Source organism: Chiroxiphia lanceolata, chromosome 3 (genome assembly GCF_009829145.1).
Source record: "Chiroxiphia lanceolata isolate bChiLan1 chromosome 3, bChiLan1.pri, whole genome shotgun sequence".
NCBI classification, from domain to species: domain Eukaryota; kingdom Metazoa; phylum Chordata; class Aves; order Passeriformes; family Pipridae; genus Chiroxiphia; species Chiroxiphia lanceolata.
This window is the reverse complement of record NC_045639.1, coordinates 880058-988770: the sequence shown is the minus strand read 5'-3', so window position 1 is coordinate 988770 and position 108713 is coordinate 880058. Positions and strand designations below refer to the sequence as shown.

The 108713-nt window shown below is 53.2% G+C and overlaps 8 protein-coding genes and 1 long non-coding RNA gene across 16 annotated transcripts; 4 read left to right on the top strand and 5 right to left on the bottom strand.

Annotated features, from left to right (window-relative positions):
* The first annotated feature begins 483 nt into the window (after nucleotides 1-483).
* Nucleotides 484-14987, top strand: ZC3H6 (zinc finger CCCH-type containing 6). Of its 3 annotated transcripts, none has more exons than XM_032682663.1 (12): nucleotides 484-872; nucleotides 5167-5347; nucleotides 5837-5962; nucleotides 6528-6783; nucleotides 6998-7119; nucleotides 7212-7328; nucleotides 8383-8494; nucleotides 9030-9139; nucleotides 9564-9817; nucleotides 10556-11058; nucleotides 11447-11686; nucleotides 12539-14987. In XM_032682663.1, the coding sequence occupies exons 3-12, from the start codon at nucleotides 5888-5890 to the stop codon at nucleotides 14035-14037; spliced, it is 3288 nt and encodes a 1095-aa protein (XP_032538554.1). In that variant the 5' UTR covers nucleotides 484-872; nucleotides 5167-5347; nucleotides 5837-5887; the 3' UTR covers nucleotides 14038-14987. The 3 variants fall into 3 exon arrangements, with proteins under 3 accessions (XP_032538554.1, XP_032538552.1, XP_032538553.1); XM_032682661.1 differs by lacking the exon at nucleotides 484-872 and adding an exon at nucleotides 937-1169 and having other exon boundaries at nucleotides 5107-5347; XM_032682662.1 differs by lacking the exon at nucleotides 484-872 and adding an exon at nucleotides 938-1169.
* Nucleotides 7474-23767, bottom strand: LOC116784253. 2 transcript variants are annotated; one of them, XM_032682660.1, is made up of 9 exons: nucleotides 23641-23767; nucleotides 23292-23507; nucleotides 22692-22875; nucleotides 19362-22550; nucleotides 18607-18849; nucleotides 18168-18340; nucleotides 17807-17924; nucleotides 16584-16974; nucleotides 7474-9387 (listed from the first exon to the last, which is right to left on the bottom strand). In XM_032682660.1, the coding sequence occupies exons 1-8, from the start codon at nucleotides 23748-23750 to the stop codon at nucleotides 16714-16716; spliced, it is 4494 nt and encodes a 1497-aa protein (XP_032538551.1). In that variant the 5' UTR covers nucleotides 23751-23767; the 3' UTR covers nucleotides 7474-9387; nucleotides 16584-16713. The 2 variants fall into 2 exon arrangements, with proteins under 2 accessions (XP_032538551.1, XP_032538550.1); XM_032682659.1 differs by lacking the exon at nucleotides 7474-9387 and adding an exon at nucleotides 14762-16326.
* A 696-nt stretch (nucleotides 23768-24463) lies between these two features.
* Nucleotides 24464-34488, top strand: LOC116784294 (beta-soluble NSF attachment protein). The gene is made up of 11 exons (XM_032682757.1): nucleotides 24464-24628; nucleotides 26942-27021; nucleotides 27323-27439; nucleotides 28726-28772; nucleotides 28877-28954; nucleotides 29667-29722; nucleotides 29931-30015; nucleotides 30613-30717; nucleotides 30986-31054; nucleotides 31252-31302; nucleotides 32719-34488. The coding sequence occupies exons 1-11, from the start codon at nucleotides 24531-24533 to the stop codon at nucleotides 32821-32823; spliced, it is 891 nt and encodes a 296-aa protein (XP_032538648.1). The 5' UTR covers nucleotides 24464-24530; the 3' UTR covers nucleotides 32824-34488.
* A 503-nt stretch (nucleotides 34489-34991) lies between these two features.
* On the bottom strand, nucleotides 34992-44263 carry GZF1 (GDNF inducible zinc finger protein 1). 2 transcript variants are annotated; one of them, XM_032682754.1, is made up of 6 exons: nucleotides 44186-44263; nucleotides 41455-42794; nucleotides 39338-39432; nucleotides 38614-38781; nucleotides 37508-37665; nucleotides 34992-36695 (listed from the first exon to the last, which is right to left on the bottom strand). In XM_032682754.1, the coding sequence occupies exons 2-6, from the start codon at nucleotides 42771-42773 to the stop codon at nucleotides 36360-36362; spliced, it is 2076 nt and encodes a 691-aa protein (XP_032538645.1). In that variant the 5' UTR covers nucleotides 42774-42794; nucleotides 44186-44263; the 3' UTR covers nucleotides 34992-36359. The 2 variants fall into 2 exon arrangements, with proteins under 2 accessions (XP_032538645.1, XP_032538647.1); XM_032682756.1 differs by lacking the exon at nucleotides 44186-44263 and adding an exon at nucleotides 42983-43917.
* Nucleotides 44264-44444: 181 nt separating this feature from the next.
* LOC116784292 (GDNF-inducible zinc finger protein 1-like) lies at nucleotides 44445-54181 on the bottom strand. Of its 3 annotated transcripts, XM_032682751.1 has the most exons (8): nucleotides 54138-54181; nucleotides 53692-53865; nucleotides 49397-50677; nucleotides 47868-48752; nucleotides 47036-47130; nucleotides 46297-46464; nucleotides 45475-45632; nucleotides 44445-44973 (listed from the first exon to the last, which is right to left on the bottom strand). In XM_032682751.1, exons 3-8 carry the CDS (start codon nucleotides 50674-50676, stop codon nucleotides 44734-44736), a joined length of 2826 nt encoding a protein of 941 aa, XP_032538642.1. In that variant the 5' UTR covers nucleotide 50677; nucleotides 53692-53865; nucleotides 54138-54181; the 3' UTR covers nucleotides 44445-44733. The 3 variants fall into 3 exon arrangements, with proteins under 3 accessions (XP_032538642.1, XP_032538643.1, XP_032538644.1); XM_032682752.1 differs by lacking the exon at nucleotides 54138-54181 and having other exon boundaries at nucleotides 53692-53956; XM_032682753.1 differs by lacking the exon at nucleotides 44445-44973 and having other exon boundaries at nucleotides 45583-45677.
* Nucleotides 54182-77721: 23540 nt separating this feature from the next.
* CD93 (CD93 molecule) lies at nucleotides 77722-82185 on the top strand. The gene has a single exon (XM_032684456.1). It carries the CDS (start codon nucleotides 78354-78356, stop codon nucleotides 80136-80138), a length of 1785 nt encoding a protein of 594 aa, XP_032540347.1. The 5' UTR covers nucleotides 77722-78353; the 3' UTR covers nucleotides 80139-82185.
* A 1230-nt stretch (nucleotides 82186-83415) lies between these two features.
* Nucleotides 83416-87123, bottom strand: LOC116784895. Of its 2 annotated transcripts, none has more exons than XR_004356287.1 (4): nucleotides 87008-87123; nucleotides 84123-84305; nucleotides 83626-83850; nucleotides 83416-83518 (listed from the first exon to the last, which is right to left on the bottom strand). It is a non-coding gene; the product is annotated as an uncharacterized LOC116784895 (long non-coding RNA). The 2 variants fall into 2 exon arrangements; XR_004356288.1 differs by lacking the exon at nucleotides 87008-87123 and adding an exon at nucleotides 86324-86784.
* THBD (thrombomodulin) lies at nucleotides 85433-89264 on the top strand. Its single transcript, XM_032683924.1, has 2 exons — nucleotides 85433-87172; nucleotides 87282-89264. Exon 1 carries the CDS (start codon nucleotides 85433-85435, stop codon nucleotides 87128-87130), a length of 1698 nt encoding a protein of 565 aa, XP_032539815.1. The 3' UTR covers nucleotides 87131-87172; nucleotides 87282-89264.
* A 584-nt stretch (nucleotides 89265-89848) lies between these two features.
* On the bottom strand, nucleotides 89849-92097 carry SSTR4 (somatostatin receptor 4). Its single transcript, XM_032683925.1, has 2 exons — nucleotides 91854-92097; nucleotides 89849-91271 (listed from the first exon to the last, which is right to left on the bottom strand). Exon 2 carries the CDS (start codon nucleotides 91241-91243, stop codon nucleotides 90002-90004), a length of 1242 nt encoding a protein of 413 aa, XP_032539816.1. The 5' UTR covers nucleotides 91244-91271; nucleotides 91854-92097; the 3' UTR covers nucleotides 89849-90001.
* Nucleotides 92098-108713: the final 16616 nt, after the last annotated feature.

The following is a 108713-nucleotide window of genomic DNA, read 5'->3' as shown; positions in this document are numbered from 1 at the left end:
CCCTTTTCCTCTCCTTTTCCCCTCCTTTTTCCCTCCCTTTTCTTTCTTCTTCCCCCCTCCCGCAATTCCAGTGGGGAAAACGCGTCCCGGATGGCGCCGCCGTCACGTGACGGGCGGAGGGAGGGAGGGGGGGACACACAAACGGAGCGGGGCACGTGACGCCGCGCGCCGCGAGGCCCCGCCCCCTTCGCGCGCGCACGGCGGCGGCTGCCGAGGGGACGGGGGCGTGGCCCGCGCGTGACGCCCCTCCGGGGGTTGACGGGCGCGCGGGCGCGCCAATGGGCGGGCGAGGCGGCGCGGCGGCGGCCAATGGCGGCGCACGGGGGGCCGGCCGGGGCGGGGCGGAGGAGGAGGGGGCGGGGGCGGAGCGCGGCGGGGCGGCGGCGGCGGCGGCGGCGGCGTGAAGGGAGCGCGGCGCCATCGCGGCCCCGGCGGGCGCAGAAGACGCTGTGGCGGCGGCGGCGGCGGCGCGTGCGGGCCGCGGGCGCTTAAGCGAGCGTGTGCGGGCAAAGCGCCGGGGGGGCCGCTGCTGCTGCTGCTGCCGCCGCCGCTGCTGCTGCTGCCGCCGCCGCCGTTCGTCGTCCTCCTCCTCCTCCACCACCACCACCACCTCCTCCTCTTCCTCCTCCCTTCTCAGCCGCCGCCGCCATTTTGTGCGAGTGCCTCGCGCGGGCGCCATGTTTGTAAGGAAGAATTAGGGCCGCCATCTCCGGCCAGCAGCACCTCCCTCCCCCCGTGTGTGTGTCCTCCCGCTCTCCTGTGCCCCGGGGCTGCCGCTCGAGCCGCCGCCGCCGCCGCCGCCTGCCCGCAGCGCCCGCGCGGGGCGGCCGGGCCCGGGCGCTGAGTGCCCGTTAGTGTCTCACTAAGTAACCGTGAGTGCAAACCTTCATCATCTCTCCTCACTGAGGGGCCCGGCCCTCCTCCTCCTCCTCACCGAGCCGCCCCCAGCGCGGCCGTGCGCGCCGCCGCCGCCGCCGCCGCCTCCTCCCGCCGCTCCGCACCGCGGGCAGCGGCGGGGCCCTGCCTTCCTCCACCTCCCTCCTCCTCCTCCTCCTCACCACACCACAGCCAGGCACAATGGCCTTTGAAAGCCTGTTCTCCAAACCCCCAAACCCAGTTCTTGACCCAAACATGCCCGACTCTGACAGGCAACATGCAGGGGACGAAAGGTCGAGTAACATTCTTCTCTCTCTCCGCTTCTCATAATGGTGGTACTTAGTGGGGTGATGCTGGTAATGATGATGATGCTGATGCTGATGATGATGCTCTGTTAATGTGCCTGAGGGGGTTAACGATGTTTTTGGGGGGGGCAGGTCACCTTCAGGCTGGACCGGGGTGGTGGGGGGGGGAATGCAAGGAGGGGAGGGGGGGTGTCACTGCATTAAAAAGTGCATTTTTTTAGCAAGGTTTTAATTTTTCCTTACGGAATGCATGCGTTTTTACATCTTCATTGATTTACTCTGGCTGGGAAGGGGGGCTGTTTTCCATTCTTTCCATAAATTGCACTTTCCAGGGGGTGTCTGTTGAATGTCACCATTGTTCTCTGTCTCAGGCAGGAAAGGGTGCTCCGACTTGGGCGGGTTTTTTATTTTTGGCTGTTTTTGTTGATACCACAATCTCTCACTAGAGCCATATTTAACGTCATTTTCTTGCCAGATTCCACCTTACACATTTAACTGGATCTTTTTTTATGCAGATTAAGGGCTGACTGACGTTATCTTTGCCACCTCTCAATCCCCATGCGCAGAAACCAGAGTCCTGTTCCTGGTGAAAGGACCTCTGTTCCTCCCTCCTTCCCTCCCTCCCTCCCTTTCTCTCCTGCAGCTGCTGGAAATTCAAATCCTTTCTCCAGGCAGCCCTGGCCTTCCTAACTAGTTCCAAAAATACTGTGCCAGGGTGGGAACTACCCGTCCTTCAGCCTACACCTACTCAGAGCATTCCTGACACAGCTGCAGGAGTTAAAAACGCTGGGTTTTTGGGATTCCCTCAGCTTGGCCTGCCCCAACACAGCTCCACAACCCTTTGTGGTACTTCAGAGGGCTGGAAAACACTGGGAAAAACAGACCAAAACAAAAAAAAAAAAAGAAGGGACTCGTGGGCAAATGCAACAGTTTCCTCGCTGGAGAAAGAGTCCCTAATTCCGTGTGTGCGAAAGTGGGAAGTGCTCCCAAAATAGTCTTGGGATTTAGCGAAAGGGTCAGGGCAGAGCCCAGAGCTGCTGATTCTTGTTTTCCCCTTCCTGCTTGTCATTGGGAAGAGGTCCCAAACTAGTCCTGGGATGTAGGGAAAGGGTCAGAGCTGCTGATTCTTGTTTTCCCCTTCCTGCTTGTCGTTAGGAATTGGGAAGTGGGACCAAAACAATCCTGGGGTTTAGTGCCAGGTTCAGGGAAGAGCCCAGAGCTGCTGGGTCTTGTTTTCCCCTTCCTGCTTGTCCTTGGGAAAGGGTGGAAGTTGTGTCACGCTTCATGTTCCACGTGCTGTGCCCTAAGCACCCCAGGGATCCACTGGGATTGCCTCAGCTGGGACACAGAGCTGTGCCGGGGGAGTTCCGGGAGTCAGGCTGTGCCTTGTTACTGTTTCAGGGATTGAAAATATCCCATGTTTTCAGGACAAGCCTGAGTGGCTCCAGGTTCTGCTGGGAGCAGAGTTTTTCCAGCTTGGAAAGCAGCCATTCCCACCAGTCCAGCCAGTTGTGACACTGGTAAATTGTGCAACAGAACCATTAAGTGCCACCTAATACTCTTAATTAATTGTGATTTATAAGCGTTGCTTTATAATGCTTTAATTCCCAAATAGCAACAATAAACACGACCCGGGAGATCACATTTTTGGTGAAATACGTTCTTAATTCGCTGCAGAAAAGCCCCAGCTCCAGGTTTTTGTGTCACATCAGGTGTGCAAATGCAGGACCAGTAGAACCAGTTCACTGCAGGGAACACCCGTACTGGGAACCCCGAAGATTCCATCAGTTTGTGCAGCAGGAATTCAGGGCATTGCTGTTAATACATGGTTTGATTTGAGCTGATCTGCAGAATTCTCAAGAAGTTGCTCAGTAAAAAAAAAAACCCTGTCTGGCCACACTCTGAATATCCCAAGTTGGAAGGTTGTTTTAATCCTGTTTTAATCCAGAGTCTTTGATTTTGTTACTGTTTTTTGAGCAGTAGGAAACAGTAAAAAGCCCTGTCTGTTCACAGTTTGAATGTTCCAAGTTGGAAGGTTGTTTTAATCCAGAGTCTTTGTTTTCTCAAAGGCCAAATTGTTTGTAATTCTTTAAATGTTTGTAGTTAACTCCTGTTGGTGATGTTATTTTGGTGATGAAGGGTCTGAGCCTTCAAATACAGGGACCTTGGAAAGGTTTTTCCTGCAAGGTGAGCATTTAGTGAGGATTTCTTGGTTCTGTGGGTGAGGAGGAAGTTGAAGGCAAACTCAGTTCCAGCAAATAAACACATAAATCGGTGCCAGCTTTCCCAGGAACTTTAGAAAATCACTTGGAGTTCACTGACTTTCACTTTTTTACTCCTCCCAGCCGCCCCTCTGGTTTTATTTGATTTTCCCAGTTAAATTTCTGTGTTATTTAGAATTACTTTCCATATTAATTCCTAATTTCTTTAGCCTAGCAGCACCCTAGTCTCGAAATTTGGGGAATTTTAGTCCTCTAATATCTTATTTTAGGCATGGAGTTTTCATACAATAATATTTCATTACTGAAATAATTATTGTCTTCATCATTGAGCTCTTTATGATTTTATAAACCTGTCAAGAGCATTGGGAGGGAGGTTTTTTTTTTCTTTAAGTTGTTCTGGACCAGTGTCACAAACACTTGGGTGGTTTAAGGTCTCCTGCACTATTTTAAACCAAAATATAATTGTTTTTAACTCAGACCTTTCCGAAGCCCTAAATCAAACCTAAAATTTAGAGGCTTAAAGAATGTTTGAGGCTCGAGATCCCCATAATGTTTGAGGAAATGCATCCTGGGTTTGGATCTTGGACTTAAGGAGCTTGAGGTGTAAATCCTCTTTTGGGCATAAGGAATTCTATTTTTACAAATGACCTGGAATGAGGTGAAGGAAGAGGAGTTAAAACCCCAGATTTGAAGGTTAGAAATGAAGTTAAACCACCAGAACTTGGGGGAGTCGTTTGAGATGTGGGGTTTAATTTTTTCCCTGCCCAGAGATGTGGATTTTGGTTTTCCCTTCCCAGAGATTTGTGTGACTGCTCAATGCTTTCACCAGCCTGATTCTCCCTGGGTTCTGTTCCTTTCTGATCCAGCTGGGAGATGTCCTAGGAATCCCCTCGGGACAGTGGGAATCTTTCTGGGGTTGTTCTCACATGTCCATGGAGCTCTGAGTAGCTGGAGATTGTGGAAGAGGGGGAGGCTCTGCCCTGCTTTCCTAGTGCACAGCTCCAGTTTGGGATTTAAATGGGAATAAAAGCCTCTAAAACAGTTGAGAATTCCTGCCCTGCCAATTCCTTGAAGCTTTCCTTGAAGAATAACCGTTTTCCCAAGAAATGATACATTTTTGACCATTACCTTTCCAAGTCATGTTTATCCAGTTAGTTTGTGGCTTTTACTTATTTCTCTTGGTTTTTTTTTTTTCCTTTTTACATTCTGGAAGTTCAGTGCTTGGAAAATGCTTGGATGCTGTGCAAAGAATTTAGGGATTAGAGGACTTGTGTAATCTTCCCTCTGACATGCAATCCAAAGGATTGTGTTACAGAGAGTGTTTTACCTGGAAAGTTATTCCAGTCCTGGATGTGTCCCAGAAGTGGAAGTCTATGAGTGCAGTTCCCAAGGGAACTGGGAAATGGGAACGACCTTGTTCCCAAAGAGCATTTTCAGTGGGTATTTTAGGAGGATAATTTAATTGATCCTCGAGGGAACGAGTTTAGCTGATGCTGTCAAAATAGAATTGGGTTTTTTTGGGATAGCTGCAGGTGTTTCAGGAATATTTATGCTCCAGTTTCACTTTCTTGGTAATTCCAAGAAATTCCAGGCCGTAGGAGGTCATACAGCAGTCATGTCTTCTCCCTGGCACATCCATTTATCCCAAAAATCACAGCTTGGGGTTGCTTCAAACTTCTTAACCTTTTTTTTTTTTTTTCCAGTGCTAATGAGCTGGATGGTGACGTGGAATTTTATTGTCCTGCTGTTTTTTCCTCCTACAGAGAAGATGGAGAGCTGGAAGATGGGGAAATAGATGATGCTGCCTACGAGGATGTGAAGGAGCACAGCACAAAAGGGGATGACAAACAGAAAACCGAGAAAGGCCACCGGAAATCCCGGAAAAAACGCAAAAAAGAGAAGGAAAAGAAGAAATCCAAGAGGAGAAGACGGGACAAGCATAAGGTTAGGAACAAAAAACCCAAAGTATTGGAGGTGCTGATTGGAATTGCAGGTTTCCAGGTTTAGACAAGGATCCAGGGAACTGGAGAGGGAAACTAAAATGGTGTCATTTGTATTAAGACTTAAACTGGTTTTAAATCTTAACCAGTGGTTTAAGTTAAGCCCTGGCCACTGAGAGCAGTCTTGGAAGCTGAACCACAGGGATCTGAGAGTTTTTAGGATAAAGAGGCAAAAATGTCAGTTTACCGGTTTCACTTTTGTGCTGATTATTTATGGAAGGAAAAGATTTCAGGCAAGATGAGTGAATTCTTCAGGAAAATTCGTTGGGAAAACGCAGCTAACAGAGATTTTAATCAACTCCATTGCAAGAGGTTAATAAAACTTGATCCTGGAAAATGAAACCTGCTGGTCCTTTTTTAAAAACAGAGTGTTCTCATATGGATCCCTTGAAATTCCTGGCAGTTCCACAGCTCTTTTTGCTTTTTTTTCCAGCATAATTCCCCTTCCAGCGATGACAGTTCCGACTACAGCCACGACTCCGACATGGAGCGCCCAGAAAGGCCACACAAGAAGAGCAGCAGCTCTTCCTACAGGGATTATGATTCGTCCTTCAGTCAGGTAGGAAGTTTTTCAAGGGATTTCTCAGGTCTTTATCGAGGTGGCATTTAAAAAAATGCCAGTGGAAACGCTGTGGTTCGGGAATTCTTGGCTCGATCCCGGTGCCCGTTCTCCCAGATTTCAGGGAGCACATCTAGTTCTCATCTCCCTGGGTGTATTCCCAGATGGAGAGCAGGATCTGTGGCAGAAGTGAGGTAGTGTAAACGAGCTTGATACCAATTTTTCCTCCACGAGGCAACAGGAATTAAGGAATCTTTATTATTAGGGAATATTTTATTGCCTGTTTTGGATTTAGATGGGACTAAGAGGAAACAGCTCTTAAAAAGCCATTTTGCAATATCTAAAGTTGATTCTGCTGCCTGGGAGCTCAGTTTGTCCTGGTTTTTCCCAGTCTGGGAATCAAAAATAGTGTTTTTTACTGAATAACTGATTTTATTTGTATTACTGATGCTTTCTTGGGGCAAATCTGGGAGTAAAACAGCCCCAAAAATGGGGTTTTAGAGCTGTTTGGAGTGTGGGATTTGGAAATGTGGAGTTGCTTCCTAATGCAGTCCCTTTCCTACAGCATGGACACGTGTCAGGGAATTACATGAGTTCCCAGAAAATGCAGCATAAAAAAAATGTCAAAAGTAAGGAATATGATGACTACAGTCACTACAGCGATGAAAACTTTGGGAATTACAACGAGGAAGAAAAGGATGAGGATTTTGCTGACCAGCTGAAACAGTACAGACAGGCTAAGGAGACCTCCAGTGGGGATTTGGGACCTCCATTCCCGAAGGAGCCGGTGAAGAAACAGGGGATGAAAGGGATCCAGAAAGGTAAGGGAATTCTGGGGGGCAGCAGCTGTGTCCTGGATCATTCTGGGATGGAGACCTGGATGAGGGAAACTGCCAGGGGTGGCTTCCCTGCCACCAGGGCTGGTTAGAAATTACATTTCCAACAGCAAAAAGAGAGTTCCTTCGTTCCATGATGCCACTAGAGAACCATTTTCCCTTAATTTCGTGGTCTAAAGAGGTCATTCCCGTTTTCCAGGCATTTCCCAGCGAGGGAACAATTACAACGTGGGCCGAGGGCGTGGGATGCAGAAGAAGCTGAAGCGCAAAGATCGTGGCAGGGGAAGAGGAGGCAATAAAGGATCTGATGGCTTCCATGAGGTACCTGGGATCACAGCCCTTATTCCCAGTGCACCACGTGGCAACTAATATTTGTGCAGCACCAGTAAAAGGTGGATTTTTTGGTTTTCCAGGATGGCAAACCAGTGAAGAAGTGGGTGAATATGAGCCAGGAGTTCATCAACCAGCACACGGTGGAGCACAAGGGCAAACAGATCTGTAAATATTTCCTCGAAGGCAGGTGCATTAAGGTACATTTTAAATTCTTTTTTTACTTCGTTCTTAGCTGATTTAAAGAAAACTTGGGTGTTGCAACTCAGTGTTTTGATTTCTGAGGTTTTGAGGATTTATTGATAAATCCAGCAGAATGGCATATGGGAAAACATCCCATTCTGTTACACATTTTGAATTTAACTGCTATTAGATCCTATATAATTTATTAATTCCATTGTAAGTATTATATTTTTAGTAATATATGCAATAAAAGCATCTGTGACAGCATCATAAACTTACACTGGCAATGCATCATATGTAAATACCAAATAAAAATATTTTATCATATGATAAATCTCACAAGTCTGGAAGCTAAATAGGCAGCAATTCCTGGATATATTAAGTTGTTTGTTCCTTGCTAATTTGGAAACATTGATTTCCAAGTGATTTCTCTCTCTAAAAAAGTGGGGTTGTTATAAAACACACCCTTAAACCACTGGATGCTTCTTCAGTGAGTGACTCACTTTTCTTTGGTTCCTCAGGACTTAGAAGTGGAATATTTTATGTTTGTTTCTCAAATGGTCAAAATAAAGGCGAACATTATTGGAAATATCGTATTTCTTGCTGCCTTTGAATGTTTGGCTCAGTGAGACGAGTATTTGCTGCCACCTTCAGTTTTAAAAGGGGCTGAAAGAGCACTTGGTGTCTTGTTCATGAAAATAAATGCTAAAAAGATCCACAAACCCCCTGCCCAGCAAAATAATCCGAATGGATAACAGGATGTATGGAAAATAATTCAGGAAAATATTGGCTTAAATGCCTTTTTTAATGCAAATTCCAAGGTGGAGGCAGAGAAAAGACCTGAGACTGTAAGAGCAGCTTGTTTTCTGTCACCACTCTGTATATTCCTTTGAAATCCAATCCAGGAATTTTCTCCTATTCACACTTTTTAGGGATGTGATTATAAGTCAGTGTTATTCAAGATAAAAAGTTTCAGCTGAGGAGCTGAGGAGGATGTTCTTCTTCCAGTGTGAAACGAAATTATTCAGCATTTCACTAATGGCTTTTCCTTGTTTTTTGATTTATTTATAGGGGGAACAGTGTAAATTTGATCACGACGCAGAGATTGAAAAGAAAAAGGAAATCTGCAAGTTTTACATCCAGGGTTACTGCACCAAAGGAGAGAACTGCATTTATTTGCACAATATCCTTTGAAAACACTTGGAAATTCATCTGGAAGTTTATACTGCTGTTTATTTCTGTTTATTTTGATGTGATTTTTAAGGGTGGCTCTTTCTTTCCTTAAGAGACTCTACCAAAAATGGTAGATTTGTTACAAATGATTTTTTTTCTTAACTAGTTAAGAGGAAAAAATAAGTATAAAATCTGGGGTTGTGCCAATTTTAAAGTTTTTTAACATTTTTAAAGATAAAACTCCGTGAAGTTCAGATATATTTATCCACATATTTTTTAACCTCTGATCTGTTCCTGATTGTTGTTGTTCTTGTGCTTTCCTTCCCCTTTTTAATCACAACTTTAAAATGAAACCCGAAGGCCACAGAAATGTAATTATTAGGAGAATTTAAAGTGGGAGTATGAGGTAAGTTGGTTTTTAGCTTCCAAATTTCATAATGTGTGGCATTGGAAAGATGAATTCCTGGTGAAGAACTGAAGGATAGCTGCCAGCTGGATTTTCTAACCTTCCCAAACTGTTAGGAATCCTTAACTCCCTGAATTACATGAATTCCCCTGCAAGTTCTACCACACAGGAGCCAAGTGCTATCAAGGAGATAAGTGCAAATTCTCTCACGCTCCCCTGACTGCGGAAACAAAGGAGCTACTGGATAAGGTGAGGGATCCAGGCACTAATCCTGACCTCTGGTTCACGCAGGATTTTCCTGTCTCTCTCCAGTCACTGCCCAACAGGCCTTAACAGAAAAGGGGGGTGAATCCAACAACTAAAAACACTGGGAATCTTATAACAACTTCTTCCGTTCCTCTCACATAGAATTCCTGTCTGAAGGAAGTGGACTTGTGGGAAAATGTCCCTTAGTGGCTACTGGGACAATTTTTCTTCCTACCTGGGAATTGGGTGTCCTGCAAAACAACCCCCAGAAATGGGTTTATAAATCCTCTGAGTGGGATGTCAATATCCAGGGAAGGTTGTTTCTTTAAATATGTAAATAATAATATTTAAATGGGAGGTACGAGACTAAATTGAATTGCAAATAGTGGGAAACTGATGGAATGTTTGCTCCGTGGCTTTGTTCCAGGTTTTGAATAATGAGGAGGAGCCCCAGAATGAAGATGAGAAGGAGCTGGAGGAGCTCCGGAAGCGGGGCATAGTTCCTCTTCCCAAACCCCCTCCGGGCGTCGGGCTCCTGCCAACCCCCCCAGAGCAATATCCCTTCTCCGAGTCCGACATGGAAAACTATCAAGATCCTTCAGGAGATTATAAGAAAATCCCGTCTCTTTTTGAAATAGTCGTGAAGCCCACTGTGGATTTGGCCCACAAAATTGGGAAGAAGTAGGTGTTGGAGTTCTGGGTAGAACTCTCTGAATATTTCTCATTTAATATTTAGTCATTGGCTTTGTTCCTGTCAGGATTCTGGGATAAGTTAAGGATCTGCCAGATGCTTGATAGCAGAGTTATTTAATGCATTCCATGGAAAGGCTTGACCTTCCAGAAGGTCACTCCGTTGGCTCTTGCTGTGGCATCTCCATCTGCAGGTGGAGCAGTTCATTCCCCGCTCCAGTCTTTTTGCAGTTGGCTTTTTCTTGAGGAAAACTGATGGAGATGAGCCAATGCTGAAAAAAATGTGCTTCCAGCCAAAATCCGTTGTTATTCAGGATAAGAGGACACGGCCTCAAGCTCCACCAGGGGAGGGGCAGGAGGAATTTCTTCATGGAAAGGGTTGTCAGGCATTGGAAGAGGCTGCCCAGGGAGGTGGTGGAGTCCCCATCCCTGCAGGTGTTCAGGGAAGGACTGGAAGTGGCACTCAGTGCTCTGGTCTAGTGACTAGGCAAAGGTTGGACTTGATGATCTCAGGGGTCTTTTCCAACCTAAATGATTCCGTGTGATTCTGTGATAACATGGAATGGGTGTAGTTAACTCTCTTGGAAAACAATTCTGCTCCTTTGGGATTTTTAACCAATTTAAGGTCAAATAAGTACAAGTAAGAGCGGGGAGGGGGAGGAGGGAGCCAGTGGGCTGTCGGGCTTTGTAGATCCAAAATTTGATTCCTTCCATTTTCTCCTCCCCCAGGCCACCGACCTTCTACAACAGCGCGTCGCCCCCGAGGCCGCCGTTCCAGGGCAACGACCCGCATTCCCAGCACATGTACAATCCGGGCTCGAGTCCGGGGCCGGGCCCCGGCATGTCCCAAGGACACAACGGGCCCCCGATGCACCCCGGTTCTCCCGGCCACCATCCCTGCGGAGGGCCCCCGGGGCCGGGAATGCCGCAGAGCCCCCCCATGCAGGGGGTTCCCCCGGGGTACATGGGCCCCCAGAACCAGACTGGAATGCCCATGCAAGGGCAGCAGGGGGGGCCTCCCCTCACCCCGCCGGGGCTCGGGGGCTCCTACAATTCCCCCGGAGTGCAGGGACACATGGTGAACATGCCCAGGGACAACCACTGTCCCCCGGGGCCGCAGTACCAGCAGATGCCCGGGGAATACGAGTCCATGCAGAACCCCGCCGACTTCTACGACAACTACTATTCCCACCAAGCTGTGCATAACTTCCAGCCAGCCAATAATTCCGGAGGTAAGCACGTCTGCTGGAAGAAGCTTGGAGAGAAACCTCCCGGAATGTCGTCAGTGTTCCGGCTTTTTCAGCTGGGGGTGTCCGGTTGTGTTGAATAAGTCATGTTTTGCTTTAGGTTTAGATGGGACATTGGGAAGAAATTGTGAGGGTGGTGAGGTATTGGCACAGGTTGCCAGGGAAGCTGTGGCTTGCCCCTGGAAGTGTCCAAGGCCAGGTTGGATGGGGCTTGGAGCAGCCTGGGCTAGTGGAAGGTGTCCCTGCCCATTGCAGGGGGTTGGTACTAGACCTTTTAGGTCCCTTCCAACCGAAACCATTCCATGATTCCATGTCTTATAGCTATGAAAACATCTCTGGGATAGGTGCTAACCGGAGCTTTGTTCTCCTGCAGATGGAACATGGCACGGAGAGTTCCCAGACCACCAGGCTCACCTCATGGCTCAGGAGTCGCACGCGGGCGGGAGCGAGTCGGAATGCATGGGCGGCCACATGGGCCACAACCAGGCCCTCAACGTGCCCGATTTCCTGCCCGCCATGCAGAAGGCCCTGTATGCCAGGCTCAGCCAGAAGCACCAACGGGATGGAGACTCTGCCAGCAGCCAGGGCCAGAGGGCCATGAGCAAAGACGAAGGTGAGGAGGATTTTGTCGGAATTCTCGACCCGGTTCTTGGCTGGGAATTAGCCGGGAATAAATCTGCTGACACTGATTTGCGTCACCGCTCACGTTACTGGGGATGCACAAGCAGCCACTCAGTATTTTCAGCTCTTCTTCCCAGCTTCTTCTGGGATTTTAGTGCAGGCTTAGTTGCTTCATCCTGGCTCCCAGGAAGAAGATCCGTGGATAATTTATGGATCTAGTTGGCACTTTTAAAAGGTTCTGTGGTTGATAATTACTTCTGAAAATCCCTGATTGAACCAGAAAGGTTTCTCACTGCCAGGAATGCAGGTGCATCCTGGTTTTTCAGTTGCACCTCTTGATCTTTTTTTCTAGAGCAGTATTTTTTTCCTCTGTGATATCCTTTAAAATTAAATATTCTTATTTCTTCCCATCCTGAATCTTGATTTCTCCCCCAAACCTTGGGATTTGGATTATAGTAAGGCAGCAGATTTTAAGGGGCCATTTCACTTTTCATTCTCCCATCAAGACTCAGAGTTTAGATGTGAGGTTTTTTTCACCAGTACTGTTAGACTTGTTTGGAAGCAGGTTATTTTCCCAAATATTGATGGATATGGAGAGAGAACATGGCAGAGCTTGGCAGTATCTCCAGTACCTCCAGGATTTTTTGATATGTCAGTTCTTTGATTAGATGGAGTTTTGTTATTTTAGATACTGTTTTTATAACACAGGGAGTTATGATTTAATGTCAGATCTTTTCAGCTTGATTTCACTGAGAAGTTTCCCATTGTGGAGTAAATGTGTCGGATTCTCTGGGGATTAATTGCTTGAATAATCGAAATTCTTTGGAATTTCTTTGGTTTCTAGATGACAATGTCAACTGGTATTCCAGTAGCGAGGAGGAAGAGGGGAGCAGTGTTAAATCGATCCTCAAAACCTTAAAGAAACAAAGCGAAAACTTTAGGAATCGGCAGCAACATTCCACGGAGCAGCACATGCTGGGAATTCCTACGGATCCCAGGCTGGCCAAGGACAAAGGTATGGGGCCTCAGACTGCTGACCCGAGACTTCGGGCCTCTCCAAGGCCCAATCCCAGGAAACCCTCCGATTCGGCATCCTTGGACCCCCGGCTGGCCCGCGATCCGCGGATGCACAAGGTGAGCGAGGGCCACGCCGGCTCCTCCCTCGGGGCGGCCAAGCTGGATTTGCACCACGCGCACACCGGAGTCAAAGTCAAGCAGAAAGGGATGGACGACGACGAGGAGGACTCTGAAAGAGAGCTGAGGGAACGGGCCTTCCTCATTCCCTTGGAACCTTTGCCCGGCGTCACGTTAAGGGATCCCCGCTCCCAGCTCCGGCAGTTCAGCCACATCAAGATGGATGTGACCCTGATGAAACCCAACTTTGCCAAGCACATCGTCTGGGCCCCCGAGGACTTGCTCCCGATCCCTTTGCCTAAGCCCGACCCCGTCTCCTCCATCAATTTACCTCTCCCTCCGCTCATTGCCGACCAGAGACTGAACAAACTGCGGAATCTGAAGAACGATCCGCATCCGAACGCGATGCCGGCCGACCCCCGGCTCGCTGCCAAGGCCAAGAACAGCCTCGCGGGCCGGAGCGGCTACTTGGATCCGGCTGCGGATTCCCACGCCAGTAGCTCCAGCAAACTGGGGGATCCCCGCTTGCAAAAGAACGTGGATCCCAGACTCCACAGACTGTCGAGCGCAGACGCGCACCACGGAGTCGGGAAGGATTCCCACCCTCCCAAGTTTGACCCCCGGCTCGCCAGAGCTGCCGCCAGCTCATCCCAGCCCTCGGAAGCCGCGGCTCCGAAACCCGACCCCGACGCTCTGCCTCCGTACGCGCCCAAACTGTCGTCCAGCGGCGTCAGGCTGGGAACGCCCGGCTCCATCCTGAGCGGGATCAGTTTGTACGATCCCAGGGATCACGGCTCTGCCTCGGACACGGCGCCAGCCAGTTCGGGAGAGAACGGAGAGAACCAGAAAAAAAGCATTTTGAAAAATTCCAGTAAAAGCGAGCCCAGCCTCGCGGAAGACGCGTCCCTGCAGAAAGCCGCCTCCAACGCGGAAAAAACCACGGAAGGATCAGCGGAGGCTGCTTCAGACAAAGCGAACAGCACCAGTAAATCTCAGGCTAAACACTCCAGCGCTGCTCCTGCCGTGCATAATCTCCCGATCCAGGCTTTGTCGGGATTAATCAGGCCGCAGTACAGCGACCCCAGGCAGGTGAGGCAGCCCGGACAGGTAACGCAGACCCCGGAGAACGATCCCAACGGGGAGTCGGATGATAAATCCTTGAAAGATGTTTTCAAGACTTTCGATCCAACCGCTTCCCCGTTTTGTTAGCAGATGGCTTTGGAGCCTTTTTACCGTTGTGGATATTGCAGTTCTCTGCTGTTTTGTACCTGGGTTACCTCTTTTGGCTTTATTTATTTTTAAATTATAATTCCCACCACTTTTCAGCTGCTAATCCCGAACCACACGCAGTTCTCCAGTGCGCTCGAGTGTTTGCAAAGCTGTGGTATTTTCTAGAGAATCCTTTTTTTTTTTTTTTTTTTTTTTTTTTTTTCCAATTTCAGGGAGACTAATAATTGACCTGTAGAAAGGAAACCAATCCCCCCCGGATCGTGTTAGAGCTGAGAAAAGCACTTTCATTGTAAATAAGTCATGGAAAATCCCCAGAGCTGTATATGTGTGAGCTGCCTCTTCCCAACCACCACTTAGATCCGATTGCCACATTTGTATAGATCCAAGCAATATTATGTACATTAATTCCCGGGAGAGACGCCGTTCCAGGACTGCCAAACCCCCGAACCGATGGAAAACCTGCGTAAATGAATTCCAAGGAAACCGTCGCTCCTCCTTTTCCGATGCGTTGATGTAAGACACGGACAGTTTTTATTCCTGCAGTCAATATTAGTGTAAAAGAGACTCTATCGCATATTGAGGATGAAAAAAAAAATGTCATATCTTTTCAAAGTATTTTATTCTATGCTGTACATAGAAAAAAAAAAATTGTGAAGTACATAACTAGGAGAAGTAACTGTTCAAAGTGGAGAGAACTACGTTGTCTAATACGAGAAGAAAAAAAAGGTTTTTATTTAATTTCTTTTCCACACCTACACGATTGGGATTTAGTGCTCCGAGTTCCATTGTGGTGTTCATGTATTTCAACGTATTTTTGTATTCAGCTGCTTAATTTGTATTGCTTTTTTTGTATGGCTGTAACCGCAGTACTTGTATTCATGGTGTCTCGGCGACATTTTTAACAAAACAATTAAAAAGGGTACCGTTAATCCCTGGTGGTGACTCCGTGGGGACGCTGGGAATGAGTGGGATAACGCCGTGGGATAGCACAGTGGGATGGTTGGTGGGTTCTTAACTTAACCATGTACCTGGTTCCAAGGCCCCTCTTGGAGAGAGTTGCCACTTTCCACTGCATGTCTTTAATTTCCACGGGGGAACACAAATGTCCTCCAAGCCTCCTGTCCTGCCTTTTGGGTTGCTTTTTCTCCTGAGGAAGTGCAGTCATTCCTAGCCCAGCTGCCTTTCCAATAAAAACTTGCCGGCTGCTCCATCACCACCTGCTTCCCGCCCCTTTGGAATGTTTCTTTGCATTAAGTCTCTTCCTTGGTGCACCTTTTCCTCTTCTTTCTTTGCTGGCCCAGGCGATGCTTCCACTGGGACAATCGAGTTCATCCCAAACTCTGAGGTTTTGGTTTCTTGCAGGCATGAACCAAGGGAAGCTGGTAATTCCTTCATGGCAGAGGAGACATCTCCAAAGGCAATTGCGGTTTCGATTTGCCTCCCTGATTTCCCAGAGCGTAAATTCCATTAATTTTATGGTCTTCTGAATAGGAAAACTGGGTAAGGGACACGGAACCTGGTTGTTATTTTGGAGTGATCCATTAGTTCTGCGTAATTACATCTTCATGTAGTGACAAGCGTGGCTGGTCAAGGTTTTCCTCAAAAAAAACCAAGCCAGCAGGGAAAAATGGCGTGGAAATAGGACGTGGATACAAAGGCCAGCGAGTCCTCACAGCCTGGGTAACTCTGTAACTCACTCCTTCCTTCTTGCCTTCCTCCCTTCCTTCCTCTCCCCCAACCCCACAGGTCCCCATGGACCCTCCCAGCACCTCTGTGGCTGCTCTGCTCCTCCGTCCACCCTTGCTCCCTGCTTTATCCGTTGCAGATTGCTTCCCAGACTCTCCGGTGTGCCTGCTGCTCTCCCTTGGAACACGGAGGAGATTCCTTGCCACTGCACAGGTAACAGAATTCCTGCTGCGGGGAACACGATAGAGAGGCAGGTGGGGACACCGAGGTGGGTTGGAATGGGCTGTGCATCCGGCCAGTTGTGATCTGCTGTGGTGTTGGATTGTGAATTCCGCAGGGAAGGCTTGTTTCCAGCCCTCCTGCACGTGCGGTATTCCGGCATGGATCGGCGTTTCCGTGGGACACCTGCAGCTCCGTCCCCTGAGGCTGTGAAGGATGGATGTGGAGAGCCAGAGATGCAGGAGCAGCCAGTGTCACCAGTCTGGGATCCTCTGGAAGCTCTGAGGTGAGTGATGGTGGGGACTGAAGGTTTTACTTGGTAGGAGAAAAATCCTGGGGCTGAGGGGGATTTTGGGAGGAAATCTGCAGGATCAGGGACACAGTAAAAATGTATCCCTGGATATGTGATCTGTGACCTTGTCTGCTCTCTGCAGTGCAGAAAGACTGAGCAACTCTGGATCATAAAATCATGGAGTGGTTTGGGTGGGAAGGGACCTTAAACTCATCCCATCCCACCCCTGCTGTGGGCAGGGACACCTCCCACTGGAGCAGGTTGCTCCAAGCCCTGTCCAGCCTGTGTCACCACCTGGTGTTTGCTGCCCTGTGGGTAAAACACTCACCAGAACATTCCTGGCCTCCCCCACGGAGCCTCTTCCGAGATTTTCCTGCCACAATGGAAACGCTCCAGCACGAATCCTTCATCTTGCAAATACTCCAACCGCCATCAGGATGAGAAGCCCCTCCCTGGCTTCACAGGTGTCTGTCCATAGCTGTGTGTCCTTTCCTAGGACTGGGATGCTTTGGGATATTCCTGGTCTGAGGGGGTGGTTCCTGCACCACAGCCATCAGGGTGGGCTCTGCCTTTGCTTCCCGAGTCTTGCGGAGCCCTAACTCATCCCTGTTGGAATTTAAAGCCTCCTTGGCTCTGTGCCACGACAGGTTTTTCTTCCACTGCAGGCAAAAAGCAGCAACTTCTTCTGCTTCAGGGTCAGGTGAGGGTTGTCCCAAACCCTGTTTGGACAAAATAATTGCTTTAAGTATCCCTGTACATCCTGAATGACAGGAAAGCCTGGATGTGAGCTGATCCATGTGGGATTTCTACCTCTTTAATGCTCACAATGCTTAAAAATGCTCAAAAAGGTGCTTGCTTACAGGGAGAGAAAAGGAGTGCAGTTTCTTGAGAAGCAGGAAAATTTCCAAAGGGAGATTTCCAGGTCAAAAAGGACTTTGGAATCTAGACAGCCAAGATTAATTAATTGATTAATCCAGGCCGGAATCAGCAAAGTGAAAAATGGACAAATATAGGAAGTTTTAAGTTTGGGCAATTAATTAACACAGGAGGAGCTTTGTCACCCTTGGGGCTGATTACACAGTAAATGGGATTTTAAAAAACTGTCTCCTTCAAAAAGACAGGCTGATCCCAGAAAAAGTTGTAGGATTGTAGAGGAGGATGGGACTCAGCTAGAAATGCTGCCTCAGGAGAGTCTGGTGGTAGTTGCACTTGTTTTCCAAGTGTTTTCAGGTAAAATCTGCTCCCACAGACTGTTTCCAATTGGATCAGTTGGCTGTTGATGGCAGCTGCATGGAAAGCTCGTGGGAGCTTGGCTTTTGGGAATAAAGGGGATTGGCAGGGACTATTTCCAGCTAAAGGTGACTCCAGGAACAACACATGGGAAGGGTGTAAGGTGGGCTTTGGAAACGAGACAGAAAGGCACGGAATAAAAACATCCCAGCAGGAATGTTTGCTCCAGCTGGAGTCCCACAGCAGCTGGGGCTTGGAGCAACCCTTCCCCCTGCCCCCAAGCATTCCCTGATCCTGTGGCTGATCCCAAGGCTCACTCACGTTGACAGAGGCCGCCTCGGCCGCGCCCAGGAGGTGCCGCACCGCTCGCACCAGGTTCTGCGCGTTGCTCAGGAGCAGCTCCGAGGAGGCCTTGCTCTCCCCAGTCACTGCTTTCACCCTGGAAAGACATTCCAGAGGGTTTTACTGGAAGGGCATCAGGCACCCCACAGCATCATTACTCCAAACCCAGCTCGTCCCCTGTGCCATCCGAGCAGGGAAACCCGGGCAGGAGAGGGAACCCTCCGAATGGTGTCTGAACTCCCACCGCCCACAAGGGACCTCTGAGGGCCACCACGCTCATTCCTTCTCTAGGATCTTGGGATGGCCTTGGGAGAGGTGATCCCTGGGCCTGGCAGCTCACCTGGCCACGATGCCGAGCTGGCTGCTGAGGGTGTGGGTGTGCTCGGAGGCGCGGAGCAGCTCCGTGGAGCATCTCTGGTCCGGGCACTGCTTGGCAAGGATGTGCCCAAATCTGACAACCACCTGCCCGTCCGAAGCGATTTGCCTGGCACAGGCAACAAACTGCTCCTTGCTCTAAAACGGGATAAAAATCAATGGGAGTGGGGAGGGAAGGAGGAAAAAGCTTTTCCTGCAGGACAGGGAAGGATACGTGAGGCCTGGATGCATCCTGGAACGAGGAAAGGATGGGATGCCAAGCTCACAGCTAACCAAGAGGAAGGGATTTTGAGTATTTTGCATAAATAGAGCTGGTGCCTCTCTCCCGAGAATGGGGTGACACAGGGATTTGGGATGGGCTTTGTGATCCTGAGGGAGAAGTGGAGGGGTGGAATGCTACGTACCGCGATGGGGCCCTTCTTCCTCAGGAACTGAGCCATGTGGAGCATCCTCATTGCCATGTCCTGGATGGCCTGGGACACCTTGCTGGGGCTGCCCTGCTGTGTGTCACAGTTTCCTCTCTTGTGCTTTGCAGGGGAGGTGCTGGAAGGGCCATCCTGCTGCTGTCCAGACAATAATGCAACAGATTCCAGGTCCGGAGCGTGCGGACACAGCGGTGCCGAGCGGCCTCCTCCACCTGCCTGGTTCTGAAACAGATTTTGGTGAGTGAAGTTGATGGGAGAGGTGGGGGCCCTGCTGCGTCTGTTCCAACTCCCCACCAGCCCTTCTTCCCAGATCCAAAGCCCCTGGAGCCAGCTCCAAATGGGAGCAGCTGTCACGTGAGCTGACAGTGCACAGTTGAAACAGTTCTCCTGAGGGACCTGGGTCATGTGCCAAAGCCTTTCCCAGCTCCCAACACCCAGCAGTGTTTGCTGTGGGAGTGGAGTTGCTGGTATTCCCAGAGGGAGCCTGTGGGAAGATGAAGGAGAGTGGTACAGCCCCTGCCCCTCTGGAATGGCAGAGTTTGGGATGGGTTTGCTGATGCCGATCGGATATCGGGACTCCAGGGCTGTCAGCAACCTGAGCTGCCCAGGGTCAGAGCGCTGGCCTCCAGAGGCCCTGCCAGCATCCCTCACATTCCCACTCCATGCTGGGAGCACCAGGAGTGACAGACCATCACCCTGCAGGAAGAGCTGATAGGGAAAAAGAGCTACTGTACCATTTCACCTGCTTCCTGTGGAGCTCCACTCCCTGCTCTGCTCCCGAGCGGGCGACTTCCCGCTGCCTCAGTGGGCTGTGGGGCTGGGCAGAGCTGGGATTGTCCTGGGAATGCCCGGTCCCGCTGCAGGCATTCCGTGATGCGCCGCAGGACGTCCGTGCCGATGCCGTGGGTGGCCTGGAGCTGTGTGAGGAGGTAGTGGGCCTGGGCTGACCAGTACCACACCACACTGTCCAGGTGGGCATCCCCTGTGTCCTGGGGATCCCAGGTGTCCAGGTGGGCATCCCCCATGTCCCAGTGGCTCCGGAGGCTCCGTCGGGCACTGCCCACGGCGTGGGCCGTGAGGAGCAGGAGGTGCTCCGCCGTGGAGAGCGGGTTGTCCCGCGGTGGCAGTTGAGCCCCGGCCTCCAGAGCGTCCCGGAGGGTGTTCCTGACCCACTGGACGTCAGCCATGAGCCGACTCGCCTTCTCCTCAAAGGCCTCCTTGCTCCTGTCCTTCTCCTCGTGGGAGAGGCCGGGCAGGGCTGCTCCAACCACGTCCTGGATGATGTGCAGCTGCTCCGTGTTGACCCTCTCCAGGTGGAGCAGTAACGCCCTGGCCCTGAGGGCCACGTCTCTCCGCAGGAGCTCGAAGCGGACGGACAGGCTGGCTGAAGGCAGTGGGGAGACCAGGAGGGTCTTGGAGACATCCAGCAGTGCTTCCATGAGCACCTGGATCTCCTCCCGGAGCGCCAGGATTTCCCTGGCACCACGGTCTCTGGGACAGGACAGGTAAGAGAGCCGGGCGGCCTCCTGCAGCCTCAGGGAATTCTCGGCCACGGCAGCCAGGAGGCTCCGTGAGCCAACCTTGTTCCTCACGGCCCTGCTCAGCTCCCTCAGGAACAGCACATCCCTTCCCACAAAACGATCCATGGCGTGCAGCAGGACACACATGCCCACGGCCCACTGGACACCGTGCAGCTCCAGGATGGCCTTCTCCATCCCACAGGAGCCCCTGAAGGATTCTGCCTTCTCCAGGAACGCTTTGGTGTTCAGTTGAGCACGGGAAAACTTGGCTTGGACCTGCAGAAAGCTATCCCAAACTTGGGAGGGAATGGGATTTTCCTTACTACAGGCTGTGCTTGCAATGTCTCCTGCCAACTGCACTGCTCCTGCTAAAGCCAGCATGGCCTCATCCAAAGCCTGCTTCCCTCTTGGAAAGTCACCTGACGAGATAAACCCAAGCACTTGCTGGGACAGACTATTCCAAGAGCCTGCCACGGCTGCCAGGCACTGCTGGGTGTCCCGGATCCTTCCCGAGAGCCTGAGTGCCATGTGGATCAGCCTGCCTGGAGCACGGAGCTGGCTGCGGGCCGTTTCCATGGCCAGGCTGATAATCCTGGGGGTCAGTGCCGTGATGTCCCGGTGCTGTCCCAGCACCAGGAGCTGGGGGGGCTCGGCCATGGGCAGTGCTTCCCGTGCTGCATCCACACAGCCCTTGGAGAGCTCCAGCAAGGCAGAGCCAGCGGCACTGACAGCGGCCGTGTCCCGGGCTTGGGATGCTGCCAGGAGAGCTGTGATGGCAGGGTGTGCACCCCCTTCCCACGGAACATCCGGGTGGAAGGTGCCTGGTGGAGAAGATGGAGGACTTGGGATGTCTCCGTGGAATGTGGCCTCATCCATACTGCTTTGTATCCCGGCGTGGGACGGGCTGAGCTCCGGCCCCTTTGCCACCTCGGTGCTCCGCACTCGCTCCCGGAGCGGGCTGAGGATATCCGGGTGGTTGGACCCATCCAGCCCGGCTTGGACACGGAGAGCAGCGTCCATCAGGCGGCTGGCTGCCTGGGAGAAGGCATCCCGGGATTGGAGGCACTGGGCTGGCACTGCCCTCAGCTCCAGGATGGAATGGGCCAGTTGCTCCACCCACACCAGCAGGCCATTCCTGAAGATGGGATCTGTGGCCCTGTCCACGTGCCGGGTAGTGGCTCCAACCACCCAGTGTGCCCAGCCGGTGAGGCGAGCGGCGTGCCAGGAGAATCCCTCGGGATCCTGGTGTTCCAGCGCTGCCTCGCACCATTCCCTGTGCTTGGCCATCTCCAGGATGGACAGCTCCAGGAATTCCCGTGTGCCGACCGTCTCCTCAAAGCAGCGCAGGAGGCTGCCAGTGGCTCCGGCCCAGGCGTGGCACAGGGCCTGGAGCTGCTCTGCGGTGTTCCCACTCCTTTCCAGGAGCAGGGAAGGGAGGCTGCCCAGGAGGCTCCGCAGGTGCTCCACCCACTCCCGGATTTCCCTGGCAGTTTGGGATTTGGTGCACCGGGCCAGAACCAGCTCGGCCGCTTGGAGCATCTGCTGGGCCTGAGCGAAGAGGGCGGCGGTGAGGGGCTGGAGCTTCCTTAGAATTCCTCCTGGTCCTGCTGGAAAACCTGAACCAGCAAGAGCAAGGGCACCTTCAAACAACTGCCTCAGGGGCTCCTTCTCCTCAAAGAATCCCTCGAGGATTTGGCACAGAGTGGCCCTGAGCACGGTCCGGTCCAGGTTTTCCAGCTCCTCCCTCATGCTGTGACATTCCTGCTCCAATCCATGTTCTCCCTGGCCCTCTCCTGGACATCCTTCCAACCGGCTCAACCTGCCGCAGATGCTCTTCCTCAGCCTTAGCAGGGCCCAGCAGCGCTCCACCAGCTCCAGCTGCAGATCCAGCCTGGATGAGTCTGCCAGCAGCATTCCATGGAGAACCACCGCTTCCACGTGGGAGCTGAGCCTGCCCTCGGAGAGGCGCAGCCTGTCCGGGTGGGAGAGGAGATCCAGCAGCACGTCCACCTGCTGGGAGAAGATCCCGCTCCTGTCCTGGGGCTCCGTGAGCAGGGAGAGGAGCTCCCTGATGGTCCCCTCTGTCAGCTGGAAAGCGTCGTCTCCGGAGAGGTCGGCTCGGGGATCCCTGGAACGTCTGACGGCTCCGTGGAGCAGGGGGACACACCGGTGGAGGAGCTGCAGGGTGTGGGCCAAGCTCTTCCGTGCGGGACCATCCCCGAGTTCCTGGAGGCGCTTGGCTGTCAGGCGGCTCAGCAGGAGCGTGGCCTCGGAGAAGGCCTGGAATGCTGCCAGGAGCCCCGGCGTGTCCCGGGCATCCCGCAGCACACGCAGGCACTCCAGGAGCCGGCCGGCTGCCCGGGTGATCCGCCTCATCCCTGCGGCCTCTTCCAGCTGAAGGACCTAACCAGGGAACGAGGCACAAAATCCAGTCAGGAATTCCCATCCCTGTTTCATCCTGGGAGGGGGGGGAGAAGGTGCGGTTTGCTCCACAGATCTGCTGGAGCTTCCCCAGCTGGCATCCCTTCCCACCTTCCTGCTCACCTTCACTGTCTCCGTGAGGACTCTCCTGGCGGCCGCTGCCAGGTGCTCCCGGAGCCGAGGGCTCTCCGGATGCTCCTGGAGCTGGTGCGCTGCCAGAAGCACATCCCTCCCAGCCTGCTCCAGGGATTTGGCCATGGGACACATCTCCTCCGTGGTCCCCTCCTCGTGGGACTCCCGGGCCAGCCTGGAATGGGAGGGTTGGGCTCAGCGCTCCGGTGGGCCGGGAAGCGGCAGGGATGGGAAGCGTTATCTCAACCATTCCCCACACCAGGGCTGGCTGGGATCTGTGGGATCTGCCTCTGGAAGGTGGGTGTTGTCTGCCAGGATCTGTGGGTTTGGGCTCTGGATTTGCCAAAACATTCCTTAAATCCACAGAATGTTCCTTTGGGATGTGTTTATCTTAAGCATGGTTTGCTGAGGTGTTGCTTTACCTTGGCCCTTCCAAGCACATATCCCTGCTTTTCCTTCCCAGTTCTATTCCCCATTCCCGATCCTACCTCTCCCCGAGGATGCAGGCTCCCTGCCAGCTTTTCCATCTCTTCCCAGCCCCCAAATCCACCCGGGAGACTCCCATCCCCCCGAGCCTCCCATCCAGCTCACCTTCCTGCCACAGCAGCGAGTTCTTCCAGGGCTTTGGACAGTTTTTCTGCCTTCTCCCCTAAATTGGGAAAGGCCTCACAAATCCCATCTTCCCGTTCCAGGGCCAGGAGGAGGTGGCAGAGCTCCACAGCCATGGGGCAGAGGATTCCCTGGATAGCTTTGTTTTCTGCCGGGAGCCCGAGCTCGGAGAGAGGAAAAGGCTCCATGTTATCCTGCCTGGAAAAGGGAAACAAAACCTGGGATTATTTGGGAGCCGGTGTGGAATAGCTACCGGTTTTGCCAGCAAGCTTGGATGTGGATGGCAGCTCCTGGCTTGGGAGTTTCTCCCAGCCCTAAAACAGTCAGTCACCTGCATTTCCTGGGACACTGCCGCCGGGATTCCCTTTCTCGGCGGATCGCAGGGTGTTCCCGGGGCAGCGGGGACGGGGGGATCGCAGGGTCTTCCATCCCCAGGGCCATTCCCGGTGTTCCCGGGCCGGGACGTTCCCGTGGGAGCGGCCACCGGGACGCGACAGCGTCGCCATGGAGACGGCGGCGGCGCGTAATGACGTCATCGCGGCGCGCGGGCGCGGGGCACGCCGGGAGTTGTAGTCCCGAGGGGCTGCTCTGGGGTATGGAATTCATCATCCCAGGGAAGGATCGGGCAGGAATGTCCCGGTTTCCCCCGTGCAGGGACGTTGCTGATCAGCCCCCTGTGCTCAGGCAGCGGGGGCGGAACACTGGTGCGAGCGAGGCCGGTTTTCTGCCCCTTCTCCTGCCTTTTTCCTTTAGGCGGGATATTCCCAGGAAAGGGGAGCCCCCCCCGCTCCGTGGAGCCTGAACTTCAGCTGTCCTGCGTTACGAGTGAGCTAATTCCCTGGAAACCTGGAGAGTGGCACAAATAAAAGCGGCATCGGAGGTGCAGGAAAACACCTCCAGGATCGAGCTGACCCAGATCCAACAGCGCTGGATCCCGCTCCCATTCCCTGGGAATTCAGCACTGGAAGCTCCCGAAGGAATCCACCTTTGGGAACGACTAAAGGGGTCCCAGCTTTCACACACCACCACCCCCCCCCCCGGGACGAGCCGGTCTCTCCCACGTGTGCGAGGCGCAGCCGGGCATCCATCCGGGCATCCATCCGGGATCCATCCCGCATCCCGGATCCCGCATCCTGCGCGCGCCCCGCCCCGCGCACGCGCCCGCCGCGCTCCGGGTGCCGCGGAGGAGGAGGAGGAGGAGGAGGAAGAGCATCGGGAGCGATGGACAGCGCGGGGAAGGAGCGGGAGGCCGTGCAGCTCATGGCCGAGGCCGAGAAGCGGGTGAAGGGCTCGCACTCCTTCCTCAGGGGGCTCTTCGGGTGAGCGCGGCGGGGGAGCCCCGGCTCCTGCATCCCCCCCCCTCTCCCGCCTCCTGCATCCCCCTCTCTCCCGCCTCCTGCATCCCCCCCTTCTCCAGGCCTCTGCATCCCCCCCTCTCCCGGCTCCTGCATCCCCCCCTCTCCCGGCTCCTGCATCCCCCCTTCTCCCGGCCTTTGCATCCCCCTCTCTCCCGGCCTTTGCATCCTCCTCTCTCCCGGCCTCTGCATCCTCCTCTCTCCCGGCTCCTGCATTCCCCCCCTGTCCTGGCTCCTGTATTCCCCCCCCTCCCCACCCCGCAATTCCTGCATTCGTCCTTCTCCCGATTATTGCAGACCCCCAACTCCTGCGATCCCCCCCAACTCCTGTATCCCCCTCTCCATCTCCTGCGCCCCCTCTAGCTCCTGACCTCCCCAGCTCCAGGATTCCCCCCTTTTCCCAGCTCTTGTATCCCCCCTCCCCAGCTCCTGTATCCCCTCTTCCCAGCTCCTGTATCCCCTCTTCCCACCGTCTGTATCCCTCCCTTTCCCATCTCCTGCCCCTCCTCTCTCTCCTGTATCCCACTTTCCCCATTTTCTGTCCCTCGTCCCCATCTCCCACCTCCCATTCCCATCTCCTGTATCCCCTGCCTTTCCCAGCTCCTGCCACCCCCTTCCCATCTCCTGCCTCCCCTTCCCAGCTCCTGTATCCACCATTCCCCATTTCCTGGCCCCCCCTTCCCATCTCTTGCACCCTCGCCGAGGGATGGCCCCCCCCCTCCCATTTCCTACATCCCCATCTCTCCCGTTTTCCCAATCTCTCCCCCCCGATGTGGGTGAGGGTCTCTGGAGCAGGGCTGATCCAGCAGCTCCCCCATCCCGCTCCAATCCCCCCCGGAGCAGCCCCTCCTGCCCATGGACACAGGGATGTGCTGAGCGCTCTCGACCTCTGCAGCTCCTGACCCTCATCCCCGCATCCGGCTCCTCGCTCATCCCGGCTTTATCCCGGGGGGGAATCATCTCCTGGCCACCACGTCACCGGGATTCACCCTGGCGAGGCCGGGCTCTCCCAAAATCCCGGGTGGCACCGGCTCTGCTCCGGCTGCTGCGGCCGGAGAAAATGGCAGAGCCGCCTTTTCCCTGCTCCCGGCGCTATTCCTGGCAGCGGGGTGGTGGGTTTGGCCACCTCCATCTGGGATTTTAAGGGAAGAGCATTCCTGGAGCGATGCTCCGTGAAAGCCTGGACCGTTTCTATCCGTGGGCCTGGAAAAATCAGCTGCCGCAGCCCCTGAAACCACAAGTTTTAAATAGAAATTCCGGCCCGGCCTCCCGGCAGATTAATCAGGCAGGGCCCGCTCCAGGGGCATAATCCGGGCGGCAAATTCCTGAAAATCCTTGGAGCGAACCGGCAGAGATTTCGAGAGGGAGAATTTTTAATTTTCGTGGCTAAAAATAGACGCAGGAAAAAATTAAAAGAGGAGGGAAAGGTGGCGGGGGGTGACTCGGCTCTTGGCATCTTTTCCCGGGAAACGGCGTGTCCAGGCCTCCCAGTGTCCAGGCAAACACCTTCTCTGCATCTGAGCTCTTCCTGGAATTGCCCCATTCCCTTTGCATAAGTGTTTTTGTTCCTTTATTTTTATTTTTTGGGGGATTAAAGAGGCTGGGTTTTGGAGGCCTTGCCGGTGTAGCGTTACCTGGCACTGCCTCCCTTGGCTTTGGCTCATTCCAGAGGCAGCTTTCAAGGGCAAGGAATGATCCAAAAATCCCGCCTGTGCTTCGAAACGAACTGTGGTCGGCTGCCAGAGGGAGGGAGGGAGGGAGGGAGGGGAAAAAAGAAGGCCAGGATTCCCAAGGGATGGAAAAAAAGGAAATAATCCACGTTGTGAGCTGGGGCGTGAAGGGATTTAAGAGCCGGGTGGATTTGGCATTTGGGGACGGGGGTTTGGGGGCTTTGGGGTGTGGGACTTGGTGTTCTCAGGGGGATTTTCCGACCTTAAGGATTCTGGGATTGTTCCCTGGGAGCAGAGCCTCCCACCTGGCTCCACCCTCCTGTCAGGGAGTTGCCAGAAGGTCCCCCCTGCGCCTCCTCTTCTCCGGGATTCCGGGACAAAATCTGTGTTTCCTTAGCAGAAACATCGACCTCCTCTGTCCAGCATCTTGGAATCTGGGGAGAGACCCCAAATCCAGGATTCCCCTCCCAGCAGCACATTTTAACATGAGGGGGGGGATTGGCCTCATTGAGCCCAGAGGGGCCGAATCTCCCGATCCCAGTTTCCACTCCGGGGCCGGAGTTCCTTCCTGTCCCTGTCCCTCAGGGATATTCCCACTGAATTCCAGGGGCAACACCCGTGTGGAGGAGGCCTGTGAGATGTACACCAGGGCTGCCAACATGTTCAAGATCGCCAAAAACTGGAGTGGTGAGTCCAATCCCTGCGTGTGGGGGGGGGGGTCCCTCATCCCGGGATGAGCCGCGGGGGCCCGAACGCCTTCCTGTGAGTTATCCCAGGCTGTTCCCATGCGGAATGGGCTCTATGCCCCTGCAATTCCTCCTATTTAAATACCGGGAGGGTGGGCATCCTGAAGGATCTTCAATGAATTTCAAGCTGGTAATCCTGCTGGGAAGCCCACATTCCCAAACCACCCCCCTACCGGGTCCTGGAAGAGGCGTGATCCTGCTCATTCCAGGGGTTCACGGGATCCCTGTCCCTTCTCTCCCAGCGGCAGGAAACGCCTTCTGCCAGGCAGCCAAGCTCCACATGCAGCTCCAGAGCAAGCACGACTCGGCCACCAGCTTCGTGGATGCCGGGAATGCCTACAAAAAAGCGGATCCGCAAGGTAAGGGAGCGGAATCCGGGAGCGGAATCCGGGATTGTTCCCAGCTGAGCGCTCAGTGGCAGCAGAGGAGCACTCCTGCTTCTCTGGAAGAGGCTTTGGGATAATGCAGGCGGGTCCTGGCATCTTCTCTTGGCTGTGCCAGAGCTTTGCTGGGATTTGGGATGCTGTGTTTGTTGGGAACTGCTGCCCCTCGGCAGTTTCCATCCTGGTTTGGCTTGTCTTGAGGGAAGTAGTGGCTTCTTGGAATGCTTCGGGCAGGTCACTGGGCTGGATCCCAGTGGGATCCCTGTCTTGTGCCTGGGGCTTTCCCCGCTCCTGACCTCTGATGGGATGAGAATAAAGGATCTGGGATTGCTTAAACCTGGTTGCAAAGAGCAGGGCTGTGCTTTTTGGGAAGGGCTCCGATCCCCCTTTCCCTAGCTCAGGGTGTGGAAGCAAACCCCCCACCTCCCCAGCAGCATTATCCCTGTTTTCCTCTGCTGGGGGGCCCAACAGAACAAACTCAGGGTGGGTAAAACCCTTTTATAGCAGTAAACCCCCCGAATTCCCAAGGAAATGGCAGCCCCAGGGATGGATGCTTCGAATCCAGGTCATTTGTAGCTGGCCCACCCCAGCGTTGGAGTGTTCCCCTTGGGAATTGCAGACCTCCAATTCCTGTGACCCCCCCCAACTCCTGTATCCCCCTCTCCATCTCCTGCACCCCCTTCCCCATCTCCTGCCACCCCCTCTAGCTCCTGACCTCCCCAGCTCCAGGATCCCCCCTTTTCCCAGCTCCTTTATCCCCCCTCTTCCCAGCTCCTGCATCACCTCTTCCCAGCTTCTGTATCCCTCCCTTTCCCATCTCCTGCCCCTCCTCTGTCTCCTGTATCCCACTTTCCCCATTTTCTGTCCCTTGTCCCCATCTCCCACCTCCCATTCCCATCTCCCGTATCCCCCGCCTTTCCCAGCTCCTGCCACTCCCTTCCCATCTCCTGCCTCCCCTTCCCAGCTCTTGTATCCACCATTCCCCAGTTCCTGCCCCCCCTTCCCATTTCCTACATCCCCATGTCTCCCCGTTTTCCCAATCCCTCCCCCCCGGTGTGGGTGAGGGTCTCTCTCTCCGGGTTCCGGAGCGGGTGGGGTCGCCGGGGCCGTGGGTTTGGGGTTGCAGACATGGAGGTGTGTCATTCCAGGCGGGTGAGCAGGCGTGTTCCTTGGAGCGGCCGGAGCGCAGGGAATGCTCCGGCCGGGATTGGGGGGCGCGGGCGGGGCCGGCTGACGCTGTTGTCTCTCCGCACACGCTGCAGAGGCCATCAACTGCCTAAACGCGGCCATCGACATCTACACCGACATGGTAAGGGCACCCCGGGCGCCCCGAGGGGCTGCCTCGCTGGAGATCCCGCCTCACAGCCCCTTCCCTCCCTTCCCTGCCTTTTCCCTCCCCTTCCCCTTCCCTAGGGTCGCTTCACCATCGCCGCCAAGCACCACATCACCATCGCCGAGATCTACGAGGCCGAGCTGGTCGACATCGAGAAGGTGAGGATCTGACTCCCCGCCTCGAGGAGTGGGCAGGCCCTGGCACAGCCTCCCCCAAGAAACCTGTGGATTCCCCGTCCCTGGAAGCGTCCAGGGATGTCCAGTCCTCCGGGAGCGACCTGGGATAGCAGGAGATGTCTCTGCCCATGGCTCATCTTTAATCCCTTCTGACCCAAACCATTCCGTGACTGTGTGATTTCCTTACCAGTAATTCCCAGTGTCTGGCACTGGGATTCCTCACGTAGGTGCAGTCTGACCACAACTTGGAGTCAGTGGTTTTCCCAGCACGGAGCAATCCCAAGCCTCTCCTGTGCCGAGTGGCGCCGGCGGAACGCTCCGGTGGGAATCCACGTGACTGAGACGGCGTTTCCCGTCGGAAAAGTGCTTTGGGAGTGTCGTGGGGCAGTTTTAGAGCTGTTTCTGTCACTTCCAGCCCACAGTGGAGCACTGACTCCCTCACTGCCATTCCCAAGCTCCCTGAGCAGGAATCCCGCTGTGGATCTCCTGCTGGAAGTTTGCAGGATAAAAGTCAGTGGGATTTAGGTGTTATTTTCTGGGGAATGATTTGCTTCCTCAGCTCCTGCTCTGCTGGATCCCATTTATCCCCATGAATGCCAGTGCTGCCTCTCCAGGTGCAGCCCTGCCATTTCAGGGCTGACTGATCCCAGAAGGGTTGATCCAGGAATATTGATCCCGGTGTTTCTGTCCCCAGGCCATCGCTCACTACGAACAGGCCGCGGATTATTACAAAGGAGAGGAGTCCAACAGGCAAGTGGTTGGGGTCAGCGGGAAGGGCTGGAGCAGGGATCCATCCCGGACATCCTAGAACCGAGGTGGTTTTAACTGGGGCTGTTACAAAGGGGATTCCTCTAAATCCCAGCTGTTGGCTCCCAGTTTTCTCTGCATGGAGGGGGTGGGGCATGGGCCGGTGTATTCCCGGGACACAGGGCATGATTTTTGGGATGTGGATTTGCAGCTCAGCCAACAAGTGTCTGCTGAAGGTGGCAGCCTACGCAGCGCAGCTGGAGCAGTACCAGAAGGCCATCGAGATCTACGAGCAGGTGAGGAACAGCTGCTCCATCCCATGGGATACAAAACCTCTTCCCGAGGGAAAGGGACTCAGTGGGCTGGGCTCACAAAGTTGCCAAGGCCTGGAATCGTGGAATTGTTTAGGTTGGGAAAGCCCTCTGAGATCCGAGTGCAACTCCCCAGGGGTCACATCCACTGTTTTTGCTGTTGTATCCAGCAAAAGGCTTGGAGAAGGCTGTAAAAATTCTGCTTTGGATCGTATCTACGACTCCATTCAGCAGAAAATTCCCCCCCTCCCCCCGAGATTTATCAGCTCTGCCTTTGTGTGGGATATTTACCTGGGAACACCCACAGTGCTGCCTTTGTGCTTCCAGAGGGTTTATATTGCAGCAGGACTTGTTTTCTCCTTTCCTCCTCAGCCAGGATAAATCCCCCCCCAAGCCTGGTGGGATCTGACTTCCCTTGGGATGAGTTAAAGCCTCCCTGATCCCCAACAGCCACTGGCATTTTTTCCACGTGTTTTCATTCGCAGCCGTGTGGCTCTGGGTGGAATTTTAATTGGCCGCCCTGTTTTTGATCCAGGTTTTCCTTTCCCAGCCCTTTTTCCACGTTTTTTTCTTTGTGTCCAGGTGGGAACAAACACGATGGATAACCCCCTGCTCAAGTACAGCGCCAAGGAATATTTCTTCAAAGCCGCCCTCTGCCACTTCATCGTGGACGAGCTGAATGCCAAGGTCGGTTATCCCAGAATTCCTGATCCCCCCCTCATGACCCTGGGCTGGCTGGGAGGAGCTCAGTGGGCTCACAGCCCTCATCCCAAAACCTCTGACCCCTCCTCCTCAGGGATTTGTGTGGCTGTCACATGGGCGGAATCTTTACACACCACAGTGTTCCCGTTGGAATTCTGGTGGATACTTCCCCGGGTTTGAGGATGGGAAGGCAAATCCTGAAAAAGAAAAATCCCCAGGAATTGTGTGTGAAGGGTTCTCTTCTCTCTTCCAGCTCGCGCTGGAGAAATACGAAGAAATGTTCCCGGCATTCACAGATTCCCGGGAATGCAAGCTATTGAAAGTGAGTACACCAGGGGGCTCTTTTGCACTTTTCCATGGTTTTTCTCACTTTTCCCAACATTTTAGAGGACATCAGCCTCGCTGTGCCCTGGGTTTGGCCCTGACCTGGGTGTTTTCCATGGGACATGTGGGATCAGGTGCCAGAGTGGGAACATGCACTGGCAGAGCCTTTCCTCATTTTTCCTGGTGTTTTCCTAGAAACTGCTGGAAGCCCACGAGGAGCAGAACAGCGAGGCCTACACCGAGGCAGTAAGTGGGCATGGATTCCCTTGGGAATGGTGGCTCCTTCCTCCTCTCTCTTTTGGGATCTGTGTGCCCTGTTCCAGGCCAGGGAAGCTGTGGAGAGGGGCTTGGAGCGGAGCTGCTCCAGCAAGGCCCCAGCCTCCTACTTCAGAATTCCCAGTTTTTCGTGGAGAGTTAAGTAAAGATCCCACCTGGGTTTGCTCCAGCTCCTTTGGTGTTTGACAGGGGCTTAAAATGCTCTGGGTGGCTTGGAGAGACTTTTCCCTGTGCCTTTTCCCTTTTTTTCCCACTTTTTTTCCCTCCTGTCCTTTTTTTCCCTCCTTCTCCTATTTTTTTCCCCCTTTCCCCCTTTTCTCCCTTTCCTCTTTTTTCCCCTTTCCCCCCCTCTTTTTTCCCCATTTTCTTCCTCTTTTTTCCCCTTCCCTCCTTTCTCTCCCCCTTTATTTCACCCCCTTATTTTCCCTCCTTATTTCACCCCTTTTTTCCCCCCCCTTTTCCCCTTTTTTTCTTGCCCTTTCTCCCTTTTTTCCCCTCCCTTCCCTCCCTGGTTTTTCCACCATTTTCCCCCCTCTTTTTTTTTCCTGTCTCTTCCCCCTCTTTAATCTCCCCCTTTTCCCATCATTTTTCCCCACCCTTTTCCCCCCCTTTTTTCCTGCCCTTTTTCCCCACTCTTTTTTTCCCCTCCTTTTTTTCCACCCTTTTTCCATCTTTTTTTTTCACCCTCATATTTTCCCCTTTCTTTCCCCCCCTTTTCCTCCCCTTTATTTCACCTCCTTATATACCTCCCCTTTTCCCCCCTTCCCTCCCTTTACCTCCCTCTTTTTTCTCCCTTTTTTTCCCCACTCTTTCCCCCCCCTTTATTCTCATTCTTTCCCTTTCCCCCTTTTCCCACCCACTTTTTTCTCCCCTTTCTTCCCCCTTTTTCCCACCTTTTTCACCCCCTCATCCCCCCCTTTATTCTCCTTTCCCCTTTTTTCCCCGCCCTTTTCCCCCATTTATTTCCCCCCCCTTATTTCCCTTCTTTCTCCAGCCCTTTTTTTTCTGCCCTCTTTTTTCCCCTTTCCCCCTTTTTCCTCCCCTTCCCTCCCTTTCCCCCCCCTTTTATCCCCCTCCTTATTTCCCCCTGCTTTCCCCCCTTTTCCCTCTGTTTTTCCCTCTTTTTTCCCACCCCTTTATTTTCCCTCCCCTTATTTCCCCCCTTCCCTTTTTTCCCCCCCTTATTTTTCCTCCTTTATTTTTCCCCCCTTATTTTCCCTGCCTTATTCCCCCTGTTCCCCCTCCTTTTTCCCCCCCTTTTCTTTCCCCTTTTCCCCTCCTCCTTATTTCCCGGAAAGCCCGAAGTGTTTCACTCCGCGCTCCCGCCGTTCCAGCCTCTCTCCCTTTTCTCCCTCCCTGCCTGATCCCGGTTTTCCTCCGCTCCAGGTGAAGGAGTTCGACTCCATCTCGCGGCTGGACCAGTGGCTCACCACGATGCTGCTGCGCATCAAGAAAACCATCCAGGGGGAAGGGGACGGCGACCTCAAGTGACGCCCGCGGGCTCTTCCCGCCCGGCCGAGGACTATTCTGGGATACCTGGCCCGCCCCCCCCACTCCTCGCTTTTATCCCGTCGCTTCCCAACTCCCGGCTCCCCGCGTGTCCCTTTAGCTCCCGCTCGTTGTGGTGAGGCCGGGCCGGGCGGCTCCGGCGGCTCCCAGGCGGGATCCGCTTCCTCCTCGGCTCTGGGGCTGCTCCACCCGGCGCCTGCACCTGCAGCTCCCGGTTTTCCTGCTGTTCTCCTGATTCCAGCATGTACATCTTTGGTCCAGGCCAGCGCAGCACAAAGTAATCGCTTCCGACCCCGTTGTGTTGTTCCCATTTCCCCCGTTGGATACACTTGGATTTGGGGTTCTTTAAGCATTTTTTTTCCCCCCGGTGCTAGTGAGAGGCTTTGGGATTTGGGAACTCCCACACACCCCCCCCAACACGCTGCCCTAGTGCCGGAGGCATTCCAGGCTTGGGAACAGGAGCGCCGGGATCGGTGTTGGCCCCCACGGAGCCCCAGTCCAGGGCTGGTTTGTATCTCAATATCCAGCGTAAGGCTCTTCCTCAGAGGGATTTTCCCACTTTTATTTCGTGGTGTGTCCCATCCCTCCGTCCCCAGAATAACTTCCACATGACTAATAATCTATTTTTCTACCTTTCTCTCCGCGTGTGCTGGGAAAAATCCATTAGTTCCGGCCCCCCCCTCAAAGGTGTTGGCTGAGACCTGACATCCCACGGGAGCCTTGTTGGAATGTGGGTGCCAGGTGCTGCTTGGAAAAGGTGGAGACACGTTGAAAAATTCCTGCTGGAATTTACAGGTGCGTTTCAAACCACGTGGGGAGCGAGAGAGGATCGAGCTGCCTCTTTTTTTCCGTGGATATATGGGAGTCTGTGCAATTTGTCACTCGGTTTTCTGTTCCAGGAGTGAGGGAGTCATTCATTAAGGGCTGCTTTGGTGGGTCCAGGCAGCCCCAGCCCCACGTTTCTCTGGAAAAAGGGAGAATTTTGGGGGGGGGGGGGGTGTTGTTTGCACTTTGCTTTGGTTGGAATTTTGGTACTGGGACAGAGCAGGGCTTACCTCGGTGGGTGTCACTCTAGAAAGTGGCACTTGGTCTGTGCCACGAGCTTCTGAAAACCAAAAAAAACCCCTGATCCATGCCAAATTATTATTGTTATTATTGTTATTATTATTATTATTATTGTTCCTGCCCTTCCCGCTCCCTTCCTTCCCACAGGCTGTTTTTTGGGAGCCTTTGCTCCCACCCTTAGCAAAGGCTTTGTTGTGTCCGGGATTAGGGGAAAGCACAGGCTGGGAGGCTCCACTTTTTCCCAGTGTTTTTCTTTTAGGCCTTGTCCTGTTCCCTCTCCCCGTTGTCAGTATTAAGCACAGGGGCTGTAGGACACGGGTGGAGCAGAGGGGTCTGTTCCTACACCCCCTACACCTGTTAGTTGTGTGTGAGTAGGCTCAGCATGTCCTCCGGTGTATCCATGGTGAACTGTGACGGTTTCCAGGTGACAATCCGCCACTCACTCCGCTGTATTTCCCCCCCCCCCAACCCCCCCACTTCCATCACTCTCTACTCGGAAAACTTATTAATGAAATGGCCTTAGCAGGAATATCATGTTTTGTGTGACTCTGTACATGAATAAAGTGAAAATCATGGATGTAAGGAGAAGGAGAAGTGGTTTTTCTGGGAAAGGCAAGAGGCTGGAGCCTGGTGGGATGATGGAGGTGAGCAGGTGCAGTGTTTCCTTCAATCCCTGTTTGGAATCACAGGATGGTTTGGGTTGGAAGGGACCTTAAAGCCCATCCAGTTCCACCCCCTTTCCACCATCCCAGGTTGCTCCAAGCCCTGTCCAACCTGACCTTCAACACTTCCAGGGATCCAGGGGCAGGCACAGCTTCCCTGGGGAAACTGTTCCAGGGCCTCACCACCCTCCCAGGGAAGAATTTCTTCCTAGTATCCAACCAAAATGTCCCCTTTTTCAGTTTGAAGCCATTCCCTCTTGTCCTGTTAGTCCAGCCCCTCTCCAGCTTCCTTGTAGGCACCTTCAGATCCTGGAAAGCTGCTCTGAGCTTTCCATGGAACCTTCTCTTCTCCAGGCTGAACATTTCCAGCCTGTCCCTGTCCCAAAGCATCCCCCTGATCAGATCATCCAGTCACCAGAAGGCTCTCAATATTCCCATATTTTAATAAGAACAGTTAAACAGTAACTCACTTCCATACATTCCCGGGAGTACAAAACTTTCCCTGGCTCCAGTTCCAGATGCTCAGGATTTAAATATATCTACAGCCTCTTCCCCCTCGGTCACCGGGGACAGCTGGGCTTCACCAGGAATAAATATTTCAAATATAACCTCTTGGAAATGCTCTCTTTTAAAAAAAAAAAAAAAAATTCCCTTTTTTTTTTTCTCTACATTGGAATTCCATGGCAACACCTCCGGCATCCCTTTAGGATCAAAAATAGCTCTCTGTGCCACAGGTGTGTGTGGGGGGGTGTGTTTATTGCTGGACAACAGGCCCTCAACACCAGGCTGGATTGTGCTTACCTTTCCCAAAGTTTTGCTCACAGCTCCAGCTGAGAAAGTTTCTGTGGGAATACTACGGTAACAGGCAAAAAGAAACAGGAAAATCATCTGGAAAAAGATGCAGGCTTTTACACGGTGGCAACTGGGAAGCTGATCCCGAGTTTTTGAAGCGTTAAACCACAGCAGCGAGCTGCTGTTCCCAAAAAAGAGCCATCCCTGTCAGATGACAACTCTCAAAGGCTCCTTCCCCACCCAGGGAAAATACCCCAGATCCTATTCCAATAAAATGGAGCAGCAGGTGCTGATCAGGAAAAGCCTCTGAACTGAACCTTTTCCAGAATGGCTGGTTTTCCCAGACATTTTTCCAAGAGATGTTTTGGTCTCTAAGTGCCCATTTCCATGCGAGCTGGAGCAGCTGGAAGGCGAAGACTGGAGTGCCAGACTGCTCCAGTTTTCATGGAAATGTGGAAAAAACAAACCAGCACTTGGCTTCCACCTGCTCCTTTTGCTACTTTAGAGACTCGAAATTCCTGGAAAGAGACTCCAGAGCTCCCACTCGAATTCCCAAGGAGTGAGTTGGCTCACTGCTGGGATCTTTGGCGACAGCAGACGGAAACCAAGGTTTCCTGGAAAGCAGTTTGGCCAGACTTATCTCCTGGATGAATTTCTGCTGGGGAAAACGCAGCGAATGTCACGGAGAAACACAACTTCAGTTCTCCTGATTGTCCACGTGGCATCAAATCACCTGGAAAACAAACCTGCACCACCTTTATAAACCCACCTGGACAGGGTCCCCGAGCCACCCCTTCTACTCCCAGGGAATCAACTCCCAGGGACTCCTGAAGCTGTGACTGAAGTGTCGCCCCGCCGAACCTCCAGGAGATGGAGCTGTGGGACGAATTTTCAGAGGAATCAGGAAAATCCACTCCCGCCTGCTTCCCACCACCAGCTTCCCTCAGGCAAAGGGCTCATACGAGGGGTGCAGCTGAAGGAGCGGCAGCAAATCCCGAGCTATTCCATGTTCACCAGAGCGTGGAGCTGTGGCTGGACAGAGTCCGGCTGCGCGTGGAGCACCGCGAGCTCGCTCAGCGTGGTTCCCATCAGGGCTTCCTGCGATCCCGGCCCTCCGGAAGACTTACAGTCCGTGCCGGCGGTCCCGCTGCCCGGGGCGGCTGCCAGGCTCTGGTAGGGGCTGTTCCCAGGGAAGGCCAGCAGCTTCTCCGGGATCTTGGGGGACACGGCGTACTCCTCGTCGGGAAGCTCCGTCTTGTGGCCGTCGTCGTTCTTCGACGATGCTCCTTCCACGATGACAAGGAAGGACTTCCAGGGGGTGTTTTTATCGTGGATCTGGAAATGAGGAACCAGGAAAAGAGAAGGCTGGACACAAGACGACAAGGGAGAAGTCCGGACCCAGCTTGTACCTGACGCTGGCAGAAAATTCTATTTTTGGAACCATGGAACGGTTTGGGCTGGAAGGGACATTAAAAAATATCCAGGGGTAAAGATGATGGCAGGGATACCTTCCACTAGCCCAGGCTGCTCCACCCTAGCCTTGGACACTTCCAGGGATGTGGCAGCCACAGCTTCTCTGGGCAACCTGTGCCAGGGGCACCTCCCCACCCTTGCAGGGAAGGATTCCTTCCTGATATGGAGCAGGTCCAGAGGGGAGCAGCGAGGCTGGTGAAGGGACTGGAGCACAAGTCCTATGAGGAGAGGCTGAGGGAGCTGGGGCTGTTCAGCCTGGAGAAGAGGAGGCTCAGGGGAGACCTCCTCACTCTCTACAACTCCCTGACGGGAGGGGGGAGCCGGGGGGGGGTTGGTCTCTTTTCCCAGGCAACCATCAGCAAGACAAGAGGGCTCGGTCTGAAGCTGTGCCAGGGGAGGTTTAGGTTGGACATTAGAAAGAATTTCTTTCCAGAGAGGGTGATCAGCCATTGGAATGGGCTGCCCAGGGAAGTGGTGGATTCTCCATCCCTGGAGGTGTTTAAGGTGAGAATGGATGTGGCATCACTGCCATGGGCTGGGAACCAGGGCGGGGTTGGACCAAGGGTTGGACTTGATGATCTCAGAGGTCCCTTCCAACCCAGCTGATTCTGTGATTCTATGATATCCCATCCAAGCCCACTCCCCTGACCCTGGCAGCCCCGGGAGGGCCGTACCGAGGTGTGCCGGCGCAGCGTGGACTTGTCGGTGAAGGTCCTGCCGCAGGCGTTGCACATGAAGGGTTTCTCCCCGGTGTGGATGCGGTGGTGCCGCTGCAGCGCGTTCAGCTGCGTGAACTGCTTCCCACACTGGTCGCAGCAGTACGGCCGCTCCCCTGGGACACAGAGGGGGTGTTAGAGGGGTGGCACAGCGGGACACTGAGCCCTGGGAATCCCCAGAGACCACGGGGATCTCTCCAGATGCACCAAAAACTCCCCTTTAGGGAAAAAAAATCCCGTTTTCCTCCTTCCCCGGTCAGCGCAGGAGCTCGGAGCTAAACCAGGACACTGATTGTCCTGGCTGGTTATTAACAACACCTCCACAGCCCTTGGAAGTGTGCCAGGGAATTGTGAGACCGAGCAAGAGTTCTGAGCTGCTGGAATTCTGTTCTGAGGGGATGTTCCAGCCCCTCGCTCTGAGGAAATACAACACTAATGTTAAAGGGACAAGGGGCACCCTGTTCCAGAGCTCTGCCTACCTATGTTCTGTACCAATGAAAAGAGAACAGAAAGGACAACTCAGTAGTCATGAATTAGACAGAATGGACATCTGGGGAGATAAACAGCTGAATCAGGGGGGGTTTTTGCAAGCTCCCAGTACGTAGTCAGGAAAAGTTCATGACAAAAAGGCTGAAGGACTGTAAAGACCACCAGAGGACTCCCTAAAAGGACAGCTCCGTCTCAAGCTCTGCCTATTACGAATATGATAATTAGATTGTGAAATTAAGTGAATATGCAGGTATAGATGTTGTAATCACTCATAAAAACTGTATCAATTACCTGGCTTTTCACTGAGAACTTGGGAGCCAGTTTGGCTGGCTGGTTCCCCAGCGCTGCTCAAAATAAATACCTTTGCTGCTTAAAAGACTCAAAACTGTCTCTGAGCAGTCTCATTTCTGCCAATTTTGGCATCAACTCCCATCCCTCAGGAAGAAGTAGTGGCACCAAGAATCAAGCTGCGTGGGCGAGGTGGGAATTCGAGCCTTGGGGAAAAAGCCTGGGGGGGAAATTCCCGGCTGGAATGTCGCAATGGAGCGTGTCAAATAAAAAGGAGCACGTCCTACCTGTGTGGACTTTGATGTGCTGGTACAGGGAGTTCCTCTGGGCGAAGGTCCGGAAGCAAACCTCGCACTTGAAGGGTTTGGATCCCGTGTGGATCCGGTTGTGGTGCTTCAAGTATTCCTTGGAGGCAAAGCTCTTCCCACACGTTTCACACATGAAAGGCCTTTCCCCTAAAAAAGGGGGGGAAAAAGGAGAATTAAACCAACAGGGCTTTTGGGAATGCTCTTAAAACATCCCAGCCAAAACTGAGGGATCTTGTGGATCGTGTCCTCCCTCCAGGGTCTGAGGGGGCCTTTAAAGGTCACCCGGTCCCAAATCCTGCCGTGGGCAGGGACACCTTCCACCTAGCCCAGGTTGCTCCCTAACCTAGAACAATTCTAGGAATGGGGAATCCATAGCTTCTCTAGGAAAACTGTTCCAGTGCCTCACCACCCTCAGAGGGAGGAGTCTCTTCCCAGTACCCAATTTACATAAACCCTCCTTCAGCTTAAAAATCACAGAATATCCCAAGTTATCGGGTATTCCGAGCTTTCTCAGGAAAACCACATCTAGAGAGGACAGCATCCCATTCAATATTAAAAAAACCCCAACAACAAAAAAAGCATCTTCCGAAGGCGAGACGGTTTCCAGCTTTCCTGGAATGGTTTGTCTGGTTGTTTTTTTTTCTCCCCCCTGGCTTCCAGGCCTCCTCCGACCCGGATCCCGCGGTGCCCGACGGCTCCTCACCTGTGTGGCAGCGTCTGTGATAGATGAGCATGTGGTTCTGAGTGAACCGGGCCCCACACTCATCACAGACAAAGGGCTTTTCCCCCGTGTGGATTCTGAAAGGAGAAAGGAATGTTCAAACACCAGGCCGAGGCTCTTCCCTCCACGGAACAACCGGAGCCGGGGGGGGGTTGGGGGGCATTCAGGGCTGGATTGTCGCTGGATCAACGCCCAGGCCCGGGAATTTTAGGGTAAACCCGAATTTTTAAAGGTATTTTTTTAAGGTAAGACAGAGGAAAGTTCAGGGAATTTCCCTCCAGGGTGTGGTGCCCGTCCTTTGGGATGTGAGGGGAAGCGCACCGAGGGTTTTGGGATGGCCGGTTTTCTCCACAGGGAGAGGACAGGTGGCAAAATACATCCCAAAAGATAAGGAATTAACACAGCACCGGGTTTCCAGCATTCAGCAAGACTCCTGGCAACGGGACACGACAGAGAGGAAATCCCACTTATGCCCCAAAAATAATCTTTAGGCGGATCAGCTCATTTCCTTGGGCAGGTAAAGCTCTGGGAATGGATAAAATCAGGTTAAAGCCCCTCAGAGATGATTTTTTTCCCCTCATAAAAATGCCCTGAGAGTGATGGAAAAACTGATAAAATCAGGTTCAATCCTTCAGAGATGACTTTTTCCCTGAAAGAAAAGTCTCTGCCCTAACAGAAATGAAATAATGATAAAATCTGGTTAAATCCCTCAGAGATTTATTTTTTCCCCTCATAAAAGTGCCCTGAGACAGATAAAATCAGGTTCTACCCCTCAGAGATTTCTGTGGTTTTTTCCCCTCATAAAAACGCCCTGAGACAGATAAAATAACTGATAAAATCAGGTTCAAACCCTCAGAGAGAATTTTTTCCCTCACAAAATCAGAGAGAAAATCAGGTTCTATCCCTCAGAGATGATTTTCACCCTGACAAAAATGTCTGTACCACGAAACAGATAAAATAAGGGATGAAATCAGGCTCAAGGCCTCCACAGATGATTTCTGGCCTGACAAAAATATCTCTTCCCTGATAAAATCAGGCTCAACCCCTCAGAGATGATTTTTTTTGCCCTGATAACAAGGCCCTGAGACAGATAAAATAACTGATAAAATCAAGCTAAACCCCTCAGATAGGTTTTTTTTGCCCTAATAAAAATACCCCAAGGCAGATAAGTGACAAAATCAGGTTCTACCCCTCAGAGATGATGTTTTCCCTCATAAAAACATCTCTGCCATCAAATAGATAAGGGGTAAAATCAGGCTCAGGGCCTTCATAGATGATTTTAGCCCTGATAAAAATGGCATGAGTCATAAAATAACTGATAAAATCAGGTTAAAGCCTGTCAGAGATGATTTTTGCCCTGATAAAAACATCTCTGCAATGAAACAGATAAAATAAGGGATAAAATCAGGCTCGAGGCCTCCACAGTTGATTTTCGACCTGCTAAAAATGCCTCTTCCCTGAGACAGATAAAATGAGGGATAAAATCAGGTTAAATCCCTCAGAGATTATTTTTGCCCTCACAAAAATGCCCTGAGGCAGATAAAATAAATTATAAAAATCAGGCTCGACCCCTCAGAGACAACTTTTGCCCTGACAAAAACATCTCTCTTCCTCGAGAGAGAAAATAACTGATACAGTGAGATTTAACCCTTCAGAGATGACTTCTACCCTGATAAAATCACCCTGGGACAGATACAAATAACTGATAAAATCAGGCTAAAGCCCCTCAGAGAGAAAATCAGGTTAAACCCCTCGGAGAGGATTTTTGCCCCATGACCTGTCACTTGTTTCTATTCCCAGCTCAGTTTTTTTTCCCTCCTTAGCCCCCAAATCTGGTGTTTTCCAATTTAAAACCTCGGCCAAACCTTTCCCAAATATTTCCCTACTTCTTATTGCCTTGGCTACAGTGAGCTGGAGTAATTCCAGCCCTGATTCGTCCCCGGGGAAAAGTGATCCAGCGGCAGCAGCAGCAGCAGCACTTGACCTGTGAGCTTCTAGTGAGGCAAAGCAGGGGGGAAAAAGGGAAACAGGGAACAGGCTCCGGGGGGTTTGTGCTCGTCCCCCCAGGATCCCCCGAGGCCAGGGAAGGCTGTTCATACCTCATGTGGGTTTTTAGTGCCGAAGGCTGAGAAAACTTAGCCTCACACTCCGGGCACCCATAAGGCTTGTGGCCCGTGTGCGTCCTTTCATGGAGCCTCAGGGCGGTTCTGGAGCTCAACCCCTTTCCACACTGCTGGCACTGATGGCGCTCCCCACCACCCTCATGAACCTGGAGAATGTGCCTCTTGACGTCCTTCTTCCTCTTGAACTTCTTACCGCAGAGCTCACAGGGGAAGCGGCGCTCGCTGCTGTGGACGTGCCGCTGGTGGCTCCGCAGGTTGCAGCGGTTGGCGAAGGTCTGGCCGCACGTCTCGCACCGGAACACCAGCTCGGCCGCGATGCCGTGGCTGTGCTGGATGTGCTTCAGGAAGCTCTTCTCGTACAGGAACTCCTTCTCGCACGTGCCGCACTTGAAGTTGCTGCCCCGCTTCTTTTTGTCCTCGCCGGCCTTCGGGCGGTTCCCCTCGGGGCTGCCGCCGCGCCCCGCGCCCTCCGGCTTGACAGAGTTCTCCCCTCGCTCCTCCTCGCCCTCCGGGTCACACGGATCCTCATCTTCGGGGTATCTGTCACCCTCAGCAGCCGCCTCCGCGTTCTTCTGCTGCTCCCTCAGCCTCCTGGTGTACTTCTTCTTGGGGATTTCCACGAACACCTTCCTCCCGGCCAGCCTCCCGCTCGCCCTCCGGATTTTGGCGTAAGGGGCCTTCAGCATTTCCTTCTTTTTGTCCATCTTCTCCTTGGATTTGGCAGCCGGCACCTCCGGGGACGCTCCGTGGCTGGGCCTGGCTACGGGGGAACCCGGAGTTTCCTGCTCGGCTTCTGCCACGGCTTTGGACTCGGGCGGGACGTTGGGGTGGGCAGCGCCTTCCTCCTCGGAGTTCTGCGACTCCGAGAAGTTCTGCAGCTCCAGCAGCACCGACTCCAGCATCTGCTTCTTCAGCTGGAAGCAGGTCTCCGAGAGGTCCAGGCACTTGAGCTTCTCGGCTATCTCCAGCATGCGCTGCACCCTGTCCTCCTCCACCTCCACCTTGGCCGTGTAGACGAACTCCAGGAAGGAGGCGAAATCCGCCACCTGCACCTCGTTGAGGAACACGTTGCTCCGGGGCCCGTCCACGGCCTTCTCGTTGAGGAAGACCTCCTTGAAGAACTTGCTGGTGGCCGCCAGCACGGCCTTGTGGGCCACGAACTCGGCGCGGACGCCCTGGTACTCCACGCTCACCGTCACGTCGCACAGGTGGCCCAGCAGGCGCAGCTGGTGCATCTCGTTCAGCAGGTTGATGGGAGAGGACTTGGATTCCAGCAGCACCGGAGCGCTTTCCATCTTTCTTCCCCCTGCAAGAAGCTGTTGAGGATACCCCGTGTCAGCCAACGGAACACTCCCGGGGGTTTCCAATGGACAAAAGCCACCCTCCGGGGGTTTTGGGTGTTCCAGTGAGGTTGGGAAAGAGCTCCGGGACTGAGTCCAAACTTGGACTGATCTCCACCAGACCGTGGAGTGAATTTTAGCTTAAATCCCCCCTGTAATTTTACCTGGGACCCTCCGGACTATTAGAACCTGGAACAGAGGTGGATCAAGGGAATGTTCTGGTTAAGGCACGTGGAATTAAGGAACGGTTCCTCTCCTCAGCAGGCAATAAAAGGAAGGTAAAATGAAGTAAAGTTAAGCAAAATCAACTGCGATCCTAAAAACCCACTGCCTTAACAGCATTCCCAGATAAAATTCCAAAGTGCTTCACCGACCCAGGTGCGATGGATAATCACATTCACACACTGAAAACCCAAACCCGATAAAAATTCCTCATAATGCTTACTATCTTAAGAATTCCTCCCTCAAAATGGGCTCCCAGCCTCCACATTTTCAGTGCCTGTTTCCAGCCTTCCAAGGGCATCCCTGTTCCAGCACTGTTCAGGTTACACTGTGTTTCCCAGGAATGTTTGAAGCTGCTCCAAACTTTGCAAAAGAACTGATGTCTTTTGTTTTTTTTTCCCCCCCAAATATCTGACCCCAGAACAAACCACGTTTCTCTGGATTTGAAGAGGCTCTGAGTGACCTGTTGAGTTCAATCCTTTAATTCCTGCTGGAATCTGAGGAATTTCTTTCCCCTTCCCAGGAATTTAAGGACGACCCACCAAATGCCTAAACAACTAATGGCACCAAAATGTCACTTTTTTACCACAGTAAAATGAGTTTTAACTACTCATCGTGTATTTCACAACTGTGCCCCTAATTCCCACTTGAGCACTGTCCATTCGTGGGAATATGTCCCCTTTCCAGAGGCAAAACCAGCTGGAAAGAGACAAAAAGCTCCAGCCAGGAGTCCCTGAAGGGGAATGGGGAGAGGATTCCCAGGGAGCCGCCCCAGCCTGGGGCAGGTGATGGAGTTATGGAGCTGCTGCTCAGGGAGATCCCCCTCAGCTCGTGCTTCCAATCCCTTTTGGAAAGGATCCTGGATCATCGGGGAACCTGGGAGTACATCCCAGCGGAGGCGGGGGAAGAAGGGGAGGAAATGAGGGAGGGGAAGAGCAGGGGGGCTGGGGGAAGGATGGGGGGACTTGCGAGGGATTGGAGAGGAAATGAGGGGGAACAGAGGAGGGGAGGGGGAGGAATGGGAGGGGAATAGGTGAAAATGGGGGGAGCGTGGAGGGGAACGGGGGGGTGGAGAAACGGGAGGGGGCAAGAAGTCGGGCGGGGCCAGCCCCGCATGGCTCCCGCCGTGCCAGCCCCGCACTCACCGTTCCCGGCGCGTTCCCGGTGCGTTCCCGGCCGCTGCTCCCGCTCGGCCCCGGGCGCGGCCGGAAGCGCTGACGCGCCACGGCCCCGCCCGCCCTCAGCGCGGCCGCGGCGCGCGGGAAGTGACGTCACGGACGCGCCGCCCCGTCGCTAGGCAACGCGCGGCCGCTCTCCCCCGGGCCTTGTGGTTCCCGAATTCGGGTCGTTTCATCCGTGCCAAAGAAAACGAGTTACGCGGCTGGGCGGCACTGGCGGCTTTATTAAAAGAGACACCGGTGATTTACAGCGGCGGCACCGCGCTGCGCCTGTATAAACACGCGCACACACTCTCCCCGCCCCTCCCCGTTCCCAATGGGATGCTCTGAGGTGCATCCACGGGTTTGGAAAATAAAACCCGGGACAGATCTAAACGTTTCACTGGAATAAATACCCTCAGCAGGGATTACAGCCCCTTCTCCACCTGGAATCCAGCTGCAGCACTGGGGATAACTCCCCCAGTTCTGAGGGATAATTTTCCCCATTCCGCACATTTTTGGGGCCAAAACTGACCTTACAAGTACAAGAGAGAGCGGTCGGTGTCGCCGGTGTCCCCAGCACCAGGTGCCACCTGTGCTGCTGTTTTGGCACCTTCTGGTTTATAAAGTTTCCCTTGGTCCATTGACCAAATCTCTGGGGCAGAGCCTCCTCCTGCATGGGCTTCCCCAAAGGTCTCTATTTTGGACCAGTTATGGTCCTTTTTGGTGGTGAGATCGATTAAGAAACTTCTCCAGTGAGCATTCCGGTCGTGAATCTGGGGGGGAAAAAAAAAAAAAAAACAAAAGAGAAGAGGACAGGAGAACAATTATACCTGATTTTTAACTAAAATAATTTCAAATATGTAAAACCATATTCCCGGGGTTGTATAAACCATCATGTTACGAGGATTAAAGGTGAGGATTAAAGGACTGGGGACTCTGTAGTTAAATCCATAATAAGCACCTAAAATCCCAAGTCCTGCCTCAAATGTTTTAGGCTGGAAAAGACCTCTGAGATCACCCAGTCCAACCTTTGACCGACGACCAAATGCCACGTCCGGTCATCCCCTGAGCACCTCCAGGGATGGTGGGTTTTTTTCCTCTTTTCCTAAGGGCTGGGAGACGCCCGGATTTTGCAGCCAGCAGTGGGAGCTGCTGTGCCGCCGTCGGAGGAAAATTCCACACGCTGAAAACTCAGAACCCTCCGCCCGGCCGGAGCTTATATCCCCTCCCGAGGTGATCCTGAGGGCCGGGAAGATCCCGAGGGATTGCCGTACCGCCACGTGTCTGCGCAGCGTGGACATGTCGGTGAAGGTCCTCTCGCAGGCCCGGCACTTGTAGGGTTTCTCCCCGGTGTGGATGCGCTGGTGCCGCCGCAGGGCGCCCTGCTGGGTGAAGGTCTTCCCGCACTGCTCACAGAAATAGGGGCGGGTCTCTGGGAACAACCAATCCCGGGAGACACGGCGTTAGGAGAGGGGTTCTTTGGTCCCCATCAAAAAAAAAAAAAAAAAAAGGATTTTAAAGTATGGATAAAGGAGGTGTGGCTGCCCCATCCCTGAAAGTGCTCCAGGCCAGGGTGGACGGGGCTCGGAGCAACCTGGGATATGGAAGGTGTCCCAACTTTAGGGTCCCTTGCAGCCCAACCCAGTCTGGGATTTTATGCTTCCATGATAAATATTTCTCCACTGCCAAGAAGCCCCGAAATCAGCTCTCTGATCCTGCAAGGAGAACTACAGCCGTGCTCTACTCCTGGCACAAGCCAGGCCTCAGTTTCCCGGGAAAGCACCACTGATATGACACAAGCTTTTCCTGTGCTCTGTTTAAGGAGCCAGGATCAGGATGAGCCCTGCTTCCAGCAGCACGGAGTCCCCATCCCTGGAGCTGTTCAGGGAAGGCCTGGACGTGGCACTCAGTGCTCTGCTCTAGTGGCAAGGTGGTGATCACTCACAGCTTTGACTCGATGATCCTGGAGGTCTTTTCCAACCTCTGTGATCACCTAATTCAGGGAGCTGTGGAATGAAATAGCCCCATCCAAAAACTGGGAAGCACCCCGGGAGCCACGGTTTTGTTTTCCCGGCGCCAGGAGGAGGTTCCATTACCTGCGTGGACGTTGCTGTGCTGGGCCAGGGAGGCCCTGAGGCCGAAGGTTTTCCCACACACCTCACACTTGTAGGGCTTGGCGCCCATGTGGCAGCGCTTGTGGCACTTCAGGTACTCCTTGGTGGCAAAGTGCTTCCCGCACACGTCGCACCTGAACAGGCGCTCTCCTGAGGGAAGAGAGACGGGACACGCGGGATTCTCGCGCGGGAATTTCGTACTCTGAAGTTGGTCTTTGAAACACAGAATCACTGAGGCTGGAAAAGCCCTCCAGGGTCATCGAGTCCACCCACCCTGTGCCCCATCCCCACCTTGTCACCCAGCCCAGAGGACGGAGTGCCACGTCCAGTCGCTCCTTGGACATCTCCAGGGATGGGGACTCCATCCTGTCCCAATGGCTGATCACCCTTTCCATGAAGAAATTCCCTCTGTTGTCCAACCTGGCACAGCTTGAGGCCATTTCCTCTCCTCCTGCCCCTTGTTCCCTGGGAGCAGAGCCCGATCCCTCCCCTGGCTCCTCCCTCCTGTCAGGGAGTTGTGGAGAGCGAGCAGGTCCCCCCCGAGCCTCCTTTTCTCCAGGCTAAAAGAGCTTCTATCCCTACTAATTCCATCTTGGTACTTGGAATCTCTTCTGTGAGGTACAAGAAAAAAAAGGGCATTTTCTTCACATCCCAGCCAGCAGTTCCAAGCAGTGAAAAGGGAAAACCACGGGAGAAACCACATGGAGTATTTAATGCCCACCTGTGTGTGTCCTTTTGTGGCCGGTGAGTTTTCCTTTGTCGGCAAAGGAAGCCCCGCAGTCCTCACAAATATACGGCTTCTCCCCCGTGTGGGACCTGAAGGAGGCAAACCACAAAGGACTATTAATAAATCAGGTCCTGATCCTGTGGGCCTTCCCAGTCCCTCGTGTCCTGCAGACCTTACCTGGCATGATATCCCTGTTTTTAGGACATGAGATTTGGTCTTTACACTGCGCTGACTTGCCTTATTCCAACCCAAACAGGAATTCCAAGCAAAATCATTCCTAATTTCAAGCTGTCAAGCAAGAGGCTTGTAACAGATCTGCTATGCTCTCTTTTCAGACAAAGATGGGGAATTTTCCATGGGATGATTCACCCCCTCCTGGGAGAGGAGACATCTGACACAGACACCACCAGAGAGCAATTCATCCCGTCAAACTCAGTGAGTGCAGCAGGAGCCCTCAGGAGCAGCACGGATTCTGTGCTGCATAAGGAAATCCCACACTAATTCCTTGCTCCAAGATTGTCTCTGAGGTCCCTGACTCACTCTTCAGCCTATGGTGCTTGTCATCAGTGAATCCCATTTGATCTCAGAGCCTGTCCCAAATGACTGGGAGTTTGGATGGGGCATCCCGTGTTGAAATCCCGACCACGGGCAACGCAACAACCACCCGGAGCCAAAGCCTTTGCGTAAAAGGATTAATCACAGAGCCTAAAATCCAAATGACATCCCGGTGTTCCCGCTCTAAGGAGAACAACTCACAGCCGGGAAGCCAGCAGAGGAAAAAGGTGCTGTGGGTGCAGGGAGGGGGAACGGGAGGCCGGAGGCTGACCTGGTGTGGATCTTCAGCTGGGACGGCTGCGCAAACCTGGAGTGGCAGACGCCGCACTCGTAGGGCTTCTCCCCGGTGTGGGTCCGCATGTGGAACACCAGCGCCGTGCGGGAGCTGAGGATCTTCCCGCACACGGAGCAGAGCGGCCGCTTGGCGCGGCCCTCGTGCTTCCGCACGGAGTGGGTGCGCACGTCCCGCTGCCGCTTGAAGGTGGCGCTGCAGAGGGGGCAGGAGAAGCGCCTCTCCTCCGTGTGGACGCACGCCCGGTGCTCCTTCCAGCTGGTGTAGCTGGCGAAGCCCTTGCCGCACACGTCGCACCGGTACACCTTGCCGGGCGGGCACTGGTGCGCGTCCCGGCAGTGATCCACGTACCGCTTCCGGGACACAAACTGCTCGTGGCACTTCTCGCACCGGATCACGTAGGGGGGGTTCTTGTTGGCCCCGCTTTTGTTGACCTTCTGCAGTTTAGACTCTTCGTCTGATTCGTGTTCTTCGCCGTCCTTCTCGTTTGAGTCTCCGCCACCCTCCTCGGAACACACCTCTTTGGCTGTACCTCCTTCGACTTCCGAGCATCCCGCCTCGTAATCTCCCTCCTCCTCCTCGCCCTTCACACTCATCTCACCTTCATCTTTATCCCCTTCCTCACTCCTTGCTTCAGCTTCCCTGTGTTTCCCATTCTGCTCCTCTTGCTCCCTGCTCCGGTCTGCTTCAGCAGTGGATGAACCCCCGGGTTCTTCCTCACTCCTCGTGGCCTCTGATGTCACATCCCAAGGCTCTCTGTCGGGATCTTTGTCACGGCTCGTGGCGTTTGGTCCGGGTGCAGGTGGAACCACCATCCAGTAGACAGGAAGGAGTTTCCTCTCTTGCCCAGACTCGTGGATTTTCCTGTTAAAATAAACAAACAACACAGCACAACTTCGATGTGTTTAAATGATAAACTCAATTAAAATTAATTGTTTAACTGCTTCAGTTCAGACATGTCGGCCTTGGGGGAAGAGTCACTTCCTTCAAATTGCTCTTTGCACCATTTAAGAAATTCACAGTGTATTTGGAAAGCCCAAAAATAGGGAAATATTGGGTAGAGTTGGACCAGGTAATTAAAGGCAATTAAAATGTCTCAGTTCATCAAGGATCCGTATTTGTCACCTGACTGGGAACGTAGGATGGACTGTAAATTTTCCTCCAAGGCCGTGGTGGATGGGATAAGAAATTATGGACTTAAACCAAGGGAAATAAAGATTAAATGCCAATATGGAGACAAAAAATTCTTACTAAAAACCCAGATCTGAGGTTTCCTGGATCTGGTTGCACTGATCCCCTTTAATTCAATGGGAAATTCCCTGTCTGGGAGACCTCAGCTCAGTCATCTGCACCGCAAGCTCAGTGAAGCCAACTAAAAAAAAATCTGTCCCGATTTCAACACACTCCGCATCAGATCCAAGGAATTCTGGACCTAGAGCAGAGAGGGCTTCGGGAATGCCTTTATCCCCCGCAGCCGGAGAGGAAGCACATTCCCGAGGGTGCTGTACCTGACGTGGGTGGTGTAGGCGGACCTGTGGGCGAAGCTGGCGGGGCAGCGCTCGCACTTGTAGGGCCTGTCCCCGGTGTGCGTCCGGACGTGGACGGACAGGCCGCACTTGGAGCCGACCACCTTGTCGCAGTAGGGGCAGGCCCGGCATTCCCGCTTCCCCAGGGGCGCCCTGCGGATCCGCTCGGCCGCATCCCTGCGGCGCGTGACCCTGGCGTGGCAGGAGAAGCCACGCTCGCGGTGCTGCCGGGGGTTCCGCGGAGCCGGGAATCGCTGCCCGCACCTCTCGCAGCGGGACCCGAGGGCCAGGCTGGCGTTGTGCCGGAGCTCCACGTGCTCCCGGTACTGCTCCAGGACGCGGAAGGATTCGTCGCGCTTCCCGCGCGCCACCGGCGCCGGGATTTTCGCCGTGTGCCGCGGCAACTTCCTGCGTTCTGTTTTGGTGGAAAACTGGGCAATTAGACTCTTTCCATCTTCCCACTGCTCAGGCAGAGTGTTCCTAATCACAACGCAGGCTCCCTGTGCCTCAGTCTGACTTAGGAGGGAGCGACTATCCTCGTTCTCCAGACTAACGATATCCACACCGAGTGCGTTTGTGGAATCCGGATTGTTACATTTTGGCAGCTTTGCTGTCCTGGGTTTTGGGTCTGGAAAACCAGTGTCCTCTTGCTCCGGACCCGCTGCTTGGCCTCCAATGAGCTCAAGGCCCGCCAGCAACTTCTTATGTTTTTGCCTGTCCCAAAGTTTCCTCTGCACAGGAATGGCCACAACCTGGGAAGAGCTCCTCAGGCCGGGGTTCTCCTCGTGCTGGACGTGAGGCCACTGGGATCCACCATTTTCACCCCTCTGTCCTTTCAGGTGGAGGCTCAAATCCAAGCCCTTCCTGCCCTCTGCTTTCACTTCCTCACAGATGTCAAGCAGATCCTTGCATTCCAGCCTCTCGGCTATTTCCTTCATCCGCTGGAGTTTTTCCGCTTCGATCTCCACTTCCGCGGTGTACACGAACTCCAGGAAGGAGGTGAACTCTTCCGTGTAGATGTCCTGCAGGGTCACCGTGCAAGTCTTGGTGTCCAGCATCTCCTCGTGCAGGAAAAGCCCCTTGAAATAGTTGCTGGAAGCCGCCAGGACAGCTTTGTGAGCCAGGAACTCCTCCTGAATTCCCAGGTGCTGGGTGTGGACCGTCACGTCACAGAGGTGCCCGAACTGGTACAGGGAATGCAGTGCCCTCAGCAGGTTGGGAGCAGCGACCTTGGACTTCATCAGGATTTTCTTCTTCTCCATCCTGCCAGAAGAAACACGCAAACGTTTGAATGGGCTCCCTCTTTCCCACTTTTCCATTCAAGTATGACATCAGTAAGCCCAGTGGAATTCCACATCCTAATTCCTCCTCGTGAGACGCGGTGAAAAACCTCAAGGTTATCCCTGTCAGCACAACCACCCTCAGCAAACACATGTGGCTTATTTCAGCCTCAGACTTGGATTTATCCCCGAGGAAAACCCTTTGGAATGAATATTCCGCAGCACGAAAACGTGAGCAACGTGACTGGCCGGGATTAAGGATCAATCATTCCTCACACAAGTGCTTTCCAGCAGCAGAGGTGACAAGGATTTACAGCAGAAACCAGGCCCCTTCAGACCCTGGAGGGCTGAAGACCCATGGAATCTTCAAGCCTCCTTACCTGGCTGATCCACGACCTCCTCACTCCCCCATTGCCAGCAAGTTCCCAGATGTCTCCTCAGAGAAAACAACAATATTCCTATAGGGAAACTACTTAGGAAAAGGAACTGGAGGAAAAGGCCAAACCAAGCACGGGATGAAACACGGATTCGTAGAACCACCGAGGCTGGAAAAGACCTCCAGGATCACTGGGTCCAACCTTTGACAGGTCACCACCGTGGCAACTAAACCATCTCCCAGAAGCTGGAAACTGAGGGGAGAGGGGCAAAATAGAGTTGCCTAAATCCTACTGGGAAAGGACTCCTCGTATTCAGACTCCTGCTGTGTCATTCCCACAGCCAGCAGGGATCTTTGCAACGCTCCCAACTCGACACCTTCCAACTATTCCCCACGTGGAGACACAACCCCCACGGCTCCTCCGGCACACTTGGAAGCCGCACAGAGAAGTGCGGATCCGGAGGTTCAGCCCACAAAACCACAAAAGCTCCCACTTAATCTGCTCCCTTAATGTTTTCCAGCAGGATATCCTTGGCTTCTGTGCTGACCCCAGGGCTGTGGAGCTTAAAGAAATCAATGAGCACGGCACGTGCTAATTTCCTCCTGCTCCTCTGTAAGATTCCCATCTGCGATAAGATCCCGATCCGCGCTCCCACGGGAGCTCTGCTAACACCAGGATCTGATGCAAAGCCAGATGGGAGAGATATATTCCAAGATCATCTCTTAGTTCATCTGGTTCTAGGTTAAACCACCCCGAAAACTGTTGGCTGAAGTGTCTTTCTAATGAAAAAACGCCACAAATTAATCAATTCCCACCATTTTCTCCTTCGGGAAAAAAAAAATTGAGACTCAGGGGTTCAGTTCCCATTTGGAAACTTTAGTTTTCCAAAGTGCTGTGTCTCCAAAACACTCACTTCAAGAATTTAAATGACAACAACATTTTTTCCCCCCCATATTTTATGGATTTGTTTGTAACTTCTTTCCAGCTTTTCTTGCCTGGCAATAAGCAAATAAATACTTTAAAAAAATGTGCATGCGTGCAAGATTTGCAGAAAACATAATTCATCCAACAGATTAATTGCAAAAGCACTTTGATTTTGCCAGAACTGACGCAAAACTCAAACCATATTTCAATTCAATTACAGCTCCTGATAAGGAACTGGAATAAATGCAACTGGAATTAGTGCAAGTGGAATTAGTGCAAGTGGAATTAGTGCAACTGCTTTAAAAAATAAAGTCCAGCAGTGGCTCCCAAAGTCCAAGAAGAGATTTATATTTGTATATATTTTTTATCATTTTTTTCCATGAGGTAATTATCACAGTAAAGGAAGAGTTTTTTACAGGAAAGACAGTAAATGTTCCCACAATAAAATCCTCTTATCCACATAAATCCACCCTGCTTTTCCCTCAAGTCTTTCCAATTACATCTTAATTTTCTCTTTAGACAGGGGAAGAGGAAGTTTTTTCTTAATTTATTATCTTTCCCAGGAAGGATTCCTTTAAACTCTCAGTAACTGCATGTGCACAAACAACAAAGGGCTCCAACAGGGATCAAAATGAGAATCCCTGGAATTCTGGTAAACAGCCAGAAGAACCTTAAAAATGGACTGTGATAATAAAAATATACTTATAGTAGTGAGATAACAAGGTAACAGGTAAGAAGCAGTATCACCAGGAGATAAATAAAAGCTGGAGTTGCTCCACTGTGTTGATTTCCTGGAAAATTCCTCACAGGAATTCCCACAGGATGCAGATACATAAAGTTAGGTAGGTCAGGACACTAAGCAAACAGTAGCAGGTTTCCAGCCTGTCTGGGGACTTCTGCATAAGCTGAGGAACATCCAGAGCAGCTCCACTTATGTTCCAGAGAGTTTCCTTTTGTGCATCAGAAAAATCTCCATTTACCCTCCAAAGCATTCCCATTCATTCTCCAGAAAAACCTCCAGTTGCCCCCCAGAAAAATTTCCATTTCTCCTCTAAAAGTGTCTCCATTTCTCCTCTAAAAGTGTCTCCATTTCTCCTCTAAAAGTGTCTCCATTTCTCCTCTAAAAGTGTCTCCATTTCTCCTCTAAAAGTGTCTCCATTTCTCCTCTAAAAGTGTCTCCATTTCTCCTCTAAAAGTGTCTCCATTTCTCCTCTAAAAGTGTCTCCATTTCTCCTCTAAAAGTGTCTCCATTTCTCCTCTAAAAGTGTCTCCATTTCTCCTCTAAAAGTGTCTCCATTTCTCCTCTAAAAGTGTCTCCATTTCTCCTCTAAAAGTGTCTCCATTTCTCCTCTAAAAGTGTCTCCATTTCTCCTCTAAAAGTGTCTCCATTTCTCCTCTAGGAAAATCTCCACTTACGCTCCAGAGAGCCTCCATTTATTCTCCAGACAAAATTCCATTCCTGCTCCAGAGAATCTCAGTTTATCCTCCCGGGGCCATCCCCATTAACGCTCCAGAAAAATTTCAATTTATCCTTCACAGTATCTCCATCTGCCCACCAGAAAAACCTCAATTTATGCTCCAGAACAATCTCCATCCATCCTCCAGCAAGCTGCTGGCCAAATTCCTCCAAAAGTCTTAAACTTTGGGATTTTTTTTTAGAACACACAGCCCGTTTTTTTCCGCCTGACTACGTTACCTTCGAGACAGCCCTGGAAAGGCTCCTCCCACGAGGAAATCCAGGCCGCGCCCGCTTCCCGGCTGGAACGGGACCAAGGCTCACCATCCTCCGGGAATGATCGCGCGCCGCGTTGCTCCTCCTTGTGCCGCCGGCACAGCCGCGCGCATCTTCTGCGTTTTCATTTATTAAATCCTGCAAGGAAACCAGAGAGCGGGAATTGTTTTAACCCAGCGCTTGGCACCAGCGGGAGCCGCCTCTCAGGGCACGGGGGACGTGAGGGGACATGGCGGGTGGGCATCTGCCGCCTGCACGGGGGGCAGCTCCCCGCCGGTCCCTGAGGCGGCGGGGCCCGGGGGTCGCCCTCCCGCCGAGCAGGAGGAGGAGGCGGGATCGCTCCCGGAGGAGTTTCCCGACGCTCCTGGGCTCCATCCCGGGGGTCCCTCCCGGCCCGTGGCCGCCCTTACCCTCCGCCGCCTCCGCCGCCCCCCGCCCGAAACCAAGATGGCCGCCGCCGCCTCATCGCCTCAGCCCCGCCGCCATCTTGGGTGAGGGCAGGGCGGTTCCAACAAAGCTGGGGGAAAAAAAAGACCAAACACCCTAAACCCGCAAAAAAACCCACCCCGAAACGACGCGTAACCCACAAAAAACCCCACAGCCCAAATCAACGCGAAATTTAAAAAAAAAAAAAAAAATTTGTTTTCGCGCTTTCCAAGCACCCGGTCTCGGTGTTTAATCAATTTCAATTGGCCTCAGTGGGTTCGTTTCCTCAGGTGAATTAAATAGAGTTATAATGGAGCCCGGTTTGCTGTGCCAGCTACATCCAGCTCTTTGCCTGGGATATCCGCTGTGGATACTGGGAGATAACACTGCCAGTGTTAAGAGAGATGTTTATAGAAACCAGCTCCTAGCTCTGACAGGGTAAACCTGGGCTTAGGAGAAGCACCAACTGCTATTTCCCCCTGGTGATCCCACATTCCTGTTATTTATCACATAAAATCATTTTAAACAGCCAACGTATGGGACAAATCTGTGGGCTGCCGAGTACTTCAACACACCAATCTTGTTTCCAAGATAAATTCCTCCTTGGGTGCATTTTTTTTTTTTTTTAACTAAGTGCAGATTTAATCTTGAAATTGTAATGGCTTGTAAAAAAATGTTGAACGATTTTAATTCCTCGAGGAAATGTAAAAGAAATTCCTTCATAAAAATAAATCAGGAAGAGGCTGACATCTGTGCTGTTTACCTTTCTTTTTTACGCTCCTATCACACAAATTTGAGCCCTGACCCTGTAATTATCAAGCTTTTGGCCTGATATTAGAAAATGTTTGTGCATTTTCCTGAAAACGAGACTACTATAGGAAAGACAGAATAAAAATATTGTAAATCAAAATATTTTAAATAAAAATAACTTGTGCAAACTCAATTTGCTTAGGCTGGGAGAGTCTGAGAGGTAAATCCAGCCTGATGGATCACTCCCACAGAGGAGGGAATGTTTCCACCCTGAATTTGGTTTTCAACCCTGATTATTTTGTTTGTAGTCGGGGAATGTTTCTATTGTCAAGACATAGCTCTTGGAGCGCAGAGAACGGGCAGCAATATGAGTGATCCATGCTAAAATGTCAGGATAATATTCCTGTATCTCAGCACGAGGGAATGGTGTTTGCTTTTACTTTATCAGAAACCTGGTCTGCTCAACAGTTCTCACCCAGAGGAGTTGGGAGGGAAGATGAAGTGAAGGCTCCCGGCCAATTTAGTCTTGCTTTCACAAGGATTGAGTGAATTGCTGGAGAAGTTGGCAGCGCCGGGCTGTATCCGCGTGTCAATCTTTGCCCGAGCGGCCCAGAAGGGATTCTGGAATTGCACCTTCGGCACGCCGGCGGCTGCGTGACTCCAGGCTGGGTTTCACGCTGCCCTCCATCCACCAGTCTTATCTCTCAGGAGATTCACTCGATTCTCCAAATGTTCTGGCTGCTCTCGTGCACTTCAGGAGCTTCCTAGAACAGAAGGAAGGCTCCCACATCTCCCTTGAGCATCCTGGTTGCTATGTGGGAAGAGGGAGAAAGGGTGTCATAGTTGCTCTCTCCAGATCACTTAATTTTTCTTTGGAGTTACAAGAGGAGGGATGAAAATGGGTGGGAGGCAGCCCAGAGGTGTCCAAACCCTCTCAATCTGAGGAAGACACTGAACCTGGGTGCCCTGTGGTGAGTCAAACATTCCAGGCCCCGGAATGTCATTATAAAGCAACTTGTTTTGCCCCTTAAGCCAAAACACAACAAAATCCAGGAAAGAATCGCAGTCTGAGAGCTCAGATTTTATCTGAGTGTTTCCTTTGGTTGGGAGTGAAGAAATACCTCGGGCTCTGATCGTGGTGACTAAGAGCAGGAAAAGGGGAGAAGCTGGGAGTCAGCTCTGCCAGTCAGGCTACAGGTTCTGCTCCTGACCCATCGGACACTCACCCAGGGTCAGCCAGGACAGCTCCAGCAAAACAAGGAATGGAAATGTCCCCCAAATCCCAGGCTGGCTGCTGGGTGGCCGGAAGCTTTCCATACACAACATCACCTGCTTGGCATGGGGGCACTGGTGAATTGGAGCAAAACTGGGGTGCATTTTTGGAGACCCCCAATGAAACCTCGCTGTGCCTCTTCCCTGGATGGCTCTCCCTTCCTTACGGCTCCACCAGAGGATGCTGCAGACTTTGGAAAGAGCAGCCTGGACTGCAGCCCTGCTCATCCCTTCCAGGATCCAGAGATCCATGTCCAGTGGCTCGCTGACATAACCTGGACCTCTTTACATGCATAGAATCACATGAGTTCAATAGTTGAGGATCCTGGAGTGACAATGTTCTGGGGAGGATATAAAGAGGCTGGTACAAGTAGTTTCCCTTGGTGGACAATTCCTACCTCTTGCTGATCTACAACTGATCTTTGTGTCGGGAAGAATCCGACCGTGGAAGTGCAGGGAGGGCTTCAAAAAGCCTTTTCCCAAAGCTCTCCTGGGTGGGAGCCAAGCCACCACTCAGCAAACCTCTGAGTTTGTCCCCCAAACAGAGACAGAGCTTTCAGCATAGTCTAAAAATGCAAATTCCAGACAAACTCCTGATGGAAAGCAAACAGCAGGCCCTTGCTCCGTGTGTCAGCTCTGCTTAGGCTCTCCTGCTATTCTCCATAATAAATTTTGGCATGTGATTGTGCTACAAATCAAACATCCCACAAATACTCCCCCTCATGCTGTTCTATGCTCAGTCTCAAAAACCAGGAGTTATGTATATTCCGGCAAAAAAGTTCCAAAATCCTTGCGTCACTTGAAAAACACGGGAATTGATAAAAATCCTTTATGTGTTTTGTCTTAAAAGGAGATATTAAAATACTTAAAAGAAGCAAGATTTACTTCACAGCAAAGTGCAGTCTGTTTTGGTGGAGAATCATCAAGTCCCACCATCAAAGTCTGAGATCATAAAATTGTGGAATGGTTTGGGTTGGAAGGGACCTTAAAGATCATCTCATTCCATCCCCTGCCATGGGCAGGGACGCCTTCCACTATCCCAGGTTGTTCCAGGCCCTATCCAACCTGGCCTTGGACACTTCCAGGGATGGGACAGCCAGAGCTTCCCTGGGAGAACTGTGCCAGGGCCTCACCACCCTCACAGCCAAGTATTTTCCCCTCATATCCAACCCAAAGCTACTTTCTCTCAGTGTGTAGCCATTCCCCCTCGTCCTGTCACTCCAGGCCCTTGTAAACAGTCTGTCTCCCTGTTTCTTTTTAGCTCCTTTCAGGTACTGGAAGGCCACAATTAGGTCACCCCCAAACCTCTTTTCAGGGCTGAACAATCCCAGTTCTCTCAGCTTTCCTCACAGCAGAGCTGCTCCATCCCTCTGATCATCTCCGTGTCCCTCCTGTGGACTCGCTCCGACAGCTCGGTGTCCGTCCTGTGCTGGGGACCCTGGAGCTGGAGGAAGGGCTCCAAGTGGGGTCTTGGTTCAACCAGGTGGTTGAAATCATGATCCCTTTCTTCCTGAAAACTGAAGCCTCTACAGCACCGATGACTTTAATGTATCAAGGCGATTAATAATTATTTGTCAAATCACCACTTGGAAAATATAAGTGTTTGTCACCTTCCTGATGTGGACTACTCAGTTCCCGCTCCCTGCCACGATTTACATTAACCAGTGTGGTTCAAAATTAAATTAAAAGCTCTTTTCACCACTTCAAGTTCCCTTGTGCTGTCGAGTCAGCAGTTTTGATACCAACTCCATGTTACTGATACAGGGACACATCCAAAAGTCACTGGAAGGGCTCCCACCAAGGTCAAGACCCTCATTTGAGAAGGTCTCTCAGGAGCGAGCTCAGAGCCAGGTCAGCAGCACCCTGGGCACTCAGGCGCCCGTGATTTTGGCTCTGGCCCACGAGTTGCTGCTTTTCCCATCTCATTTTTCTTGGTAGCTCATTCCTGCGTGGCGGCATCTGCGATAGGATGTGTTCCCACAACTTCAGGGAAGGGGGGCAGGCCTGCTTTTGGGTTGATTCGCTCCGATCCTGACCCCACACTCGTGACAAGTGGCGTGTTAGGGTGATGGAAACCCAAATTTAGGGAGTGTATCAGTGATGGCTTCCTTTTGTTACTAAATAAATCCTCTGCACAGCTCGTTTGCTACGTGCCCTTGTTTATTACACATATTTAAGCCGTTGGCACATTGTAAACTTCTTTTTCTTCTCCTTCTTCCAGAGAAACAAAAATGTTTTAACCCCTGCTAAACTTGAGGCATCGAACCCAACAGTCACCTGTGGAAATGCATGATTTTCTGTCACATTCCAGGTAATTTTGAAGGTCTGATGCAGCTCTCAGACAGCATTTCCCTCCCTTTTTTTAACTCCTGAACCCTTCCAGTTAAGCCCATTTTTAAATAGTTTTAGTAGTTTTAAATAGTTAAGTTGAAGTCAAGCCCATCTTTAAATAGTTTTAGTTCAGTTTTAAATAGTTGAGTCTGGGGGTTCATAAATATCATGAAGATCCCGTTTCTCCATCAAGGATCTAAAAGGCAGGTGGATGATGTTTAGTCTCAGCCTAAGGGACAGGATGTTAATGCTTTCTCCTCTTGGAAACAACCTCCTCCTGTTTAGTTACAGGCACTTCAATATAAAACAAATATTCAATCAGCAAAAGGAGGGGGGGAAAAAACCCACCCTTTTTTTATTTCTTTCCTCTCCTCCGCTGGGTCCCTTCCAAGTTAGACCCTTCTGTGCTAAGGCCCATACGGATTGCAGGGGATCACAGAGAACACATGGATATTAGCACCTCGCTCCCAGCCAAAAGAAACAAACCAAAACAAACCCCCAAAGTTATTCTTAATGGCAAGAAAAGAGCGATTCCTTGCCAGGTTTACAGTCCCAGCCTCGCTGATCTTATCGGCCGCTGTGTTTGACCAAGGCTCCGGTTAAAATAGCTGCTGGTTTGATGAAGGTGATGCCAGACAAACTCCACCTGATCCCAGCTGTTAACCAGGCAGAGCTTTAAAGGAAATAAGTCTAAATACGTTGGACTGAGTGATATCTTGGCAACGACCTGCTGTGTTTTTCCCTTGTTCCCCGGAAAGCAGCGTTGCCTCCCGAGACCCCCAAACTTCGTGTCATCCTGCAGGAGCCTCTTGACTTTCGGACACCAGAATTAGCCCTGTTGTTTTTTTTTTTTAGTGTAAACATCTGTCTTCACAGCAATAATATTTTCCCCCCAGTGATTATTTCCCTTAGAGTGCTCGCCGCGGTCTGCAAATCCAAATTATTCGGGGAAAAAGATGAGAATTTAGGTTTATATCTGGTCTCCCTGTGCGTCCTGAACCTGAGCGACTTCAGGGAGTCACGATCTGCCTTTGGGCATCATTCAGTGGGTGTATTCCTGCCTCCAGGTGCTGTTGCAGCGATGAGAAAATGCCCCTTTTTATCCCCAGCTCGGGTGTGGAGTCTTGGCCCCGGGAATGACTAAACATGCGAGGAGCAGCTGCCTCGGAGAAACAAACACCTGGCAAAATATCCTTGCGGAATTTCACGCTTAGTCACCGTCTGTGTGCCGGGGAGGGTCGGCCCCAGCTGCGCAGCTCGGGGGTCACACGCACAGCCCCACGGAATCGTTTAAGGCTGGAAAAGACCTCCGAGGTCATCGAGTCCAACCCTGTGACCCGTCACCAACCAGACCGGAGCGCTGAGTGCCACGTCCAGTCATTCCCTGAACACCTCCGGGGGTGATGACTCCACCGCCTCCTAACGCCTGACAACCCATTCCATGAAGAAATTCCCATCTGCTTTCATCTCTCATCCCGTCTTTGTCCGCTCCTTTCAGCTGTCCTGCTGGGAAAAGGGCCAGCTCCAGATCTGTCCCCGTCACCCTGAACGCCGGTGGAACATCGTGATCTCATCACCAGGCACATCACGCTGCAGTTCGAGCTCATTAAGAGCCCAATTAATCCCCTTTTAACCATCAATATTTGTTCCCAGCACGGTCATTAAGCACAGAAGAGGAGCGGGGAGGGAGGTTCCGTGCTGGAAGCGAACAAATGGGTTATTTTTGGACTCCTCCCAGAGTTTGGCTTTTCCCCCCAAGCCCTCCTTGCCCGGTTTGGAGGGGAAATAATTCATTATTTCCCTTATAGAATAACAACAAAGAGTAAAGGAAACGAAGGAGAATGCTGTTGTTGAGGTGGTCAGGCTCTCCTGGGAGGTGGGAATGGGCAGGGCTGGTCCTTTGCTCCACCTCAGACTAATCACTCTTACAGATATTAATCAGATATTAAAACTGAAGCCATCAGAGATTATAATCGTTCAGGAATTCCAAGAAAAGCTTAAAACCCAGATAACTGGAATGAGGCTTGGATGTGCCTCTTGTGGGCGCGGTGCCCACGTGGAGCTCAGGGTTGTGCCAGCCGTGGGGATAAAGGAGCAGATTAGGGATTTCTGGCTGTTTGACTCCCTAAGATCTGTGTAACTTCGCCTCTTTTCCAGTTGTTTTTGCAGCTATGAAACTGATTCACTCCCAGTCAGCAAACATCACTTACCTGGATAAGGGCTTCCCCCTGCTTGCCACCCTTCCGTGGGATCCCACCACCTGAGCAGTGGATAATTAATGAAAAGGAGGATTGATCCAAGGGGATCAGCAATGGGAAATGTGGCTCTGCCTGTGCAGGAATTCATGGGCTGGACCACACCTTGAACCAAAACCTGCTTTTTACATCTAAAGGTTGGACTTTCTGGAACCGTGGCCACCTTGACCTTTAAAAACACCAAAATTAATACACAGAAGTGTTTCCAGGCTAACAGCTCGTTCTTTGAAAGGATATTTTCCCAACTAGCACTAAAATACTGGTATTCCTAGAGAGCACTGGGGTTAGGAATGCCCAAGACACCCTTTGGAAAAGCAAGCTGTGACTTTTGTTCAGGCCACGAGCTCTTTGTTAGAAGCATCTGCTTTTACTCCAGGGTGTTTAACGATTGCAAAGCACCAGAAAGCCACAGATTCAAGAGCTGTAGAAATGCCAGAGTGGATAAAGTAAAAGTATCCCCTTGGCCGGAGCTGGAGTTTATAAAAGCTGTGCTTCACCTCAGTTAAAACCCCAGAACATCGTGCTCTGTCTTTATCCTTTATAGGATTATAAGCCAGGATTGCAGGGAAGCAGGAAACTGTTGCTGCAAACACGGAGAAGGCTCCAAGTGAGGCTGAGTTTTCTGGGATAGGCACAGGGAAGATGAACTGCAGTGCTTGAAGGGATGGATCTGACCTCTGGCCATCCCTCCACCTCGCTCTCCTCGGGCAGAAAGGGAAATAGGAATTATTTCCATGGGGAGAAAGGAATTAGAACTTGTTTTATTTATCAGCGCCCTCAGAGATGGGGAAAATAAAGAAACTGTGAACATTAGGGAACTGCTGGGCGGGGGGGAAGATGATTTTGCTGATTTGCAGAGCAAAGCAGGTCTGAAATGACACCTAATTACATCTAAAATTCCGAAGAATTCTAAAATGAAGATTAACTAGGTCATCGGTGCCAGTGGGATATTTATTATGGATGTACCAAAGAATCCTGACTGCACTTCCATGAAGGGGCTGGCAACAGGTTTCCAGAGCGCTGTTTATCCCAAAAATCAGCCAGGAGTGGTTGGGAACACCAGGGTGGTGCTGCTCTGGCTGCAGTTGGGATTCCATAGGTGGGACTGCCAAGCCCGGGCTTGTGTTGGGAAGAGCATCCCAAAATATGACAGGTCTGTGTTTTTAAGCCCTACTTACCTCCCAGGCGTGTGAAGACAAGAATATCCATCCTTAAAAAAGAATAATGAAAGGAAAACAGGCTGGACCCTTCAAGTGTCAGAGAAAAATCTGGCAGGGACATAAATGCCTTGAAAAGGCTCAGAAGCTGAAAGGAAGCAGAAAAAGATTCCCAAATTACTTAAATATGATTTTTTACACCCGTCTCTCCTGGATGGACTTGGGGGCCAAGGAGCTGACTGGCTGCTCCCCTCACCCCACGTTGCCAGGAGGTGCACCACGTGCCATTTCAAACTTCCCAAGGGAACACACGGGGATTCTGGAAAAGTTTCCGAGTGGATCTGTGGCTCCACAAATAGCACTTCCCTCTCCAGAGCAAAAGGCTGAGAGTTCAAGACACACAACCAGAGCTGAGATATGAGCGAAGGGCCGTTTACAGGCCGAGAATTCCCACGTCAAAATGCCAACCATCAGGCTGTGCCGAGCTTTCCTGCCTTTTTTCCGGAGCTGGGACAAGGTGCACAGAGTCACGCCGTGGCCGTCACTGTGGCTTGAGCCACGAGGATCAGGGTGGGAATTGTGTTCCTCTGGAAAATGTGAGTGCGTGGGAAGGAACATTCCATCTTTTCTGTGAGGCAGGAGTGTCGTCCTTTTATTCCAAGGACAAGGTGCAGGACTGGAGGAACGGAGCAGAGGAAGGTGGCTTGGCACGCTCTGCTCCCTCCCTCCAAATTTTCCAAAGGGGGCTGGAAAAGCCACCTGGGTTATCTTGCTGGAAAGATAAACCCAAGAGGGTCTCCACACCTTGCTCCAAGCCCTCCTTGGGAAGAGCTGAGAAACACTCCCGGTGTGCAGCGGGATGCGCTTCCCCTTGGGAAAAACAGCAAGGGCTGTTTGGGGGGGGGTGCCCTCCCGGAGGACCCTCAAGCAGCAGAACAAACGCTCCGATTCCAAGGACGAGGGTGGGAATTCTTTGTCCCGGAGCCCCCGGGGCAGCGGAGCACCCCCCCCGGCCTGTTTGTTTTGGCAGGGATGTGCCGCCCTGGGGTGGAGTTTCCTCCTCTGATCCACCCGCCACGGCCGCCCCGGGCTCGCCGTGACCCCCGCGCGCCGCAGGCACAGCGCGTCCGTCGCCTCCCCCGGGGAATTCTGGATTTTGCTTTTTTTTTTTTTTTAGGGAAACTGTCCCAAAAATGCAGCCGGAGGCGTGAAGACACCAGTGCCTGGGGTCCTTCCAAAGGGGCTGCCCGTTCCCGAGCCCGACAGCTACACACGGCCCGGGATAACCCCGCTTATCCAGGGTTTGTGAAAATAAAGCTCGTCCCAGCTGGATGTCAGTGCTCTGTGCTTGGAAATCGGCCAAGATATCCCATCCCAGGGGTTCCTGTCCGTGACACACACGGACTCACTCTCTCCTTATCAAGCCCAAAGTCGCATCCAGGCGGGAATGACGGAGGCACCACGCACTCCGTGACGGAGCAGGGCAGCCTCCTGCCTCCAGCACCCTCGTGGGGATCCGTGTTCCCTGTTTTCTGTAATCCTTTCAAGATGTTCCCAGCTTGAAATGTTTGCAAGAATTAGAGTCGTGCGTTCACACTGTTTCTGTGAGGGGAAGAGGCTGCTTCCTCTAATCCCCCGGAAAAAAAGCTTTTCCCAAAATGCTGCTCCGAGTCTGCCCTGCCATCCCAACCCAGGCAGGGAATGACCAACAGATCCCACTGTGTCCAACATCAGAGGCTGGCACAGCTCCTCGGGCATTCCTCCATGGGAAAGGAGGATGAGGAGGGATGCAGGCCATGGGGAGGCACAGAAGAGGAGCCTTGTCCTTGCTGGGATCCTGGTTGTCACCATGGGGAGCTCCTTGGACTGGCTGGCAAACCAGGAATGACCCCATCCACTCTGCTGATGCAATCCAAGAGCTCGTTGCCATGGCAACAGAGCCAGGACCAGGACGTGGTGTTTTTCCAGCAGCTCCGGGTTCATTCCAGAGAGGCTGTTCCCACGGAGGGGTTTGGTCTCCCCAGTTTGGCACCGAGAGCTGCAGAGGAGACTCGTGAGCTTCCACCAGCTCAGTGTCAGGGAACGAGGAGGGAAGGACAGTCCCTCAAATCCCACGTAAATGGGAAGAATAAGTGGCTGCGTAGCTCCAGCTATTCCCAAACACACCTACTGGTGCTCCCAGCGAGCAGCTGGAACACCTGGAGACCCAAACTGATCCCACCTAAATGAAACCCTCACTCCTCATCCCCCTGCTGCAGCCGTGGCTGTTTGATCCCGGATGGATCACCCCGGGATGGGGTGGATTCTCCACCCTTGGCATTTAATCACAACCAAATGCCTTTTGAAAACTGTGTGGGAGCTCCAACCCCATCATTCCTGCTCTGAGCCAAAACTGCCGGGGAAATTTATAGCCCAAATTCCGCAGGAGGCCGGTCCGGAATGCTCCGTGCTCGGAGGACACGCGCCCAAGGAGGATCACATCCGACATTCCGGCCGCAGCGGCACGTTGCATCCAGGGATTTGTGGCTGGGGGGGCAGGGGAGGGCTGCAGGAATCCGATCCCGTGGCCAAGGTGGGAATTTGCTGAGGGTAAAAATGAAGGAGGGGGCTGTCATACGTGGAAAACCTCTCTGTCTCAGGGGATCGTGAAGGGGGATAATTTCGGGAGGTGGAATTTGGAGAGGGAATCTGTGGTTTGGATGAGGCTCCGATACCAACTTCCCTGCTCGGATAATGTGGGATGTCACTGGGAGCAGTGACACCGTCACCCCCCACGCCTTTGCTCTGTCATTAAGAGTAAAAATTAGAAATTGAGAAAGAAAACTTGAGGAACTGGGCAGGGAAGAGCTCCAAGGGAGGATGTTGCCAGCACCACACATTCCTGCAGCCGTAAACAGTGGGATGCCGCTTTTCCCCCCCTTCCTCTTAAAAGTCATGGAAGTGGTGCCTGTTTTTAACTGTGCCAATGCAGAAGTGGCATTAAAAAGGAGAGTTTGGCTGAGGGGGATTCCCACGTCCATGATAGCAGAGGGATGAGCACCGGTGGGAAGGGGAACCATGGATACTGCAGGAATGCCAGCAATAATCCCATCTACTCGGGAAAGTGACTTTGCCCCCTGTTTCTTTGCAAGGTGGGAATGACATTCCCTTTATTTTCCAAGTTGGCCCATTTACAGTGGATGTGTAAATGGAAGTGGATATCCCACTTCTCCAGGGATAATCTCTCTTTCCAGAGGTCCCAGCTCCCACTGTCCTGTCGGGGTGTCACAACTGCCAGAGGCAGAGCTGCCTGATAAGGCTTTCCCAGCTTTTCCTGAGAATTTTCGGGAAACCACACCAAACCTCCCAGACTGAGCTGTTCAATAGAGAAGTGAATCCGCTCCAGCAGGAGCAGTTGATGGGAAGCCCGGCCTTGGCACAGCATTTCCACTTGATCCCAAAAGGCAGCCTCTGGGGAAAAAGAAAAATTGGAAGCTTTTACTTTGTGAGAATGCAGGCTCTGACCCCTAGACCTCCTGTAGCTGAAGGTATCCAGCTTGGATCTCATTTGGAGCTTTCATAGGATCTTGGCAGCAGGAAAAAGGGAAATCCCAGGAGGGCTTGGGGAACGGGCTCATCCTTTAGGCACAGGCTCACCGTGTTCTGCCACATGCATTTTTCCTTGAATCCTGCGTACCCAGTCCCTCGTTCCCCAGTGTTTTCCTTCCTGCAGAAACAGGGAGGAGGGAATGTTTCCCCAGTGAGGTCAGTGGAAAGGCTGCCCTTGCCTCCAGCTGGGCTGGGATCAGGCCGGGCCGTGCAGGTGGCCGGGATGGACAAGGATTGTGTCCATTTGCAAACACTCCTCCCCCCCCACCTCGGCAGCTCCATCCCCTGCGAGCCCCCACTGGCCCCTCTCTGCCCCCTTGGACCATCCCCTGTTCCTCCCCTCCTTTCTCCTGCTGCTCCTTTCGGGATAACAATTGCAGGATCCAGATGCTTATCTGCAGGGCTCTTCCCATTTCCAGCAGGCCCGTCCCAGGGCCACGCTGTCCTTCACCAAAATCCACGGGGATGCTCAGGAAGCACCCACAGGTAATGCCTAGAGACGAGCTAGCTCCTGGGAAAGGTAAAAAGCCTCGGAATTACAGCAGGGGAGGGAGCACCTGGAGCATCAAGATTCCTTTTTCATTTCCAGAGTGGGAATTGAGGTTGGCCGTAATCATCCAGTGAAATCCCACAGCAGCTGCACACACAGGGAGAAGCTGCACACACAGCTTTGACCTGCCAGTGAATCACCAAAATATGGGAAAACACTAAATTTTGGAAAAGGGGAGCATCCCACCTCCACACTGCTGGACCAGCTGCCTCCTGTTGGCAGGATGTGGCCTCTGGATGGCCCCAATCCCTGGAATTGTCTCAACCAGTGGGCTCCCCCTTCCCAAATCCAAGATGAGACACCTCCATCCCGTGAATATCCAGGTTCTCCCGAAAAGCTTAGCAAGCAATTCGGGACCCATAACGGCCTTGTGGCATCTCAGGAGCTGGACATTGGAGCCCAATCCACCTTTTTTGTGGCTGTTTACGTTTTCCACCCAGGGCCAGCGGTCCCAGGGCTGCTTCAAAGCCCCGGAATTCCCGTGACCTCAGCCCTGTCTCCATTCATCCCCCCCTCCACAGGTGAATCCAGTGGTGGATGCCTATAGCCACATGTTTGTATGGCACAGGAGAGGACACAAATAAATAGTGCTGAGAAAGACAAGATGCCTTTTTTAAACCCCCAAGGAATTTTTTTCTTCCCTGTTTTTTGGCGCCTCAGGGGGCCAAAAAAAAAAAAAAAAAAAATCAATCCCTGGAGTCAAGGGGAGGTTTTCCTCTGGCTGCGATCCCAGCGCTTCTCCCTCCCCTCCCTGTTCACCTTTATTCCCTTTTTCCCTCGCTGCAGCAGTGCCATTCCAGCTCGGGCACCCAGCACATCCCTTGGCACCGGCGCCCGGCTCCTGCTGTGCCGCGATAAGGAGGGAGGAACGCGGCCGCCGGACACAGGGAACACGTCCTTCCATCCGGGAGGGGCTTTGCCCGAACCTCCCCGGCTCTTATCTTTATCGCCCACATTCCGAACAATCCCCGCGGCCCCGTCTTTTATTTATGGAGTTCTTTATCCTGGAGGTTAATGTGATAAACACGGCGGCTCCGGTACCTCCAGCACCCACGGACGGGATCCAAGCAGGATCCAAGAGGGGGATGAACAGCAGCGTAATTCCGCTAAAAATAACCTAATCCATATCCCTGCTCCGCTGGCACCCCGGGGGTCCCGGCTCCCACTGGGAGCAGGGAAGCAGGAAAAACCAGGGCCAGGCAGTGCCTGAGCGATGCCTGCAGAAAAGTGCTGATGTTTTCCTGTGTTGCGGGGTCCCTCCCTGCAGGAAACAATGCATTGTGCTGCGGAGCGCCTCGCTTCCCGGAGAAATCCCGGCGGGATCCCGCTCTGCTGACACCCCGCCACCCGCACGGGGGGTTGTGCACGGAGGGGGAATGGGCAGCAAGGCCCTCCCGTCCCACGGGAGCTCCAGCAAACCTCGGAGGGGGTTTAAAGCAGAGCTTGATAGCTCTGGTAAATTAGGTCAGGCTTAAGGCAGGGATCTGATCCCTATGTTTTGTCAGTCCTGCCTCGGTTTGGGACACGGGGGCTTTTTGGTCACTCAGCCGTGTCTTGGTGCAGGCAGGGCTTTCATTTGCAGAGAACAGCTAATTGCTAATTACTTTGCCAGAGTGATGAGTGCTGCACATGGATCAGCACCCACCTGTGAGGAGATGGGTGCCATCGGATGGAGATGGCCACTCTCCCATGGATCCATCCCAGCCCGGCAGAGGGAAGGGGCTGCCTGCCCCGTGGGTCACCAGTTACCAATCCCGTGTGGGAATGCAGTCATAGAGCGAGCTAATTATGGAGCTGATCCAAAGGTTCTGCTCCAGTGCTGGTGACCTCTGGCTGGGATCCACCCTGGACTATTACAGAGGGATTTAGGGATGTTTTCCTGTGCCGCCTCCTGCCACGGTGCCATCCTGCTGAGCCCTGTCCTCAGCGAGAGGGGTTGGGAGCACACTTAGGATTTAATCCCAGCCACTTCCCAGCTTTCCAGCTCACTCCCTACTACCAGCCCAGACTGTCCTGGTGACTCCAAGCACCCCGGGGTCAGATCCAGGGCTTTATTCCCACACAAATCACCCCTGCTGCTGAGCAAAGGCCATCGCATCCCAGCATCCATCCAGGAAGAACCTGACATCCTGGTGATGTCTCAAACGGGGTGGGATTTACTTCTTCCCAGAGTCAAAGCAAGAAAAGTAAAACCTTGCTCGACCTTTTCCCAGTGATTTTAGGGATTGTTTTATTTCCCTCCTCTCCCAGACATCCCAGTTCCTTAGCAGTTGGTTTGCCCTGGCATGAGGCCCTCCAGCTGCTGGGATATCCCTTTTTCCAAGCCCCACATGATTCTTGCAGTGGAGTGAAGGGGAGAAGGCAGCTCAGAAGCAATTAGTCCTTCATCCTATTGGAATGTAGGGAAGCTCCACCAGCACCTGGATGCAGAGCCAGCTGTGCCGTGGGGCTCAGCAGCTCCTGCCTTCCTCCCATTCAGCCGCCCCGTTTCCGTGGATAAAAGTGAGCTGGAAGAGGGAAAAGAGTTAAACCTGACAAAACCAAAGGAAAGAAAGCTCGGAGCAACGTGGAAAAGAAAAACCACACTGGAGTTGCTCCGTGTATCCCACTGCTATCCCGAGCTATGCGACTCTTTTCCGTGCAAAAAAAGGGCTTTTTGGTTGTTTCTCCCACTCCAAACTATTGTAACTCTTGCACCAACAGCTTGGAACAGCTCAAGGCTTTGCTTCCCTCCCGTTTTCCACGGAGCTTTAATCCATCTGCTCCACATAAGCTGGGAAAACCGTGGTCAAAATGCACTTCCCTGGGCTCGATGAGACCCCGTGTGTGGTTGTAAAAATTCATAATAATAATAATAATAATTAAAAAAAGTGGGTGAAAGGCAAATTTTCCCCTCAGAACGGAGCTTTTCCAGGATTTCTGTAATTACCTGAGCTCTCAGGAGGATGTGGGACACACCTGATCCTGCAAAAGGGACCCTTCCCCTGAGCAATTCCAGGCTCAGCACATCCAGGCAGCCTCTGGAGCTCAGCCAGGAGAGGGCATGGCAGCCTTGGCCACGGAACAGGGATCCCAGCTCGGGATTTGCGGCAGCACCTCGTAGGGTTTCGGGTTCAAAAACCACTCCAGTGGAAACTTTCCAGCCTCCTCTTGTTCCTGCAGAGGTGGCAGGGCTGGGAGATGCTCCTGGAGGAAAACAGTCAGCCTGGGATAGCATCACTGACTCGTCCCGGGAGCCATATGAGTCATTTCCCAGTTTTTCCTCAGAAACTCCGCCTCTGGGTCGTGCCAACAGCATTTTTGTGAGCTTTTTCAGCTTTTTATCTCCCAATTACGTGCTAGTGGGGCTCTGAGTTCAGGGATAGGGCAGGTTTCTGAGGAATTCTCCACAGCCAAAGGGGCTGGAAACTTCAAGGCGGAAAGTGAAGCATCAGCAATTCCAGGGAAATATTTACACGTTTATTTATTTATTTTGGCCCAGGTGGGAGCAAACATTTCTTTTTCACTTAAAAGCTGAGTTCTCCTTATGTGAGAAAACGTGGACAGGAGGGAAAGCAGGATTCTGGGATTTTTCTGTATTTGGGAAGTGGGTCAGAGTGGGACATGGCTCTGCAGGGCAGGGAGTGACTGGGACTTCCAGGCACTGGGAGCTGCAGCATCACACACCCCGTGTGAGAAAACAGACCCAGCAGCATCCAGGGCCTGAATCCCAGGGGATGTGAGCTAGAAACAGGGAATGGTTATTCCAGTGCACGTGCTGATCTTGGAATGCAAACTCTTGGGGTCAAAACTGAGCTCTCCCACATCCAGGCGGCTGGGAGGGAAGCATGGCCCACTTTTTGCTGCCTCAGGTGTGACTTCCAGCTGAACCCTGTGCCTTAGGAAGCAAATCCATCATTAAAAGTGGGGATGGGCCCACGTGGATCGGGCTTATCCTTGGCTTCCCCTTGGCTTTCTGTTTATACTCGGTTATGAGCGAGGTTTACACTGAATTATGTTCACCACAGATGATTCTCTGTTTGTCCTGGAGTCAGCTGGATTTGATGACACCGGGAATAAAGCTCCGGCAACGCTCCCCAGCTGGCTCCTGGCACGTCTGTGATGTCAAAAAACCCGGAGCAGCTCCTTGCACACGAGCAAAACCCGCTTCCCTGCCTGTGGAATTGGAGGGTCTCTGAGCTCCCTTCCAACCCCATCTGTCCAATGCTCCACAGAAACACGTGGCCCCGGAATGGCACATCCCAAAAGTAATGATTTTTCTCCCCAGAAACCGATTCTGCATTTGCAAAGAAACGGGGAAAAAAGGGGGAAAGATAGGACTAAAAAGCCTGTGCTATTCCCAGTTGGAGGTAGCATGGAAGAGATGCCCGGAGTCAGCATCCAGTGGGGAAGCAGAAAGGCAGCTGGGATAATCTTTCAGTTCCTCCCACCAGTGATAAATATCCCATTTAAATATCCAATTTCTCTCGCCTCTGAGCCACGAAGTTCATTAGCGAAAAGGAAAACAGATTATTTTTCCTCAGGATTCCTCTCGTGCCGCCGGAATGACAAGTGCAGCCCCATTCCCAGGGCAATCCAGAGGCACCAGCGCCTCCCAGGCAGTGCCTCCCTCCTCCTCCTCCTCCTCAAGGATGAAGATTTGCTGGATATAACTAAGAAAAAAGCCTGGAAAAGAGCCCAGTTCTGGAGGGCAGGAGCAGTCCAGGCATTGCTGGGATCAGATCCCGGGGGGAATGACCTCAATGTTTTCATGTGCTACAGAATACTTTCCTGCCAAATTTTTTTTTTAAGGAGTATTGGAGTTTTAGGCTCGTCTTCCTTCTTGATGCGCTTCCCGACGGGATCTCTCCTTGGATGGGGAGAGGGCCTGGAGCTTCTGGGGGGCTGCTGCCGGTAGCAGCTCGGCAGCTCCGGATTTCCCAGTTGCTGACACATTTATAACCCCGTTTTTTATGGAATTTTCCACACACACACACACACACTGACCACCCAGAGTCTCCCAGAGGGTTGGTGTATCCATCCCACATCCTAAACATGACCTTTGGAGGCAGATGATGCCTGGAGGAGCCGTTTGCTTGGAAAAGTTATCAGGAGAACAATAACCGTGAGGTGGTTTGTACTGGAAGGGACCTTAAAGTTCATCTTGTTCCAACCCCTCACTCCTTTGGAAAGCAGGGAATTAATTATCCTCCTGATTCTACTGCAGGTTGCATTTCACACCCTTCATCAGTCCCTGGTTATCTGGGCTGTACCCATCTTTTATCCCTCTCTCCAGGAAGCAGAGGAAGAAGCGACCCATCCCATGCCACTCAAACGTGCCCTGGAAAATTGGGAAGGGTGCGGAGGAGCCGCTCATCCCTTTGGAGGATCCCACCCTCCCTTTCCTTCCAGCTATTGCTACCCAGACAGGGCAACACCCCGGGGCCCTGGATTGTTTACAATCCTGCCTTTTCCTTCACGTTTCAGCCTCTTCCAAACCCATCTCCTTCCCCAGGAGCGCGCGCAGCACCGGGAGGGAACGGAAAAGCAATTCAATGCAGCTGGGCTGGGACAGCGTTAAAAAAAAAAAATCCTGGAGAAAAATAGGAAAATGAGGAACAAGCCAGCTGGGTGTGTTGGAGGCACAGGGATGGTGCCACCCCCGCTGAGTCACCCTGGTCCCTCCCAGCCCCTGGGATATGGGAATGATGAGTAAATCTCGCCAAGGAGTTCAGGTTGAGAATTAATTAAGCCCCATCCTTGTGTCTGATCCTTGGGGCCGGTCCGGGGATATTTGGGGGGGTGGGATTGGAAATTTGGATTGTGCCACAAACGCAGAAATTCTGACAGGAGGGAAAACAGGCAGGAAATTGTGTGTGAGGAGTAAACAGGCTCCAAAGGGAGGAAATCAATATTTAATAACAGAGCCCACCACTCCCCTGGCTCTGCTCCAGGGAGGAAACCACGGACACTCGGAGGCACCTTCCTTTGTGTGGGTACGTGACTGCCCCAGACACCCAGGAGAGCCCCCAGATCCTCCATCCCAGACCCCAGAGCCCTTTCCAGACCCGACTGTTCCCCCTGCTGGGATCACATGTGGCAGAGGCTGGATCTGTGAGTGTGAGATGATGGTGCTTCCTTTGGGATTCTCCCTCTGGCACCACGTGGGATGGGCACAGAGTATGAGGGACCACCTCAAACCCCCCTGCTCCTGGTTTTAGGTGAAAATGGGGGACTCTGGACACCCCTGGAATGCGGAGGACACCCAGCCCTGCAACACTCTCCCCTCGGAGCAACATGGAGCAGTGGAGGTGTCCCTGCCCATGGCAGGGGTTGGAATGAGAGGATCATTAAGGTCCCTTCCAACCCAGACCATTCTGGAATTCTATGATTTTCTCCCCTCGAGTCCCATTTGCAGCCCTAACAGAACCCAGTTTATTTCCATTCCTATTTCCTGGCCTTTCCTGCCGCTCCAGCTCAGCTCCGTGCCAAGGGTGTTTCCCAAGGCTTGGCGCTCCCTTGTAACAAGGACAAGTTTTTTCCATGGGAAAAAGCCTTAGGAACCGCAGGGAAACAAGTCCCTACATATCACCTCAGAGAGAAATGGAGCAACAACTTCCTTCCCACGTGAATTCCATATTGAGACAGGCAGCAACCGGCTCCTGACGGACACCTTGGCTCGTCTCTGAGGGCTCGGGATGAGCAGTGCTGGACACCCACCAGCACAGGGAAATGTGCACTGGAAAAGGCCATTTGGAATTAAATATGTCTTATAGCCCAGCAGTAATGAGAGCTGATTAGGAGAATGCCTTGGATTCAGGCAAGTTTATTGGAGAAGATGCTATCCAGGGTCCACGTGCTGCGCTCCCTGTGGGAACACAGCCGGCCTTGCTGCTGCTCTTCCCAGTCAGTGCTTAATATGCGTCTTTACAGCACTTGAAGCAGCTGCAGAGAGTGGAAAATGCCCCAAAATTAGGGATATGACGGCACCTGTGCGGAAGGAAAAGGGATGTTCATCCCACAGGCTCAGCTTTAGCCGGGAACCACGGGAACCACGAGAACCACATCCTCGCCTGGACACGCTTATCTCGCTTCTGCCTTGGATGCTCTGTGGGTTTAGGATGGGTTTTTTATTTAAATTTGGCTTTTCTAGTTTAAATATCAGGCCCAGGGCTGCTGCAGGCTCTGGAGAGCCGCCACATGCCTGAATTTCCAGGATCCATATCAGTGCTCCACAGTCCTTGCTCAGAGTGTTTAACACCCTTTGAGCATTTGAACTGGAGAAACAATGCTGTCACCGAATGGGATGAGCTAAAATGGGAATGCACAGGGGAGAATCCCAAGTTGTGCCAAAAATAAAAGTTTAAAATGTGCTAGAGATGTTTTCTCCCCACGTTTTGCCTTTGCCTCCAGCTCCCCACAAAGAACAGGCACAGGAATCCAGGGAGAAAACGTGCAAACCTTCCCTGTCCTTTTGGAATTATCCATTTCCTTCCACCACTTTGTATTTTGGGGCCAGAAATGGTAGGAACGGGTGAACCAGCCTGATTTTCCTTTCCTTAGGCAATCCCATGGTTGGGAAGGTGGGTTGGAATTCCCTCAGCCACGGCTTCAGGAGCAGAAGGAGCAGAGCCCTTCCCATGCTGCCAAATTCCCTGACAGCTCATCCAGCAAAGCAGATGACCAGGAGACACTAAAAAAATTTGGGAATAACAGGGAATTCAGCAGAGCTGAAGTGGGGGGTTTTTGCAGGGTTTTTTTTTCTGCCAGGGCCCCCAAAACCAGCTTTGTCTCAGATCATCATCAGGCAAATCCCCACTCCGAGCTCAACATCCCAGCCCCAGCATCTCTGGATTGTTTGGCTGGAGAAATCCCAGAGTTTATTTGTGTGGTCAGAGGGGTGTGGGCTCTAGCCAGGTGTCCTGGTGCCATTCCAACATTAATATCCCTAAATCTCCCTCTGAAATTAAAAGGAGGGAGTGTGGGCTGTGGTTTTACGTCTGTCCTCTCCTTCACCTTCCCCCCCTGCTATGGCATAACTCCTGCAGAACTGCTCGTTGGAGAATATCCCTCATCCCAACAGTGGGAGGAGGGACAGCAGCTCATTTAATTCCCTGGTTTTCCTAAATGCACTCCATCTGCAAGGAGAGGTTGTTCCACGCCACGTTCCCAACACCAGACCACCCAGTACAACCCAGTCAGCAGGTTCAAGGCACTGTACTGTTTGTAATCGAATAATGAAAATAATAAATAATTTTTTCAGTTAAATAGTATTAGTATTAGGATTATTTAAATAACGATAATAAACTCCCACTCTTAACAACAAAGTAAGAGACAAAACATCCCTTGGGGTGAGGATTTCCTTCCCAGGAGGCTTCCCAGGATGGTTGTCCTGTTCCCATAAGGATCTGAGGAGCTTTTCCTTCTCTCGTGCCAGCAAATCTGTGCAGACAAAGGGCCAGCTTTATTTTGTCATGATTTCCCAGTTTTCCAGGTGGCCCTGCTGCTGCTCCCAGGTCGCCTATGAGAACCTAACATTCCAGCTGTGGTCCACTCCTTCCACTTCCAAGAGGAAGAAGCTTGGGAAGAGTCTGCTCCGTGTATAACCCAAAGGAATTTAAAAGCACGCTCAGGATGTGCCTGCTGGTGTTCAGTGGGATTTCTCCTCCCTGAATTCCCAGTGACTGTATTCAAATGGAAAGGAAGAGATGGTGTTTGGAACTCCTGGGTTCAAACACACAGCAGGTTGGGAAATGGGCTGGAGAAAGGGGATAAAACCCAGATGGATTTGGGAACACAGGGACCGTGTCCTTACTTGACTTCCAGCCTCACCCACATGGGAGCCACTCAGAACACCCAGAGCAGCTCCCTCTCACCTGGCAGAGACCCCAGAGCAGCTCCCTCCCACCTGGCAGAGACCCCAAACACCAGCAAAGGTCCACACACAGCTCAGGTTTAATCTGGGAGAGATACGGAATTCCTGGGTTTGATAAGGAGGTTTAGCCTGGGAGCTGCTCCAGTGTTGGAGAAAAGCTGATAAAGCTGCAGGGAGGGTCCTTGGACACGGAGTGCCAGGGTGGAAAATGACAACCCAGGCCTGGAGCAAACCCCTCCTGCCGTGAAAGGGAGTGAGATACGTGGAAGGGACGGGATATTTGGGGTGGGCACTGCTCCTTCCTTCCCTCACTCCCTGTTTCCTTCTGTCCAGCTGGGTGTTCACCCACTCCATCAAAAAAAAATCACAGAATGGATTGGGTTGGAAAGGACCTTGAGGATCATCCCATTCCAAGGACACCTTCCATATATATATATATATAATATGAGTCACAGATTTCCTCCACGACTCACACGTTTCCCCCAAGGACAGGGACTGCCTGAGGAATAAGGTGGCTGTGCTGCATTCCCCCCATAACAGCAGTGAAAAACTAAATCAAACAAACCTCCTGCTCCTGGTGTTTGGCATTTTATTCCCGCTTACAGCCCTGCTAATCCCTCCTTCTTAGCGAGGGGCTCCCAAACTGGCCACGGGGCATCCGCCTTCCAAAAAATTCAGCTGGGAAAAGTCCCGTTCAGCCCTGACGGCTTTGAAAAGCACACAGTAAAAACCTTTAACATCCAACGGGGCACCTTTGGCATTAGCAGGGGGGACAACCCTGCTCCACGCCGCCCAAATTCCCAAAATTTCACGGATTAAAGCTCTGCCCGGTCCAGAGTGCCCTTCCCAGGGCTGCCAGGCTGCCCAGCGCTCCGTGGCCTTGGAGATGTCTCCAGAGGAAACCCAGTTCCTCCTATTCTTCTCCGTGGGCTGCTGGCCCAGGTGTCCCCCCCTCCGGCCCCATTGTCCCTCATCCCAACCCTCGGGATCTGCTGATGTCACACACACAGAGAACACGTTTCCTCCTTCAGCCTCCCAGCAGCAGCTTTTTAACCAGTGTCCCCTCGTCAAGCCGCTTTTTAAATTGTTTTTTAATTGAATTCTGCTTTATTTTGAGCCCCGTGTGCCCTGCGGCAGGAATTCTGCTCTCCACGAGATAATTTGGATTTGATTATCAAGCGAGGCGGGGGTTTATGGGCTCGTTCAGCCAAAAAACAAACCCCTTCTTAAGTCATGAGCCACGGCTTTGATTCTCAAACCATCAGGCCGAGAAGGAAATTTAAAGAGCGTGGCGTATTTATTAAAAATAAAAAGAAGCACAGTGTGTTTTTAACTCACCCAAAACCTCCCTCTTGCCAAAGCTGTGGGTAAAAAAATACTGGCACAAGTTTTGCAGATGGGAATCTCACCAAAAAGTGATGGGGGTGGAAGGTTTCCTGTCCACAGAACTGTTTGTAAACAGGGATATTCAAATATTTATTGGGGAGAAAAATATAGTAAGGCCGCTGGCAAAGGTTTTTAGCTTTATTTTTGCAAATTAAAAGACACCACGGTCTTGAAAAAAGAAGTTCTTCCCTGGGACAGGAGCCCTGACTTCCTGCACATCCTAATGGAGCAATTATTTGATTACCTTGGAATGACCTCTTGGATCCGCACATAGAAATTATATTTAAGTATTTTGGGGGTTTTTCATAAGCCCAGATTGGGAACATCCAGAAGAATTATAGTTAAAAAATGGGCATTTTTCTTTTCTTCATGGAATGGAGAAAAAGTGGGCAAAAAAAAATGCTGATTTGGGTTGTTGAAGTAATTTGTTGGTTGGGACTTGTGGGACCAGCTGGAAAGGGAAAACAGGGGCCATGTTTTTATAGCAGTCCTGGGCTGGCAGCGAGGAAATGCTTTTGTGTTGAGCTCTCTTATTCCTTCCAAGGCAAAAAAAATCCCCCCCCCCCCAACCCACCTTTCTGAAATTCTGAATAAAACCAAGTTGAAATGGCAGCAAGGTGGGTTTTTTCCCTCCCACTGCAATTTTTTGGGGTGGCTGCTGACCCAAAATTCTCTGGTTTTGGAGTGCTAGGTGTGGATATCTGGACCTTTGCTCAGACAGGGGATGCCAGGAGACATCCCAGCAACCTGGGCTGTCCCAGGAATGATGTACATGGACATGTCTGAGAAATAATGACAGAAATCTGCAGTGTTTAGTAGTGGGATTTTTGGCAGCTTTTCTGTTTTGGAGGGAAGCGAACGAGGGGGTTCCTCGTTTTGCTTTCTCTGGTTACTGAGCCAACTCAGCACACAAACCCCAGATAAACCAACAAATCCTGGAATGAGCAGGGAATTCGTGGCTGTGATGGGTGCCTGCCAAGCAGGAAAGGATACAACAGGCTCCCAGGTCGAGGGGTTAAAGTCTGAATGAGCTGCTGCCAGAGGGAAGCTCCAGGAGAAGCTCCTGGGGATGCAGCAGAGCGGGTGGACCAGCAGGGGTGAGCTATTTTTAAACCCATTTTGGTCACTTGTTATCCCTCCTCCTGCTGTGCCACGTGTGCCAGTGACTGGCATCGCTTGACACGTGTCATCAAAGCATCTGCCAGCTCACCTTCATCCCAGGGGCTCCCAGCAGCCGGTGGGAAGCACCAGGTGGCTGGAGACACCGTCCTGCCTTCCTCCTGCCACGAGTGATCGGGGAGGTGTTAACGGAGCATCCTGGCATCAAGGCCAGGTTGGACGGGGCTTGGAGCAGCCTGGGCTGGTGGAAAGTGTCCTTGCCCCATGGCAGGGGGTGGGACTGGGTGAGCTTTAAGGTCCCTTCCAGCCCAAACCATTGTGGGATTCCGCGATCCACCCTCACCCACGTGATGCCAACGCCGACCAGGGTTTGCTCGGGGCGGCATCAGAGCTCGGCTCTGTCCTGGCAGCCCGCACCTTCCCACGACCCAGCTCCTATTCCAAGGGCTCGTCCATCTATTTAAAGCACAGGGAGAAGGGGAAAAATGCACTGGGAGCGTCGCGCGTGCGCGGGGGAGACGGCGCCAAATATTCCGTCTGCTTTCGAGGCCGATGGCCAGGGATCCCACAGCTCCTCAGTCCGGTTGTTTTCCTTCCCCGTTTTAGCAAGACGCGCCTGCAAACTCTCGGACCCTATTAGGGGTTAGAAAACCATCTGCCGGGTTGAGGGAGTAAATCAAGCCCTTGAAAAACAGCCGCAAAAAAAAAAAAAAAAAAAAGCAGGAGCGGGGCGAGTTTTTCCCGTAGAAAAGCGTCACCAGCCAGAGCAGCCGAAACTTTGGGATGGGAGCTCGGAGCCGGCCGTGCCGGGGGGAAGGGGAAGACAGCGAGGGACCAACAAGCAACCGGGAGCCGAACCACGCTACAGGAAGCCGTGGCCTCCGGTGATAAATAGGAGACCCGGGAGCACAGGATGCGCGTAGGGTGAGCTCGGCGGGATGAGGGGATGTGAGCCGGCGTTGCCGAGTCCCTGTGTCCGTGTGTCCGTCCGTCCAGCCGGAGGGATGGCCTGGATGCTGCTGCTGCCGCTGCTGCTGGCGCTGGCGGTGCCGGGCTCTGGCGGGCAGGAGGCGGAGGTGGTGTGCGCCGACAACGCCTGCTACACCCTGCACCGGGATGAGCTGGACTGGAAGGGCGCCCAGGAGCGCTGCCGGCACAACGGCGGCAACCTGGCCAGCGTGGGCAGCCCCGGCGAGGCCGCGCGGCTGCGGGAGCTGCTGGAGGCGGCCGGGGGGCACGGCCCGGCCTGGATCGGGCTGTGGCTGCAGCGGGGGCACTGCGTCCAGCCGCAGGAGCCGCTGCGGGGATTCTCCTGGGTGGCCGGAGGGACGCCCGGCAACTTCTCGGCGTGGGCGTCGGAGCCGTCGATGACCTGCACGAGCGCCCGCTGCGCCAGCCTGCGGCCCCACGGCCCCCACGGCCCCGCCGGCTGGGCCGACCGGCCCTGCCGCCTCCCGCTGCCCGCCTTCCTCTGCAAGTTCAGCTTCCAGGGAATGTGCGGCCTCCTGCCGCTGGCCGGGCCCGGCCGGGTCACCTACGGCACCCCCTTCGGGGTGCGCAGCTCCCAGCTGGCGGCCGCGCCCTTCGGCACCTTGGCGGAGGTGGATTGCGAGGGGGGCCAGAGCCCGGCCTTCGCCCTCTGCAAGGGGACGCTGGACGGGGGGGGCTTCGCCTGGGACCCCCCCGGGCCCCTGTGCCCCGTGGCCTGCGCCCACCGCAACGGGGGTTGCCAGCACCGCTGCCTGGAGGTGCCCGGGGAGCCCCCGCGCTGCTCCTGCCACGCCGGCTACTCCCTGGCCGCCGACATGGCCTCCTGCGTGCCCGAGGATTCCTGCCATCCCAACCCCTGCCAGGGCACCTGCCGGGCCCATCCGGGTGGCTTCGAGTGCGGCTGCGAGGCCGGATACACCCTGGCCCCCGACGGCCGGAGCTGCCTGGATGTGGACGAGTGCCTGTCCGGGCCGTGCCAGCACCAGTGCCACAACACTCCCGGGGGCTTCGCGTGCCTGTGCCCGCCCGGCTACCGCCCGGCGGGGCCGGGTGGCCGCCTCTGCCACGACCTGGACGAGTGTGCCCAGCCCGGCGTGTGCCCGCAGCTCTGCATCAACGTCCCCGGCTCCTTCCGCTGCGCCTGCCGGCCCGGCTACCAGCGCCAGCCGGGCGGCGATTCCTGCCTGGATGTGGACGAGTGCCTGCGGGACCCCTGCCCCGGGCCCTGCCGCAACTTGCCCGGGGGCTACGAGTGCGTGTGCCCGCCCGGTTTCCTCCCGGAGGAGGAGGGACGCGGTTGCCGCGCCGCAGCCACCGCCGGAGAGGAGCCCGCCGAGGAGGCCCCCGACGGCCCGCCGGGCACCGCGAGCATCCCAGCGAGCACGGGCGCCCCGTGGACCGCGAGAACCCCGCGGAGCACGGGCGCCCCGCGGACCACGAGCATCCCGCGGACTCTGGGAGTGCCCGCCGGGGTGACGCCGGCGGCCCCCACGGCGGAGGGAGCGGCCCCCGGCCCCGACGAGCACAGCGCCGACGGCCCGCGGCTGCTCCTCTATTACATCCTGGGAAGCCTGGTGGCCATCCTGCTCCTGCTGGCCTTCGCCCTGGCCCTCGTGGCTTGCAGGAGGAGGGCCGCCAAGAAGGAGAAGCGGCCGGCCAAGAGCGCGGCGGATAATTATTGCTGGGTGCCGGAGCAGCCCGAGAGCCGCGGGCAGGGCGGGGAGCGCAGGTAGGAGGGAGGCGGGGAGCGCGGGGGGGTCGAAAGTGGAAATAAAAGGGAGGGGGGATGCTGTGTGTTCAGTGTGAGTTCGTGCGGTGCTGTCCTGCCGCTCCAAGGGAAGAGTTAACCGGGGGGGAGGAGGAGGAATGGGGTGGGATTTGCCTGCCGGGGCTTCTCCTCGACTCTTCGGGACCTCGCCGTGCTCCAAAAAGGCAAATAACAGCTATGGTTCGGACTCCTAAAGGAAAACAGTTCGTTTCGAGTTCTCCTGCAGCCCTTCCCCACCCTGTCCTTTGCCATCCCCAAAGCATTGCTCCCCCCGTCTCCTACTCACGGCTGCATTCCACCCCTTGGATTTGCTTTGTTCTCTTGGTAAAGGGCTTGAAATTCGGATGTGTCTCACGGGGAGGTGAGAACTGACCCCTGCAGACACAAGCAGGGTGGGTTTGAATGTTTAATTTTGGGGTTTTTATTAAAAATCTGTCACCTCAGCACTGGGAAAACTGCTCAGCAAAGGGCCAAGGCAGCACCTGTACTGGAAAAAAAGGTAGGAAAAGCTGTGTTTGGAAGAGCCACCTACCCATTTCCAGTGTATCCTGCCTAAATCCACTTGCAAAACACAGCAAACAATGCTCTCCTTCGCAGCAACCGGATGGGAGGCCGGACTTTTCCTGTTGGATTATTCTTTTTGGGTAGGATCCCTTTCCTGGCTGCTTGGGCTCCGGGCTGAGTGTGTTTTCCCTCCCTCCCGTTGGATGGTGGATATCTGCTCTCTGTTATGTGTCAAACTTGTAACTCCACCCCAGCAAATGCTTTCTCAGGGCACAGGTGCTCCCCAGGTACTTCCCCAGCTTCGTGGAGCCCCTCAGCCTCTTCCCAGACGTTTCATCAGGAATCCTTCCCAAAATCCCGAGGGGCACAGGGACCTGCTTCCCATCCCATCCCAGCAGCGTTCCTTCCTGGTTTATCCGTGCTCTGCGGGGGCAAAAAGGTGCTAGAAAAGAACAGACATGTGATTTTAAGGGTACAGCAGCTTCCTGAAGTTTCTGCTGGGTTCATTGTCCTCGAGGCCTAATTGCTCCAGGAGTGGGAATTGAACACAAAGGAGTTTTCAGTAGGCAGCGACCTGCATCCTGTTCTTCCAAGCATGGAGGAAAACCCTTTCCTGCTGTTATTTTTTTTTCGTCTTCGGGGCTCCATTGTGAGATGAAAACACAGCACAGGAAAAATGTAGCTGATAGGAATGTTTTCCATGTTCTGTCTGTGCTTTCTTTTCTCTGCACGGGCGGCTGGAGAAGGGGGAGAGGGCAGCGGTGGGATTCTTAGAAATCCTACAGAAAATCCCTCCCCTGTCTGTGTTCTCCAAGGCAGGCACTGAACAAATTAGGCAGATTAATTACCCCGTCAAAATCAGGGGGACAGCCAACACACATCAAATTATGCCGACTGGGGGATCTGTGGGAAAAGACAGCCTTAATTTTTATTAAGGTGTCCACGGATTGTTGGCTATAACAGCATAAACAAGAGAAAAGGAAGCACAGGGGTGGGACCAGAGCTGGTACAAACCCGAGGTGTGTTATTTATTCCAGAAAAAACGGTAATCCCGATTCCTGCTACAACCTCTGTGTATTCCAGTGGAATACAGAGGTGGGTCCGGCCTTGGGAAGACACTGATTTGTGCTGGGCTTTGGTCTGGGTTCTCTCTGGTGGGCTATTCCCTGATGTGCAATTCCACCTGGATAATCACACGGCTCCCTTTCTTCCTGCCACAAACCCAGCAGGACCATTTTGGATCCGTGTGCTCCTTAGGGAGTTGTCCAGGGACCAGTGAATCCCACGGGAAAAGCTAATAGGAATGGGACTGGATAGTTTGGGGCCCTGTCTTACAGAGGATACAGGACATTCATCCTGGTCCAAGGTGCTTTTTCTCATGGAGATGAGTGTTTTATTTTCCTGGGCCAGAATTAAACACTTGGACTCAAAGGATAAGGTTTTCCCACCTGTGGAATAAGGCTGTAAGTTGCTTTCCGGATGAAACACCAATAAAACCTGAACAGAAAGTGTCTTCAATGGTTTTTAATAAATGCATTCATAAAAATCTGTTGGCTTGGTACTTGGAATCCTTGTGTTTCCCACAGCAGTGGATGGTGCTCCCAAATCCTCTGCCAGGGCTCATCCCACGTGGAATCTCAGCCTTTCCCAGGCACTGCAGTCCCGGGCAAGGCCTTTCCCTTCATCCCTGCCAAGGCCATGGTGTGGGGGCACTGGGATGGGCTTGGTTGGATCCTAAACCCCTGAGCAACTTCCTAAACCCACGAGGAAAGTCCCAAACCCTTGAGCAAGTTCCTAAAACCATGAGGAAGGTCCCAAGCCCACAAGCAAGGACCTAAACCCATAAGCAAGGTCCTAATCCCATGACCAAGTTCCTAAAACCACAAGCAAGGTCCTAAACCCATGACCAAGGTCCTAATCCCATGACCAAGGTCCTGATTTCATGATCAAGGTCCTAAATCCATGAGCAATCCCTCTGATTTCAGCACAGCTCTCTGTGACAGTAGAGATCTGCTTTTTCGGGATCAAATAATAGGATGAAACAATTTTTGATGATTTCATATCAATTACATTACATTATATCATTATTTTATGTTCCATTGCATTCTATTCCCCCGTGGATAACTGCCAGCATTCCAGCCGAGGAACCTCATCTCCAAACCCCCACAAAGACGCCAAAAATCCCCCTGTTGACACACACAGGTCAGGACAACCATTCCAAGTACCCGCTCCCGGTGTCCCTCTGCCCGCCGGGTGACAGTGACAGGGATGAGTCAGAGCCAGAGGGAAAAAGGGAAAGGTCTCCGTCCCCCCTGTTATCTCTCCGGGAACATCTCGCAAGAGCTTTGTGCGGCAGAGGAACATGATTAATGGGTTTGAGGGGGGAGGAAAAGCCGCCTCACAGCAGGAAGGGCATTTCTGGCACCCTGAGTCAGCCCCGGGCTGGAGGCAGCCGAGGGGAAGGTTCATCCGAATAAAAAAGGGAATTATTAAAACATGATTAATCGCGTTCCTCCCGCCCCAATTATCTTTTTAGCGGCAAGGGTCGACCCTGCAAATGCTGTTGGTGGGGCAAGGACACCAGTGTGGGATCACTGTTTGGGAGGGCTGTATTTTTTCCTGGAAATATTTCCCGTCGCTCAGCCTTGAGGAGGAATTTTTTTATCTGGTTTTACAGTTGCTTTTTTTAAAAAAAAATAAATAAGGAACAAACCAGAAATCTATTGTGTGGGGTTTTTTATTATTATTATTTTTTATTTTATTTTCCACCTATTAAATTTGGTGTTCTTTCGTTTTCTGTTGTTTGCCCTGAAATTCCACCCTTATTTTGCTGGTTTGCTTCTGAAAAAAAAAAAAGAAGAAGTGAAAGAAGAAGTAGAATTGAAAAAACTGAAGTGAAAATTGGGGAAGCAAGAGGTTTTACTAAAGCCAAGGAAGGTCAGTGTTACCCAGCTCTCCAGGGAAGCCCTGGGAATGATCCTGTCCTCATTTTGAGGGGATGGAGGGTGGCTGAGCTCTCCTTGGATGAATTCTTTATCCCAGGAACGGCCACTGCAAGCTCACGCACGTGGGCACCAGTCTGTCCCTCCGGCCTTTCTCCTCGGGCTGCATCCCTGCCTCTGGAATTAAATCCCATGGACGCTGATTTTCCAAGCGTGTGGCAGAGCTGAAGCCTTCAAGAGAGATAATAATTTATTGTTAGTGTTATTAAACATTACTATTACCCTTTTCCCCACAGCCTCTCGTGAGCTACAGGACCCACACGGAGTGGGAAGAGGGACAAGACAAACCACAGGAGTTTAATAAATAATAAATGAAGTTTTAATGAAGTAAATTCCTTGGGATGAGCCGAGGAAATAGGGATTTGCTGCTCCGTTGGGGGGATCCCGAGAGTTAATTGCAGTGACTGAGCCTTTAGGAATTAAAAACAAAAAGGGTCAAATACCTTTTCTTTGGGGCGGGGAAGCTTTGGATGTTTGGTTTTCATTTTTACTTTGCTCCTGGCTGTGCCCTGGCAGCAGAGACAGATCCCCCAAAGATAACACAGGGAATGGGACAGCTGGAGGTGCCCACAGGGAAAGGGAGATGATATCCCGGGAGTGGGACCCCCTGGTGCCCCGGGAGGAGGCTGTGGGGAAAAGGGTAATAATAATAATGCTTAATAAGACTAATAGCAATTATTATAATTATAGAATTTTATATCGATATATAAATTATCTATAATAATTTACTGGCATATATACATATATATTGATTTATTATTGCTGTTTAAATTATTTATTAAAGAAATTTTCCGAATATCCAGCCTGACCCTCCCCTGGCACAGCCTGAGGCCGTTTCCTCTCATCCTGTCTCTTGTTACCTGGGAGCAGAGCCCGACCCTCACCTGGCTCCCCTCTCCTGTCGGGGAGTTTTTGGGAGCGAGAAGGTCCTCCCTGAGCCTCCTTTTCTCCAGGTTGAGCCCCCCCAGCTCCCTCGGCCGCTGCTGCTGCTCCAGACCCTTCCCCAGCTCCGTTCCCTTCTCTGGACGCGCTCCCGCCCCTTAAAGTCCTTGTTTTCACGCGGAATCCAAACCTGGAGACAGGATTGGAGGTGTGAGCTCAGCAGTACCCAGCACAGGGGGACGGGCACGGCCCTGGGCCCGCTGCCACGCTGTAGCTGCTGCACAAATGGGGTGATGATCCCATTTGGGGTGACGATCCCACTGGGCTGATGATCCCATTGGGGTGACGATCCCACTGGGGTGATGATCCCAGCGGGGTGATGATCCCATTGGGATGATGATCCCAGCGGGGTGATGACGGTCCCAGCGGGGTTCACCCGCTCTGACTCCCATCCCGAGGCGCCCTTTTGTGAAACCCAGTTGCTGTTTCCCCCTTGGCACCGGGAGAACCCCCGTTTTTCCCGGTCGCGCTCGGCCCCAGCCCGCTCCCCGGCGCGTGCCCCCGTCCATCCCGCGGGATACCCCGCTCGGCTCCCGCCCCTCCCGCTCCTCCCGGGCGGGACCAGCCGGGGAGGAGCCGTGGGGAGGATGCGGGAAGGAGGGGGGGGGGGGCCCCGGGGCCGGCGTGGGCGGGTGGGACGGGAGGGGGGGGACGCGTCTGGCCGGGATTCACCCGCCGCAATCACTCCCCGTCCCCCGAGGCGCTTCCTTCCCCCGACGGGGCGGGCGGGCGGGCGGCTATAAAGGGGGCGGGCGGCGGGCTCGGCCATGCCAGAGCTCCGCGGCGGCGCCGGCCGCCCCCTCCGCCGGCCATGCGGCGGCTCCCGCTGCTGCTGCCGCTGCTGCTGCTGCTGCTCGGGATGGGGCTGGGAGCGCCGGGCGAGCCGGGGGAGCCGGAGCCGCTCGCCCCGTCGGGCGCGCAGTGCCTGCAGCACGCGTGTTTCGCCGTGTTCTGGGGGTCGCGCCCGTTCGCGGCGGCGAGCGCGGGGTGCGAGCGGGGCGGGGGGCACCTCATGACCGTGCGCTCCACCGTGGCCGAGGAGGCGATCGCGCTGCTGCTGCAGAACCGCGGCGGGAGGCTGTGGCTGGGGCTCAGCCTGGCGCCCTCCCTGCGCTGCACCGAGCCCGCCCGGCGGCTCCGCGGCTTCCGCTGGGTCACCGAGGACAACCGCACGGACTACACCAACTGGGCGCCGTCGGGGCCGCGCTGCGGCGAGCGCTGCGTGACCGTGTCGCGGGAGCTGCGCTGGGAGGAGCGGCGCTGCGAGGACCCCGCCGACGGCTTCCTCTGCGAGTACAACTACGGCAGCAGCTGCCCGCTCCTGCCGCCCGCCGAGGGGCTCCCCGTCAGCTACACCACCCCCTTCGGCGCCCGCGGAGGGGAGTTCCTGGCGCTGCCGCCGCGCAGCGTGGCCTCGGTGCCCGCCCTGGGGCTGGAGCTGCGCTGCGACGAGGACGGCGAGGGCGGGCGGCTGCGCTGGGGCCGCGCCGAGCCCGGAGCGTGGCCGTGCCGCCTGGGGGGCGGCGGCTGCGAGGGCGCCTGCGGCGAGGGCACGGGCGGGCCGCGCTGCTCCTGCCCCGAGGGCGCCGTGCTGGGCCCCGACGGGCGCGGGTGCCGCTCGCCCTGCGCGGGGGCGCCGTGCCAGCAGCACTGCGTGGTGTCCGGCAGCTCCTTCGTGTGCATGTGCGACGCCGGGTACCACCTGGGCGCCGACGGCAGCTCCTGCGAGGACAACGACGACTGCGCCAGCGAGCCCGGGCTGTGCGAGCAGCTCTGCGTCAACACCATGGGCGGCTTCGAGTGCCGCTGCAACCCCGGCTACAGGATGGTGGACGGGCACTGCCAGCGCGAGCCCCACTGCTACACGGCGCCCTGCGAGCACACCTGCGAGGACGTGCCCGGCGGGTACCGCTGCGGGTGCTACGACGGCTACGCCGTGGACCCGCGGGACCCCGCGCGGTGCCAGATGCACTGCAGCGACAGCCAGTGCCCGCCCCTGTGCAACCAGTACGGCGAGGGCTGCGAGTGCCCCGAGGGCTTCCTGCTGGACGGCGACCAGCTCTGCGTGGACATCGACGAGTGCGACATGAACTACTGCGAGCACAACTGCACCAACCACCCCGGCGGCTACCGGTGCCACTGCCCCGCCGGCTACCGGCTCGTCAACGACTTCGACTGCGCCCCGCTCCCGGAGCAGGACGCGGAGGGACCGCCGTTCTCGGGGGATTTCGAATCCCAGACGCTCCCTCCCCACACCGCCGTCCCGCGGACGCCCGCGCCCAGCCGGACCCCACCGAAGGCGGAGCCGCTCCACCCCGGCGCCCTGGTGGGCATCGCGGTGGGCGCCGTTTTGACCGCCCTGGCCCCGCTGGCTCTGGGCTACTACCTGGCCAAGAAGCGCTGCCGGCCCCCCGCCACCATGGATTACAAGTGCGGGGGCCCCCACGAGAAGGAGCTCGGGCTCCAGCCGGTCGCCTCGGGCTGTGCCGGCCCCGCACAGAAACTGTAGGGACTGCGGGCAGGGCGGAGAGAGGGAGGTGGACTGAACTGGGTAATATTTACAACCCCCCCCCCCCATCTCACCCCTGCTGCAATTTTTTAATGACAATTTGCGAAAAGCTGTGATCAACCCACTTCTAAAAATACTCGCTGCTTTCCAGCCGGCTCTTGGAACACTGGCGCCAGAGAGCCAGGAAGGCAGAACGCGCGGAGGCTGCTCCGTTCTTGCTCTGTTCGTTCCTGCTCCGTTCATTCCCGCTCCCTTCCCGCTCCCTTCGCAGGCGGCAGCCGGCATTCAGCTTTCCTTTTCCCGAGCCAGTGGTGGAGAAAAGTCCTAAGGAAAAACCCAGGAGGGACATCTCCGTCTGGAACTGACTCTTAAATCCGCCTGGACCGTCTGACTGACTCGGTGGGGACTGTGGAAAGTCGCCCGGCCCCCAACCCCTCTCCCTCGGGCCGGGCTGGAGAGGATGGTTTTCCGGGACTGGGAGGCTCCTGCCTTTGTCTGGAGTCGGGTTAATTTGTTTTAAACTGATGGCCGATGGAAGCAGGAGCAAAGATGTTGTGGGCAGCACTTTATGTGGCCCCTCTGCCCCCCGTGTCTGCACCGTGTCCCCCCCATGTCGTGCCTCATCCCCGAGCACTTTCCACCTTAAGTCACTGGTGGCAGCGGCGACCCAGCTGAGTGTCACCCGGGGCGGGGGGAGGCCGACACTAAAATGCCTGATTCCTGTTCCCTCAAGTTATTTTGGGGCTCTCTGGGGGGGTGTGTGGAGGTTAAACAGGGACACGACACTGCCGGGGTGGGTTTTTTTCCGTGGCAGGGAAGGTTTGCGGCACCGCGGAGCCTCGTGTTCCCCACCCAATTCCTTCCCCGATTTCCCACCCTGGTTGCGTTTAAACCGATTCAAGGTGTTTTTACAAACCCACTCACGACCCCTCCTACCCACAGGGATTTTTCCTGTTTTCCCTTGACCCGGGCTGAGTCTAATCCATGCTGGAACTCACAGCAAAACATTCCCACGGGGGCAGGATCCTGCCCGCTGCCTATTTTCCAGCCACGGCCTGGGGGGGGGGAAATCTGGAAAAGGCTGTGTTTTTCCAGCTCCTTCATTCCATGGGGGTCCTGCTCCGGCAGCCGTGGTGGGGTGAAGCCGGCGGCTGCTGGTGGGAATGTGGGAGCGGGTGCTGACAGCTTTATGCCAGTGAAATATCATCCCAGAGCAGCAGTTTGCTTTCCCACAGGAAGTTTTGCGGGCCCAGGGTCAGAACTGGGGGGTTCTGTTCCCCCACACCCACCCCCTCACACACTATGAACTCGCTAACATGCAACATCCCCCCTGGAACGCTGAACCTACATGTCAAATTCCAAGGAAAATCAAAATAGTTGTGTGAACTGTGGGTTTCCTAAAAGGTTGTTGCCCCCGGGGCGGGGTGACTGAGGGTCCTGTCAATAGGCAATTAGAGGGAATGATTTATTGCAAATATAAGTCTGTGCCAGGTTTATTTTGGAACAATTTGGTTGCAATGGAAAGGAGGGATGGAGCTGTTTGCATTATCTATAGAAATGGAGCAATATCAACATATAAAGGAGCCACTTAAGAAAATATATGAGGAGAAGAAAGAAAGAAAAAGAAGGATAAGAGCAGACCCTGAGCCAGTTATGCCCTGTCAGAAGGGATGAGCAACTCCTGGTTTATGGGATAGCTCCTGGGGGGGGGAGGACACTGCCATGACAAGAATCATCATCCCACCTTGCAGGAGCTGCTCCTTCCTGGCCTTTTCCCTCGTCTGGCTCAAACCTCTCAGCTTGTTGCTTAAACGAAGTCGGTTTGTCGTGGCCGCCCTCCGGTGTCTTACACAGGTCAGAGGTTCTGCCACCACACCCCCAAAAAACTCTGCTCCTCCCCTTCCGTGCTTGGCTCAAATTCCCCCTGTGGTGGTTTATCCTAGGAAAAGTGCCTTAGCAGTGTTTGAGACACGCAGATGTCTTTAATTCCTTCCCCAAGGTTCAACCCCCTGTTTTATACCCCTGGCATGTTTTGTAAATACTTATTTATTTATTGGAATTATACCCTCCGTGATGTCACGCAACGATTCTTGCGTGGAGACCAATAAAGCTTTTACAGTCTGGTTTATAGAAAGCTGCTCAGGAAATATTCTTTCTCCCCTTCCCCCCAAAAAAATGACTGGTTTTCCTCACCGAGCTCCCAGAGCCACCAAAAAAAGCCCAGGAGCACTTGGGGCTGAAAACATGCCCAGCTGGTTACTTCCCCAGTGGGGTTAAAATAGAGGGAATGAGCCGTAAATAATGGACAAGAATAACATTAAAAGGACAAAGTTATGCCCAAAATAAACCCAAATTAAGCTGGAAATGGCTCATTTAATGTGACCTTGGTGCTACCCCCGTGCTGTTCCTCACCCCGACTTCCTGGGGGTCTCAAGTTTACCCAAGATTTGGTACATCAAATATGATTTGGTCCTATGAGTGCTAAAATCCTGGGAATCTGAGGGGCAGTGGGAGTGGCTGTTGGTGGGACCTCACTGGGCTGTAGGCCTGGCAGGGCTGATGGGCTTTTGGGGCTTTTCCCTGTCTCTCAGGGCATGTCTTGGGGAAGGAACAGGAACTAGTTATTTATTCATCTGGAGGGGCAGGTTAATCAATGCCAGTGGCGTTTTGGGATCCTTCCCATCCCCGATCCCAGCAATAACGACTCGGTCGATGGAATTCACGGTATCCCAGGCCAGTCTTATGGCTTTTTATTTGGGGAACTGCACAGCACAGCACAGGGTGGGCCGGCGGGGCGGGCACGGCGTCCGTCCCCTCTCCATCCGGGATCCCCTTCCACCCCCGGGGCTGACACGGCGCGGGGGCCCCCCCCTAGAAGGTGGTGGTCTTTGTGAGGAGGGGCCCGGGCTTGCAGCAGGGCTGGGGGTGCAGGGGGTCCTGCTGGCAGGGCAGGGGGGGGCACACGCAGCCCTTGCCCTTGTCGTCCCCCCGGGGGACGGCGCAGTAGTCGAGGGGCTCTTCCTCCTCCTCGTCCTCGTCGCCGTCCCTGTCCCCGGCGTGGCAGCAGCACAGGCTGGCGTCCAGGCAGCGCCGCAGCACGCCGTGGAAGGAGTGCCGGAAATTCTCCGAGAGGAACCCGTAGAGGATGGGGTTGGCGCAGCTGTTGGAGTAGCTGAGGATGAGCGAGGCGTTGTTGACCGTGGCGTCCAGGCGGCCGGGCAGCAGGAGGTTGACCAGCTGCACCACGTAGAAGGGCATCCAGCACACCACGAACACGGCCACCACCATGAGCACCAGGCGGGTGAGCTTGCCCTCGGAGCGCCGGCGCTGCTCCCAGCCCACCCGCTGCGCCACCGCCCGCATCTTGCCCACGATGAGCAGGTAGCAGAGCCCCATGGCCGACACGGGCAGCAGGAAGCCCAGCAGGGTGGTGTACACCACGAAGGCGGCCGACCAGGCCGGGCTGGGCCACAGCAGGTTGCAGGCCACGGCCTGGCCGTCGCGGGTGGCCGCCGTCCCAGCGAAGACGGGGATGGGCGACGCCACGAGCAGGGAGAGGAGCCACACGCCGCCGTTGACCATCTTGGCCACCCTGGGGCGGCGGTAGGTGGCCGCGCGCAGCGGGTGCACCACGGCGATGTAGCGGTCCAGGCTGAGCACCGTCAGGCAGAAGACGCTGGTGAACATGTTGAGCCCGTCCACGCCCAGCACGGTGCGGCACAGCGCCCGCCCGAAGGGCCAGTGGTGCAGCGCGGCCGAGGTGGCCACGAAGGGGATGCTGAGCATGAAGAGCTCGTCGGCGATGGCCAGGTTGAGCAGGTAGATGTTGGTGGCCGTCTTCATCTTGGCGTAGCGCAGGATGACGAAGATGACCAGGGAGTTGCCCAGCAGCCCCAGCAGGCACACCAGGGCGTAGATGCACTGGATCACCACCATCCCCGCGATCTCGCCCGCCGTCCCGCCCTGCTCCGCCGGGCCCTGCCGCCGCCCGGCCTCTCCCGCCGCCGCGCTGCTGTTGGGGGGCATCTCGGAGCCGGCCCAGCTGGAGACGGTCCAGAGGGGCACGGCGGCCGCCCGGGCCCCTGCCAGGAGCTGCTCGGCGTCGGTGCTCATGCCGGGAGGTGATCCATGGGGGGTCGGCCTGCGGGCAGGGCACGGGCAGAGAGAAGGGGTGAGAGCTGTGGTGTGTGGCACATCCAAGCCCGATCCCCGGCCGTCCCCCTTGGATTGGGCAGCTCCAGCCGGGGTCCCCTGGCTGCCTCCGTCAGCCCCCTGCCCTGCCTAGACACCTTCACCTCGCTCCTAGGGGCAGTGGCATCACTGTCCAGGTCACGGCATCCCGGCTGTTTGGGGTCTTGGGACATCCCAGGCCGGAGCATCCCGGATGTTTGTGGTCTCGGGGGGCTCTGTGGGTTGTTTGGGGTCTCAGTGGGCTCTCCTGGCCGGAGCATCCCGGCTGTTTGGGATCTCAGGGGCTGTGGGGTGGGGTGGGCATGAACCATGTGTGGGGCTCCCCAACTGCCAGTGGCAAACTGGGCAGCATGGCCTGGGAACCAATGCCAGCACTGCCTGGGAACCAGTGCCGGCATGGCCTGGGAATCAGTGCCGGCATGGCCTGGGAATCAACGCCATCCACCTCCACAGACCCCCGCAAATCTCCAGGATTTCATTAACCTTGCGGGGGAAGGAAAGAGAAGGAGAAACCGAGCCGGGAATATTTTACCTCTCAGTCTTCCAGGGATCGCAGGATCCTCCCGCCTCCCTCCCGGGGGGCAGCAGCCGGCGCGGGGAGATGCTCCGGTGGGATCTGCCGGCTGTTGGCAACGGAAAGTCCTGCTTGACCTGAGTCAGATGACCGGGAGGATCCGGACCTTTTAAAGCGAAAGGCAGAGCAGGGATGGGCGCACAGGCTCTCCCTCCTCTCCCGCATCCCTACGCGGCAGGCATCGGCTCCGCGTTAAAGACAAACTGGATTTCCGATGGAAAACAGCGCAGCAGGCGAACCCTCCTCCCTCCAGGGTGCGGGGCCCTGCGGCGAGGAGCCGGAGCATCCCCCGGGCACTGCCGGTGCGGAGCCTCCGGATCCCGCGGCCAATTCCCGGCGCTGCGGCGGGCGGGAGCTGCAGCCCGGCCTCCCCCAGCCCCGCATCCCGCACCCCGCCCTCGGATCCCCTGCGGGTCCCCGCGGGGTCCCCCCGCCCGAGGGAGGCCGGAGATGGAGGAGGAGGGAGGTTGCCTTGGCAACCTCCCGCGCGCGCGCTCCCGCATCCCGCATCCTTCCCGCGCATTCCCGCCTTCCCTGTGGCCAGCCCGGCCCCATCCCAGCGCTGCAGGGAGCCCCCGGCTCCTTCCTGCTTGGTCCCACTCCCTTGGCAGGGAAGGGGCATCCCACGGCACCGCATCCCTGAATCCCAGGAATGGGGAGGACCAGCCCAGCCTGACCCCAAACCCAAATGCCCTGAGAATGTCGTCCCAAATCGGAGTCTGTGCTGGAATTCGTGGTGCAATGAGTAAAAATGGGCAGGAATTGCATCTTTTGGGGATATTTTTTTTTTTTTTTAAATCAGTTGCTGTGTTTGGGGCTTTTTTTGATGAGAGGGATCCAGGGAACTTTTGTGCCAAGGAATCACTGGCTCAGCTCAGTGACAGCCCAGGTCACAGAATCAGCAAATCACAGAATCACGGGATCATGGATTTATAGAGTAAGAGAATCAAAGAATCATGGAATAATGGATCATTTAGCTTGGGAAAGCCCTCTAAGATCGAGTCCAATGTTAATCCAGCACTGCCAAGGCCACCACTAACCCTTGTTCCCACGTGCCACATCCACACGGCTTTCACATCCCTCCAGGGCTGGACAACCCTTTTGGGGAGAATTTTTCCCGATATCCAACCTAAACCTCCCCTGGCACAACTTGAGGCCTTTCCCCTCATCCTGTCCCTTGTTCCCTGGGAGCAGAGCCTGGCTCTTGCCTGGCTCCATCCTCCTGTCAAGGAGTTTTTGGGAGCGAGAAGGTCCCCCCTGAGCCTCCTTTTCTCCAACATTCCCAACTCCCTTAGCTGTTCCTCATCAGACTTATCCCAGCCTGGGCCACCAAGTGATGGAGCAAAAGGACTTTGGTCTCAGTTGTCCCCACCTCACTCTCCAAGTCACGGCATTGGGAAGTTTTTTTGGGAAGCTGGAGCTGGCTGAATGGCCCCGTCTCTGCGTGGAAGGGGCCTGACTGCTGGGGTGGGAATACAGATAAACATGTATCTGATATTCCTGGGAATGGGCTCGGCACACATGGGAAAGCAGGTGCATTTTCTGCGTTAACGACCATAGTTAATCGTGCAGCTGGCACAGATCCCTGCTGGAATATCCAGGGCACGGAGGAGTGCTGGCTCCCAGGCTGTGGCAGTGGGAGCACCCCCATTTCCTTGCAGTGTTGGAATGGGGGATAGAGGGACACAGAAACCCCTGGAATCTGTGGGCACGGAGGCCCAGGAGGGCCACGGAGCTCCGAGGGTTCCTGTTCCAGCCGGAGGCCGGAAAACATGGAATCAAACAATGAACCCACCCGTAGATTGCAGGGACCCTCCGCCCCCCCGGGAGCGACAGGAAACTTTTTAATGCTCTTTTACTGTAAAGGAGGAAACTCCTCCACAGCCAGAAGGGCTCGGACCTCCATTGTGCTCCCGAGACTTCCATGGAAAAGCTTTGGGCGGGGAAGAGCCTTGGCTGCAGGGAGACTTTTTGGGGTGGTTGGTGCCACCAGAGCCTCGTCATAGGGTGATGATGCCCTGGGATCATTCCAGCAGCAAATCCTCCTCGGATCTGAGAGTTCTTTTTTGTGTCGTTTATTATTTTCCAAGGGGATTTCCCAGGGGATCCTGCGGAAAATGGGTTTTTCTGGAGCTGGCAGGACGAGCTTTGAACCCTCTCCTGCTGCTGCTGAGCCCACCGGCCTTCACCCTCCTCCCTTCTGCATCCCATGGAATGCAGAGATTTGGGATCACAGCCTCGTCACCGAGTTATTTTAATCCATTCGCCTCAGAAGCCAAATTCCCGTTTTCCCTCCAGCGAAGTTCTCCAGATGGTTAATTCTAAAATATCCACACCTCCACCCCGAGACGGCGTCAAACGCTATTTAAATAGGTTAAATCCCCTCCCAGCCTCAAAAAAATCGGCTTTTCCAGGTGAAATCCAAAGCTTTCCGTGGGGGGTTCGCTGCAAACACACCTCGAGCCGGCACATGGATGTGGATTTTATTTCCCTCTAACAGCAACCTGTCATATATTTCATATATTTCATATATTTCATATATATGTAGTATATATTTCATATATATTTCATAAATATTTTATATATATGAAATATATATGAAATATATATGAAATATATATGAAATATATTTCATATATATGAAATATATTTCATATATTTCCAGTATTTCCAACCCCAAGGCTCATCCTGTGGCACTGGGTTTTCCAGCAAAATCCAGCTGGCCCTGGTTGGTTTTTCCCCCTGTCTCCAACCGAAAAATCCACCCTGGAATGTGGCCAGAAGAGTTAAAAATGTGGTGTTCTTCTCTGCTCAAACGGAAAATCCAGGGAAATGCAGTGCTGGGCTGAACAGACTGTGGAGGGGTATTTTATCGCCTTTTGGGCTGTTTTTAGTTTTAAATCTTTTCCTAAAAAAAGAGATTTTTATTATTTTTTTAATGAGACATTCCAAGTGAAAAATGTTGGGAAAATATATATTACATAAATTTATTTATTTTGATGTATGTATTTATTATATATTTATTTTAATATATAGTTTATTTATATACAGTACATTATAATATATTTATTATTACATATAATATATAGTATATATGTTATGAATGTATACATATTATATAAGCTATATATTATGTGTTATATAGTATATAATTTATACTTAATTTATATTTTGCAGCAAGTATTGTATATTATACATTATAGAATTTCTGATATAAAATATATCATATGGTCTATATTAAGTTACACAACACTACATATATTATATAGCACTACATTACTATATTTACTTAAATATATATTAAAACACTTTAAATATATATTAAATGGTATATATGTTATATATATGTTATATATGTTATACATCATATAGTATGTAAGTTATATATAAAATATATTTACATAGTATATTACATTATATAATTTATGATACATAATCTCGTATGTTATATTTTAAGTGTTATTTTATTAATTAATTATTTAATTATATTTTAATACAACACTACATACATTATGTAGTATTCCATTAATACATTAAGTTCTATGACATTTAATACGTTATACAGGATTATATTACTATATATATATAATATATATATTATGCTACTATAATTCATTAAGTAGATATTAAAATGCACTTTAAATACCTATAAAAATTCACTTTATATTCAATATCCACTGCTCTGGAGGTGTTGCTGTTGTCCCTCCTCATGACAAGGGACGTCTCATTTCCTCCCATTCCCATCCCTGGGGGTAGTTATCCCGTTATTTCCAGCTTCCAGCTGGAACATCTCCCATCCATCCCACTCTGGATTTAGCCAGGCCCAAATCCTTTGCCTACACAATCTCCCCTGGAATATGGTACAGCGGGAAGGAGGAGAAGGAAAATACACAGTGGGAAGGAAGAGAAGGAAAATACCCTGCCCTGCTTGTCTTTAATTTAATTTAATTTAATTTAACGTCATGTAATTAACAGTCCCATCAGCTCATGAAACAAGAGCTCAGCACAAGACCCAGGGCCCCATCCTGCATCCCAAATCCCTTGCTCTTTCAGGATTCTCAAATTCATCTCCGTTTAACTGAAAAGAATCCAATTGATTTCGCAATTTCAGTTTAAAAGCAGAAGGCAGAGCGAGAAGGAAGAGGCATTTAAAGCATTAAATCACGTTATAGGGCTTTGCTGCTTCCAGTTCCACGGCGCATCCCACCCTTCCTCCGGGTAAATATTCATCCACGGCATATCCCACCCTTCCTCCGGGTAAATATCCGTCTTTTTCGGTTCTTACCTCCAGAAAGTGCTGGCAGAAAATGAGGAGAAACCAGTGAAATTCAAATTTAGCTGTGGAGTAACACAAGGCTCCTCCGGAACACCCCTGGAGATGAGATTTTTCTGGGAGCTCAAGGCAAAGGGCAGCATCCCAAACATCCAGGTTTTTCCCTGATTTCCAAGTCTGGCAGCAGGAGCATCCCCCACTCCACTGCAAAGCCAGGGGAGAGGCTTCAGCCCCATCCAGGCGTCTGGAATGTGCCCTTTCCAGGGGTATTATTAGATTTTTCCCACAAAACTCTCTCTTTCAATGCTCACCCTGGGGAGAGGCATCCCAAAAAAAACGGCTGGACAGCTGGGAATCCCCTTGTCACTGATGATTCCCAGGTCCTGGAGAGTGCAGAGGGGAGGATGCACCTGGCATTAGGCTGGGTTTGGACACAGAACCGTAGAAAATCCCGGGATAATTTGGGCTGGAAGGGATCTTTAGCATCCAAGCCGCTCCCCTGCCGTGGGCAGGGACACCTCCGACATCTCCGGGCTCTCCCTCGGCGCTCCCATTGTTCGTGTTTTCCACAAGTGACAATGGAACCCGTGGAGGTGAGGCCGGTTTGGGCAGGGCCGGGATTTCCTGGCAGCGCACAGGGCTCCTCTGCTCCGGGAAGCAGGAGATCAGCGGGAACACCACACCTTTGGAGAGGGCTCGGGGAGCTGGAACCGCGCCGGGAACACCCCGCGCCTCTCGGGAGCCGCGGCCGCACCCCCGGGCAGGGGCAAAGCCGGAGCCGTGTGCCCTCACCCCTTCCCAGAGATCCTGCGAGGACTCACGCCCGCATCCCAGGGAAGGGGTTGTCACCGCGGTCCCAAAAACCCGCCGAATTCCCGAGGAAAAGAAAATAAAGCCGGCTGGTACTGCAGGGACTCATCCCCTCGCTCCCCGTGGGAGGTGGGATGGTTCCCCCACCACATGTCCCTTCCAGCATCTTCCCGAACTGAGGGAAGGGCAGCAGAGTGGGGATTCCTGGGATACTCAGTTCTCTGGGCCCATCCAATGGGAGCTGCTTTATTCCCTGCTTTGTGCTGGAAAAAATGAGTGAAAAACCGTGGAAAGATGGGAAAGTTAAATTTAAAATTTATTCCGTTTTATATTAAATAACTTTCTTTTAATATTAAAATAACTTTTTATAGTAAATACCTTCATTCTATTTTATATTACATTAGATTTAATATAATATGTCAGCATAGAACACATAAATATATATTTAATCTATCTGTCTTTAGGAAGCAGATTCCCAAGCCTGGGAAGCCTCTGCTCCTCCCCACGGAGCAGCATCTCCCAGTGTGAGCCATTAGATATTCCCGACGTGCCCGTGGCACCTGGATCCACGGAGCAGGGAACAGCCAGGCCTGGGGGGGGGGGGGCTGCAGGAACTTTCTGGGTGTGTTTTTTTGCTGGCTCAGCAGCGGGAGAGTCACGGCCACCCCCCGCCCTGGAGGATGTCACCCCCACCCTTCCCGTTGGGAAGCTGCCGGATGGGACGGGATGGGACGGGATAGGATGGGATGGGATGCTCCTCTGCAGCCACAAAGGATCTTTCCTTTTTTTTCTTCCAGATCACCTCAGGAAATAGGGACAGGGACACACGTTGAGGCTTATCCCGAGTGGGAAAGGAGGGAATTTGGCTTGCCAGTGCCGGGGGTGAGCCTGGATGGCAGAGGATGTTATTCCACGCGGAGCAGGGAGGCCTCTGTCAGCTTTTTAGCAGGGAGGGGGAAAAAAAAAAACGAGAGAAAAAAAGACAAACTGATTTTCCTGATATTGTTTTGCCCCTCGAAAGGAAATTCCAGGACTGGGAACCTTCAGGGAAACAATGAGCGGGGCTGGGGGTGAAGGTGGGCTGGTCCCGAGGACCTATCCCGGTTTTTTTGGACAAGGTTCCCACCCTCCTGCGTGCAGAGAAGGGGTGACCCACTGCTGGCATCCATCCTGCTGCCTGCATCCCATCTATTATTATTTTAGGAGCAGGTTTAGGAGAAACTATGGATGCCCCATGGCTGGGAGTGCTCAAGGACAGCTTGGATGGTGGGGGGGGGAATTGGATGGTCCCACCCAGACCAGCTCTGCTCTGGCACAGTGGCCGTGTCCAGGTGGGATTTTTCATGGCACTGGGGGCATCAGCACTGAGATCCATGGCCTTGGATGCTCATGGAATGATGTTTCTCCCTTTCCCTGGTCTCCCTTCCAGCTGGAAGTTATTAAGTCGTTAAAGCAAAATAAATTACCCCAAAGCTGTGCCTCCCTCCAGCTGGTCTGTGATTAATTTGTGCAGAGGGCTGGAACCAAACTCCTGCCCGTGCCTTTCCTCCTTCCCTTCCAGCATCTTCCCGAACTGAGGGAAGGGCAGCAGAGTGGGGATTCCTGGGATACTCAGTTCTCTGGGCCCATCCAATGGGAGCTGCTTTATTCCCTGCTTTGTGCTGGAAAAAATGAGTGAAAAGCCGTGGAAAGATGGGAAAATTAAATTTAAAATGCATTCAATTTTATATTAAATAACTTTCTTTTAATATTAAAATAACTTTCTTTTTATAGTAAATAACTTCATTCTATTTTATATTAAATTAGATTTAATATAATATGTCAATATAGAATATATTAATATATATTTAATCTACCTGTCTTTAGGAAGCAGATTCCCAAGCCTGGGAAGCCTCTGCTCCTCCCCACGGAGCAGCATCTCCCAGTGTGAGCCATTAGATATTCCTTAGGCCCTGAGTACCACCTGAACCCAAACTTCATGGATCATTTCCCGCTGGGAACAGCCACATTTTTAAGGGAATAAACCACTTGCAGTGTTCCCTAAATCTGTCCCTCTCATGCCCGTGTCCTCACCCTTCCCTTATTTTCCTCACCCGTGGATCCAGTTTCTTCCTTTCCATCTGAGTTGGCTCAGGATTACAAAGGAATAAAACCAGCCCTGGTGATTTGTGTGACCTCATCCCCAAATCCTCCTTTGGACACGGGCTTTGAGTTCATTTTTACACCCCTCCAGCTCAGAGGAATGGAGGGAACGCGCCTTTTTTCCCTGTCTGTCCATCTCCACCGGAGCCAGAGGGGCCACGGGGACCCCCAGCCCTCCCACCCCCCTGGAACTCTCCAGAGGCTCCAAACCCATTTTTTCCCTTCCCAGACCAGCCAGGTTTGTGGAAGGAGGATTTGAAAAGTGGGGTGAGCTCTGTCCAGAATTTAAAAAAAAAAGGAAGAAAATAACCCCCCCCACACTCGCATTTCAGATCTCTGACAACGTTCCAGCCGAGCTGGAAAGAAAACAACCCCAGGGTTCAATGCCTGGATAAAAGGGGGGAAAAAAAAGCTGGATTTGCTGAATAGGGGGAAGCACCTTCCTCTGGCTGCAGGGACAGGAGGGGCCGGATCCCTCCCTCTCTCCCAAAAAAACCCCACTTATCAAACAGCCCGAACAATTCCAGCTGAATCAGAGCAATTCCTGGCAGGCAGGAGAGGTTCCTCAGCAGGAAAACATCCCGGGGCCCACACGTCCCCTCAGCTCTGCTGCCAGCGCCATTCCTGGGACCACTCTTCCTTATTCCAAGGAATTATGGGTTTGGGGTTAGGGGTTGGGATCAGGATTTGGCCAGGAGAACAAAAATCTGTCCCCATTTTAGGGTGCTCTGGAAGCTTCTGCTTTCTTCCCACTCCCTGTGAACATCCGTAGGGTCTTGGAATATCCTGAGCAGTATCCTGATATTCCATGACCCACAAGGATCATTGAGGCCAACTCCTAAAGCCTAATCTTTGGATTCCCCTCAATTCCACCCTCAGGTGCTTCCCTGCTGCACCCAGATCCCAACCTTAGAGCCAAGGGAAAAGCGGGATTTGCTCAGTGCTTTCCTGGAATGCTGTACATCCCATGGAAGCTGGGGATGCCTGGATCAGCAGTTCTGGGGTTTTAAGATCTGCTTTTAGGCAGCCTCTAAGTGAACCCCTTCCAAGGAAACAGTCCTTGGTTTTAAGTGGGATATGGTTTTCCCTGTGCCCTGGGTTTTAACCGGGATACAGTTTTCCCTGTGCCCGACTCTCCTTAGCCTGGCTTTGAGCTGGAATAGAGTTAATTTTCCTCTTTCCCCCCTCATCCCTGTCTAGGGAACCCCCACTCCCATCCTGTCCTCCTTCCCCAAAATGGCTGGATCCAAAATTCCCAGCCAAGGAGCTGGCACAGCTGGGAAAAGAGGAGGGGAGCCCATGGATGCTGCGGGAACAGTTGGGGATTAACAAACACGTAAGTGGGGGCTCCTCATGTAGGATTTCCCTGGTTTTGAAGGGTTCCAGAGGCCCTTCCCTGTGGGTTGGGGATGGGATAAGTGCTGGGGAAGTGCTGTTTTCCTAGTGGTTTCTTCCAAGAGCCCTGGGGCTCTGCTCTGCCGAGGAGGAATCCGGGATGACCTTGGAAAAAAATCCCTTCTCCCGCTGCCTCCAGGCCTCTTGTTTCCCTCCAGGATGACGGATTTGCCTTTGATTTGCATTTCTCCTGCATCTCATCACCCCGGTGCTGCTGCAACGACGCCCCTCTGCTTCCTGCTCCCTTGCTCCGTGGCCTTGGAAGAGCTGGGAGTCTCCCAGAGCTGCTTTTCCACCTCCTGTGGGATAAACCCCCTCCTCCCAGGGCAGCCAGGCACAGACATCCCCTCTCCGCGGTGCTGCTTTGGTGCCGAGGCATTTAACGCAGGGAAAAGGTGTTTTTGGGATTGGGATGGGAACGCAGGTCCCTCGCGGCCATTCCCTGGCTGTACCGCCGCAATCCTGTGTTTTCTCCCCAAATCCTGCGGGGTTTGCGGCCGAGGAAGGTGCTGAGAGGAGCCACATGGATAACGGAGTGAGAGGAGAGACGGCGACGCTGCTGCTCCCCCTGCTTGTCACATTAAGGGCTGGAACGGAGCAGCTGGAGGGAAGGAAAAGCATCTGGAAAGGGGGGAAAAGCATCTGGAAGGGGCGGACAAGGAGCTGGAGAGGGGGACGGTGCTTTAGTTGGCAAAATGAGGCGATGCCACACCCCTTTTCCAGGTAACCCCCCCCCCCCATTGCAATCCTTTTGGGACGGGGCTTTTCAACACCTTGGATCTTCCCTGAGCCTTGGGACACCTCCTGGGAACAGCCAGAAGCGGGAATCCACGAATTTCACACAATCCCACAATCGTTAGGGTTGGAAGGGATCTTAAAGAGCAACTGATTCCAACCGTCTCTGCCCTGGGCGCTGTGCGAGGCTGGTCCCAAAAATTCCTGCCTGCTGCACTCCCCTTCCCGCTTTTCCTGCCTGAGTTTCCTGAAGAAAGCCCGAAACGTGGATATCTGCTGCCCTCTCCTGCCTGCTCTGCCTGGGAGCCACCAAATCCCGGGATTTGGGGTGCTTAGAGGTGTTATTTTATTCTTCTGCTTCAGGCTTTAACGCTGATTAAAACCCCCAATTCATTCCCAATAAAGAAAATCGATCCTTTAAGAAGAGTGGGAATAGGATCCTTCCAAAATTCTAAACAAGCTGGTACTGACCCATTTCAAAACTTCTTTTCCCCTTCCTAAAACACCATGATTTTGGGAGATGTGGGAAAACTGCATCTTGGATTAGGAACAGGTTATTGGCCAAAATCTGACCGGGACCTGTCGGCACCTTCCACTCGGCCCCTGCCACCTTGTTTTCCAGAAAAAATAAGTAATTTTAAACTTTCCAAGCTTTTTTTCCCCCTCTTAACTTCGGGGTTTCTGTTGCCTCACAGGGAAAAAAAGCAGTTTTCAGGAGTGCGACTGTTTCTTGGAAGATAAAGGCAATAACAAAAAGGCAGTAACAAAAAAGATAAAGGCAATAACAAAATTAATAACTACAGGGGCTGTAGTTTATAAATATATAATTTATAAATAAATAAATAAATATATATATATATATATATAAAAATAAAAATAGGTGGAAAATGTTTTGGGAGAATCCTCAGCGTGTCCAGCCCTGGATGAATAATAAGGAAAAAACCGGTTTTATTAACTTTGTGCAGTTGTAAAGTGAATATCCACAAAAAATGAGGGAAGCCTGGAAGGTTGGTGGTATTTTGGCCCTTGCTCCCGTGTGTTCTCTCCGTGGATCCATTGGATGGAGCTGCCTGCTCCTCGGGGTGTTTGCCCGCTGTTTTATCCCCGGAATACCTGGATTCTCCATAAATGGCCCTTTGCCCTCCCCGGGGGGTGAGGAGGTGGCGTTATCCCCACGGGAAGGGGAGCTGGAGGTCAGGGCCGTGCCGTCCCCCCTTCCCCGATGCCAGGGTGGGGAGCTGGGCCGGGCAGGGGTGTGTTTACCCGGTCTGGGAATCACAGTGGTGTTCCTTATTCCCGGCCTGGCCGCTGTCCCGGGAGCTCCTGGGCTCTGGCAGACACTGCTGTGTTTCACAGCCCCGCTCAATGCCCCTGTGTCTGCTCCTCCGAGCATTCCCACCTCCACGGCCGCCTCGGCAGCCGGCTCGGGATGGGGGACGGCCGTGGGGTGTCCCCAAACCTCCAGCATCCCGCGTGGGGCGGCGGGATAAGGTGTGGATCCGGCCGCCGGCCGGGGCTGGAGCGGCGGCCAAGGTACACAGGACACGTCTGGGAGCGAGCTCCGGATCCAGCTGCTCCATCCCGAGGCCTCTCACGTCCTCCCCGCGGGGCCGGGACACGTGGCAGGGGCTGCGGGAGGCTCTGGGAAAGTGGGATGCCCTGCCTGGATCCCGTCTTTCCCTTCCCAAACCCCCCGGCTCGGGGTGTGGAGTTCAGCCCTCGCTGGTGCAGGTCCCTAAGCTGGGGTTTCATTTGTTTCAGTGAAGGGGTTTGTTCCCAATTCCCTCTGTGCATCCAAATCTTGGATTTACTGGCGTGGAGCTTACAGAAAATTCCCCTCAGGAAGCAGGGAAGGGGCACAGGCGGCAGGAAGGGACCCTCCTGTCCCTTGAATCCCGAGGATTTGCAGGGCCGATTCCCACAGGTGTTTTAAACTTAAAGGAAGATGCTTCCATGCAAGAAGCAAAAAGCTGGATTTATCCCAGCTCCAGCGATGGGAAGGACCCCCTGAATCCACATGACCCCAAACCAGACCAGTTTTTAACCTGGAGAACTGAGGATGGAGAGGGGAGGAATTCAGTGAATTATCCATCCCACTCCAGTCTGATCCCAGCAGCAAAAGTCCCTGGCAATTCCCCCCTGGCCCCCGCTCCTTTGCCACAAACCTGCTGGAAAAATGCTTCCCAGGTTGGGAGGAATGGAAGCTGTTGGAGAGGAGGTGCAGGGTGAGAAATCCTAATTAATATTTAAACGGCGCTGTGGAATTTGCCTAAATCCTGCTGGATTAAATGGCAGTGGCTGAGCTTGGATTCCCAACGTACAGCCAAGCTGTGCAGAGACACAGCGGCCAAAGGAATGCTGGGGAGCTCCAGTTCCATCAGGATTTGGGCCAAATGGAGTGTTGTCCTTGGTGGGAGCTATCCATCCCAAAATTGATAGAAAGGGGGAAAAACTGGGAACAGGTGAAAGCGAAAGGCAGTGACAGCTTCGTGTAATATCCCAAATTCCCTCAATATTCCGAATTTACATTTCAAATTAATATTCCAAATTAACATTTCAAATTAATATTCCAAATTAATATTCCAAATTAATGTTAATACTCCTGGTTTTCCCCTGAGCTCCTGCGCTCTCCATCTGTGGTTGCAGCTCGTCCTGGTGCCTTTCCTCCAGGGCATTTCTGGGAAGAGCGGGACGAAGCCGGGACAGAGGGATGCATTTATCCTGCCTGAGCCCGGGGTGACATCACTCCCCACTCCCTCACACCATATTAATTAACTGCACCTTATTTTGGAGTGCCGCATCCTGAGGCTTCGCCGCTTCCTACGGTCTCCTCGAGGTTTCCTGGCTGCCAGGACGGAGGCACAGGGAATTTTTTATGGCAGGGGCACCGCTGAAACCCGGCCTGGGCCTGAACAGAGCCCAGAAATAGCAAACCTGGAGCAGCTCTGCCCAATCCCGCTCCGGAGGCAGGAAACCAGGGAGCCGGGAAGCAGCTCCACGGTCCAAGGTGGGACAGCGAGCACGGGGATGGGCTGGAACACCTGGATGTCCTGGGATATATATGCCTTTAACTCCTGTATTTATTTATTTTCCTGGTCAGGCAGATGGATTCTCCCCTATTCCACTGTCCCCTATTCCACTCTCCCCTATTCCATCCCTCCACATCCCTGATCCCCGCTGAGGGGAGGAAAGAGGCTGCTGTGCTTTTTCCGGGCCGCCTGGAAAAGGGACCCAGCTGCACATCCCGTTTATCCTGGGTGAGGAAACCCGCCCTGTGCTTCCCAGAGCCTGGCACTGCTGCAGGGGGGACGCTGCCACCTCCGAACCGTTGGCAAACAGCTCCTGTTTGCTCAGCAAAACCCTGGAAAAGATACAAAATGTGGTTCTTTTCCGTGTTTATTGCCCTCGGGTTCAGCCCCCAGCGCCATGAGCCCCACCCTGAGCTGCCTCCTTTTGAGGTGGCCACAGTTTTTCCCAGTTTTCCAGGAGGGATTTTTCCCTTAAACCCAGCTTTCCCAGCTCAGCTCTGCCTCTGCACCGGCCAGGCGGGGAAGAACCACACGTGTTGTTTCCACCGGCGCAAACCAGGCTGGAGGCAGCATCCCCCTGGCTTTCCTGGGGGGGAAATCATCCCACTGGGATCCCTCTGGAAGCCCCCGAGGCTGGGAATGTGCTTAAAGTCACGGCGCCTCGCTGTAGGAACAGCTGGAGGAAAAATAACTCCCTGCTTCCATCGCTAGCGCCCTACCTGAGGAAATGTTTTTTCCTGCCTGGAGTCGGGATCTGGCAGCTGGGAGAGCAGAAGGAGCTGCTGTTTGCCCGAGCAAACAGCTGCGGCCGTGCCGGATGGTCCCGGCTCTCCCGCCCCTCCTCAGCATCCCTGTGCTGCTCAGGGATGGCGCGGGAAGGGCCCTCCTCTCCCACATCCAGCTTTTCACGTGGCATTCAGCATCTCTGAGGGAGGATGCTGCGGTCTGGGGGTGCCTTCTTCCTGCTATCCCTCTGCCAGGGGGGTCGGGAAGGCTGGCAATTCCCAAAATAGCTTTTTTTCACCTCAGTTTTTCCCTCTGATGTGGTGCCTTCAGGCCACAAACCTCCCGATCCCGGTGGCCAAGAGAGGGAATGTGCAGGATATATTCCCATCCCTGTGGCATCCTCCGACTGCTGCTCCCTCTCCAACACTCTCAGTGAGCTGGTTCAGCTCGTTGATCCAGCAGAAGACAAATCCTGCCAAAAAAAGGTGGATTTTCTGCTGATTTAGGGAGTTGGAGCTGGACTGGAGGGGAAAGGAGAGGGGTAAAACCCAAAGGCAGGGCCAGGAATATCCTGGCAGCAGCCACAATTCCAGTTATCCCAGTGGGTGTTTTTCTGGTTCCTGGAGCAGCGTAGGCCAATGGGAAGGGCAGGATTTTAAGGATTGGATCATCCTGGCTCTGCTGATGGCCCTGACTTCTCCAGACATCACTTCCTTCACGTGCACTCCGCAGCTGGGAATGTGCCAGGAATTGCTAACACAGGTTATTATAATAATGCAGCAAGTGGTGTGTAAATTAGGGAATGCTTCCCTAAAAAAAAAAAAAAACAAAAAATATCACCCCAATCCTAAAAAAAAAAAAACTTGGCATTTCGGGGGAGTTTGAGTTTTGCCCAAACCCTGTGAAATTCCAGTGGGAAGAAAAATCTCTTCCGAAGGAAGGAAGGAAAGCTTCTTTTCCTCCTCTTTGCTTTTATCTGTGGGATGAACAAATAAAAACAAGGGAGCAGGGAAGGGGAAGGATGATGCAAGGGGCAGGAGCCTGGGATCTGAGCCGTGTTATTACGGAGAAAATGACCTGGCACCGAAAGAATTAAAATAATGTCATTCCTGTTTGCTCTGGCTCATGTTTAATCCGCCCGTCACCCTGACATTTCCAAAAGAATTTTTCAAGTGTGGAAGTTCAAAAAATTATGCAACTTGACAAAAGCGAGGGGAGGGGGATACGGGAGCCTGCGGGAATAAACCGGGAGCTGGGAGTGACCTGTGGGGAGGGATGCTGGGATGGGCGAGACCGGGATGTGCTCCCACGGCTGGAGTTTAACCGGGAAGTGGGATCAAGTGGGACAGCTTGGAGTGCCAGCAATCCCAACCCAGCTTTTCCAGGGATCTGGGCCTTCTTTTGGGCCTTTAACATGTTGCCATTGAGACATGGAGTGTGACAGCCAAACCAGGCAGCCGCTGGAGGCTGGAGCTATCAAATTCCATAGGGAAGTGCCGCTTCTCCCTGTCCATGGACACGGCCTTGCACACATCTTTTTTCACCAAAGCAGTGCCTTTTTGGGTCACCCAAAGCCAGGAGAAAGGTTTTCCACAGGCAAACCCTGTCAAGAAACGTTTGGACAGCGCTCTCAGGCACATGATGGGATTCCTGTGGATCCCCTCCGGCTCAGGATATTCTGGTATCCTGCTGACCGTGCTTCCCTGGGGAAGGAGAGCCGAGGGCAGATCTCCAGCTGTGCTGCCCCTTTTCCTCAAGGAACAAGGAGCTGGGGAAGGGGAACCCTGGGCAGATCCGCACCCCCAAGCCGGAGCCGGGCGGTTTTTCCCTGCAGGATCCGCGTCGGAGCTCATTTGCCGGGATAATTGTGTGCTCTTGCCGTTAAGCGTATTGATTCTGAAAAGTTAATCAGACAATTTGGAGGCGCTTCCATCTAAAAACAGAAAATCCCATTAAACTGATTAAAAACTGAATCCATCTTAAATAACCCCCTGCACCTTAAAAGTGTTGAAATAGCGAAGTGTATTCAAATAAAATTATTTCAGTCAAACAAGGCCGCCGGGAGCTCTTCCCGCCGACGCCTCGTGTGTGGCTGCTGAATTTTGGGATCACAGGGGCGCTGGGGAGGGTCTCTCTGGGGCAAACCCTTGGCTGGCAATGCTGGGGGTGGGGGGGGGTGAGTGTTGAACATGTGGCCATGTCTGGAGGAGGGATGTGGCACAGCCATCTCTTTCCGGAGTTGTTAGGAAAGATTTCTTGGGGAAGGGGTTGGCAAATCCCGGAATGGGCTGCCCAGGCCAGTCATGGAATCCCCGTTCCTGGAGGGATTGAAAAGCCGTGTGGATGTGGCACTTGGGGATGAGGTTTAGTGGTGGCCCTGGCAGTGCTGGGACAAGGTTGGACTCAGTCATCTCAGAGGCCTTTTCCAGCCTTAACAATTCCGGGATTCCATGGTTCTCCTTGCAGCCTGGGGAAAACACGAAGCTTCACAGAGGTCTGTTCCCAGAAACATCGGATTCTGTGGCTGCACCGAGGCTGGGGAGTATTTTGGGGTGTTTTAAGCATCGTGCTGAAACCTGGACAGCCTCTGGAAAATGATGCTCTGCCCCTTTGGAAAGGCCCGGGTCGAGGCGGTGTCTGGGATCTGCTCAGCGCTAGGAAACCCAAAGGACTCTGGGGTGGATGTAACGTGGATGTAGATCTTCCAAACCTGGAGGCAGAGCTGCTCTTCCCATGCTGGAAGCGCTGCAGAAGGAGCAGGGAACAGGATGGGATGGTTTGGCAGCAGGAAGAGCTGGGAGTGCCCGTGGGACACACCCTGTCCTGGGTGTCCCAAAGTGCAGGGCAGAGCTCCCTGGCGAGGTCAGCACCTGGATTTACACATTCCCTGTGCTGAGAGGAGGGAGGACATAGCGCTGATCCCGGCAGCACTCCCATCCCTGCCATCCCATGGGATGCAGCCTCTGGCTGTGGCCCTGAGCTCCCCAAATCGGCCCTTCCCCAAACGAGTGCCCGCTCCTGGCACAGGGCAGCTCTGGGAGCAGCCTCTGTTGAAATTCCAGCGTGGAGAATCAGGCAGAGCTGATTCCAGCTGCCTGAGGGACAAGGGAAGGCGTTTGTTATCTGCCCGGGGTTTGGAGTTGTCCCTGATTACATCACTCAGAGCTTCCATGGCCACAGTGATACAATCGAAGGCACGGGAGATACACCGGAGACCGGGAGATAACCAGGGATTACTCCAGCAGTTTGCCTCCAGATTTGTTTATTTCCCCCTTTGGAGCTTCCCTCTGTCCTGTTTGATGAGTTCTGACTGTGAACCAGACTGGATTTGTGCAGAAAGCTCTGCTCTCCCCTTCACAGGGAGCACTAGCAGGAATAACCACATCCCTAGGGAATGATGCCCCAAACGGGGAGCTCCAGGCAGGGATCCCTCTGTACAAAGGGATTCTGAGCTTTGGGGGTGATTCCCCTTCCCAAAAGGATTGCTTTTCCAAATGAGACAGGCTCTGGCACACTGAGCTCCTCACTACAGGAGGAGGAGCCAGAAAATTCCATAGGGCAGTGCAGCTTCTCCCTGCCCATGGACACGGCCTTGCACACACCTTTCTTTACCAGAGCAGCGCCTTTTGGGGTCACCAAATCCAGGAGAAAGGTTTTCCATAGGCAAACCCTGTCAAGAAACGTTTGGACAATGCTCTCAGGCACACG

Bases quoted from the DNA above. Each gene is read 5' to 3' on its own strand.
- LOC116784294 (XM_032682757.1), top strand. From the start codon at position 24,531: ATGGACAGCGCGGGGAAGGAGCGGGAGGCCGTGCAGCTCATGGCCGAG. The intron at 27,022-27,322 runs GTGAGTCCAATC...CTTCTCTCCCAG, and splicing joins GATCGCCAAAAACTGGAGTG to CGGCAGGAAACGCCTTCTGC. The intron at 30,016-30,612 runs GTGAGGAACAGC...CTTTGTGTCCAG, and splicing joins CCATCGAGATCTACGAGCAG to GTGGGAACAAACACGATGGA.
- GZF1 (XM_032682754.1), bottom strand. From the start codon at position 42,773: ATGGAAAGCGCTCCGGTGCTGCTGGAATCCAAGTCCTCTCCCATCAAC. The intron at 38,782-39,337 runs GTGAGGAGCCGT...CCCCTTTTTTAG, and splicing joins TCACAGACGCTGCCACACAG to GGGAAAGGCCTTTCATGTGT. The intron at 37,666-38,613 runs GTAGGACGTGCT...TCTGTGTCCCAG, and splicing joins GCACATCAAAGTCCACACAG to GGGAGCGGCCGTACTGCTGC.
- SSTR4 (XM_032683925.1), bottom strand. From the start codon at position 91,243: ATGAGCACCGACGCCGAGCAGCTCCTGGCAGGGGCCCGGGCGGCCGCC.
- LOC116784253 (XM_032682660.1), bottom strand. From the start codon at position 23,750: ATGGCCCTGGGGATGGAAGACCCTGCGATCCCCCCGTCCCCGCTGCCC. The intron at 18,850-19,361 runs GTACAGTAGCTC...AATCTGTTTCAG, and splicing joins CACAGGAAGCAGGTGAAATG to AACCAGGCAGGTGGAGGAGG. The intron at 18,341-18,606 runs GTACGTAGCATT...ATCCCGTTTTAG, and splicing joins GGAAGAAGGGCCCCATCGCG to AGCAAGGAGCAGTTTGTTGC.
- ZC3H6 (XM_032682661.1), top strand. From the start codon at position 1,078: ATGGCCTTTGAAAGCCTGTTCTCCAAACCCCCAAACCCAGTTCTTGAC. The intron at 5,348-5,836 runs GTTAGGAACAAA...TTTTTTTTCCAG, and splicing joins GAAGACGGGACAAGCATAAG to CATAATTCCCCTTCCAGCGA. The intron at 6,784-6,997 runs GTAAGGGAATTC...CCCGTTTTCCAG, and splicing joins GATGAAAGGGATCCAGAAAG to GCATTTCCCAGCGAGGGAAC.
- CD93 (XM_032684456.1), top strand. From the start codon at position 78,354: ATGAGGGGATGTGAGCCGGCGTTGCCGAGTCCCTGTGTCCGTGTGTCC.
- THBD (XM_032683924.1), top strand. From the start codon at position 85,433: ATGCGGCGGCTCCCGCTGCTGCTGCCGCTGCTGCTGCTGCTGCTCGGG.
- LOC116784292 (XM_032682751.1), bottom strand. From the start codon at position 50,676: ATGGAGAAGAAGAAAATCCTGATGAAGTCCAAGGTCGCTGCTCCCAAC. The intron at 45,633-46,296 runs GTAATGGAACCT...GGTTGTTCCCAG, and splicing joins GCACAGCAACGTCCACGCAG to AGACCCGCCCCTATTTCTGT. The intron at 44,974-45,474 runs GTACGGCAATCC...TTTCCCCCCCAG, and splicing joins CGCTGCGCAGACACGTGGCG to ATTCACGACCGGAATGCTCA.